The following is a 103,320-nucleotide window of genomic DNA, read 5'->3' on the forward strand; positions in this document are numbered from 1 at the left end:
ACACTTTAAGTGAGTTTGGTGTGGTGGTGATGAGGGTAGAGAGATTCTGTATGAGTGACTGAAGCAGACTGAGCCATAGCTCAGTGCGGGGAGACGATGCTTCGTATGCTGATTCCAGACCCTCTCCGTCCTACCTGGAGGTGCTGGGGATTAAACCTGGGACCTCCTGGTGCAAATCCGATACTCTACCACTTGAGCTACAGTCCATCCACAGAGTTGTAGAATGGGAAGGGTCCCCGAGAGTCATCTAGTCCAGCCCTCTGCAATGCAGGAATCTGATCTGCAGCATTCATGACAGATGGCCATCCAACCTCTGCATAAAAATCTCCAAGGAAGGAGAGTCCACCCCCTCCGAGGGAGTCCTTCCGGGTACAAAGCAACGCGTACCATCGCCTCCAAATCCCAATTTTTTAAAATTTTATTTTAATCAAAGTTAAAGACGTGGATGAACATAAATACAATACAGTTAAAACTTCATCATTCTTCATATTGGTGTACATAAAGGACCCAATAACATAAACCCCAAGAAAACCTGCAGTCGGCAAGGAAGTGCAGACAACCCCCCCGCCCTCCCCCCCGTCCCAGAACACACACACACACAGGGGAGAAGGGGGTGGGAAGAAATATCCTAAAAGTTATCTTTGAAAAGGAAAAACAAAAATCCCACACGCAAACTTTAGAATCTCAGAATTCTCTCTCTCTCTCTCACACACACACACTCAATCACACGCTCAGACTCACGCATTACAAATGATTCATACATAAATAGGTAGTGGGGGGTGCAAACAAGCTATTATGCTAACATATGTATAAACCTTTGTTAATGGGGGAGGAGAACGGAAAACAAAACAAAAACAAAAACCCAAGCAGCCGCAATGATTAAAATACATTCAGTTACTGATCGCTAGTTGTGCCGTACGAGGCGTTATGGGGGGGGGGGGGAATCGTGCTGCAGAGAAAAGGAAAGGAAAGCTATATACAAAAAAAGAGAGAGATGGGGAAATCCCCGAAAAACAAAAACGGCCAGGTTAATGCATGCATGTTTGAGTACAACAGAAGAGAGAGAAATACAAACAAAAGCGCTGCTGCCTTCCGATATATCTCTGTGTCGGTATTATAAAAAGCCCTCTGCACTCAACTAAAATTAAAAATTATTTCAAAAGGATAATACTTGAATAGCCATCGTATTTATTCAGGGGCCCCACAGGGACTCCTATAGTGAATCTCACAAGTGTAAAGGTTGCTTAACTCTTCAGCTGTTGTGGTGGTGGTGGGGGCATTGCAATAAAGTTTAGTCATGTTCTAAAAGGGAGAGGGGGGAACCTATGCTTTCGGATGACATGCATGATTCGGCATGACTAAAGCAGGAGGGGAGGAAGAACTGGGAAGGGGGTGGGCGAGGGGAAGAAGCTCAAGTCAATTTCATCTGCAGATGGTCATATATTTTTTGTGTTTTTTTCGTTTTTGTTTAATATTCCAGCTAGAGTGTAGCAGTTCAAATCTTCTGGATCTTTTCCCCAACGACTACAGGATTCTCTTTTCTGATCTTCTCGGCTGCGTCCGCTTTGTAATTGTAAGAGCAACTGTGGACGTCTGAGTAGCGGTGGACGCCGCAGTAAACGTGGCCGCACCTGCATTCAAATCCTGCGGAGGAGAGAAGACAGGGAGGCTGTAAGAGGCCTGGGGGTCAGGAGAAGAGTGGGGTGCACCTCCTTTGCTCAAAGCGCTTAGTGGGGCAGGAGAGCTGAATTTAATGTCTATGTATTTCACATCTGGCAATGCAGGGATCCCAACTGCAGAATCCAGGGCAGATGGCCAGCCATCCAATTTAAAAATCTCCAAGGAAGGAGAGTCAACCCCCTTCCGAGGGAGTCCTTTCAGCTACATACCTGTGTACAAAACAACGCGTGCCCCTTTGGTTTCAGATAGTACATGGGTAAGGCAAAGGGTAAAAGGATCCCTGACCATTAGGTCCAGTCGCGGACGACTCTGGGGTTGCAGCGTTCATCTCGCTTTACTGGCCGAGGGAGCCAGCGTATAACTTCCGGGTCATGTGGCCAGCATGACTAAGTCGCTTCTGGCGAACCAGAGCAGCGCACAGAAACGCCGTTTACCTTCCCGCCGGAGCGGTACCTATTTATCTACTCGACTTTTTGGCGTGCTTTCGAACTGCTAGGTTGGCAGGAGCAGGGACCGAACAGCGGGAGCTCACCCCGTCGCGGGGATTTGAACCGCCAACCTTCTGATTGGCAAGCCCTAGGCTCTCTGGTTTAACCCACAGTGCCACCCGTGTCCCAGTACATGGGTAGACAAGTCTAAAAAGCCCAGGACAAAAATTTTCATGGACCTCTAGTGGCTATGGTGGCTCATGTGCAAGAAGTAATGTATTTAGCATCAGTTCTGGAAGTGTAGACTCGATACTGGCCAAACAAAGCCTTCTGGGTGTGTATTGTGCTGCAGGGACCCCCAAAGTAATTTGCTGCACAACATTTCAGATCAGACTGGTTGAAAGGCTGCTTGTCAGCTCACCACAAGCTGAAGGGCACAGTGACAACGTGACAGCAGTAATGTTAATAATAAATACACCATTTCATTATTACTTGCTCAGAACCTTCACAACTTGCCCTTCAGCTTGGTGGATTGCCAAGTTATGTGCAACTTACATAAAGAAAACACAAGTCTTATAAAAATTGCATTAAAAAGTCTTATAAAAACCCAATTTAACAATTAAGAGCAGGCTACCTACAGTAATTAGCAGTAATAATAAGATGCATCAAATAGCAGCTGCTATACAGATACAGTGGTACCTTGATTTAAGAACAGCTTCGTTTATGAACAACTTGGATTAAGAACGCTGCAAACCCGGAAGTAGGTGTTTTGGCTTGTGAACTTTGCCTTGGAAGCAGAACATGTTCAGTGTGTTCCATTTGTAAACTGAGTCCCCTGCTGCTATAGGAAAGCACGCTATGGTTTAAGAATGCTTTGCCTTAAGAACGGACTTCCGGAACGGATTAAGTTCGTAAACCAAGGTACCACTGTAGTTTAAAACACACACACAAAATCACCAAGCTTTGCACCACCTCTAAACGGGGGAGTAAAAGGCAGGGGCTGGTTTGAGCTCAATGTTAGAGAATCCAGACGTGTCTATTTCAAAGGCAGAAGTAAGCTCTTACTGTTGATCTACAGCTCGCATTTCAAGTTAATGAAATGAAAAGGAACTTACCGGTAAGCCCAACCTTCTTCCGGCACATGAAGCAGCGAGTTTTTTTCTGTTTTGGTTTGTCGAGTGATTTCTCTTGTTCTTCAGAGGATGGCTCTGCGCTATCTGATGCTGAAGCTGCGGGGAAAGAGAGCAAAAAGATGCGAGACAGATAAAGACAAGGCAAAAATCTGAACTTTGCAGTTTCGGGTCCTGCGCCCTTGGGGTTTAAATTCCTCCCTCGAAGACCCAAATCTGGCCACGTCCAGAACTTTAACCAGATTCCTCCATTGTTTAAATACTCCAGAAGGCTCCATCATACACTCACCACCTTGTTTAATCTCTCTGCCAGTCATGAGAGGCGGAAATCAAGCTGAGGACTGAGATTTAGCTTCGTATTCAGAGGCAGCTAGAAATTTATTTGCAAAGGGAAATGATGGCCGTATGCTGCTCACATGAAAATCTCCCATGCCAAAGGGGTTACTCGACAGGAAGCCTGCACCCCGCTTGCTCCCCTGGATGCACACAGAGCACTTCATGTGCTGGAAACCCAGCAGAGAGGCTCAATACACAGCCTCGTTTCGGGGGGTATAAGGGGATGTGTGCAACACTGCCTTTGCCCAAGCACAACAGACTTCTGCTCACCCAACAAGCCTTCCTCTTCCTCTCCCTCCCCTCTGCAGCCCCCAGAAACTCTAGAGGGTTTGGGGCTCCTCTGGAACAGTGGTGTAGTGGGCGGGGGTCCGAGGGGTGGTGGCCTCAGGTGCAAAATTATGAGACGGGCACAACCAGACAACCCACAGCAGGCTCTCTCAGCATTGCTGAGCTCCTGCCACCTTCCGGAGCTGCAGGGAGGCAAGCTGCACCTGGTCCGAGCCTTCAGGGCTGGGACAGCCCCTCCTCCGTGTGGCTGATGCCCCGATGAGGTTGGGCCAGCTCGCCCTTTCCTCCCCCCAGCTGCCCAGTCCACCAGAGGGGCGCAACACTTGCCCTGCCCTGGGCACCAGCAACCCATGCTAAGCCACTGCTTCAGAGTAGATCTTTTAACAATTCATATACTGATTAACACCAGGGTGTTTGTATGTGTGTGTGTTTAATTACGTAAGTTTTATCTTCTCCCAAAAACAAAAGAAGATCCCTGGTGGATCAGGCCAATGGCTCATCTACTCCAGCATTCTGTTCTCCCAGAGACCAACCAGATGCTCATAGAAAGCCTCAAAGAAGGACCCGAGAGCACAACAGCACTCTCTCCCTCCTGCAGTTTCCAGTAACTGGTATTCAGAAGCATGGCTGTCTCTGACCATGGAAGTAGAAAAAAGACTCTCCCTCCTCTGCCATGAATTTGTCCCAGCCTCTTTTAAAGCCATCTAGATTGGTGGCCATTGCTGAATCCTGTAGGAGGGAGTTCCATCGTTTAACTCCTCGCTCACCCTCAATCCAATGCACATTAACATCATGTTTTTCATATATTTCTCATACAGAACATGAAACAATACTGGTATTGTTTTCCACAGCGGAGAAGCTAAGGGCAAACAACCTATGTTGGGGTTTTTTAAGAAAAAGGGAAACGAAAAGAAGAACGCCAATTGTTGAAGAATGGATTGTGCAAACATAGGAAATTGTAATACGGTTAAATAAATGAATATAGCAAGGGATAGGGGAGGGAAGGCAACAGGACAATATTTTTTACGGCGAAATGGGGTATGTTTCTTATGCAATGGAGCAACAGAGCTCCAGAAAATGTGCAGCCTTATGCATGGTTGTGGGTTTCTTGCAACACAATTAATTTTACGTTGAAATCTTTGATATACAGGATATGTATCGATAATAACAAATTTAAAAAGCACTATAGTTTCTAAGTGTACAATGAGGTACAAAACAGATACAAAAGATAAAATTAAATTATCCATAAAATCTGGGGGGCAACCCTTACTTAAAAAGCCCGCTGAACTAAAAAGGCCTTCACAAAGCACCCAAAGTTAAAAAGGGAGGGGATCTGTCTGACCTCAGCCAGGAGAGATGTCCACAGAGTCAGCCCCACATTACTGACTGCATGGCTCCTGGTGGACGCAAGCTGTGCATCTAAGCCACAAGGGACCAATAGCAGCAGCACTCTAGGAGAGTGATCAGGTAGGGATCTGAGGAATAAGGTATCCTGGGCCCAAGCTGTTAAGGATCTTGTTTTGGGAGCACACTGCAGAGAAGAAGGGGGGAAGTTGGAAGCCCCCTGGAACAGAATTTGGGGGTGTGCAGGGGACTGCAAAGGGGAGGGTGAGGAAGGGGAGCACCCTAACAGGAATCACAACTAAAGAATACCCACTGAGCCCCAGCTAACCCACAATATATGAAACATTTTCATTTTTCGGGGAAGCCTCACAAAGTGGCTGACATAAATAATAATTGCCATGCCAGTAATCTATGTCTGCGCCCCAACTGATCACTGTGCTCCGCAAGAGAGGGATTCCTGCGGGTGCAACCCCATTGGGAGATCTGCTCCATGCCATAAAAGTATAATAATAATCCTGAAATCATCACACACCTTTAAAACAGGGAGAGAGAAGTGTGAACTTCAGTTCAATAAGGCTGGAAGTGTGCGCCTTTAGTTTTAGCTGCCTTCATGAATTGGCTTAAATACCACTCTCAGTCTGAAATAAGACTGAAATAATGACATCTGAAGTGGGCCACTGACAGCTGAAATAGGGGGTTATATAAGACTGAAAACATGTCTTTGCAGACAGCCTTAAAAGTTGCTTAAGACTCAGAACCCTAACACAACTCCTCAATATAATCTTTGAAGATTGCCTAGATCTTCCAATTGGTGGGTGAGGACTCACTAGTGTACTGTGGTCTGATCCAAGGCGGGTTGCAACAGGCATACTACCACCATGCAAATGTATGGTGAAAGGTTGAGAAATGGGCCCCCAAAGGCATGTTTGGGTCTTGGATCTCTGAAAAGGCTTAAGTTGCCTGGTCTAGAACAAGTTAAGCAGTTGCAGCTCCCAAAGCCAGCAAAGAAGGCAATACATTTTACTTACGGCCAGTGCTTTTCCCCCCAAGAAAAAATAGGTGCCGGAACTCACCATGAAGTTGTTACAGCAAGTCACCAGGTGACTTGGGGCAGCCCTGAACGGGTGCTGGTTTAACAACAGCTGCATTCAGTGCCCAAGGAGGTGCTAAAAACTAGGGCAAGCTGTCTCCTTAGTTGGTTTGGGGGTTGCCCCTGGTTCTGGTGCAGGTCAAATAAATGCACCTCTGCCTCCCTTGTTCTCATAGATTCAGGTGGATGGCTAGGGCAGCTCAGAAGGACCCTTGAGAAAACGCTTATGTGCAATGGTAGAGGCCTGGCTTAAAAGCTTAAGGCCCACTACATGGGAGACGGATTGAAGAAAAGGAAATCCAAATTGGCTCTGTCCCATAGCTTGAGCAATTGCACCCAGGAGTGGCTAGGTGCTAGGTGGAGTCATAGATCTAAAAAAAAGTGTAGACCCGCACACACTGGCCACCACCCATTTTGACTTGAAATGTTCGTTTTCATACTTTCTCAGAAGTATGTAAAGGCAAGAAGCGGGCAGGGAGATTGCCGGCCCGCAATGGCACCCACCCGAGAGGTGCCAGAAATCAGAGTCTAAAATTACCTAAGCACATCACTATTCAAGCGAGATAAATTCATGTTGCAAGTCATTGATCGAAACAAGGCAGAGATTAGGTAAAAGGTTTTACAATAATAACCCTGCCCTCCTAACATCTGATGCGTAACAACAGTTCATGCATTGGTTACTTTGAGATTAGACTACTGCAATGTGCTCTACGTGGGGCTTTAATTGAGCTTGATCTGGAAGCTGCAGGGAGTGCAGAATGCTGCAGCGTAATTGCTGCCAGGAATGAAACTTTGTCAGTATATAACACATTTGCTCAGAGGCCTGTGCTGGTTGCCAATTTGCTACTGGGACAAGTTCAAGGTAACAACCCTTCAGAGTTTGTGACCAGTTTACTTGCATACCCCATATATACCCACTTGACCACTTGTATAAAATGTTTTTATCCGGTGCCGAAAAGTACAGTGAAGGCTCCTGCCTGATATCAAGAGGCAGGGAGTTCCAAAGTGCAATGCTAAAAAATTGATTCCTTACAAATGTGGAGCGAGTATTATGTGGTCCCTGCAACAAAGCAGTTGAGAGGGAATAAATGGGGTAAACTTAAGAGTAAATAAAGGAAAAAAATCAAACAGAACTCTCAGCCTCCTGCATTTAGGAGCTTACAGCCTTAAATACATTTAATTGCATTGCTATATCCTGCAAGGATCCCCAAGAGCCAGACCCTAGTTTGCTTGGCTTCAGAAAGGTGGCTACATCGTGTGCCTTTGGACCAAAGCTCCAGGAACATGCCATCAATTGTGCGGCGAGACAACAAATGGAGACGTAATGGAAATGTGTGTGGGGGGGGTATATCAGCAACAATTAAAATGTCTGCTTAGTTTCGGACCAGGGTGAGGAACCAAGGGATAGAGTTAACACCTTCATGGAAGAGGTGGGTTTTGAGGAGAGATCCTTATGGGGAGACTGACCCGAATCCAAGCAGTACTGTGACTTTTTATGCCCTATTACTCCACACTCCCCCAAAGATTGGCTTGTCCCTGTGTTCCTCTGAACTTAAAAGATGCTGACGTATCCAGCAACAGCTAGAGGGGGCACTTGTGCAACACCCCAAAAACAAGAGAAAGGTCACTGCCGAAACAACAACAAAAAGGCACATATTTGCATGTGCTGATTTAGATGCAAATTTAAAATTAATTAGCTTGTTTTTTAAAAGAGATAAGAAACACCTCACCCTAGTGGGGGAAGAGTGTGGCCATGTGACCTGCATGCTTGCAGGTGATCACTGTGGATCGGCAACCAACATCCCTGAGAAGTAGTTTCATTTGTGCAGCACCAGCGGCTGGATGTTTTTATCCTTACGTTTTTAATACATTTTGTTTAATTACTGTATTTTATTCTTTTTGTAGACCACTTTGAGATTTTCTTGTTATGGGAAGCCATTCAAAAATTCAACACACCTCTCCTAAGAGACAAGAAACTGCTAGGCAGCTGAGTTAATAAAGAACTTTTTTAGAATTCCCTTCTCTGACCTTTGGACGTCGCGAAACAAACTGATTGTCCCCGGCAGAATACTGCTGGAGGACGAATGTACATAAAAGTCAGCTCCAGGACAGACAGACAAATACAGAAAGGGGAGGGGGAAGTGTTGAAAACCTAACTGCAAAGTTAGATGAAATATGGCAACTGGTTGGAGTTACAAGGCTTTGATCGAGGAGTTTTATTATACCAGAGCCCACTAGGAGGAACAGGGAATAGAGTAGCAATTTGGGCAGGACTCAGTTTCCAGAACAGCCAAAAAATTCAAAGACCAAACTCTGTGCCAGGACACAACAGTGGAGCGAAGGCATCAAACATTAAGGTAACCTGCTGAATGAACAAGGAGCAATATCATATTGGCGGAGGTGAAGACCATGCCTAGCACTTATCTTCCCTCTCTCTGACAATAATACGGACAAGACTGAGATGCAATCTGGCAGGAGGGAGTAAGGATGTGTCTGTTCCCTAATGCAGCCTTTTGCTAATAGAGGAGGGGAATTCCATGGCTAGACAGCGCTAACCTGTACCTGAGTTACAGACAACTGCACAATGCACAGGGTGAAGGACAGCAGACAGTATCAATGGAGATACCAAGCCTGCTCAAGGTATCTGGAGAACGATGTGCATCCAGTTTCAACTCAGGGAGGAAATAATAATTTAAACGTGCTCCAAGTACTAGAAGTTTGGGGCGCATTGCTCAAAAATTTACAGCAGCCATTGCCAAACAGGTGCCCTCTGGAGATGTTTTTGTCTTACAATTCCCACCACTGTGGTTTCCTCCTGATGGTCTTAGCTACTAAAGCTGTACCAGCTCCCCAGTTCCAAAGAGAGCGCAGAGGTTCTCTCTGGGTGCTGCTGGACCACAATTCCTCTCACTCCTGGCTACTGACCATGCTGGCAGAGGCTGATGGGAGCTGAAGTCCTTCAACATCTAGAGGACCACAAGCTACCCATCCCTGCCTTATGCCAGACTTTCACTGTTTACAGACAATATACTTGAATCAAGCTGATATTGGAGGGGGTGACAGATGAACTCAGGACTATCCTGGACAACTGTAGGTTAACACACAAGAACATTTTGCGCACTGGCCAGGATCCAAGGAACCGTGAAATGAGTTCTGCACAGCTGAAAAGAGAATTTAGATGTTCTTTCTTCCCAAATGGGGAGGAAGCAGTGCTCAGTGGAAGAGCATATGTTCTGCATGCAGAAGAATCCCAAAGCTTTGAACAGTGGAACCTCGGTTGTCAAACGCTTCGGAAGCCGAACAATTCGGAACCCGAACGCTGACAACCTGGAAGTGAATGCTTCCATTTTTGATCATGCCTTGGAAGTCAAATGGCTTCTGCGGTGCATTTCTTCATTTCCCCCCTCCATTTTTTCAGTGGATTTTGCCAACCGGCAATTGCGCTTGGGTTGTTGAACGTTTTCAGAAGTTGAATGGTCTTCCAGAATGGATTACATTCGACAACCGAGGTTCCACTGTACCTTCAGTTAAATCTTCAGTTTAAAGGGAGGAGGTAATATGCTGGGAGCAGTAAAACTTAGGTTAGATGGAGAATATGCCTGACCTGCCGTACAGCAGCAGCTTACACTCGTCTGCTGCACTGCAGACTACATCTCGAACGGGGAGAGTTAGAAGCATTCTGAGATATGGCAATGGGTGTGTGCGGTTGCCCTTAGCCACAGAAGAAGTCAAAAAGATCTAATACAAGCCACTGGGTGCACATTTCTTTTGGAGCTGGCCACTGATCTCTTTGTACCTTATATGAACAGAAAATGATCTTTTACAAGGAAAGGGGAGGCTGGTGCTTGAAGGGGAGGGAGGAATCATACACATACACACAGCCACCAGCAAGCACATCAGAGGCAAATGAAAAGCCTGGACATCAGGAAGGGTGCACTTAATGGTTAAAGCTTTTGTTTTTCCTGCTACACCCTTGTTCTTTACAGAACAGCATGAAGTTGAAAGATCTGGAGCTGCAAATGGAAGTATGAATTTAAAAGAGAAAGAGAAAGAAAGAGAGGTTATTAGAGCAGGATTAGGACACAGAATAAAGATATACAGACATTTGAATGCAGAAACATGCAGAAAAAGGTGGAAAACTGCTACGGTAAGCTTACTCTTTCTCAAAGGTAGCTTAAAAAGAACAGCTTTTTAAATTAGCAACTATGCCATGCATATGACAAAGTTAGTAGCAGAATCATGTTAAAAGACATTAGCAAATAGAGGACAATGTCTAGACCAAGACTGGGGGAAAGTGTGGGATAAAAAGTGTTTGAGGTCTGACTCACTGCCAGGTGCTAAGACTGGGCACAATCTAGACAGCTTAGCCCTTTTGAATTCCCATGCATTCCAACAGGAGAATTACACACAGGGTCAGATCTCCGCCTTTGAAATGAACAGGTTTAAAAAGAGTACTAGATCGGGTCCATCTACATACTATCAGAACTAGATGCTTCCTTTTAGACCAGGTGTGGTCTAAGATGCTGCTGAACTATACCTCCCATCATACCTGACTGGGGCTGATGAAAGTTGCAGTTCAGTAACATCTGGAGGGCCAGAGGTTCATCCCACACCTGTTTTAGATGAACAGTGTGGGCCTCTTTTTCGTGACTGCCAGAGAGCACAGCTAAAATTGCATCCAGTGCCCCATTTCACCCCGGATGCAGGGTAGGGACCCAGGATGCTGTCTTGGCAGTTGTGACATTTCTATGATTCACCTGTTGCCTTCTTTGCTGCATTGCAAGGTGCCATCAGGGAATTTTGGTGTTTCCTTATACCCTTTCTTTTGGATGATATCTCTGCCAATAAGAGTGGCAGAAACAGTGTGGGGGTGTAGATCAGGGGTGAGGAACCTTCTGGGAGTCACACACTGACAGTGGGTGAGGCCAGAGGCAAAAGTGGACAGAGCAATGGATGTGATCTTAGTGCAGCAGTGCGAATCCCAGCCATGCAAAAGCCAGGGGTTCCCCTGACACACCTCTTCTCCATCTGGACAAGCAGAGACACCATCACAGTTCTGGAACACATATCAGCCGGGCAAAAGAACATAAGGAGGGCAAGGGGTGCAACCTGGGGAAAGGGCAAAGGTGAGGTTCCCCACCCCTGGTAGAGGTCATTGCTGGGGAAGAGGGCATCCCTACAGAGCGAATGCACCTGGTTTGGGCACTTGTTCATTTTCTAGCCCCTCTCATGGCACACACTTGCTTCCTGCCCCAGCCCAGTTTGGGAATCACTGCTATAACCTACGTTAACAAGGAAACTCACTTACCTACTGTGTTTAGTGTTAAATCTGTATCGCGCCTCTTCGTTTTCACTCTCGAGTTCTCATCCGGGAAATCGGGATCATCTATATTAGTTTCTATGCTTGCATCATAATCACACTCTGTTTCTGAGCCCCTGGTAGTGTCAGGTAAATCTGAGTTATCCATCGACAATTCCTCTCCGGTACTGTCTATTGAAATTGTTTCGGCAAGGTCCACTGATGTTGGTTCTATTTATTCAACGGGACATGTATTTTAGGTATGTATTTTTATTCTTTAGAAAACACACACACGCACACAAACATGCTGCGTAGTCAGTTTGAAAGTGGTTTTCATTCGTTTATTGTTCAAAACGGACCCACCCACTCCTACAGTTCCTTGCACCCGAGGGCTACAGCAGCGCAGGGCTGATCGACTCTGCGTGCAAAGCCATCAAGGGTGAGGGTGGCGAGCGAGGACTGCTTAGCAAGGGATGCGGTTTTGATCTGCTTGGTTACCACTGGGAACAGAGGACACGAAAAGTGTTGGGAGTGTAGATGGGAGAAAGTTAAACATAAAAATATGAACGAAGTTTTCCCACCCTGTAGTTTGATCAAGTGGTCCCCCCTGCCTCCTTTCTTGGCTAAAATAGGATCAATTCCTTTGTGAAGGGATTCAGAAGGACAATTCTTCTAGCAAAGAGGTAATTGCAACTGAATGAGCACTGGATAGTGGGGAGGATATCAGAAATGCAATACGCATGAATGTCATGAAGCAACATGGGTGCCCTCAGGCAGACAGCTCTTGTGGTCTGGAGGTATGCAAAAAGTCCTTCCTACTCTGCTTCATGCATTAAACTCCCTTGATAAATTGCGGCATACAAATATTTTAAATGACACAAAAATTATTTCTCTTCGTCCCCACTACACCGAAAGCTATTCTACATGGCTAAATCTACACGTGGCTTTCAGATTTTCCTATTTTACCTGTCCCTATAAGTGCTGAATAAATGCATGGACACACACTGGAAAGTTAGTACAGTGGTACCTCGGAAGTCAAACGTAATCTGTTCTGGAAGTCTGTTCAACTTCCAAAATGTTTGGAAACCAGGGCGCAGCTTCTGATTGGCTGCAGGAAGCTCCTGCTGCCAATCAGAAGCTGCGGAAGCCCCGTCAGACATTTAGGTTCCAAAGAACGTTCGCAAACTGGAACACTCACTTCCGGGTTTACAGCGTTCGGGAGCCAAAACGTTCCCGAGTCGCAAGGCATTCGCCAACCAAGGTACGACTGTAATGGCTTCCCAGTGTACTTATCCAAAGCAAAATCCCCAATATGTGCAGCTTGAGGGTCAGCTGCACGTGAGAAATTGCTTTGTGCCAAGTGGGGTGGGGGTGGGAAGACAACAAATTCCCTTTCAGAAAATCCACACTGGGGCCTTAGCCAAGGATATCTATCAATTCATGCATATTAAGGATGAGGATTCCTAAATGCCCACCTTCAGGGATTTTGGTTGCGGGTGGGGGCAGTTGATAAGGGGATGCATAAGCCCAAGCTCAGATCCTTGCCAACTCCAGCTAAAGAAATTACAGGTAGGAAGGCAGGCAAATATCTCTGAGACCTTGGAGAGTGATTGCTCACCAGTCAGTCAGCACTGGGCTAGAGGGTCCAACTGTGTGAAAGAAGCTGCCTTTTACCAGGTCCAACCACTGGTCAATCTAGGTTAGTATTATCTACTTCAATTGCCAGTGGCATGTGGCTAACCATGGTTTAGCAGAAATGTGCAGGTTCTTGGAGGGGAGACTGAGGTTGCTTTGCTCCTCCCCCTGGTGGTTCTGCTGCTGCACTAAGTCATGATTTGGCTTAGCATTCTGTCCCCACCAGGTTCATGGTTTAATTCTCCTGGAATTCTCCATGAACCATACGCCACAGGACAAACCCTGGTGATGGCTTGTTAGTCTGGAGAGAACTGAACTATGAGCAAAGGCTCAGCTGGGCCACCAAGCCACAGTTTAGCAAGGCACATCAGAACAGAACAACTGGGAAAGAGCAAAGCAGTCACAACCTCCAAGAGTCCACACATCCATGCTAAACTGTGGTTTGGCTTAGTAGAACATTTTAGCCAGGCCAAGGGTTATTTAGGGTCTCAGGCAGATAAAGAGATCTTTCTTCCTTGATCCCTGTTTTTACTGGAGATGCCAGGGATTGAAATTACCTGCATGCAAAACATGTGCTCTACCATTGAACCTGCACGCAAAACATGTGCTCTACCATTGAACCGGCACACAAAACATGCGCTCTACCATTGAGCTATGGTTAGGAGAAGGAGCCTTGTGCTATCCCAAACTGCAACCGCAGAAAGCTCATAGCAGTAAGTATGAACGGAACTGCAGTCCAAGGTATTTCCCACATATTGAATTTTACACAGACTCACACAACCCACATTTCACCGCACCAAACTATGTAGCTTTAGATCCACAGATATATCCAAGCATTACAGGCAAAAAACCCCGAATATATATTTATATTTTTAAAACTTATACCTCTCTTTTCTACTTTGTAAAAGAGTTGCTCAAATATACGACTCCAACTCATGTGAGCATTTGCTCCCCAGGTAAAATGCATTATCAGTACTTTCAGTTCTTGATGCTACGCATGAGTTGTATCTTTAAAATATAATAGGAGAAACCAGCCACTGGGGGAATATATTGTAATGGGAAAGCATAGATTCATACCATGTAATGTCCTTCTGTGGATTGTGGAGAGAACTCCTGGCATACCAAAATTTCATACAGGCGAGCTTTCCACCAACTAAAGGGTTCAGCAGATGTCTTGGAATCGCATTACATCTTCAAATCATCTATTTATCTTGAGATACAGACCATTTTATGGTTTCTCTGTTCACCAACAGAGACTTGACTAGTCATGACTTGGATTAACATACAACCAGGGGTCAGCGACCTAAGGCCAATGGACCAGAAGTGGCCCGCGGAGGTTGTTTGACCGGCCCACGAGCCACCCCCGAACCGAGGAGCCCGCTCTCGCGCTGCGCTAGTCCGGCACAGCGCAGCGCAGGGACTTGCTTCCGTGGTGCTGGAAATCACGTCTGTGCACGCACAAATGCTGAAAATCGCAGCCGCGCACGCGATCCAGCCCACAGAGGGATCTCTGTGGGACCAATCTGGCCCAGGAAAGATAAACCTTGCTGATCCCTGATATAAACGAAGAATATATATATGGCACTGCATTTTGGCAACTTCATTCCATTCTGTTTAGGCTTTGTGTCCCCTTCATTTATATTTCGCATCAGGGTTTATGTCCCACCTTCACTCTGCAAGAAACTGGGAAGCACACATGAGAGGGTCTGGAGCAGCATCGCTCAATGTACTCAGACTACAACTTCCATCACGCTTGGCCAGTGGTCATGCTCACAGTGCACTGTCCATTCTATGGCTAGGAGACCCGGTTCACATCTCTTTTACAGATGTGGTATCACACAATACAACACCCTAAAGATTAGATGGCTCCAAACAGAAAAGGGGGTTATGCCACGTTCACAGAGACAAACACAGCTGGTTTTAGCAAGGAAGAAAGCTCAGCTGCAGCTAAGGCTCTTTCCCCTCCCCACCCAGAAGCGGCTCAAGCCAGTGAGTGGCCACATTTCCATACAGGCAAGAGACCACGGCTCAGTAGTGGAGTACATGCTTTGCATCAAGAAGCTCCCAAGTTCAATCCATGGACTCTTCAGTCAAAAATGAGCAGGTGATGAGAAAATCCATGCCTGGGATCCTGGAGTCACTGCCAGTCGGAACAGACAATGGCAGGCTCTTGGGGACAAATTATTAGACCTGGTAGAAGGCCCCTTCCGCTTACCTCAGTGTAGGGTTTTCTTTTAAAACCCCACACCAGTGCTCTGTTTTGAATATGCAGCAAATCAGAGCCCAGACCACAGAACTAAAAGGCAGGTATTGCTTAGCTAAAAGAAGGACAACGAAACAAACCAAAAAAACCCCACCAAAGGCAGAAGATGTGATCAGTAGCCCAATGAGCACAAGGGGGAGGGGGGAAGCCCACAAGGGCTTCTCTTAAGAAAGGAAGAAACCCTGCTATGTTATACTGGGAGTGGACCAAAGGAAAATACAGATAAAGCTTTCGCTTACTCTAGTACACACGGCACTTGTCTAATACCCCTTTTCTTATCTCAAGGCCCTAGCTGTCAAATGTGTGACCGAGATCCAGCTTAACTTGCAAGCCATCTGCAGCAGCTCCCCCATGGCAGAAATGAGTACACAGAGATGGGTGTATGAGCTGAGTAATGCCGTGCTTATGTCATTTCACTGCATCTTTCCAGAATGTGTATGAGAAAGAGCACTGGTGCTTGTGTTTCTGAAATTCAGGAACACTCAAATAATATTAGGCACGCTACACGTGGGGGTAAGTCTCCCTGAACACAGTGAGACTCACTTCTGAGTAGGAAGGATCACATTGTTAACTGTATTAATGACATGGTTTAGAGTCACTGTGCAAAAAAACCCCTAAAAGATGAAATTGAGTACAATCTGTTTTTAGAAGCACATCTGGAATGCTCAAAGGCAGGTTTGGGGGCCCAGACTCTCCACTGTTATCTGTGCCCAAAGGGCACAAGGATGCCCCAACATCCGTCAAGGAAAGCTCAGTTCCACAAACAATACATATAGCAATTTTAAAGGGGAATCTCCCTGAATGTCACTTTAAAAAACCCACATGCAAAGGAGTTCTGTGTTACCATGCTGATTTTAAAAAAATCTATTGTGGCAAGATTTATTTTGTTTTTTTTTCTGCGTAAGCTCATGTCATAATAAGACCCAGGACTCTCTTTCAGCAAAAGACTAACACAGGTACTTTTGCATACTTGCATTACTTGCCACACAACTGACAAGAAACTTTAAAGTCTGTTAGGCTTGTTGCAGTGAAATTCAGCTTTACACGTATAGGTGATTTCTGTGCAACGCCACAGGGTGGATTCAAATTAAGCGAGGTAAGCAAAGTTTGGATTCTCTTGAAATAAACTGGATGGCTGAAACATTCATGTCCATGGCATTAATCTGGATATTCAGTATATGACTGAATATTGCAAGATACAACAAACACACTCAAGCTTTGGAATCAAAAGGGGCTGGTAGACAAAAGATGGGATTTACTGGAGTCCAAAACCAGTAAGATAAAATTTCTGGTCATGCAGAGCTGCTCACCCAAGTGTTTTATTTACCTCTTTCCAAAATGCTTAAACAGTAGTAATTTTGGGGGTGGGGGTGGGGAAGGTGAGAAATCCTGGCACATTCATGTTGCCTTATACCTTCTGTGACAAATTATTAAGTGCTTAAAGATTCTCTCCACTCTTAAGGAGATGCAATTGTCAGCAAGCTCACTGGGAAATGCCATAAAACAAATTTGTGCATGCCTGCAATCAAGGTGTACAATTCAAGTCTCTTCTTTTCAGTTCTGGCCTCTGCAGTTTTTGACAACTGGCATTGCGGAGTTATTGATAACCAGCAGTAGATCAAGTAGGACAACAATGTATATTTTCTCTTTGTGTTCCAAAAAACATAAACAAAGACAGTGAAGGCACCCAACTAGTTCGTATACTAACCTTGGACATCTTCTCTTTCAGGTCCTGCCTTGTCCACTATGTCTGTACTTTCCACTTCACATGTTGCTACAGATTCTGCTAAGAGTGATGATGGGCTTGACACAGGGCTAGAAGCGGGGTGGCAGGGAGAGAATTTCTTTAGAAAGTGGTACAGTCTTTGCCATAACTAGCACATGAAATATTCACTTATAGAAGGCAACTGTTTCAACTGCTTATAAAGGCAACTTAATATTATAGACACCAGGGTTCGAGACGCTACTGGGCCATGATGCTTGCTAAGTGACCTGGAGTCAGTTCCTCTCTCTCTCTGCTGAGCCTACCTCACAAGATTGGCATGAGGATAAACAGGGAAAGGGAGCCACGGCCGTCGCCTTAAGCTCCTCGAAGGAAAGGCAGGGCAGAAACAAAATTACAAAGCGAATAAAATCATCAGAAGCAAAGTATTTGTCCAAAGACAAGTGCTGCCACCCATTGGACTGGTTGTAATTTAAGAAGATGGTCAGCTGATGGGTGGATGAGGGCAGTGTCACATTTACCCCCACGGACTAGCCTCCACTGTGTTTATCTTGTATATTTAGCAAAGAGCTCTGAAAATAATATAACTGTCTTTGAAAGACCGTTCAGAAACTGGGGCCAGGCACTGGGACCAGAGCTGCCAGCACCAAAGCAGACTCACTGGCGTGCTTCCAATTCAAAGTGCAAATGCTTACCTTACAAGTGTTTAGGTCAGACTTTGAGGTGCAGATTTTGCTGTGCCATTGCCCATACCAACAAGTTTTAAGTCGAGATCTTCCCCAGTCAACATCTGTATGGGGCCATCTTTGGGGAGCACCCCAGAAAATCTGGGTACTTTTACAAACCTCAAAGCACACCTGAGTATGGCAATGCCTCCCTCACGTTTTCCTGTTCCGTCTAAGTAACCATCAGCACTCAGCACCTGAGTTTTGCTATTATAGGGAACAATGTAGAAAGATGGGCTCCTGCTCTGTCCCCAGATACATTAACTATCACAGACAGCTACAGTGCAGCACTCCCGAACCATAAAAAGGGAGAATGCTCTCATTCATGCAGTTACCATTCTGTCCCCAAAATAGAAAATGCCACAATTAACATTATGGTAACAATTCCACATAGACCTTTGACACACACAAAGACAGGATAGCAACGTTTACCTTGGCTGCATAGGTGGTACAGGTGTAGAATCTAGTGTTGATGAAGTTTCCTGGATGCTGCCTTCAGTGCATTGAACTGGTAAAGACTCAGTTAGGCTACTAACAGAAGTTGCTGAAAGAAGAGGCACTCGTGTTAAGACAGCAATTGGCCATGCTAGAAGACAACTGGTCACCATAGGCTTGATGTTGCAATCTTAGGGCTGGGGGAAACTTTGGGCTGTGATGATTTCAGGACAGAATGATATCTACACCTAAGTTATTAACCACACCTCAGTTGCTTAGAGCATGGTGCCGATAATGCCAACGTTGCAGGTTCGATCCCCCTATGGGACAGCTGCATATTCTTGCATTACAGGGGTTGGACTACAATTCAATTATATATGCCCAACTACAAGAGATGGCAATTGTGCCTTTGAATTTAATGTGCAGGTTGGTTTGTTTTTAAAATTCAAACAAGATAAAATTTGATATTTTAAAAACACAAAGAATACCTCTTCGGGGGACGATAATCAGTCCACACCACACATAGCTAAACAACGGAATTTACTGCAGCGATGGCCAACGACTTGGATGGCTTTAAAAGAGGATCAGACAAATTCATGGAGGATTGGCTTTACGATACTGCTTTAAGTGAGTAGTGCAGATAAGGCCATACTTTTAGGGTTGCTGTTTTAAGTAATTCTGACATGGCTTTGCACTAACGAATCATAGTGCTTTAGACAGGTGGTGTGGATGTGGCCTAAGTTAAGAAAGTATTCATGGTCGCTTCCTGGAAAAGTTGCACTATCTTAACTGATGTGCAACATGTTATTTGGCAGGAAGGTCAACAGTGTAATGGGAGGTTCTGCAAGTCGCGTGTTGCTGTTTTAATTTGGCAGCAGCTGTTTCCAGATCACCTGTTTTTTCCTCTCTCCTCAACTTAGCTATCCCTTCCTACATTGGCCAGTTTTGGCTCACAAACAAATCGATATGGCAGGGATGGGGAACCTTGGAACCAGAGACTAAATGCGGCCCCTTAGACCTCTGTACCTGGCCCTCAAGATCTCTCTCACCAGCCCCACTTTGCAGCCTTCTTGTCAGTCTGGAATGTGTACTTAATATATGTGTACTTAATATGCAGTTGGCCTGAATGGAGGACAGAGTGAGAGACTGGTGCAGAAACTAGCTACTTAGGGCTGCCAACTTGAATAAAATATTGGGGGGGGGGGGCAGGAAAGCCCCACATAATCGATCACTAAGATGCAGTGCATGCACACCAGTTGTATGGCAATGATGGCCCTCTCAAATATATATACTTTTAGGGGCTGAAGAGACCTTGGCCCCTAGGAGTTGGTTCCTATGAGCCTGCTGTACAAAGGTAAAATTCACACTCAGGTCATTTTTGCCTCTGACTCTGCCCACTGCTGACATGTGGCCCGTGGAAGACTGCACAGAAGGGAAAGCGGCCCTCAGGCTGAACCCTTCTCCCCGCTCCTGCTCTACAGCTATTTACGGCAGTGTCAGGCAGACTGAGCTTGCAATACTTTACCACAAGTAAAATACGAACTGCAAGAATGACCCTTAGACTATACTGACAAAAAACCCCTGTTAAAACTGCGTAGGCCTAATGTTCCGTTTGAAGCTGAATCATAATCTATTTGGTGATACTACAGGCCACACACAATTAGTCACAGTTCTTCTTTTCCTTCTCTCTTTCTCTCTCCCGTTCTACAATTAGCAACTGCCTGCTGCAAGACAAAGGAAGGCAATCTCCTTAGCATGGCCCATTCAACATACACAGGCCAAGCGAAAATCCCAGCTGTCTTGGTCAGGTCATGAGATCTTTGCAGGAGTGCGGGAATCTTTTGGGCCTTGGTGGGCCAGATTTTTATCTTGCCGCCACCCTGTGGGCCAACTCTGACAAGTCGGTAGGGATCACCCAACTGTCAATTATCTGACCCCTGCACTTGTATCCTGAAAGGACCCCTGGACGATTAAGTCCAGTCAAAGGCGACTATGGGGTTGCAGCGCTCATCACGCTTTCAGGTTGAGGGAGCCGGCATTTGTCCACAGACAGTGCCTCCACCCCCATCATTTTGCCATGACAGGGAACCAGGCAGAGAGCCTTCTTGGTAGTGGCGCCTGCCCTGTGGAACGCCCTCCCAGCAGATGTCAAGGCAATAAACTACCTGACTTTAAAAAGCCATCTGAAAGCAGCCCTGTTTAGGGAAGTTTTTAATGTTTCATGTTTTATTGTGCTTTTAATTCTGTTAGGAGCTGCCCAGAATAACTGGGGAAACCCAGCCAGATGGGCGGGATATAAATAATGAATAATAAATAAATTTATTATTATTATTACTATTATTATTATTATTATTATTATTATTATTATTATTATTTTGCCAGCATGCCTAAACAGCTTCTGGCGCAACAGAACACTGTGATGGAAGCCAGAGCACACGGAAACGCCACCATGTGGCTGAAGTTCCTCTATGTTACCTGCAGCACCTGGCAGGAGTGAACCCTACAACCTGCCCATCGCCTGATGTCACCCAGTGACGTCAGCTGATTGTTTTGGGGGAGTGGGGGGGAGATGGCTTTATGGACCAAACTGACCAGCAAACTGGAAGTTCCCTACCGCAGCCACATGGGCTTGTGCATCTAGAAGTCAACGCCGACACATTTTGGAGATCTGAACTCACCTGGTGGGCTAATTCTACCATTACTACCATTCTGCCGTTGAAGATGTTCTTTATAGCATACCGAACACATGCCATTTGTACGAGGGTTTCCGTAAAATCCACACCCAGTAGAACAAAGCATAGGCACTTGGCTATGGTTGGTTTCTTGAGCCATACTCTTTTTCTAGTGACCTGGGAAAACAAGAGACTCGGGTTAGTCAAGGAGTTCAGACCCGTCCTTACGTTTTTTGCATTCGAGACATTCCACAAAGACATCATAAAGCCCCTACCAACCTGAGACCAGCATGACCTTTAAGTTCAAGTATACCATCGGGATCTATACACCAAGTCATAAGAAGTTTGCAGAAAGAGGTGGTCAGTGGCTGCCCCTCTCCATTGAAATTCTCTTCCCTGGAGACTTGCCAAAGCTGCAGCCTATGCATCTTTCACTGGTGGTGCAAGACATTTTTATTCAAGTTGGCTTACAATAGCAATGCAGAGGATGGTATAATTGCAATATCGTGACATATCTTACTTTGGACAAACTATGAGCTGTAGCTAAAAACTTGTTCTTTGACCAGGGCTAGCCACTGTGGTGCCTCTCATCATCATCACAATCATTTTACAGTGGTATCTCAGGTTAAGTACTTAATTCGTTCTGGAGGTCCGTTCTTAACCTGAAACTGTTCTTAACCTGAAGCACCACTTTAGCTAATGGGGCCTCCCGCTGCCGCTGCTGCACAATTTCTGTTCTTATCCTGAAGCAAAGTTCTTAACCCGTAGTACTATTTCTGAGTTAGCGGAGTCTGTAACCTGAAGCATATGTAACCTGAAGCGTATGTAACCCAAGGTACCACTGTATTTGTACGGCCCCCTTTCCACAGTTAAAACCATGGTCAAAGCAGCTTACGGGGGGGGGAATACATTACTGCAAAAGCTATAAACAATAAATATAAAAATAGACAAAACTGAACAATTGCCACATAAATCAAAATAAGAGCTGAAAAGAAAGATACAAAAAAATATCAACAGCAGCAGCAACAACAAAAAACCCAACAGCACCCCACTAAACAATACTGCAGTTTAAGCGTCTGTTCGGCTTTTGTAGTTGGAGTCAGTCAGGGCCCTGCCTTTCTAGGCCAAGAGGGGAAAAGCCAGCAAGGCAGGGGGCAGGTCTTCCAAGATGGTCTCTGGCCTCCTCAGTAGCCTCAGCTTTTGTAGCTGGAATCTGTATTTTTACATTTTTACCTAATCCTTTGACAATTCTTAACAATTATAAGCAAAACTGCTCCAGAGAAAAATACTTCAGAAATAATACTCTACAAGGAAATATTACTTAACATAAAATTACCATTAACGAAAACGAAACAAAACTCAAAGCCTACTTGAATTTGCATTGCGGGAGGTAATTATTTTCTTGACAAAATTGTACGAGGGGCAACCAGTTTCCCCATAATTTATTTCCATATCACTTGGAATTCTTATACTTAGATAATTTATTTTTCGACGTTATAGCCAAATCCCAAACTTTATTAAGCCAATCTTTCTGAGAAGTGAGTAATGAAACTTTACAATTTTCAATCATTAATATTATTACAGCTGTTAACAAATGGGGTGCAGGTTCTAATTCTCAGAGTGGTTTAACACTCAAGTCCTCTTCCCAGGGAACTCTGGGAATTGTAGTTCTGCGAGGGGAATAGGGGTCTCCTAGCAACCTCCATTAACAAAACTACAGTTCCCAGAGTTCTTTGGGGGAAGTCATGGCTATTTAAAGTGGTTAGAGACTGATTTAAATGTATAGAGCAAAAGGGGCCTGTGCTTGGACTAGAACATATACCAGAACAGAGGTGCAAGGAGGAAAATCCATGGCAGCTCAGCGCATGCAGAAACATTTCCCTGAAATCCGAAAATTTGATTTGTGTGATTTTATTAAAATCATGAGTGGCAGTGTAGGAAGGTTGGGGGAGGGGGGAAACCAACACTGTCAAATAGACAAAAACAGGAAGTAGTATAGGAGGATGAGTAAACCTTTGAAGCAGAACAAGAAAAACCGGATCCAGTTCTAGCTGAGCCAGCTCCCCAATTTTGTAGCTAGAGGATGAAGGCAGGAGACAGCATCTAGGATAAGGACTCTTGAAAAAGCGTTCTGCACACTGTCAACACTTTCAAAATATTGAAGATGTAAATAAACCTGAGTTCCTCAAGAATCAGGAAAAAAACCCCAGATGTTAGAAGGTTTCTGTTTTGAGGGAACTTTTTTAAAATGAAAAAAAAAAATTAAGCTGAACTTAAAAGCCGATCAAGAAACAGAACAAGGTTTTGCCATGTTAGTGAGAGCAGAACGGGACATTATGCAGCAAGCTTATCAGTTAAGTGTACTGGGTTCCCTTCCTGACCTCTGACAAAAAGCAGCTGTGGAGGGAGGGTGAGAAGGATGTTTAACCCTTTCTCTTCCTGCTATTCGTCTCCTCAAAGATTGCTTTCCCCTGGGGTTTGGGGGAAGAGCCATGTATGCTCCCCCTATGCTCCTCAGAGGACAAGTGGGACAGAGATGTAGACGCAGCCTAGTTTGGTCCTGAAATCAGCAATGCAGGTGGAAAATGCTCTATTAACAATACAAAGAACTTCATACCAGTTTTAATGTAGCCCTTTGACATACAGGGCCGCTTTGTAGTAGTAGTAACAGGGTGCTGTGCCAAAGTTTGTACAATCTAGATCTGCTAGTGGTGGCTGGAGAGGTTGGGAGATGCCAGCTTTTGTTTCAGGTGGTGATTAAGACTTCAGGGTTAGGCGAGGCTTTATGGAAGAACAGACTTTGAAAGAGATGAGGAGGCATATGGAGAAACAAGGGGAAAGGTAAGAACCTAAGACGAGCCCTGCTGGATTCATGTCAAAGGTCCCTCTAGTCCAGCATCCAAGTTCACACAGTGGCCAACCTGATGCAACGATACCCCCTCCACTTGTGAGCCTGCACAACTATCATCCAGAGACTCAATGTCGCCAACAGTGGAGATAATCTCAGCTGTCATGAGTTGTAGTCATTGATAGCCTTCTCCTCAATCACCCACCCCATCATAGGAACCGCCCTACTGGATTAAACCAAAGGCCCATCTAGTCCAACAAAGGTAGACAAGTCTGAAGACCACAGACTGTGGATGAATAAATATTAGGCTCTGAGGGCTGGGCTGTGACAAGCTTTAAAAATTAGGAGGGCAAGGCAGCAGCTAGTGAAGGGTTTGAAGGCATCACGTGGTCTTGAGCTGTTTTCTCCACTGCCCTCCAGATGTTTCAAGACTACAATTCCCATCAGCGCTAGCCAACAGATGATGAAAGTTGTAGTCCAACAACATCTGGAAGAGCATCAAGCAGGTTTTAAGCGGTGAGGGAAATGAATGATCACCTCCAACAGGGTTAGAGGCGAGAGAGTGTGTGATTCAATAAACCTACCAAGGCACAAGTGATCTCATTCAGCTTAACACTACCAAGAAACAACAACTGAACAATTGCTGATGACTGTGGAGCATGGGGATGCAAGAAAGCAAAGCCAGGAGTTGTTATTTAATATTACTACTCCAGCCTCGAAACCTTGCATACCTGTTAGCATTCCCAGGCTACAGAAGCCAATTAATAGGATCAGAGACAGCTGCATTTAGTAGGATTAGCCCCCAAATCTCAGGCTTTTAATCCTCCTATACAAAGAGCCAATTTCAACTGGGGTGAGTGAGGAGGAATCAGGATCTTGAGTCACAGCTTAACCAGCTGTTTGTTACAGCGTAAACATAGAAATCATAAAATCAGAGTTGGAAGGGACTCTGAAAACCATCTAACCCAACCCACTACAATGCAGGAATATGCAGCTGTTCCATACAGGATCAAACCTGCAACCTTGGCGTTATCAGCACCATGCTCTAACCAACTGAGCTATTCTGGCACATGCTGCACCCCAACCTGTGTGGTGTCTTCAGTGGCCGCTATGGCCCCAATCAACTCCTAAGCAAGACTGGCTCAGAAAGACTGCAACTTTCAAATAACTTTGATCAAGAAAACAAGGGTGCCCATCAAACACAGCTATGAGAGCTAATTGCAGAAAGAAACACCCAGTGGCAGTCTGCTAATACTGTAAGTCACAGGAAAGCAAGAGCAGAAGTCAACAGGTATATCCTGAGCCGGGGTGGACAGCACTGGGCCAGCATAATGTTGTTGCACTCCAACTCCCATCAGCCCCAGCCAGTATGGCCAATGGTCATGGATGGTGGGATTTGTAGTCCAGCAACTTCTGGAGGGCACCATGTTGGCTGCAAGATAACAAATGTTTACGTGCCGAGCTTTGATGAGGAAGGATTTGGCTCCAATGAAGCGTGCTCATATTGAAGTTAATGAACATGACTAACTTAGGTTCATTCATTTCAGTGTGTCTTCTCCGAGTAGGACTTAGTTGGATAGAACACAATATTTATAAGTATGGCCACCAAAACGTTACATCATTTTCAACCCCCACCTCCCCCAACTCAAGATTTACTAAATGCAAATATGCAACACTACGTGGACAAACTTATGAAACTGAAACAGGTATCCAAGGCAGGAACTTAGGCCAGGAAGAGAGCGGGAGGCGAAGAGCTGAAGAGTTGATAGTATTTGGGTTGTGTTTGTCTAAACTCCTAACAGGAGAAACCAGAGTTCCATCTTTGCTCTATTTGCACCACCCTTGGGGAGGCAGATTGCAAGAACATTTGAAATGCCTTCAACCAATGTCTTACCAGGCCACATGTAACGTGTTAATGCTAGCATATAAAGCCGCAAATGGCTTGGGAGCCAAGTACCTAATAGAGTACCTTCTTCTATGCCAACTGTCATGGACTCTATGATCAGCAGGTGAGGCCTGGGACAGCTCAGTTGGTAGAACATGAGACTCTCAGTTGCAGGTTTGTTGGTTTGAGCCCCACTATGGGTGAAAGATTCCTGCATTGCAGGGGATTGGACTAGATGATCCTCGCAGTCCCTCCCAACTCTACAATTCTGTGATGTGGGGCCACCAGAGCTGCCTGGTTGGAACCGCCCCACGACAGGGCCTTTTCATTGGTGGTCCCATGGTTGTAGAATGCCTTCCCTAGTGAGGTGTGCCTGTCTCCATCATTATTAACTTTCAGGAGGAATTTGAAAACATTCTTGTTTACATTCTGTGTTTTTATATTGTGATTTTATCGCCCTGAGACGGGCAATTTATTAAAAAAATAGAAAAACAGACATTTGGTGGTTGAAGACTACTATTCCTGGGAATCTTGAAATCATTTGCTGGAAGTCTGTTTTTAATTGCAATTGCTTTCAGGTGTTTTTAGAGCATTTTGGTTTTGTTTTAAAACTTTATATACATTTGCTGCCTTGGACTCCTTTGGGAGGAAGAATGGGAAACAAATTCGATCAATAATTTTAGGAAGTTTCATCTTCAGAGCAGGCCTTCGAGTCTATAGTACGGCGTGAATAGCTTAGTTACACGGAAACAGTAATTACTACTTACAAGAAAGGCTGAGTGCAGCTGTGATACGGATTAGTGGAACACCGGCTTGAGGATCAAAGATTATAATGGGCTATAAAGTGGAACACGCCAATAACTCTGGTTAATCTCAGGGAGAAGACGACGCAAAGAGCAGGAAAAACTTCGTTTACACGAAACATTCCTGACAAGCAGCAAGTGGGGAGGAGGAGAAAAGTCACCCCTTCCTACGAAAAAAGCTTTCATAGCATCCTACTGCGCGGGTCCTCAAGTCCTATCACAGTAATTATCAGAAATATGCCACTCTGACATGATTTATAAAGAAGTGCCATGACACCAGCTTTTATTTTACAGCACGCCATTTCAATATCGACTTAAGAAAAGGAGCTGTAAACAAAGCTGAGGCTCTCTGAATGGGGACTGAAAGGAGAGCGTTTCACAGAAGTGTCAATTCCAGAAGCAAAGTGATTTATTAAGAAGCTATCGACAGGTTTTTAATTGTTTTGAATGTACCACTTTACGCCAAAGTGCCTTAACGTGCCTGTGAGGGCAGAAAAGACTAAATGAAACAGCCCAACAAAAAAATTCTTTAGATGGCCGTCAAATGACAACGCTTCTTCCTTTGAGAAGATGAGAAATTATCTCTTGGAAAACGGACCACAGTCATTCATGAGCGCGGAAAAGTTTTTAAAAACTTCTGACTGGAGAATAATTCTGATTAGTGTTACGGACTGGGCAGTATATAACAACAGTAGGGAATCATTCTCATATGCTGATCTTTCAGCGAACTCCAAGAATAAAATATGGGCAGGGCCAGCTGTTTCAGTTCTTTTATATTGCCCTAATAAGCCTCACTTAAGAACATAAGAAGAGCTTGCTGGATCAGGCCAATGGCCAATGACATGGGCAGGCAAACTAAGGCCCGGGGGCTGGATGCGGCCCAATCGCCTTCTAAATCTGGCCCGCAGACGGTCCATGAATCAGTGTGTTTTTACCTGAGTAGAATGTGTGCTTTTATTTAAAATGCATCTCTGAGTTATTTGTTCATATTCGTTCATATTTCCCCCCCAAAATATAGTCTGGCCCCCTACAAGGTCTGAGGCACAGTGGACCGGCCCCTGCTGAAAAAGTTTGCTGACCCCTGGCCAATACAGTCCAGCATCCTTTTTTCACAGTGGCCAACCTGATGCCTATGGGAAGGCTGCAAGCAGGACCCAGGTGCAAGAGAACCCTCTCCTTCTGCGGTTTTCAGCAAATGGTATTCAGAAGCAAATTACCACCAGGGGTAGCTGCTACTGAGAGCCTTCTCCTCCATGACTTTGTCTAATCCTTTAAAATAATCCAGCCATCTGGGCTGGTGGCTATCACTGCCGCTTGTGGGAGAGAATTAAAACCAAGAGCTGTGGGAATAATGACTTTCATTTTTCTGTCCCGAATCTTTGTTGGATCTCCCCAATTTCTAGTGCTACGAGTAGAGCTGAGTCATGTATCGATTCATTGTCCAAAACTGATCTGAAGTTCAGATCGTGATAGTGATTTCAGAGTTTTGGGGCAGGCAATGTGTCACGAATCCCCGCTCCCCCTGGGTGCAGCCAGCATTGCGCACTTCGCTCCCAGGCGCCATGCAAGGCTGCCCAATGATCGCCAACTCCTCCCTCAGCCCAGCCGCCAGCCTCGGAAGCCCAAGACTCAAGTAGGGATTGCCTGCCAGCCAGCCAGCCAGCCAGCACCTTTGCTTCTTTCTCTGGTCCTGCAAGCAGCTGCCTCCTCACTCTCTTTCTCCTCATGCCAGGTGCTGAGCTGCACCCAGGTAGAACAGAGCCGCCTCCCGTGCCTTGCGTGATATTCCAGAGGGTAGCTCCTGGTAGCCGCCACTTGCAAGATGAGAGCTCCAGGGAGGCTGGCGGCGCTCCAGGGCTCCGTGTTTGCATTGCCATGAGGTGCCCTTGCTGATGCGCTCTGCCCGGGGCTGTGCAGCCCGCCCTCACCATGAAGCGGCAGAAGCTGTGCATGATGGAGCTGATCGTGTGCATGGCTGGCTGCCGAGGGCTGGGGGCAACCGCCTTCTTCCTCCCACCTTTCCGACACCGTGATATACAGTCATACATCGTGTTGTGTTTGCTTCAGGTTGAGCGTTTTCAGGTTGCGTCCCGTAGCGACCCAGAAGTACCGGAAAGGGTTACTTCCGGGTTTCGCTGCTCGCGCATGAGCTCAAAATGACGTCACGTGCATGCGCAGAAGTGGTGAATCGCGACACGTGCAGACGCGGGTTGCGTTCTGCTCAGGTTGCGAACGGGGCTCCGGAATGGATCCCATTCGCAACCAGAGGTACCATTGTATTGGGATATATCGCGAGGTTTAACTTCTGGACAAAAAAGGTTGCCTTGTGTCTGTCTTTCATATGGTAAGCCAAGACACTAATCCCTTTCCTTCAGTACACCCTGATCAAAAGACGAAACACACAAAATGTGAGTGTAGCCTGCTTGTTGGTATGCAGTTTGGGGCATCCAGAAGCAAAAGGGAACACGGTTAATATTTAATTTCCACTCTATGATTTCAGCACTGGCCATTCAAGAGTAAATTTCTGGCTTGATCCAAGTCAATGCCCTTGAAAATTCATTTCAGCCAACTCAGTTCTACAGCAAAAGAAACAAAACTCCACAACACAACCCGCTCTTATCCTGTGCCAGATCATTGATCCACTAGCCTAGTACTATCTTTGACTGTCTGCAGCTTTCAATGGCCTCAGGTCAGAAGATGTCTTTCCCAGCTCTCCTGCCTTTGCGTGGAGAGGTCAGGAAGCAGGTCTGGAATTGCCTACCCACAGAGCATGTGTTTTATCAGAGTTCTCTATCCCCAGGTAGAACACTTCGTCTGAAGTTGCTCTGATACTTCTGCTTTCTGCTTGTTCAAACTATGCACGTAAACAGCAAAGAACGAAAAAACATTTCTGCCCAGAGGATATGAAAAACATTTTCTTCTTTAAAAAGGGGACATTGCCACATTTGTCTCAGCAAATGGCAGGTTTTACTATTTTTAGACCAAAGCCTCAGATGTTTCGCAAATAGCGCTTTCAAAAAGAGAAAAAAAAATCTATAGATTTTGGATTTCACATCAAAGAAACAGGTTTTTGTTTTTTTAAATGAGATTTTCCAGTTGCACAAATTCCCTGTTGGACATCCCAAACTAACAAGTGTAAAAAGCCAAACGAACACAAGGTATGCTTTGCTCCTTGCTTATGGTATTATTTGCTTGGGTGCTTGTGAGCTCAGGGGTGAGGGATGTATATGTATGTTGTTGTTTAGTCGTTTAGTTGTGTCCGACTCTTCGTGACCCCATGGACCAGAGCACGCCAGGCGCTCCTGTCTTCCACTGCCTCCCGCAGTTTGGTCAAACTCATGCTGGTAGCTTCGAGAACACTGTCCAACCATCTCGTCCTCTGTCGTCCCCTTCTCCTTGTGTCCTCCATCTTTCCCAACATCAGGGTCTTTTCCAGGGAGTCTTCTCTTCTGTATATGTATATGTATATGTATATGTATATGTATATCACACATACACAGTGTCAAACCTCAGTTTCCAAACAGCTCCATTTTGGAATGTTTCGGATCCCGAATGCCGAAAACCCGGAAGTAAATGCTCCGGCTTTTGAACATTTTTTGGAAGCCAACATCCAACACAGCTTCTGCTGAGTACAGGAAGCTCTTGCAACCAATTGGAAGCTGTGCATCGGTTGTCGAACATTTCAGAAACTGAACGGGCTTCCGGAACGGATTACGTTCTACAACCAAAGTTTGAAGAGAGAAAGAGAGAGAAAGGAAGGAAGGAAGGAGACAACCACCTGCCAGTTCTTCATCTTTCCTACTCCAGCCCTTCTCCTCTCAGTTTATATATAGCAGCTGCAGCACAAGCTTAAAGAGACTCCCAGACTGACAGATACCAGGCCCCACAGACCAAACTAGGTAGGCCAATTAATACCAGACCTCTAGAGAAACTGAAGGCCACTGAGATACAAGTTTGTGGCCTGGGCCTATTCCGATACTGCCAGGCCTGCTAAAGTCTCAACAGATTTTCTGAACTATAGCCTGCTCTATCTACTCATGGTCCGAAAAATACTTTCGAATGAGAAAAATGATATTTGGTCTCATGTGAATTCAAAAACAAGCCTGCACCAAAGCAGGAATAAACTCTGCACAAGTTGCTCCTTTAGCCAGGTGACTCAGTGGAGTCAAGGCAGAGCCAGAATCAGATTAGCAGTTGTCTTCAGGGTTTATTTTATTTAAGACATGCCGCTTAATTATTCCTATTTCTAAGGGTGGTCTGCAAAATCAAGTTGCCAACAAATGAAGCTTTTTCCAGAGGGTTTCTATATGGTCTATTTCAGACTCACCTGGGCGATCTGAAAAACCTGACTAGGAAACAGAGGAGTTTACTGAGCAAACCCAAAGGGGATTAAAATATATTTAGTAGTGGCTGTCCGGATCTCCTCTGCCCCTCATACCATGCTGAAGTTCTGTCCCTGCCTCTCATGGAGTTTGGGGGAGAAGGGGGGACATAAAAAAATGGTGACTGTAACACTCCTTCAAGAAAGCAAATGACAACAACTGTTTTCATTGATCAAATTCTGGGCACTGAGTGTGTTGAGAGTGTGCCTTTGAGGACAAGGTCAAATTATTTTCAGGGTCGCCAAATTACATAAACACTGTGCAGGTGCTTGGCTGCGTGTTTGCTGCCAAACCCCATAATCCAACATCAAGAGGCTCATAAGTGCAAGTGTTGTACTAAAAAATAAAAACAGGGCCTGACTACTTGCAGAAACAGGAAACTTCTAACTTTGCACCTATTATAATATGCCACCACTGGCTGAGTGGGAGCCCAGACAGTGTTTGAAACGTGCTAGATGCGGGTGGCACTGTGGAGGGACGCGGGTGGCACTGTGGGTTAAACCACAAAGCCTAGGACTTGCCAATCAGAAGGTTGGCGGTTTGAATCCTCGAGATGGGGCGAACTTCCGTTGCTCGGTCCCTGCTCCTGCCAACCTAGCAGTTCAAAAGCACGTCAAAGTGCAAGTAAATAAATAGGTACCACTCTGGCGGGAAGGTAAACAGCGTTTCCATGCGCTGCTCTGGTTCGCCAGAAGTGGCTTAGTCATGCTGGCCACATGACCCAGAAGCTGTATGCCAGCTCCCTCGGCCAATAAGGCGAGATGAGTGCCGCAATCCCAGAGTCGGTCACAACTGGACCTAATGGTCAGGGGTCCCTTTACCTTAACCTTTAGGCACCAGGCACATTTTGCACCTGGCTTTCAACCACTTGCGACCAAGTGAAGATGCCCAGGTGCCAGGATGGCACCTGACCTTTCCACCATCTGGGGATCATTGGATTGGGACTGTTTTCACACACTAATACCCCATCCTGTAGAATACTATCAGTTATATTTTATTTGCACAATCAGATGAATTTCTGGAACCATATTGTTTTTCTGTGCAGTCGGAGCAGGAGTCACCATTAAGACAGAGAGGTTGGATTTTGCCAATGTACACCTGGATCAAGCGACTTTTCTTCTTTCTCAAAGCTCTTAACCTAGCTCAAGGTTGTCATCTGAACTCGCCAACTGAGAATCAATCACAGTCAGTCCATCATTTGAAAAGTAAGACTTTAGAGCCATCTTGCCGAAGACATTCCATTTTGGCGACTGCAACCTTGGTTTAAGGAGCCATTTGGCGCCTAGCTTATATATCTGAGTTTCTAACACTGCCCCAGACCAGCTACTTGGCTGCCAAAGAAGGAACGGGGTGCAAGACAGGTCCAAGGTTAACTTTAAAGGTTATTTGCAAGGATGCAGCAAAGTGTTGCCTGCTTGAAGATTAAGAAGAAGTGGTTCTGCTGAAAAAGGAAGGCGTTTTAATATGGTTTGGGCAGTTTAAGTATGGAAACTGAGTGCACTTTACCAAATAATGTGTATACGCTGTCCCTGGCATTGCCTGTTGTTTAAGGGGTTAATGAGCACATACACCTGATGTATGCCCAGCTATACCCCCCCTTTTCCAAGTGCACATAATCAGCTTTCCAACTGCACATTTCCCTCCCAGTTGTACATTCTGTGTCCAACTGCACACTAGAAAAAACAAACAAACTGTGGAAAGAATCCGTATACAGGAAGCAAGACAGATACTCCTGACAACTGCATTCACACCCTCTTTTCAACCAAAGAAAGAGCACGATGATTTATACACGCTATGTGGCAGGATGCCAATTTCCTATTGTGTCATCTTGTCACAAAATCAAGCTGCCTGGATGAATACGGATTGAACAGGAGTGTGCGCCCGCGTTAGCAAGGACGATTAATATTGCAAGGAGAGAAGAATCACTGGCTTTGCAGGAAGGCGAGATTAGACGCTAGCCAACACGTGACGTCTATCTTACTTTTAACCCCAAGGAAGTACCCGTGGCTGCTTTCCTACTTGACCGCTACTTCCTGCTTTGACTCTCTGAACTTAATGCACCGTCTAAGAATAGGGAGGGAGAAAGGGGGTGCTATTTTTAGAAGGGAAGGCTGGCTGAGAGACAGATGGGGAACTGAGCTGAGTTTACACAACTCTTCATTTGGAGATCACCACCCTATGGATTCTGACCCCCCTATTTTGAAAGAGAAAAACAGGCAAAGAACAGCACGGCTATTTCTGTAGGTCGAAGGGAGTCTTTGGCTGTGTAGGTATGTTTGTGTTTATTTATGTATTTGGACCAGCCTCGTCACAACACATGGGAAACCATTTTTGCAGCCTAGGAATTTGTTTTACAAAAGCAGTTTGTGGCACAGCATGCTATAAGGCAGGCTTTCCCAAACTTGGGTCTCCAGATGTTTTGGGACTACAACTCCCATCATTCCTACCTAGCAGGGATGATGGGACTTGTAGTCCAAAAACAGCTGGTGACCCAAGTTTGGGAAACCTTGCTCTAGAGGGCCAATAATTCCACTGAGCGTGCCCAAGACATAATAAGTATGCCTGAAGTAGCTGTTTGAACCCCAAGCAGCACAGTCTTCAACCAGGGTTTGTATGATAAGTTCAAAAGAACAACAACAACAATCGATGTTTCTCTGTCAGTGTGTTGACATTTTCCAAACACAAAGCACACAAATCAATATTTAAATATACCCCTTTCAACATATTTGCTCTTGAGATAAATATTTCTGATAAATGCATGCTAATATATTTTTGAAACGAGGAACCATGTTGGCAGTTTTAGGAAACCCGAAAGCCAGTGGATAATTAAATTACAATCTGCACATTCATGCAGGAGATGCAGATGAGTTTAGTTTAATTTTCTCAAGCGTTCCTACTCAAGGAAGGACTCAGTCTGCCAAAATGAGATGTACTTAAACACACACACGAGGTCCGTTCTTTCTGAAGAAGTGGAGCCATGCATGCTCAGGTTACTAGTCCACAACAGTTTCAGAAATCTACATTAGTTATTTCCTGCTAATATTGAAAGAAAGAGAAATCCAGTCAATATTGCTCCCGTTTACTGAAACCCTTCAGCCTGATGTAATGTGAATCCCTGAAGCAAGTGACAAGGCAAGTACCAATTCACAAGTCTAAGATGTCATTACTATGAGAACATTGTAGCATATCATTCACTTAGCTTTCCAGAGTCATTGTTATCCAACTGAAGAAATGCCTAAATAGCAGAATACACACAAAGTATTGGCCAAAGACAGTATCATGAATGAATAAACTAGATATTGTAATCTCATTATTATTATCAGTAGCACTGTTTACCCGCCCTTCACGCTAAGGTCCTAGGGTGGGTCAATCAAAAGCAGTTAAAACAAACTGCAATCACAGGAATAGGGTGGGCCCTAAAATATATATATCTCAAACAGCCAGGGTAAAGAGTTGTATCATCAGCATTTCATGCATTTACATATTGTCCTTTTCCCACCATATGCTCAAGGCAGTGTTCATGGGGTTGCCATGTGTCTCCCATACAGACTTACAGCTGCTTTGCTTTAGCAGGTGAATGCACCCTAAGGCCTAAGATATATGCCCTGGCAAAGTACTGGGAGATCCATACCCTCCAACATTTTTCCGATGAAAATACAGTGGTGCCTCGCAAGACGAAATTAATTCGTTCCGCAAGTTTTTTCTTCTTGTGAGTTTTTCATCTTGCGAAGCACGGTTTCCCATAGGAATGCATTGAAAATCAATTAATGCGTTCCTATGGAGACCGCTTGCCAGGCTGGCGGTGCGGAGAAGGGCTTTTCTCCCCACCGCAAGCCTTCAGGACAGGTCCGGGAACAGAGGGGAAGGCGCGCAGCGCTTCTCCTCTGTTCCCGGGGCTTGCGGTGGGAGGAGGGTTTTTCCTCCCCACCGCCAACATTCAGAACAGCATTCTGAATGTTGGCGGTGGGAAGGAAAACCCTCCTCCCACCGCAAGTCTTCAGGACAGCCATCCGAAGGCTGGCGGTGGGGCGGAGAGACCTCCTCCCGCCGCCAGCCTTCGGAAGGCTGCTCGGAAGGCTGGCGGCAGGAGGAGGTCTCTCCGCCCCACCGCCAGCCTTCGGAAGGCTGCTCGGAAGGCTGGCGGCGGGAGGAGGTCTCTCCGCCCCACCGCCAGCCTTTGGAGGAGCCGTCCGAAGGCTGGCGGCGGGAGGTCTCTCCGCCCCACCGCCACCCTTCGGAGGAGCCTTCCGAAGGCTGGCAGCGGGAAAAGGTCTCTCCGCCCCACCGCCAGCCTTCGGAGGAGGTCCGAGGACAGTGGGGAAGACGCACTGCGCTTCCCCGCTGTCCTGGAGATTTCCCTATGGGCTTTCGTCTTGCGAAGGAAGCCCATAGGGAAATTCGTTTTGCGAAGCGCCTCCAAAACAGAAAAACCCTTTCGTCTAGCGGGTTTTTCGTCTTGCGAGGCGTTCGTCTTGCGGGGCACCACTGTAGTGACATCCTATTCCATAATAATAATTTTACTATTTATACCCCACCCATATGACTGGGTTGGCATGGCCACTCTGGTTGGCTTTCAACATATATAAAAACAAAATAAATCATTAAATGTTTTAAAACTTCCCTATACAGGACTGTCTTCAGATGACTTGGGGGTCGGATAATTCCACACCCTCCAACATTACTCCGCTGAAAATAGGGACATCTGGGATGACTTCTGTAAATCTGGGACTGTCTCTGGAAAATAGGGACACTTGGAGGGTCTGGGACATCTATTCAGTGTATTTTAAAAAAAAATTGTTGCCCAATTAATTTGGGACAACTTTTTAGTTGACTGAAAGTTTTAAATTGATGAATCTAACCAATTTCCTGGATGAGAAGAAGGAGAAAGAGTTCTGCATGAGCTGGAGACTGACCTAAGCACATTCCCATACTGATCAACGTTTATGTGATAATGCTGCTGAGCGATCAAAGCACTTTATAAATGCCAAGCATGAATAATGCAAGTAAGGCAATTAAGTTTTATTCCAAGTTGCATCATCTGATAAACAGGGTTCAATCAATTCTTAATTGCAGGATGGATAGCTTTAGCAGTGTGACAAAGATAGATGGAGGGAGGCTTGTCAATGATGAGGGTAGGTGGGGAAAATAATCTTAAGCAGGGAATGAGTGGCATCCTGCAAGAACTTGCTAACACTGACTGACACAACCCACAAATAGGTCAAAAGTTGCACATGACTCTGCAGCTTTTAAATTAGTCACCATCTGAAAAAGCAAAGCGCCACGTCAGATAATGAAAGAGGCAGAGAGGATTTGCTTCAGTACTGAAACGATACCAAAAAAAGAAAAGTTGCTTTTTCAATATAACAAGCACTGAGGCACAATAAAACCTGTCAACTGGCCTGTTGTCTTTAAGGGGTCATGAACGGGCCAGAATTCCTGAAGCTGTGAAACAAAATTATGTCCTACAGTTGATTCATATGCTGGCCTCCTAGGTGGTAAAATCGCTGTGCAATTTAGCACTTCAGTATCATGTGATAAGCCTTTCGATTCTAACCCACCCAATAGTGAAATTACCAGGATTTTCACAACAGAGAGAGAAGTTTATAGAGGCAGTGGGACGTAATAGCTAGAGCCTTGGACTAAGACCAGGGAGACCCGGATTCAAATCTTTACCATGAAGCTCATTTAGGGACTCTAGGACAGCTAGCCATTCTCACCCTGACCTACCTCACAGGGCTGTTGTGAGCATACAATGGGGATGGGGTTGTGCCAAAATGACTCAAGGAGGTCGTTGTTGTTTTCCAGAGGAAAACCTATGAATCTGTCGTTATCGTATCTCTTTGGCTCAAAAGGAAGCCAAAAGTGTGTGTGCCAAATAAAGCAGGTGCTTTCAAATATTTGCATGACGTTAGCTGGCAATAGGACTCTGAGCCAATAGATCAAGCTTGTGTGTGTTCTGCAGCCCCATGCATGTTTAGTTGGAAGCAAGTCCCACTGTGCTGGGCTTACTCTCAAGGAAAGCAATTCAGCACTGCAGTCTAGCTTTACTTCAATGTTCCTTAAAAACCCACAGAAACCTATCTTCGCCAATTCAGCTTTTCCTTCACCTGTCACAAAAAGTCAAGATTTGTATTGCTTATAGCCAATGTCCATCACAATACAAACCACTAAACAAACTGTAAGTAAAGTGAAAGGATGATGATGCTGATAATCCAGAAGGACATTAACATAAAATATCAGAAATACAAATACAGTGGTACCTTGGGTTACATATGCTTCAGGTTACAGACTCCGCTAACCCAGAAATAGTGCTTCAGGTTAAGAACTTTGCTTCAGGATGAGAACAGAAATCGTGCTCCGGCAGCGCGGCGGCAGCAGGAGGTCCCATTAGCTAAAGCGGTGCTTCAGGTTAAGTACAGTTTCAGGTTAAGAACGGACCTCCGGAACAAATTAAGTACTTAACCCGAGGTACCACCGTAGTTAAAATCTAAGACAATAAAAAATACCCTGTATCATTTAAGTTAACAAGTCTGCATGGCAGCCTACATTGTTTTGGGCCTAAAAAAAGTAGATCATAGAACTGTAAAGCTGGAAGGGACCACAAGGGTCATCCAATCGAACCCCTAGCAATGAAGGAATATTTTGCCCAATGTGGGAATCAAATCCACAACCCTGAGATTAAGAGTCTCATGTTATACCAACTGAACTATCCCTGTGATCCGTATGTTCTGCACTGCTAGCAGCATATAAAGCTACCCTTTTGGTAACAAACTTGTCCATGTCAACCAGCAGACATCTAATTTTAAAATCATATGATTGGCCTCCTGGAACAAGGTGGCTATCCTGTAGCCATCCAGATATTCTTACAATTTGCATTGTGCCTTACCATTGGCCATTGCTGACTGGGGCTGCTCAGAGTCAGAGTCCAACAACATCTGGAGGGCAATGAATTATCCAAACCCATCTACTAAATATTTTGGGGAAATTGTTGCTCTGTTTGCTAGACATTTGGAAACCTCTTAAGATAGCATAACCAAATATTGCATGTTGGTTCCTGAGATTTAGAAGCAGGTTTTTGCCTATGTTTGGATAAAGTTGGCTGCCATTTTGACTCAAGATGGCAGACTGAACTTTTCAAAACTGCACTGATTTGTTTGTTTGTTTGATATCCTGAGCAATGCTGGATACAAGGCTGCTAGCACCGGAAAACTCTAAGAAAGAGAACTGAATATATATCCTGGTGAGTTTATAGAAGGTGATACAGAATATAATGCCTTCCTTGAAGCCTGATTCCTCCACCCCAAGAGATGGTAATTTCTTAACTTTTTTTAAGAGACAGAGAGAAAGAGAGATTTTAGTGCAGCCAACTGACACGTTTTCCCCTCTTAAACTTTACAATAGTGCCAAATTACACCCTGTAGAAGACACAGAGTAGCTGCTAAATGTCTCCTTATGTCACCTTCTCCCCTATAATTAATGGTTCATTTGCCTATGATGTTGCATTATGAGTTTCCCTGTTCTTCCCCCCACATACACCCCTAAAGGCAAATGCTGTGAATTGGGAAAAGTCAGGGTGGGTGCCACCACGGTTTGCAGTGGCTTCTGCTGGAGTATTCTGCAACAAGAAACTGACACTGTAGTAGTACATTCGTGCTGGATTTACACCGGACCATGCACAGATAATTCTGCTTCATTAGTTGCTCTGCAATGCCCCTCCTCCAATGCTAACACAATATTGCACTCTGGAGGGGCACTCTGGCACTACAGTGCAACTGAAGTGGGACAACCACCCTCCCACCATGTCCAGAACACTTGTGGTATAAAAAAACAGTTGCAGGATTTCACCAGGAAGCTACAGGATGGGCGCAGACCGAAAACAAAGCAGCACGAACACACTGAAACTTTCAAAGCTGCAAACAGGATTGAAGGTGGGGAATCACATACACCTGTCCCCAATGCCACTGAGCACAAATTATCATGAATGCACAATAAAAAATTGAAAAATAAATTTTATTGGCAAAAAAAGGACATCCGGAAGGGCCCAATCATGTCACAGGTAAGTGAGGTTATGTGTAACATGGAGAAAGAAAGAAAACACAGCACTGGGAATCCGTCCCACGACCTGCCATAATAAGTAATCTGACCCTTAGCTAAAAGTTTGAACAGAAGATTCAAAAGCAGTTTCTGGAAAGGCTGAACCCGATCAACAAACATCACAGAACACCCCTAGCTAACACAGCCTTGGGAGAGTACTTGCTTCAATTGAAAACAACAACAATACAAACTTTTTGTACTAATGACACAAGCCATCACACAAACTGTTTACCTGATTTGATATTAAGATTTAATTTTAATTTATTACCAGTCCTTCACCCTAAGGCCCTATGGGGAGCGTTGCCACCAGTTAAAAATGCAACATTAAAAACAATTTAAAAACCAGACAAAGTCACAAAAACTAGGGTGGGTTCAAAAAATACGCAGCTCAGGTGTCAAGAGGCCAAGGTGAAAGAGGCAAGACAAGAAAAGCAGGCCTTTTACTGCTCATTTTGCCTTTTCACCAGCAGAGACAGTGATACATAAAAAAGCTTTCATTAATGAAAAGAAGTGTCCCCAGTATGTTTTCCATTCTGTCCAGCTTAAGCTGCTTTGAATAGTATGACAGATGATACGACGATAAGACTATGAGATAGTGCTAGGAAGAGGAAAGGATTTTTTTGTTTTGGCGGCTTCTGCTCCACACACACACACACAGCTGAAAAGACATTTTGTGCTGTCTGGTATCAAAACTTCTATCTCTTGGTGCTAAACAGACCTATGATAATAAGTTAACACAATATGAATTGTTTAAAAAGGTAATTTTATACATTACAGTGAATGGCAAGCTTGGTGAACTCGTGCAAATTTTTGGTTATTCCAAACACGAAAACTGATAATTTAATTATTTAAGGCACTTTTGAGCCACCTTGCAAAGTATAAATATTTCCCAAAAGTACCGTACAAATGTAAAATAAAAACATTTTGAAACAGACATAAAAATTCACAATCATGATATACTTTTAACAGAGGAGCAACACAGCCACTTGAACTCAAGCCAGCAAGCTGTTTACCTTGCAGCAGCCATTAAATATGCTTGTGTTTTTGCTCCTCATTCCAGCACTGGGCTAGGAAGAAAGCCTCTTCCTATGGCAGCACTGCAGTGGGGAGGAAAGACCTTCCCAAAACTGGGCACCTCTTCTGTCTGAACCAGCCAAGAGACAGGTTTACAACTTCAGTGAGAATTAGGCCAGCGTGAGAACACTGAATAGGATATTCCTACCCTGATTTCAGACACAATATCAAACCATGTTTTGTTGTGACAAACCAACATCTGACAAACCATGGTTTTGAGTGGCCAAATCAAACTAGGAACTGAAACTACAGTTTGAAGCTGGTTTGCAAACCACAGTTTGAGGAAACTGTGGTTTGGCCTTGCACCCAAAGTGCAAACCATGACAGGTTGCTTGGCCTTATAGGATCCCAGGCAAACCACTGCACAAATCATTGTCTGCCTGCATGTCTGCAATTTGTGTCATGGTTTGGAGTCTAAACTGTGGTTTGCGCAACCAGGGATCAGGTGTTACCTCTGAATCAACCTACTACATTCCAAAGACCCACTCATAAAATGCATAATAATGTTTTAGGTATTAGGCCTGGATTTGGGCCGCTGAATAAAAGTGCTGAGATTCCCAGGAAGCAGATGATCATTCCCACTAGCACCTTTTCGAACCTTGAACTACATGCTACAAATGTCTCATTATATAAAATGAATAACCTTTAATGATCAGAAGTTCCAATTCCAGGTTCTGCAAATTCAAAGGCTGCCTGCCCAGTCTCCTGCTTCTGCCCGAAATTATTTTGTGCCGATTCAAACCCAATCCATGCAGCAGCAAGGAAGCTGCTGCACTATGGCTCTTCATGCAAGAGGGATACAGTCATACCTTGGTTCTCGAACCATTCCAGAAGTCTGTTCAACTTCCGAAAATGTTTGAAAACCAAGGCACAGCTTCTGATTGGCTGCAGGAGCTTCCTGCACTCAATTGGAAGCCGCAGAAGCCGTGTCGGACATTTGGGTTCCAAAGAACATTCGAAAACTGGAACACACACTTTCGGTTTTTCGCCGTTCGGGAGCCAAAACGTACAAGTACCAAGGCGTTCGAGAACCAAAGTACGACTGTATTCATTTTGTTCAATCAATAAATGAACAAGTAGCTATTGGTAACACACACAATTGAGACTCTAACATAACTAATTCCCTGAGAATGGCTGTGGCTTAAGTGTCATCCAGTCTTCCCTCAATTACAATTGCTTTCTCTTGACACACTAGCCCTCCAGGGATAAGGAGTCGTCATTTCAAAACACGAGGGAACATCCAAACACTTATTCCCTCCATTTACAACCCCCCAAAAACCTCAGTCTTGGAAGGACTGTACAGTACCACATCATGAAGTTAATTCCCCATGTCTCTGAACCAGTTCCAAGCCACAGGAGACAAGTCATCATCCCTTAAACTGAAAATAAGTGGTGGAGGACAACCTTGCATTATCATGGTTCCTACCAAGTGCAGACCCAATTGCCAAAACAAGCAGGCACCGAAGGCCCTATTTATATCACAAGTTTGAGGTGCATTGGCAAAGCTTTTATGCTGGTGTTTCCCAAGCTTTTGATACCCAAATACAGACTCCCAGACTGAAACTGGACACACTTCACACAATGAACAGGCATTCCTCTTAGGAACACAGGAAGCTGCCGGACGCATTGGCCCATCTACCTCCGTACTGCCTACAATGAGTGGAAGTGGCTCTCCAGGGGTTTCAGGCAAAGAATCTTCAGCAATGGCAAATGCTCCACCACTAAGTGATGGTCCCAACTTTCCTTGTTATTGCAGGATAGTTAATATTAATTATGGGGCCCCCACCCTGTGACCCATCCCTCAAGGCAATGATGGTGCTTCTGGGATTCTCCTATGTCCATCAGCTGCACTGCATGAGAGACCACTGCCGTGGTGGTAGACCCACTTAAATGAATGAACATGACTGGAGTTAGGTCCATTAATTTCAACAGGTTTGCTCTGAGTAAAACTTGGTTGCATACCACATGAACCTATAGTCTGACCCTGCAGGGCTCTCCTTATGTTCTCGGGGTTTTTCTAGTCCACGGATGATGACATTCATTTTTCAAGGACAGTTCAGCCCCATTCACATCACCCAGGCAGCCCCCATAACACATAGGTCCTATCTGCACTATACATTCAAAGCAGTATCACACCACTTTAAACAGTCATGGCTTCCCACAAGGAATGCTAGGAAGTGAAGTTTGTTACAGATGCTGAGATTTGTTAGGAGACTCACACCCCCCCCAAATTCTCTTCAAAGGGCTACAATTCTCAGAGTGGTTTAACTATCGATCCCTCTTTTTATTATTTCATTTATTTATTCAATTTGTATACTGCCCTATGCCCTCAGGTCTCAGGGTGGTCCACAATACAAAAACAAAAAATACGTAATCAAAATATAAACAGAAACAACCCAATAACCCCCCGCCAACACATTTTAAAAGGGCACTGGATGTCAATCAGCCAAAGGCCTGGTTAAAGAGAAATGTTTTTGCCTGGTACCTTACAGTGTATTATTTTATTATTGTTATATTATTACAGTATTATAATTATATCATTATTATAGTATTATTATTATTATTATTAACACTACAGTAGTAGCTCTGCAGTAGTACCTCTGGATGTGAACGGGATCCGTTCGCATCCTGAGTAGAACGTAACACGCGACTGCGCATCTGCGCGTGTCGTGTTTCGCCACTTCTGCGCATGACATCATTTTGAGACTCTGCGTATGCAGCGAAACCCGGAAGTAACGCGCTCCGTTACTTCCGGGTCGCAGCAGAGCGCAACCCAAAAATGCTTAACCTGAAGCTACTTCAACCCGAGGTATGACTGTACTACTATTAGTAGAGGTGACACACAAAGAAGGGTCTCAGAAGATGATCTCAGGGTCCAGGTAGGTTCATATGGAAAGAAGCAGTCCTTGAGGTATTGCAGTCCTGAGTCGTTTAAGGCTTTATAGGTCAAAAGGTAAAGGTAAAAGTTAAAGGACCCCTGGACTGTTAAGCCCTGTCAAAGTCAACTATGGGGTTGCAGTGCTCATCTCACATTTCAGGCTGAGGGAGCCGGCGTTTGTCCACAGACAGCCTTCTGGGTCATGTTGCTAGCATGACTAAACTGCTTCTGATGCAATGGAACACCATGACAGAAGCCAGAGCGCACAGAAACACCGTTTACCTTCCCACCGCAACGGTACCTATTTATCTACTTGCACGGTGCTGCTTTTGAACTGCTAGGTTGGCAGGAGCTGGGACAGAGCAACGGGAGCTCACTCCGTCGCAGATTTGAACTGCCGACCTTCCGATCGGCAAGCCCAAGAGGCTCAGTGGTTTAAACCACAGCGCCACCCGCGTATAATGAAGGCGCCAGACGAACCTCACTCTTCCTTGGGAACTGTAGCTCTGTGAGAGTACTGGGGTTTCCTAACCACTCTCAGCACCCTTAACAAATCACACTTCCCAGAATGCTTTGGAGGAAAAGGTGACTTTGAAGGGGCATTATACTGCTTTCAATGTATAATGTCAGTGTGGCCATAGTTTGAGGATAGCTGTTTTAAGCCATTCAGACATGGCTTTGTGCTAGCAAAGGAACTCCTTTTGTTCTAGGTGTTTGTTTTGGCAAAGCAGAACACACTCCAAAGGGCTTGGCTGCCCCCCACCCCTCTCCTAGCAACACAGAGGATTCCAGTCCCTACACTTTGATCCGAACACAAAGTTCAAGATTTCAATTGTTTGTGGACACAAGAGAACAGACTCACAAAGCCGCTTTGGAGGAGAGCTAAAGGGAGTGGAGGAAGGAGGAGGTTTTTCACTTCTCTGCAATAACCGACTAATAGACCTTTGCTTCTCCATTTCTAAACAATCGAAATTCAGGAAAAACAAGGCAAGCAAGGTCAGCAGATACAAGCAGCAAGGAAAACCTGATTCCTACTCTCCTCCGTCTACGCATTTAAAGAACTTCCAGAGGGGTAGTTGAGCTTCCTGGTTTTGTTGCAACAGACTAAGTGTCCTGTGCAGTGTTAGAAACTCTGATATATAAACTAGGCACCAAATGGCTTCTTTAACCAAGGTTACAGTCACCAAAACAGAATGTCTAGAGTCTTATGGACTGTCTATGATTGATTATCTGTTAAACATCTGGCTAGTTCAGATGACAACCTTGTTCTAGGTTAAGAGCTTTGAGAACTTGAAGAAAAGTCACTTGACCCACGGATAGCCCACATATATTCCGACCTCTTTTTCATAACGGTGACACGGACCATTCATAAAGTAAGAATATTCTTCACAACTGTGAGCAGGGCAGTGGGGTTGGGTAAGTGAAGGCAAGTGACAACAATTAACTATAATTATGGCTCCTGCTCAAGCCACACAGAAAAAGGATTTTGGTTCCTGAAATTCATTCTGATTGTGAAGTTAAAATACCATGGACAGAATTCTATAGGATGAAGTATTAGCTAGGGTTGCCATATTTCCAAAAGTAAAAACCAGGACATCATGAAAGTTGTTCAGCTTTTTTTTAGAAAGACCCCAAAATTGTCTTTTTTTAAGGAACCCCCCCAAACTGCTGAGCTTTCTTTACAAAACCCCCAAAGTTGTTGAGCTTTTAATAAATAAAATTTGTTTATAACTTGTCGTAATAAATTTGTTGGTGTTTTAAGATGACCTCCAGATGCTGTAGGACTACAAATCCCATCATCCTCTACCATTGCCCAGGCTGGCTGAGGCAAGTTGGATTCCGACAGCATCTGATGGGAATCCTGCTGGCCTACCCCTACTTTAAGGTGTCTTTAAAGTTACAAGGAAGGTGACTGTTTTTTGTTTCACTAGTACTTTTGAAGTCCATAAAGAAATGCAGTTTTGCAAGTTTCAAAATTCAAGTCATGTTTTTAGAGCGTTCATTCAGATAAGTGATGGCAACGAAAGGAACAAACACCACCATCATCTAAGAGACTTTTAAAATAATATGGTGCCCATACTGAAAATTTTGTTTTCTAGCAGGAATGGTTAACCTCCAGTCCTCCAGTTGCTGCTGAACTTCCTTTGTCCATTACTATGGGCTATGCTGGGTTGGAGATGATGGGAGTTACATTCCAACAGCATCTACAGGTCCACATTTTAGCTCTAACTTATCCACAGCTCTTAAACTATATCACTGTTAGTTTTTAACAAGTGTTTCACAGTCCTTTCACTTGTCCTGTCGTCCTCTGGTGCCGACAATGATTATTCCCATTTCACAGATGGGAACTGAAACATGAAAAAGAGATGTGCATAGGATCCTAGAAAGTTCACAGGGCAATTGGGAGTTAAATTTGGCTTCCCGCAGACAGGCCTTTTTCTAGTGGTCATCAGTGACAGCTGATGCTGGAGAGGCAAGGGCATTTCAGGGTTTGTGCATGAAGATATATGTGTTAGAATTCCTGCTCCATGATTGCAGTCATGGGATTGTTGTCTTTCACATGACGGTGTATGTTTTGACTCCACAAAGTGGAAGTGATGGAGACAGGATGTTTGTGTTACTGTGTTCTGTGAACTGGGACTATTGTCCTTTGTTTTTTCTCTTTGCTGTCTGATGCTAGAGAGAGAGGGAGCCATGTTGCAGTGCTCCGTGTGTGTTTATATGTAAATAAAGTAGATTAGCCGAAATGCTGAGTTGCTGAGGTCTGTTACGCAAGCTGCGAAGACTCTGGGGATCCCCAAGTGTGCCGATGTCTGTTGGCATCGGTTGCTGTGATGTTCGGGCAAAAGAAAGCTTTTGAAGCTCCCAAACGATCGACCAGGAGGGAGGGAACATGCCAGTCAGGCATGTGTCTCTGCCAGGGTCCTACTCGAGAGTAGGACGAGCTTCTGACAATATGTACCTGAGAAAAAAACTTCACTACCACATTTGGAACCGAACTTGGCTCCTCACCCAACCCAGCTCACTCTGCAGTTGTCTGGGAGTATTCCTAGATTCCTGTCTGGCACTGGAGTCTGAAGCAGCTCCTGTGGCTAGGAGTGCAACAGCCTAATGCAGTGTTTCGCAAACGGGTCTCTAGCTGTTGTTGGACTACAACTCCCATCATCCCTAGCTAGTAGGACCAGTGGTCAGGAATGGTGGGAGTTGGAGTCCCAACAACCTGGAGACCCAAATCTGAGAAACACTGGCCTAATGGAATCATGTGCCTCCTGTCTTGAAAGTACTGTACTGGACATCAGTGAGCTACCGGGCCCAATTCAATGTGTTAGTACTGTAAGATGTGCTCTGTACGTGAAGGCTGATGACCCTTATTTAGAACAAACTCAAACATAGATTAGGCGTGAGAAAAGCCCATCTAAGGCCTCGGTTGCTTCAAGGTCTAATCCCCAGATTCATGTGAACTGGAACACATCAAGCACGCCTTCAATGTTAAAAATGCAGCCATCTTGGAACATTCTACCACATGTGGTGATTATGTGACTCTGCAACCGTTTTTTGGAAGACAATCTTTCATTACTGAATAGTCCATTCTTTGTACCCCACAATTAGCTCTGTTAATGATTTTTGATGGGGAGAACAGAGACTTGCGGCAAAAAGATGATTTCATGAAGATTTTGTGCATATTTATTGCTCAAAGTGAAAAATAATAAGCAGATATACAACTGCTGGAAAGGAAGATAATCTTTGGCAAAATGTTCTTAGTTAACTCTTGCAGTTTTGATTTCAGTGTGTTGTGGGCAGCTAGAGACCTGGAGTGTTACTTTTGTTTCCATAATGAGTTGTTATGTCTTTACTTGTAATAATCACCAAAATATTTATTTGCTTGCAATGAAAAGAACACATTACAAATACAAATTCCTAAATGACTTGGGACTCAGGTATCTAAAAGAGCGCCTTTCCCCAATATCAACCATCTAAAGCCCTATGGACAACAGTATCACAATTACATACAAATTCAGTACAAGGAACCCAGGTGCATAGTGAATAAGTAGATCTAGAAATAGTTGCCAGACAAATTTCAAACTCCTAAGCAACTTGCTGCTTGCAGTTTTTCCAGCTCTGGATGTCACCCTCTTCAACAATCGTTCTAAGAGAGTACCCACAAGTATATTACATATGCGCCTAAGATAAATTTCAAGATATGCCCAAGCTATTGTTCTTCCTCCACCTTTAAACGGCAGCCCCTCATGCATGGCATCTCACAAACTGTTTTTGAAAAGCTCCGTTTGTTTGGTAAGTGATTTCCCATGTGACAGTTTTAAAACTACATTTATATCCTGCCTTTCCTGCAGGGAAAGCATGCATACACAGTTCTTACCCTCTCCTCTTTGCAGGGTTGCAGTGTGAGATTGCAGCTTAATGGAGTTTTACTGTATTTATTTATTAAAGTTATCTATATACAGCCCCTCCCCCTTACCCGGGGTTTACATTACGGGCCCTCATGCACACAAGTGCATAAATTGGGAAGCACTCCCTAAAAAGTCTCCAAACGCTCCTTTTTTCCTGCGCTCCAGCTCTCTCTTCAACTAGAGTCAAAGTTCTGGGGCTGGCTGGAGGATGCACAGGACAGTGGCTTCTGCTGCGCTACTGCATGCATCAGCTGCTAGGTGGGGAAGTCTGAGCAGCCTAAACTAAGCCCCGCTACTCCTATGGTCTCTTTGGGACTTCCACCCTCACTGACATCCTTTTCGGGCTCCAGGAAAGGTCTCCTCACAAGTCACTGATTACTATCTAGCTCTCTTCCACCATTTGCTGGTGTGATTCTATTTATTCATTAATTTATTTTCTGGTGCCACATGTTTATAGTCACGCATTAGTAAAATGCATGGAAGGGGGGACTGGAATGCCTGCACAGCTAGTTATTAAAAAACAAACAAACCCCAGAGTGGTTTACAACCGTTGTACATAGAACCATACAATAATTTTTTATTATTATTATTTTTAAATCAGCTAACTGTTATGGACGGATGTGTTCTTAATTGCTTGCACAAGCCTGAAGGAATGAAAAGTTTTCAGCAGCTTTTGAAAGTTGAAACAGAAGGCACTGCTGTTACACTTTATGGGCAGTAATCCTATGTGTTCAGACCTGGGAGGTAAGCGCCGACAAACTGAATGGATATTATTTCCAAGTCAAACTAGATCTGCTCTGTTTTCATGACTGCCAAATAGTACAATTTTATATGCCAGCTAAATTATATACATGCTGTTAAAGTGGTTAAATAGAGTTTAGGTTAGATAGGGAAGCAACAATTTTCCACAAAATATTTATCTCCCTTAAAAAAAAAAGTTGTTTTTCCGCTGCTTCACAATTTCCAGAAATCATACATCTGTAGTGGCAATCCGAACCTGGATCTGCCCAGTCCAGTTCTGACACTACATACCACATCTACACAAAACCAGAGCTAGTTTTCCCAAGAAAGCAGATGAGTTGGTCTGAGCTGCACCATATCAGACTGCATGGGACGCAGGGTGGGGACTCCTAGGACTGAATGTTCCTCCATTTAAGAAAATTTGACAGCACACAATTCTCTGCACACCGAAAATCAGCAAATCCTTCTCCTGGACAAAGTTGTTTTGGGTCTCCTTGCAGGAAGCTGGAGTTTTGGAGGGATGAACATTCAGTCATGCAAGCCTCCCCCAACCACAAAATCTTTTGCCTAAGCCAACCAGGATTTTCTTATGTTCTTGTATGGCCCAGACCTAGGCTTACCATCTCATTTTCTGTTTCTAACATGAGGGCCTTAATTGTGTGGATCCCACCACAGAACACCCCCACCCTGGAGACCCTTTGCAGAGGCAAACCCAAACTGCATGTCCCTTGGGGGCAATTTCTTCCACCACTTGCATTCTCCACTAATGGTTGGGGAACAGATTAAAATAGCCCTGTGTGGACTTGCATTTTAAAGAAAGGTTCAAGATTCCATTCATTTCAAAGCCCGCCTGCCCCACGGAAGCATGATTTCTCAAAACAACATATATGGAGATTCCTTCTCAAAATTTCCCCAATGCACCGAAAATGTAAAGGAAGAGTGTATGTTGCCGTCCTAAGTATCTGGGGGGGCACCAGGTTGGCAAACAGTGTTGTAGCGCATCCCTCTGGGATTACTGGGACTATATTGGCATGGTGGAGTAATACCAGCTCTGTGTGACGAGGGGCAGGAAGGCTGGCCCTATCTCAGAGAGATGCTCTCCAACCATGCCAGCAGACTAATATGTTTATTTTTCAGGGCATATTTTGCTTCCACAAGTAGTTTGAGCTTGAACTCTACCCATGCATAGGAAGATTCCAGCAGCACCAAGTGAATAGAGGGGAAAAGTCTGAGTTTCAAGGCTAACAGTTGCATGTTTAGTCTAACTCAATCAGCTCATTCACAGCTTACAATGAACACAGGTACAAGTTGGCTCTATGCATGAAGAAGAAGAAGGAGAAGAAGAGGAGGAGGAGGAGGAGGAGGAGGAGGAGGAGTTTGGATTTGATATCCCGCTTTATCACTATCCTAAGGAGTCTCAAAGCGGCTAACATTCTCCTTTCCCTTCCTCCCCCACAACAAACACTCTGTGAGGTGAGTGAGGCCGAGAGACTTCACAAAACAAGTGTTGGTGTGAGAATGCACACACTTGTTGATTTGCACAGTTTAACTATTGTGCACACCTGTGAATGCCCCTAAGATTATGGTGACAGTTACTAACTTTATGGGAATGCCTTTTTGAGGAGGGATAGAGTGTAGCAAGCCAAAGCCCTCTCTACTTGACTCAAACGGACTGCCAAAAAGAGCCTTTGCTACAATAACAACAAGCCCCTTCCAAAACTCTGGAAGTCAACAGGCACTTCCAAGGAACATCCAAACACTAATCCTAAATACTGTACAGAAATGCCTGCTCCAAGTAGGTGAGAATGGCCCATTTCAGCTTTCCCTTTAGTTTTAAGTCATACAGTGGTACCTTGGGTTAAAATAATAATAATAAAAAAGTTTTATGCTGCTTAGGGCAGGTGAAAGGTCTGATATTTGCCTAATCTGTCCTGGTCACACTACAGAAGCACAAATATCCTGTTGTCTTTGGAGCATGTCAGGCCAAGGAAGAGACATTTAACACCCACTCTTCCAGTCAAAACCAACTGGTGAAAAACAAAAACAAAGCACAGACACACATTACACACCACACACAGAGAGAACCTGAATATGTAGAACAACAGTGTTTCTGAGGTTCATGTGCAGCTGATATTGACCAATGCTTGTGAGAAATTCTATTCTTACACTGAAAAGGTAGGATGATAGCTTGGGTAAGCCTCATTCTGGGAAATCAGCATTAAAAAGAGGCACACACTCAGGAATGTCAACTTTGAACACACACCCGTCCCGAACCCCCCCAAAATACACGGGGACCTACATATTTTCACAAATTTCTCCTCTATCCTCTTGTAAATAAACATACCAAAATAATATATTTATCTGTATAAATATGATCTTGAAGATGCAGGTGAAAAAGGGAAAACATTTAAAAGCAGATGATTCTATTTTATAAGGAAAAAATGTCATTCTCTCTCCCCCCAACTGAGCAATAACAATAATCATCAGTTCAAAAGAAATTAAGAGGTTAAACACAGACCAAGGAGATTTAAGAGCTGCAGTGCCACATAAAAATTAAAATACAGCTCCAACAGCCCACAACACTGTAGAAATAGCCACATACACAGAAAAATCACTTTTCTGTATAAAGGAGGTGGTTTAAATTGGAGATTGGTGAAAAAATAAACTCAAGTCAAGTTTGTGTCTCGACACCTGATTTCCTGTCCAAAGACCCCTTTTGTTCTGCTTCCCTGCATAAATTTTAATATCCTGCCAGCACCACAAAACGAACAATGGCAAAATCAGCCGAAAGCACGCTGACCAAACAGTCTCGGAGTCAAAGTGGGAAAAACACAGACACTCTCAGAGCAACAAAAGAAGACCTACCAACAAGATCTGCACAATTTTCTGTTTGCTTCACCCCAGATTAACTTCACTTGAAGCTGTGCTCCCGTGCAACCTACCCTGAACATTACGCCCCACCTTCTCCAAATGTGACTGGCTGAACTGGGGAGACTCCACCCTGTTTGTGAAGCTTATAATCCTAATTGGTAAAAGCTAATATCCATTATTTAAAGAACTTTTTCCTTGCTAGCAGGGTAGGTTAAGCAGGTTAAGACACCCTGAGCAAGCTGGTTTCTTAAAGGAACAATGCGCAGATTTCGTAGAGAGGCAAAGGGCAGCTTTCAATGAAACTGGGTGCCAAAACAGCACAAACACACAGATCAGGCAGCCTTGGCAGGAAAACTACGCAAATGAAACCGCGATCATCACTGGGGAACCTGAACGTAGTAATTACACACTTACTCAAGAAGCACAACACTTAAGCAAGGAACGTGAAGAAGCCTTACAAAACAGTGGTGTGAAAAATGAGGTCAGTCTATTATTAGAGAAAGAGAGAGAGGTTATGTGAAACTTTGCCAAGTGAAAAAGCATCGTAAGTGCATCTGTTCCTGCTTATTTTAAGTTACAGGGTCAATTTTGTTTTATTCGCTTAAAGCATTTTTGCCCAGCTCTTCAGCAGAAAAGATCAATAAAAGACAGGACATTCCCTGTGCCAAGGATTCAAATCTAAAAGGGGAAAAAGACATGTCACAAAAGGAAAAATGGGGTGGGGAGGAAAGAGGAAAACAAGCAAGCTCAAGCACCAGTTGTGATATCATTGGACTTCCTCTAAGCTGTCTTCAGCGGTTGGTATGCCATGTTCAGCTAGATGGGGAGGGGAGGGGAGGGGAGGGAGGGAAGGAGAGAGACACTGTGGCCTTTGTGACTTCCAGAGGCTGAAGTGACAGCAAACCCTTTCACCATGCTGGCTGTGGCTGATGAGAGTTGGAGCCCTGAACATCTGGAGGGCATCACACTGGCTGCCCTGCCAAGTCGTACGTATCAGAGTCAGATACCCACAGTTGCCTGTCCCAACTCAACGCAGTCCAGAGTGCAAATCCTGATTGACAGGCAGTATGGTACAGTGGTTAGAGTGTTTTGTCTCAGGGCTGGGGCGACCCCTGTTAAAATCCTAGCCATAAAAACTCACTGGGTGACCTTCAAGCAGTCTCTCTCTCTCTCTCTCTCTCTCTCTCTCTCTCTCTCTCTCAGCCTAGCCTACCTTATAGAGCTGTTGTGAGGATCACACTGGGGGAACCGTGCAAGGCAGCTCGAGCTCCTTGGAGAAAGGTGGAATATAGATAAAGAAAAAGCAGCAGTAGCCCCCATGGTGCACTTCAGCTGTCTTGATTCATAGCAGTGAGTGACATAAGACTCTTTATTCCTCCTTTCTCCAATGTGCTAGGGCCTCTGCTGCTCTTCAGAATCCTCCCCTTATTAACTGCAGCTGCTCAATTCCATTTGCCTTGGCTCATGGATGAGATGAGGCAGCTGAGGTGCATTACAAGGAACCCCCCTGCGTAGTTTTTACAACTGTACACAGTAGGGGAGGGGGGCCTTTTCAGTCCTTGGGATGCCTCCCCTTCTGGGCAACCTCTCAGGGACCACATGCCCGTGCTGGGTAAGCCAGGGGTAAAAGTAAGAACAGCAATGGATGTAACCTTTACCTTTGTACAGTAGTTTCTGCACACAGATATACTTCTCTATAGCAGGGGCAAATGGGGCTCATCAACCTGGGAAGGAAGCCCACCTAGGACAAGGAAAACTCTGACCCTAAACCCCTGGTATCTGGTGGGATGTTTTCAGGAGAAGAAAAGGCTAAGGAGTAAACCTTACACAAATCTGGAGTGGAGCCCCTAAGACAGTTGGATGGTGCCTTGTACGCCTCCTTCTGTGCAACTCCTGCAGCCAAGCTGGTGCTAAGTGTCTTGTAATGCTTTCCTTTGGACCACATCAGCTCAGGACCTCCGAACACACTGCCCAGGCTTACGCCCTGGGGAGGTCACTTTGGTGCTGTTAACACTTCACCCCTGGAGATGTACTCCATTGTATCTCGAGACAGACAGATGGATGCCATCAAAATACCTCTCTGTCCTCCTTGAAAGCCCAGTGGCCTATCCCAACCCAAATTAAGTAAACGATAACCTGGGCATAGCACAGGGCTAACTTTGACTTATAAGCACCTTAAACTGGTGCTCTGTATAAAAAGAACTGCAGAAAGGCATGCTGGATTTTATACACTGCCAATTTAAAGCTGCTGCTTGTTTATTTCGAAGTGACTGTTCGGTCGTCTGGGTGACTTGATGGAAAGTATAGAAATGCTTCAAATAAATCAATATAATAAAATGCAAAGTGGGCTCCTTTGGAAGGAAGGGCAGGATATACATTTAAATAAATTAGTTTTTCAAAGAATCATACTCCAAAATGAGATTGGCTCCGTGAAGTCCTTTCCCGAAGACATGGCACTAGAAATGTAGCTGCCTCATCCCTGCAAACGAACTGCAACATATGGACGCACAACTGGCATAAAGCACAGGGTCAAGAGGATTGGGGGGGGGGGGGGAGGAAGCTATCCAATCACGCTGTAATTTTAGGCTATTGCAAAGATTAACTGGTCTTGTGGTGCAATCTGAAGATAGAGAGGGCCCTGAATTAGGGAGGTGGGAATTAGATTCCAAGCCAGTTTACAGCTGCTCCCTATCATTATAATGATCAGATGAAGTATACACACGAGGACCACACAATGCACAGACTGGATTTCTATTTTTTATTGGCTATCTGGTCTTCTGCCCAGTCTCACAGACCAGCAAGAACATAAAAGTCATTTTATCTCAACTCACAAAGCAAAAAACACACACACTTCAGCCCTAAATTACCCTTGTGGGGCCCATAGCTCAATGAAGCCCTATAGGACATGTTTTACATATTAAAAGAGGGTCCCAAATTCAATCTTCAGGTAAGGATGGGAACGCCCCCTGTCTGAAATCAATGGAGAGCCATTGCCAGACCATGTAGATCTGGGGTTCCCAACTGCGCTCCATCAGTGGCCCATGAAGTTTACTCAGGTGGTCTGTGGCATTTCTGTGGTTGAAGATGAGAGGAAGCACCTCCATCCCATTAAATAATCATATTTATTTTTAATTGCATTCTGTTGCTTCTTTTATTTTGTAAACGTTATTTCGTGGTATCACCATTTGAACACAATGCAGTATATATAAGAAATAAAAGCAGCAATTAAAAAGCATACAGCACCTAGCACAGTGTACTGCATTACTATTGCTACAACGAGCAGAAAAATCATTATGTGGTCTGCCAAGACCCTCAGCAATTTTCAAGTGGTCCATGGGAAAAAATGGTTTGGGAACTGCGAATGTAGACAGTGCTGAAACAGAACGACCAACCATCTGACTCAGCGTAGAGCAGCTTCCTCAACTTCTTAGGATTTTAGGCAAAGTTTGTGTGGCGTTAAGCTCATAGCCTCTCAAAAGCTTTCAGGAATTCTGATACAACCACTAAGTGAAACTAAAATGCACAAACAAAATGAAGTGAGCGGTGAGCCTGCAACCCCATGATCTGTGGAAAGTGCTTTGGGAAAACCAGAAGAGAAAAATAAATCTATTCTCTGCTACTGCTGCTGACATTGCCAGTCAAAGAAGAGGGGGAAAGCGTAGCTCTGCTCTCTCATTTGACAACTGTGCGTAAGCCAAAACTTTCCTGAAGCAGAAACAAATATGCCTTTCTGGGGGCACCTAAGGCAAGGCTGAACAAAGTTGGCAGCACATGCTCTCATCTTCAGCCCGTAATTTAGCAGCAGAGGGAGAACGCCTGACCACAGGGTCCTGTGGCAAGGTCCACAGATGCCTTGGACATGGAAGGAAAGCAGCTGTGTGTGGCGAGGTGGGGAGCGGGGAGAATCATGAGCTGTGCAGGGTGCCAGACTGAGTCTTCAGATGTAGGTCCCTCCTATTTTAAGTAATCAACAGCCCAAGTGCACAACAAGACAAGTTTCAGATTAGGCAGCAGATCCTCACACAAACAAGAACAATAGTGGCCGGTGGGGTGGGGGTAGGAATCCCAGCAAGCTGCTCCATTACTTCTGAGCTCTGAAATTAACCCAACAGGCACAAAGTTTCTTGGCACACTGCACTGTGGCCTAGCCAAGCCAAAACAGAAACTGGGCTTGAGGGTGATGGCAGAGAATGGTTGGCCTCTCCCTTGGCAACCCCAGGTGCCTTACCTAGCAAGTTTTGCTTCATATTTCAGAATCCCACATGCACAGTGAACCTGCATCAGAATAACCAGAAATGACAAATCCATGAAGGCGGCTTTACACAGTTTTTGCCACCCTAGGAATTAATGATAACAAGAGCAGGATAAAAATATTTATATGCATAAGCCAGGAGGACACATTATTTATAACCAAGCTCAGATAAATGACATTATCAATCTGTAGCCTTAAGTGAGGGGAGACCTGTGACTCTCAGCTATTGTTAGGATGCCACTCCCACCAGCCTTAGCAAGCATGGCCAATGGGTAGAGATGGTGGAAGAAGCAAAAATGTCACATCCCATACCCACACCTTAACAGCTGCATATAGGTTAGGACTGGCTATACGGGATGCAGAAAAATCCAGCTGCAGTTCAGATCTTATTCTGATCCACAAAATTGCACTGTCATGCTGGCCGAGCTGAATTTCTACAGGTACGTTCAAACTTGATCCTCATCTTCATCTTCTGTGCTGATGATGTTTATACCTTAATAGGGTTAAGGTTTCACATTCCCGAGGTTAAAACACTCTTCCAGATAGCCCACGTCCTACCCATTCTTCAGAATAGGGACTGAATTGTTCCAACGGGTCAAAGACCCAACAAATGAAGTATCAGAAGAGATGGCATTTGTTTACCACTATTAGAAGTCACAACTCTGAGGAATTTGGATCACTACTATTCCAGCCAAGCTGGTTCCAAACAAATTGCTCTGCTTTCCTTTGGACCACATCAGCGAGGCTGAGAAAGGGGTCTTCTTGTCTGGGCAGGCCAGGGCCTCCATATATGATGCCCACACTTCCAGGGAGGTCACTTCCATGCTGCTAACACAGCAGCTTGGCTTGGCTTGGCTTCGCGCGCGCGCGCACACACACACACACACCATTTTCTTTTGAGACATAAGGATGCCAAGAACTTTTCCTGAGGCTCACAAGCCAAATACAACAACGGCAGATCTAAATATTACCTCCACATTTCCATCTCTTAAGGTGCCTTCAATTACATCTTTAACCAACATTTCCTTATGCATGCATTAAGAGTTTCCCTGAACCAGGAAGTTACAAAAGGGGCTGTTCATCAGTACCTCTCACATGCAATATTTGAAGAATTCAAAACATTTTGGAGCACCCCTTGACCCTTGTGATCTTTGACAGGTGACATAATATACCCTGTTGTACACCAGGCATATAAATCAGTGTTCAAGGTTCAAGGAGAGGTGCAGGTCTCTCACCACTACAATGAAAAGAGAAGTTTTAGAGATCTATGTCTCCACTTTGGCATGGAATATAGCGTCCAATTTTTAAACAGCATTTTCTAGATGTCTAGAGCTAGACCCCTGCCAAGGGGTTCAAAAGCAATGCATTTACGTTTTTTGAAAATACCATTAGGAAAAGACTTTAAGAAACAAACTGGAGGGTATATGGGGTACGTAACAACACTAGAAGTGACAAGAAAATGCATGACTGCACTTTGTCTGGGTTTTTTGTACCACAGTGTGGAGGAAGGGGTTTAAGCTTCCCTTCCTGCCACTTTCCTGATAAATATCCCCCCACCCTCAACAAAAAAAAGCTACTATGTGTTTGGACCAAGTGCCCTACAGCTACTATTTTTAAGAGGCAGGAATACAATCACAAATCTCTTGTGCTGACTACCTGGGGTCTAGGTTTGATAGCTTGAGTCTAGGAGGCCTGCAGCTTGAGAGACTGCCCTTTTCCAGCAGGTCACTGTGCTCTGCAAGAGTATTTCTTCTTAAAGTCCCTCAAATATCAGAAGTCTGCTCCACCACTGTAATTCAGAGCAGGGCTTTCAGTGTGGCTGCTCCTGTTTTGTAGAATAACATCCAGAATGAGATAAGACAAGTGCCCACTAGCTGTACTTTACAGAAACAAATGAAGGCATTTTTGTTTCAACAAACTGGGTGTGTGTGGAAGATCTTCACTTTGGGCTTCTTAAACTCGCATTTAGTTGGGGTTTCGTTGGTAACTGAAAACCCCCTGTATTTATTAAATACAAATGTAAAAAGCAATCCATACATTAATAAAAAATAAAAAGCAAAAAAATCATAGATGCTTCATTCTCTGACCTAAATTCAATGGAACAGAAACAATAAAATGACTTTTTAAAAGGTATTCATATCTATCATTATCAGATAACTTAGGAGTTTCATTGCACACTGGGAAAACCCAGCCAGATGGGTGGGGTATAAATAATAAATTTATTATTATTATTATTATTATTATTATTATTATTATTATTATTAAACACTGCCCTGTAATTAATATTTTTCTTAATAAAAAATACTTTGCTTCCAACAATTTTAACTGTTGCCTAATCAACTGGGCAATTGTTTTAACAGCCAGAGAGATTAAGAATTCTTCAGTTCTTTGGTTTAAATCCATAATATTACTGTCCTGCTGATAACTAGCCATGCCCTCTTTCGAATCTCTTTAAGTTGAATAATGTGTTTTTTAAAAAACAGTTAAGCCCCACCTGCACTATAAATTCAAAGCAGTATCATATCACTTTAAACAGGCATGGTTTCTTCCACAGAAACCGTAGTTTAAGGGTGCTGAGAGTTGTTAGGAGACCCCCCCCCACTATTCCTTTAAAGTAACACTGCCCAAAATTCCCTGTGAAGATGGAATGAATGCTAAACTAATCAGGGAACTGTAGCTCTGTAAGGGAAATAGGGCCCTCCTGACAACTCCCAGCACACATAATGAGCTACAGTTCCCAGGATTCTTTAGGGAAAGTCATGGCCATTTAAAGCACTATGATACAGCTTTAAATGTATAGTGCAGATGGGGCCCAAGATTTCGTTTAAGGTACATTTCAAATGGGATGACTTTTCTAGTTATGAATATGAATGGATATGATGCAACATATAATCCACCTTGTCCTTGGACAATTCTGTGAGCGAGAGCTAATACAGGGCTGAGGGACCTCAGATTCCAGCCTCTCAATCTAGCCCCCAGGACACTCTTTGTGCTATGCCCCTGATGGACCGGATCTGCTCAACTGCTTTTGTCTGGTGGGCTGTGTCCTCAGACTGTGATAATTAACCTTTCTTGTTTGGATGGGCTGTGAAGATAAGTGGGTACATACATAAACCTCTGACTTCTGCGCAGATGGAATATAGCCTACTGCACAAGGGTAACGGTCACACCCATTGTGGAGTAATGGTCAGAGCGTTGGACTACGAACTGGGAGACCAGGGTTCAAATCCCCATTCCGCCACAAACCTCGCTGGGCAACCTTGTGCTAGTCACCATCTCTCAGCCTAACCTACCTCACAGGGTTGTTGTGAGGAAAACATGGGAAAGGGAGGAATGGTAGGCTCCTTGGAGGAGGCAAAGTGGGGTGTAAATGTAATACAATAATAATAATTCATTGCTTCAACCACTTTTGTCCCTGACCTGCTCAGCATTCGGTATGCAGCTCCCAGAATGTTGATCATGAGGGAATGCCACCCTCAGGCTGAAAAACATTCCCCACCCCTGATCTAATACCATCCAGGTCAAGGCACCACCCAAGTAAAAACGGCTTCTAACAACATGCTTTCACCACCACCCTGCCCCTTTTCATACAAGAAGTCACTCACTTTAAAGGGGAGGGAGAGACCCAAAAGTTATACTGTACAGCAAGTGGCCTTAATACAAAGTGTTGTCTATTTTCAAAGACACAGCACTTGGCTTATTACCAGAGATTTTGTGGCAACTTGCATACTAAAAATTTTAGGAAGACATAATGAAAGGAATTAGTGAAGACGTTAAGGTTGAAATTCACATCTGTGGGATCTGTGAAAGATTTGTTTCTACTGCAATCAATTGGTGAAGCAAACAGTTGAGAAATAATAGTTCTTTGGAAGGAAAGGAGGGAGCAGCAACAGAGGCCCGAGAGAACATCTTTTGGACAGAGATAAGCCACTGAGGTGAGGCAGGAAGAAACCCAAATCACTTATTCTAGAAAAACTTCTGACACTACAGTCTCGGGAGCATGGCTGAATGATGTATCAAAATATTTATCAGAAATAAAGTAAAGCTATAAATAAACCAGGTATTTTGTAAAGTGTCAAAATTCTCCATTTTGTTTCAAGGCTGCTACCCTAAGCAAAACTTTCAAGGGGATAAGCACCAAGCTTCCTAGAATTAGAACTTTTGCATTATTTAACAAAACTTATACATTTACTCAAAAAGAAAGTCTCTAAATGGTTTACAAAGGGCAATCTAAAATATTCCTTAAAACACCAATGAAAGCAAACATTAGAAACAAATTGACATGAAATTGTATCAAAAACTAAACAAAACCAGCAATTTACAAACTATTATAAGGGGGGCGGGAATACATGCCAGTGCAGGCTTGTTGAAACATATCTTTTTAGCAGGTGCCAAACACAATACAGCAAAATTGCCTGCCTGATATCAATAGGTAGGGAGTTCCAGGTGCTGCCATAATGAATGATCAATTCCTTGCAAGTGAGGGATGAACATTACATGAGATATGTACAAACAAAGCATTCTTAACAGTCACTATGAGGCAGAAAGATATTCCCCCACCTCTATGGCTGATATTTTGTATCTTAGAAGCATTTTTACATTTCTGGGTGTCTCCACAACCGAAAAACATTGTTAAACGAGAGAAAATTCAAAGAGCAGCAATAAAAGCCATCAATGAGTTGAAAGCCAAAAGACAGTGAGGAATAAATTATAGGGCCTAAAAATAAAGCACATTTTTAAAAAGTACCTAAAGTTCAATAAGCATCTACAATTCAAGAGAGGAACTCAGTTATTTAAATGCTGTGTCTTATAGGGATTACACAAGGAGTTTTACTGTTCTGCTTAAGGCTTCCGAGCAAAAGTTACGAAGTCTGATTATGTACCAGCCTTAAACCACAGGAGTCACCTACTAACATTAAATGGGAGTCAGCAACGGCACAGGACCACAATGATTCTTTACAGGAAGCAAATCACCCTCGGCTCTGGGTGTCTTCTCTGCTCTCATACCTCGTGGGCAAGGTTGCAGACAGAAACAAGTCCAGGCACAGATTTTTATTTTTTTTTTAAAAAAAAGCTGTGCATGGCACACTTGTAAACTTTGGATACGGTTGCCAGCCACCCGCTCTTTTCTCAACGAAACAATAAACAGCACACCGTACGCACGTGCCAGAAGATCATTAAGAACAGTTAAAAGGTTGCCCAGGTCCAAATTCAAGGCACAAATCTATGGCACACGTTCACAAACAGCACTCAAAACAAGAGTGAAAAAACACACAAACCCAATTATGACTGAGTTCTTGTGAAGGTGGAGACGAGGTCAACATCAGGCTTGCAACTGTAGGTGCCCACAACCCCGCAAGGGGCCCAGTCCTAGGCCCCCAGGCAAACCATAAACCCTAACCATGAACTCTGGAAGAGGGAAATCATGGTTTTGGAGGTACTATGCCAAACCATGGCTTAGCTCCCAGGAGTACAGCATCAACAGGACCAAAAGAGATCCAGCTAAGCAGATATATTATCCTCTTTGGGAGCTCGCACACTCATGCTAAGCCATAGGGTAGCTTAGTGCAATGTGCACACCAAACCAATGTGAAAAAATGTGAGGAGTAGTGTACTTTTCTGCCCTCCTGGGCAGAAACAGCTGGCTGGAGGCACAATTCTCCATCCACTCTAACCCCAATGCAATACAAAAGGCTAATACTATACAAGTCACTATTTTTCCTCTCAGCCTGAAGGCAAAGAAGGAGGAACAGGCTAAGCATACATCCCACAACAAAAGTGGTAGTGCTAACAGTGCAAAAATGGCAAAAATGAAGAACTTTACTGCTTGAAATAAACTGCAGCTGTCTGGAAAAGTAGACACAAATGTATTCTCATTGGATAGACTTTGCGGGGGGGTGTCAATTCATTGCCATATTTAGGTCTAAGACAACAGGGAACAGTAACCTGCAAAAATTCACTTTTAAAAAATGTCCCAGTTGACAGCTCCAGGCAAGTTAAATCACTTTTGACCTCCTTCTGCCCAAGAGCTTGTATTCTGATCTTTCCTGTAATAGGCTAAACATTAATAAAATTAAATCACATTGTCTAGCATTGCCATGAGTTTAATAACCACCTGGACAAAAAAGGGAATTTGTAGCCAAAGACAAAGCTCCCAGTTCTAACAAGATTAAACATATAATGCAGAACATGATACACCTCATGAAAGGCATTAAGGAAGGCTATACAATCCAAAGCAGACTTACCTAGAATCTAATTCTCTTGAGATCAAATGAAAAGTTTAGAACCAGGGTGCAGGTCAACAGAAGAAAAATCAGCCCAGAAGTAAATACAATGAACAGTGACTGCAAACAAACCCTACAGGTGGTCTCTTTGACAAATGTCTGTGGGCCCCCCAGGCCAGCTCAGAGCCTCACAGCTCTAACCAAAGCACCCCAAACCACAGGCACTTCTAACTGGTCTATTTATTTCCTGGATATCCCGTCACCTGATTGACTCATACTCCACAGGGCAAGGCAGCTGGGGACAAAAACAACAGCTGCTTGAGGTTAAACTCACATCCCTCAGCATGTTTACATGTTGGGGGCAGTGAGGCTGCACATCAGCCCACATCACCTCCCCTCTTCCCAAATCACATACCAAGTCTTCCCCATTGGGGAATGCCCCTGCCTTCCAGAACCTGCTGGAGGCAGGAGCTGCTATTTCCTGTTTCTCCTAAAACTCTACCGAGCCTCCCACATCCCATGATAAGGTCTCTGTATTCCTTTGCTACTTCCTTCCAGGGCTCTAATAGGTCCCTTGGTGTGCTGATAACCACCACTGCCTCCCAGGTCTCAACACACACACACACAAAATACTTGTCCTCCCATGAATCTAGTCCACCCGTTTTGTAAGATTCCTCTTTACATCTAGTAGGCAGGCCTAAGAAAGGACAATTTTGTCCCCAACCCATTTCCAAGCAGATACCAATCACCTAGCACCCTTTCCCTTCTGACAGCATTTTTGTTTGTTTCTGCCTGTCCCAAATGTCAAGCAGAGAAATCTGCCTGCTCAGAAGCTACTGAAGAGTGTAACGTCACATCACATTTTATTCCCCATCCTAATGTCTTCTTCCTCAGTTCCTTGGGACAGGCATGGCGAACCTTCCGCCCTCCAGATGCTGCCTAACTACAATTCCCATCATCCCTGGCCATTGGTCTTGCTAGCAGAGACTGATGGGAACTGTAGTTCAGCAACATATGGAGGGCCAAAATGCCAAAGGTTCCCCATAGCGGTTTTAGGATGACTGAAGGCCCCATGATGGAACAAGTGTCTCCATAAGAGAACTTCAAGGAGTGAATGTATCCTATATAGTACATGGATGGGGAACCTGTGGTTCTTGAGATGTTGCTGCACAATTCCCATTAGCCCTGGTCATTGATCATGCTGGCTGGGGCTGATGGGAGTTGTAGTTCAACAGCATAAGGAGGACTACAGGCTATAGAACAGGCTTCCTCAACCTCGGCCCTCCAGATGTTTTGAGACTACAATTCCCAGCATCCCTGACCACTGGTCCTGCTAGCTAGGGATAATGGAGTTGTAGGCCAAAAACATCTGGAGGGCCAAGGTTGAGGAAGCCTGCTATAGAAGAACCTCGTTCTATTTCCTTAAGGTTTGCATAAGGACTGAACTCAGAATCTAATTCCCGCACTTGAAGCTCACTGACAGATGTTGAAGCAGTCATTCTGACAGCCTAAATGCCCTCATAGGGCTGTTGTGAAGCTTTTGTTTTTTGTAAAAGACTCCACCAGCTGAGATCTCTGAACACAGGCACAAATAATAAACAGGGAATTACCCTCCCTGATACAACGAGGATTCCATTTTCTTCCTTACAAGATATTTAATATTACCTAGAAGGCAAAGGAAAATGTCTCTTCATGCCCCTGCTGCAGTTTCTCTTAATCTATCACAGGGGTACAATCTTCTGAAAATGAGGAAGGTGTAAACATTCCCCTACATATAGGTTAAGTTGACTTTAGCCTTTCACAGCATACTTTTTTTAAAAAACTAGAAACCCTACCTTTCCATGATGTGTTCTAAGTTGAAGAATAGGAGTGCACTTTCAGGATCTCCAAAGGGTTAAGGTACAACTAACCAGGTGTCCCAAGTCTGCACTCTCCATTTTAAGAGGCTAGAAAGAGTTTTGCCAGATGATATCAAGGCCCATCTAGCCTGGACTCTTTAGTAAGGAACTGCAGCAACTAGCAGGCAAGTTAAAATAACAAATAAGGGGCCCACCAGAAATTGCTCTGTGGTCTTTCTGATACCCACCCTTGCCTTTAAGCAGAGGTTTCCCAGTCAACCCCCTGCCTCTCATTACCCCATGAGTATGTGAACTGGGGTCAGTCCCTATTTGAGAGGGAAAGAAGGTTCTTGGTCTTCCCTTTTCCTCTTACCCAGCCAAAAACCTTTCAGTCTTTAAGTGGCAGTTGTCCATATAACCCCTAACCCTTCCTTCAGCTTTGGGGAGAGGGTATCAAAGAAGAAAAAGAAGATCTTTCCTCTCTCCCAATACCCTTTCCTTCTTATCTTCCCTGAAGTCTACCACTTGGGAGCATAAAACTTTACCCTGGGGGGGTGAGGTAAGAAGAGGAAGCATTCCCCAACCCCCCTCCTCCTCCAGTGTAAAGTGCTCTGAAGGGAACTAAAAGTATTTAAGCAAAAGCTTCCCTTGTCATTCTTTCACCCTCCTTTCCTGTGTGTGAAGGGGACAAATAAACAAGCAATTTTAGAGCCCTGTGCCCTCCATAGGGCAAAGTCCTCTGAAGGGGATTATACCCCCCCACACACATTTCTCCTTCCCCACATTTACCTCTAACCTTCCTCCTGGGAGAAATAAAGGGAAGAGGGGCTGCCTAACACCCCTATCCCCCCCACCCAAAAAAGTAAGGTCCCCTGGTGGGGGGAAGGAACACGTACACCCCCTCCCTAGAGCCTGTTACATCCCCATAGAATTCCCCTTTCCTTCCTTCAAGTTGGGCCCAAAGAGCCTTTATCTTTGTGGGGGGGGGGAAGAGCTCGCCCCAACTCTTTCCTAAGGTGGGGCTGTAGGCAAAAAGAGGGGGGTGGTCTCCCATATCATTTCTCCCCCTTTTCCTCGCCCCTCTCCCAGGTTATGTAAGTGGGGAACGGGGTGTGGGGGGAGAGGCAGTCAGAAGAATAATGTGAAGAGACTACACGACCCTAACCAAGCCTCCTCGGGAGTAAGCCCCACTGAATTCGCCCCCAGGGAAAGTGGGGCAGCTTAAATATGGGGGGTAATTTGGAGAGGGGGGCAGAGAGAAGAGCCCCTCCCCATGTATATGGGGTAGGGAGGAGAGAGCGAAAAAGAGGGGGACCCACTCTTTCCCCCGACCCCCCCCCACACACACGGAGGGGGGGGAGTGAGGAGAAAAGGCGGCCACTAGCCCACGGGCCCGCGCACGCGCTCTCGCTCTCTCACCTGACTCCGCGGGAGGGGAGGGGGGCTCGCGAGGGTCCTCGCGCCGCAGAGTTCCAGCCGCCGCTTGGCTCCTCCGAGTCTTCAATAAACTTTTTTTTTTCCCCTCTCCCCCTTTTCCTCCTTTCCCTTCCTCTCCTCCCCGGCCCCGCCCTGTCCGACAGAAACCGACGCGGGCGGGCGCTGATTGGCGGAAGCCGGGCGGGCGGGCGGAAAGGAAAAGGAGGGGGCGGGGACGGGGTAAAGAAAACCCGGGAGGGAGGGAGGGGGAAAAGCGGCGCTGTCGCTGCTTTCTGACACGGCTGCTGCCTCCGCCTCCTCTTTCCCTTCCTAGTGACTGGCAGCGACTGCCGGGGACGGCGCGCGACGCGAACCAAACTAATAAGAGCGAGTGGGGCGGGCGGAATGGGAAGAAGGGAGGGCTTAAAAGCCAGCTTTGATACCCTCCAGATGCTCGTTGGACTACAACTCCCATCAGCCCCGAATACCGGCCGCGCTGACGGGAGGCTGATGGGACTTGGAGTCCAACGCTTGATTGAAGCAGCGTTTTCTGGGATTTTTTGTTTTTTTAAGGGACTTAAATGTTTCTTGAAAGCAAGCGAGCTGCAAGCAACTAGGATCTGGACCATAGCTGTCAACGTTTCCCTTAATTTAAGGAAAATTCCCTTATTCCGAATAAGAAAAGGGAAAAGTTGACAGCTATGCTCTGGACAGATAAGGGAACGGCTGTCGTTCAGAGGCAGGGTTTCCCGAGAACGTCCCCGATTCAAATCCCGACATCTCCCAGTTAAGCTGGGGCTGCATTCTTGCCTGGAACCGAAGCTAAAAGTCACGGCTTCCTGCCAGTAATCCTGGGGAACTGTAGTTTAGTAGAGGGTGCTAGGAATTGTAGTTCTGCAACAAACTACAGTTCCCAGCTTTGGGGGGGGGGGCGACATGATCGTTGATGTGTTATCAAAATGCTTTGATGTATGGTGTGGTGGTTACTTTTATGCTTTTCCTGAGATCTTTTTTCATACCAAAGATTGATCCTGGCTGACTATGCAAAATAATAATGGGGGAAAATTATCTCTGAGTATGTAAAAAATATATTTCCCCCATCCCCACCCCCTTGAGACGCTACAGCCTACCCTTACTAGAAGTGCCAACAGTCTTCCTCCATACCTGTATTGTTTTGCTGTGTATTTATCACCTGTGTGGTAGTCTGGCAGCTATTTAATAGGTGGGGTTTTTCCTGCCATTTAATCTCCATTCTGGAATAGGGTGAGGTCTCATTGACACCCGTTGGGCAAAAGCTTCTTGCATTGCGGGAGGTTCAACTAGATGACCCTAATGGTCCCATCCAACTCTACAATTCATACGTTTGCAGCACATTTATACCATTTTAACAGTCAGGGCTCCCTCTTCCCCCACCGAAGAAGCCTGGGAACTGTAGTTTGTTAAGGGCACTGATAGTTGTTAAAAGATTCACTATTCCCCACACAGAGCTACAATTGGCAGAGTGGTTTAACAACCAATTCTTCATAGAGAAGTCTGAATCCAGACTTGGGGAATAAATATATTTAATAAACAAAGCAAGCTCTATAAGGGAAATAGGAGTCTCCCACTAACCCATCACGTCCACATTCAAAAGCATACAGCTTTAAAGCACATGAGTTCCCTGAAATGAAATGTAGTTTAAGGGTGCTCAGGAGGATTGTGAGTGGTAAACTACAGTTCCCAGTGGAAATCCATAACTGTTATAAATGTACTTTAAATATAGCCTATTGTATGGAGCTTTTAAAGGGTGTGTGTGTGTGTGTTGCTCTTCTAACTCAAATCTATATTCACACGGATTTCAGAGCGGGACAAGATGGTAGGTAGCATACTTAACAAAAGCTCATGCCATTCATTTTTCCAGTGCCACAAGATTCAGTGAGGTTTTTTTTTAGACACCAAGCATGAGAAAAGAAGGCTGCTGCATGACGAAAGAAACATTAGTCATTCATCAGATGATTTTTAATTGATTCATCGATGAATTAATTGGTTTAAACGGCAAGCCTTCACAAAGGAATAAAAACAATCATTCTGAAGTGGGGAAACATAAGATGACACGTGCAAATTAATCATCAGAGGCTGTGTGGCATAGTGGTTACAGTGTTGGGCTAAGACCTAGGTTCAGTTCCCCACTAGGCTATGAGGTTCATTGGGTGAGTCACACCCAGTGTCACACAGGATGAAATTACGAGGGAAGAAGAGCCACACTGAGCTCCTTGGAGGAAAACGGGGATCCAAATATAATACCAAAACCAAACAAAAAATTGCAAGAGGAATTCTCTCTTGTGTGTCAGAGTCCAACAAAGGCATCTGCCATCCCAAGTGCCATTGTATTGAAGTTATAGTTCATTTTTTAAAATTAACTGCTACCTGCTTAACTGGGTCACTTTTTATGAGTCAAAAAGGCTGCAATCCTAGATCCATTTACTTGGGAGAATCAGGCAGAAATCACTCTTGGCTAGGTACGATATCACCCCAACAAGAGTTTTTATGGATAGCATGAGCCATCCCCTTCTACTTGCCGACTACGGCACGGAGCGGACCCTGTCGGAGAGGTCGGGAGCATCTCGGGATATTGAGCCTCCTCTTCCGGAGGATACCCATCCGTACCGAAACTGAACTTACCCTACGTCCCCACGAGCCCTAAAGGAATCCACTGGTGCATGTAATTCTCTGACCCCGCCGGAGGAAAGAGAGCTCTTAGCCACCTTTGGCAACCTTCCACCGAGGGAACAACAAGAAATAATTGATAGATTAGAAGTACTTAATCATCAGCTCATATATGTCCAGAAGAACGGAAAAGTCCTGCCCACTTCTCAGGATAACCATGCCAGCTTTTCGGAGTCGTGTTCTAAGGAAGCAGGAAGACTTCCACACCTCAGTCCGGCTCCTAAACCCATGCCTCCCTCACCTGTGGGCAAAGCCCATCGACGCTTGGCAGACCCAGGTTTTGCCTCACAAGTTGGCCTTTCATCTCAACTCCTGATAAATTTTGACTCGCCCTCCAAGAGTCCCCCGCTGAAGAGTGTAATTCAGAGTCCCCTCCACCAAAACAATTCTTTACCATCTAATCCATCAATGCCGGAATTGGAGTCCTCATATTCTCCTGAGCGGCACAGACACGACATACAAACGGTATCTGTACGTCGAGCACCCCCAGTACCTTCGCTAGCATCAGGTCAGGGGAGCGTTCCGCCTACATCAAAAAATGATCCGGATTTGACTGAAGACCCGGCCGGACATATAAATCAAATGGTTTCATTGGCGACCTTCAGACCTCGCGGTGGGGCAGTCTCTGCAAATCCTGTGGAGCCTCCTACTGAAGTGGCCACCCTTGGGTTAGCCAGCGGGAGACCCGCTCTGTTGTCCCAGTCTGAACACCCCACTACCAACTCCAAGATTAGGTACCTCCAGCAGGTGCCTGCCATGCAAAGTAAAATAACTGACTTTTTTGTGGGGTCTGCCCTGCCTCCAAAGGACCCACTTCTCTCCCTGAAATGACAGCGAATTGAACACAACAGGAACTCCCCCCTATCAGTCCTCAGCTGGAACATTGCGGGCTGGAGGGGAAAAAAACATGAGCCAGAATTCTTGGAGTATATCAATCGGTTTCATATCATCTTGTTCCAAGAATCGTGGGAAGTAGAAAAAATTGTTCTAAATGGCTTTGAGCTTCTAGAACTCCCTGCCTGCCCCTCCCTGAAAGGAGGCCGCCCTAAAGGGGGCCTAATAATAGGCATCTCCCTCAACCTACATTCCAAATTTACTCTAGTACAGGCCTTGCCTCCCTACGCCCTCACCGGGCTGATTGCGGGGGAAAAGATCTCGCTCCTAGTTACAAATGTTTACTTGCCACCGGGGGGTTCTTCCCTTGAATTGGGCTCTAAATGGGGCTCGCTAGAAGAGCATTTGCTCTCATGCTATGTTAAGTTTCCTAACACCCCGGCCATAATTGGTGGCGATTTTAATGCCCGTACGGCAGCAAATTGGGACTCGTTGACCAAAGCCAAATGGTGGGTTACCCCAAACCTTGATAATTATGACCTGGAACACATCGTGAAGAGAACTTCTAAGGACCACAGAGCAAATGAGGCTGGAGTACTCCTCTATCAAATGGCCATCCGTTTGAATTTGGTCCCCTTAAATGGCACATGCCTCCCCGATATTCCAGGGGATTTCACTCACCTGAGCGTTAAATCAAACAGCGTCCTCGATTACCTGTTGGTCTCTAGGGATCTATTTAAGTGTATTTCCACTTTTAAGATCGAGAATGTACAATTTAGTGATCACCTTCCCCTTGTTGCTAAGCTTTCCCTGAACTGGCAGCCGGAGGCTCATAGACATGTGACTCAGGTGGTAACCAACGAATCTTTCCAAGTAAGAGGAATCAAATGGTCGGAGACACAGGCTCAAAGGTACCTGGAATTCTTTCAAAAAGAAATCCTCAGGCCCTATCCCAACATAGGCTCTGCCTCAGACGAGCATAGCATAGTATTGAAGCACTTCTACCATCATATGACTGATCTTACGTCCTTCTTCAGGTTACCACCCAAAAATTCAAATCGAAACGAGTATACTCACGGTGCTCCCTGGTATAATTCCCAGTGCAAACAAGCAAGACAGCGCCTCCGTGCTATATATAATGCATACAAGACCTCTGATGCATCTACCCTGCCAGCTAGCTATGCACAAGCCAAGCAAGTTTACAAACGCACGCAGATAATTGCCAAGCGTGAGTGGCAACATAATCGTTGGCAGGCTTTGATTACTGCTTCAAAACCACACAGATCCAGGGAATTCTGGTCTTTGATTAACAGAAGGGGGAGGAATTCCCCAATGGCAGTCATCTCTGCACCGACATGGGAACGGTTCCTGAAGAAATGCTTCTCACAGGCAGATGCTCCCTCCGACCATCTGATGCACCTGTTTACCCACCTACCTATTTGGCCTCCCACCGATCCTGACGAAATAGCCAAGTTAATAGCTCAGCTGAAACCGGGCAAAGCCCCTGGGCCCGACCTGATCCCTGCTGAAGCCATCAAACTACACCCACAATGGTGGGCCGGCATCTTGGCCAAAACCTTCGATGCAATCAACGCTTCCGGTCTCATCCCCAAAACATGGAAGGAGGCCATTATTGTACCAATTCATAAAAAAGGTTCTCCAACGGAGCCGGAAAACTACCGTAACATCAGCCTCCTTTCGATCATAGGGAAAATTTATGCCAGCTTTTTGATGACTAAATTATTGCGATGGGTAGATGAGACTAACCAGATTGGCCATGAACAAGCAGGGTTCAGAACTAAACGCTCCACAACCGATCATGCGATAGTTCTTTATCATCTGGCTCGGAAGTACTCCTCCCCCCCCCGGGGCTACCTCTGTGCTGCCTTCTTAGATCTAAAGGCAGCCTTTGACAGCGTTCCTAGAAATATTCTTTGGGAGAAACTTGCGAAACAGGGCATTGATAGAAGACTCTTATGGCTCATAAGCCAGCTCCACGAAGGTACCCTTGCCAGAGTGAGATTCACTCCAGCGGGCGACCTTACAAATTCGATACCAATAAACAAGGGAGTGCGCCAAGGATGTATATTGGCTCCCTGCCTATTCAACCTATTCATCAGCGACATGCGAGCACCCCTAGTCAATTCATCTCCAAGTACACACGCGCCTAGACTAGCGGATTACCGCTGCCCACTCCTTTTATATGCGGACGACGCGGTAATTCTATCTTATACACGTGTTGGACTAAACAGAGCTCTGAAGATCTTTGCCACGTATTGTCAACTCAATCAATTAACCATCAACCATGCCAAGTCCAAGATCCTGATCTTCTCCAGAAGCCGGAGATTATACAAATGGAAGCTTGGTGGGGCAAAAATAGAGCAAGTCCTAAAATTTCAATACCTAGGAGTTATTTTTCAATACAATTTGGGGTGGAAAGCTCACATTCAACACCTACTTAATAAGGCCAAAACCCTGTCATATGCGCTCCTCCGATTCTTCTTTTCGGACGGAGCTTTGCATGTTCCCTCGGCCCTAAAGGTGTTCAAGGCAAAAGTGGTTGCCGTGCTTGCTTATGCTGCCCCGCTCTGGGCCGTGATGACAGATCTCGCTCCCCTTGAGACTCTGCAAAGCCAATTCCTACGTCGGCTCCTAATGCTCCCCCTGTGCGTAAGCAACGCAGCCATGCGACTAGAATTGAAGGTCGCATCCTTAGAAACTTGCCTGTGGAAGCAAGTCTTCAATTACTGGCTATCATTGTGGCATAGATTACCAAACCATTACCTTGCCCAATGCTTATGGCGAGATGAATTCTCTAGCCTTTGGACTAGTAGAATTCATGCCAAACTCCTGAGTTATGGAATCTCTCCCTCAGATTCCCTAAAACTAGACCAAATCACTGCTCAGAGACTGATCCGCCAAAGACTGGATGACATCGATTTACAGCGAAATTATACGCTGGGGGGAGGTGTTTGTTCGCCCCAGAACATTGGTATCACTTTAACTTACTGCGTTCCATCATACCTCTCCTCCCTTTCGACTGTTGCCCATAGACTGGCCTTCACCAAAGCGAGGTTTAATGTTTTTCCCTCTAATGTCCTGAGACATAGGTTCTCAAAGGGCCAAGCCCCCGCTGTGTGCGAATGTGATAAGGTGACGCCGGAGTCGCTCCAGCACATTATGTTCACTTGCCCCTTGTTTAATGTGCCACGGGCAAATTTGTTGGGATCAATCATACAGAAACTAGAGGGTACCCCACCAAAATTCCACCTTGCCCAAATCTTGCAGGACAAGGATACCCACACGACCCTGAAGGTGGCTAGGTTCCTAGTTGCTGTCCTTTCCCAAAAGCGACGCCAAGGAGCTCTACAAGCTAATTAAGGCGTAGCATGCCTTTCCATTTTATAGTATTTTATTGTTATAGTGGTGTTTTAGCGATCGTTTTTTTTTTTTTTTTTTTTCTCCTTACGGCACAAACTGTTATTTATGTGTTGTTTTTACCTGTATGGGCCTATGGCCGTAATAAATGATATTCTATTCTATTCTATTCTACTTGGGAGTACACCCCATTGCACATCACTGGGCTTCCTTCATTGCCTAACAGTGCAATCCAATACAATCTACTGCAAATAGAAGTCAAGTCCTGTGTTGTTCAATAGCACTTCTTCCATTTTACGTTGCTGTCCTAATAGAAGACATTTCGTTGACCTACCTAGTGACACATGCACACACCCCTGTCCAGCCGAATGACTACCTAGCTGACCTCATTGTTCATTAGAGCCGTAGCTATTAGAGAGGAGCTAATCCACAGCCTAACAACAACCCCATATAGCATAGAAGAGCCAGTGTGGTGTAGTGGTTAGAGTGTCAGACTAGGAACTGGGAGAACAGGGTTCGATTCCCCACTCAGCCGTGAAGCTCACTGGGTGACCTTGGGCCAGTCCCTGCCTCTCTGCTTCATTTAGGAAGCCACCATATACCGAATCAGCCCACTGGCCCATCAGGTTCAATATGGTCTACACTGGCCAGCAGCTGCTTTTCAGGGTTTCAAGCAAGAGTCTTTTTCTGGAGATGTTGGATTAAATGAGGAGGGGGAGAACCAACTTGATCTCCTTGGAGAAAAATTGGTGGGATATAAATGCAATCACCCAATCAAGAAGATATGTTTACCTATATTTCCCTTTCCTATTTATTGCCCAATAGCCCTTCAACCCTTGGCCTCCAAACTCCTGGGACCTGCTGCTTATTATGGGAGAGGGCCATAGTGGCAGAGCATCTGGGTATGCCTGCCCCAAACAAGTAAACAAAAAGGATATGGCCAAAGAGTATTTAGAGAAATTTAGTCCCCTTTTAGAGTTTATTGTCAAACGAATTTTTCTCCTGAAATCTCAGTATGGTTTTGAAATGTTTCAAGTTAATAAACTCTTACTTCAGCTAGAGATTACTTATATTTTCTTTTTTCTTTCTCTCTCCCCCCCCCCCTTTTTGTACATCAAAACCAACTGTGGTAAGATATCAGTACGTTTCAAATATATACATATATTTTATTATTGCAATAGTATTAATTTTTACAACTCGCTATTGTCTTTCGTGCTTTTGAGGTAAAAACGGAAAGGCTCATCGAGTTAATAATCAATAATTGACAGGTAACTCTGTAATTATTTGAATGCGATAGTGTTTCACTGAACATAATAAATAAAATGGGTTTGGAGGTGTCAAAAACAGTACAGCAGTCTGCCTCATATTAATCAGCTTGCATTTTTACAAGGAACATTTTGGATCCCCAGATTAATTACAGTGGTACCTCGGGTTATATACGCTTCAGGTTACATACGCTTCAGGTTACATACTCTGCTAACCCAGAAATAGTGCTTCAGGTTAAGAACTTTGCTTCAGGATGAGAACAGAAATTGTGCTCCGGCGGCATGGCAGCAGCAGGAGGCCCCATTAGCTATACTGGTGCTTCAGGTTAAGAACAGTTTCAGGTTAAGAACGGACCTCTGGAACGAATTAAGTACTTAACCTAAGGTACCATTGTAATTAAAGTTACCAGCCCTTCTCCAAAAAGAAGGGTACAGCTGCGTTTACAAAGCATTCGGCAAAATAAAATAAGAAATGGTCTCACAGCAGCCAGTAATGCCTTTCCAGTCAGTGTGTGTGACTCACCTTCCCTTTCCGGTCAGTGGTGTGAGAACTATTTTATGATGTTCTCAGCAATATGGGTAGTCCTCAACAAAAGTGGCTTGTTATCAGATTCTGAATGAGGACTCACACCAAAGAGTTAAAGCAATACCACTTTAAACAGTCATACGTTCCCCCAAAGAATCCTGGGATTTGTTAAGGGCGCTGAGAGTTTTTAGGAGACCTTAATAGCTGCCAACTTTTCCCTTTTCTTGCGAGGAATCCTATTCGGAATAAGGGAATTTAATAATAATAATAATAATTTTTATTTATACCCCGCCCTCCCCAGCCAAGGCCGGGCTCAGGGCTAACAAGCAATAATAAAAACAAGTTGAATGAATACAACTTAAAAACAAGATTAAAATACAACATTAAAATATTGAAACATTAAAATATTAAAATGCAGCCTCATCACAGGAGGAGAAAGGAGAAAGGAAAAAGAAAAAGAAAGACGGGGAGGGAATCAAATTGGCTCCAAGCCAAAGGACAGGCGGAACAACTCTGTCTTACAGGCCCTGCGGAAAGAAATCAGATCCTTTAAAAAAGGAAAAGTTCCCTTTAAAAAAGGGTAAAGTTGACAGCTATGCCCTGTGACGAGGGATTGATTGTCAATCCACACTGGGAATTGCAGATCTGGGAAAGGAAGAGGAGTTTCCTAGCAACTCTCAGGATTCTGGACTGTTTAAAGTGGTATTATAGTGCTTTAAATATTTGATGTGAATAAAGCTGGGCATGACATACCCTCCAGTGCAACACGGGGAAAAACTTGGGGCACCATCTTCTGGGGTTGCAGTCCCATGTTGGGTCACATGACCCACGTGAGATCGCGCGCACCCCCAAAAAACACTTTTCTTGCACAGCACCCCACAAAATGTGTTTTGGGTGCCATGCAAGACCTCAACCCCGAAGAAAACAAGATTGCGTCCCAAAATTGCATGAGACGCCCTTGCCCAAAATGGCCGTCGTGCTCTTGCAGGAAAACATGGGATGTTCTGGTTTTGTTGGGACAGTTGTGGGATATGGCACTGTAGTTTGTTGAGTGTTGCATGGTATAGTAAATCTGCAAGGGGTAAACAACAGTGCCCAGAATCCTTTGAAGGGAATAATGTGCTTCATATGTATTTAAAAGAATAGCTTCAATAACTGCATCTGGTTTCAGGGCTGGCTCTAGGTTTGAGGGGGCCTTCAAACAAGCTACCCTTCCTCTTGGCCCTCTTCCTGAAACTCTGTCCCCTGCAGTATCCTGAGAAGTCTCTCAGCATCGATTCTCCCTCACACACAGAGAACTGAGAACAGTTAAAAACGACAGTGACTTGAATAATAGTCACAAAAGAATGGAATGCCTCTCTCATGTGACACACAGTTCGCCAATCAGATGAGAGCTATTGCTAAAGGGAAAACCCCATACTAAAAATACACAGCAATTCAACATAAGCAAACATTTCCATTTCAGGAAATTAAAACATTATCCTTAATGCTGCTGGTTGTCAGAGCAACACACCCTCCAACATCTTGAGTCCCCAAACTGGGACATGCATCTTCCTCCCGTGCTCTCCTGCACAAGATCACGGAGCTCAAAAGATTGGGGGGGAGCTCTGCCCCAAAAAGGCATATTTGGGGGCACCGCATGAGATCACGGTGGTGAAAAAATGCTTTTGGGGGGGAAGAGTTTGGTGTGAAATCAAGTGAGATCATGGCACCAAAAATGGCTGCTGTGCTCTCAGGCGAGAAATGGGATGTCTCGTTTTTTCCAGGACACTTGCTGGATAAGGAGGAGACAGTTCTGAGCTGGATGGACAAATAGCCTAACCTCATGTCAAGGTGTTACTTATCTTCTCTGCAAATCAAGATACCTAAGCGTTACCTGGTTGTTGTCAGTAGAGGAGACCAGATTCCTCTAGCATCGCCTCTGAAGTCCCTCAGAGTAAAAAGAAATGATTGCTCATTTTACATCAGTATGCTCTGTTTCCCCTTTTACATCCATAATTTATAGAAGAGCAGCTCCATAGATTTTTATATCGTTCCGGACTTTCAGCTTTTCACTCTGCACGCTTCTGTCTAGGAAGACATTGGCATTTACCAGAAACAAGGATAATTGTGTCTTATTAAAATGAGAAGCAACTCTCTGTTTGTTTTTTATTGTGTTTTGGACGTTAAAAATGTGCAGTTAACTTTAGTTGGGTTCATAAAATATCCACGCATGATATCAGAGTCATTTTTATGAGTTTATCTACTTCGTTATTTCATTTGTCCTTTGTTTTTGTAATCATCCTCTCCAGTGTTATTATTTATCATTCAAACAACACTTTAATAGACTCAAATGTTTTGCAGCCTTGTAATCAGACTGGTGGTTACTTGCGTTATCCCAATCTTTCACTTCCTGGCAGCAGGCAGAGCAAGGCTGAGACTGAGGCAATGATCTGGCCAGTTCCAGCTGTGCTATCTAAAAAATGCACCAAAAAACCCCACAAAATGATCCAAGGGCTGGAGTGCCTTTGCTATGTGCAAAGTTTAGGGCTTCTTTGTTTGTTTGTTTTTTTAAATGGGGAGTTGTGGTAGAGATTTGCAACAGTATTGAGACAATCAGCAATGGCCAAGAATGATGTGCTGTAGTCCAGCAATATCTGGAGGGTGACAGATTCCCCATTCCTGATTTAAGGAGAGTGCAGAGTGTTTGAGAACTGGGGCATTCACAGGGAAACCAAAATGCTTGTTTACAAAGCTATTGTACTGTCAACCATACTGTACGCTTGTGAAACATGGACCACTTATAAACGCCATCTCCAACTCCTTGAAAGATTCCATCAACGGTGTCTCTGAAAAATGGTACATATCACTTGGGAAGACAGACGAACTAACGTCAGTGTACGGGAAGAAGCAAAGATCACTAGTGTCGAAGCAATGATTTTTCAACATCAACTTTGTTGGACTGGTCATGTTGTGCGGATGCCTGATGATTGTCTTCCAAAGCAACTACTCTATTCCAAACTTAAAAATGGAAAGCGTAATGCTGGTGGTCAACAAAAGAGGTTTAAAGGCTCTCTCGAGGCAAATCTAAGAAAATGTAGTACAAACCCCGATAACTGGGAAACACTGGCCTGCGAGCGCTCCAGTTGGAGAACAGCCTTTACCAAAAGTGTCATGGACTTTGAAGACATGGGAATTCAGGATGCAAGGGAGAAACGAGCTAAGAGGAAGGCAATTTTGGCAAACCCTCACCATGAGCAACTCCCACCCAGAAAACTACATCCCCACTGTGGAAGGACGTGTGGATCCAGAATTGACCTCCACAGTCACTTATGGACTCACTGTTAAAACCGTGTTTGTGGAAGACAATCTTACACAGCTATGAGTGATCGCCAGAGAAGAAGACACCACCCAGAAGTGGTTGAACCCTCCTGCCCTGGGAAGATGAACCGCTTGCCAGCAATTCCTCTGCCTTATCTAGACGAAGCTTCAGTTTTCTAGTCCTCACTCAGTCCATTACTGATTCTAAGCAGACATGATCTGCAATTATTAGTAGGTAAACATGCTTCACCTACTGATTTGCGTAGATCAAGCTGCTATTTAAAAAGCACAGGAGCAGGACAGACTGGTTTGGTTCTCCTGGTCAGTCAACACCTCTGTTTCAGAGGCATCTACAGTTGAAAACAGAATGCCAGTCTCATGTGACCTTGGTGTGGTCCAGCAAGGAGGCTATGCTAACCTTCGTATGTTCTTAATATTTAAATTGGCTCCATGTAGGAATGCAAAGGAAAAAATTTCCGAATTGCACAGGCCATCTCCTCCAATTCTGTTTTGCCTTTGTTTTCTTATCATCAGCTGCTAGATTCCTGTCTGAATGCCCTGGGGCACAGCTGTATTGCCGATTTGTTATGCTCTGTGCTGGCCATTTTCTGGTTCTGATCCAGTGAATGTCCCTCCTTGCTTCATTTGTCTGCTCAACTCATTTGCAGTTTTCCGTTTTCATGCCAGCCAGCCTGCGACTACCTCTCTCTTCCGAAAAAGTAAAATAAAAACCCACCGTTAGCTGCAAACCTATTGCGAGGTGAAACATAAAATTGCATCTGATGTTAGCAGGCTCAAACAAATAACCTTTGAAGAACTGAGCTTGCTCCCTTTCCCTTTTCCCCTTTCACGTCTAAACCACTGAGCCTCTTGGGCTTGCCGATCAGAAGGTTTGCAATTAAAATCGTGTGTGTGATGTCATGTGCACGACGGGCTCTCCCCCAAGTTGGGTTGAACCCAGCACCTATATCGTTATGGATCCTATGCAGGCTATTGTTGTTTAGTCGTTTAGTCGTGTCCGACTCTTCGTGACCCATGGACCAGAGCACTCCAGGCACTTCTGTCTTCCACTGCCTCCCGCAATTTGGTTAAACTCATGCTGGTAGCTTCGAGAACACTGTCCAACCATCTCGTCCTCTGTCGTCCCCTTCTCCGTGTGCCCTCCATTTTTCCCAACATCAGGCTCTTTTCCAGGGAGTCTTCTCTTCTCATGAGGTGGCCAAAGTATTGGAGTCTCAGCTTCAGGATCTGTCCTTCCAGTGAGCACTCAGGGCTGATTTCCTTCAGAATGGATAGGTTTGATCTTCTTGCAGTCCATGGGACTCTCAAGAGTCTCCTCCAGCACCTATAGGCTATAGGGATAGGCGAATATATCAAGTTTCTCATTTTGCCCATCTTAAATTCAGTTCTCCGCATTTCCACATCTTTTAAAGATGAGCTCATTTGCGCCCTCTGAAATGATCAGCAAACTGAAACATAGCATAGCACAACACAACACAGAAGATGCCTTAGTACTAAGTCAGCCTATTGGTCCATCTAGCTCAGTATTGTCTACACTAGGTGGCAGCCGCTCTCTGGAGTTTAGGGCAGGGGAACTTTCCATCTCTACCTGGAGAAGCCAAGGATCAAAGCTGGGACCTTCTGCATGCAAAGCAGACGCTAAGCCACAGAGCTCTTCCCCAAACTCAGCCATCTTTAAAATTTTGAATTCTCTGAATTTTGCAATGCAGTTCTCCAGCCAAGCAATGTGCACATAAATGCATATACTGAGGTACAGTCTGCATGAAAATGCATATATTAGTGAAAACAGCATATGAAAATGTGATATATCAGGGGAAATTGCTCTGCAAATATATTTATACAGATATTTATACATACTGTGCTGAGCAGAGTTTGGAACTGATGCAAATTTACACTGGCTTAACTCTATCTAAAGGGATGTGGGTGGCGCTGTGGGTTAAACCACAGAGCCTAGGACTTGCCGATCAGAAGGTCGGCGGTTCGAATCCCCGTGACGAGGTGAGCTCCCGTTGCTTGGTCCCTGCTCCTGCCCACCCAGCAGTTCGAAAGCACGTCAAAGTGCAAGTAGATAAATAGGTAGGAAGGTAAACGGCATTTCCGTGCGCTGCTCTGGTTCGCCAGAAGCAGCTTAGTCATGCTGGCCACATGACCCGGAAGCTGTACACTGGCTCCCTCGGCCAATAAAGCGAGATGAGCGCCGCAACCCCAGAGTTGGCCACGACTGGACCTAATGGTCAGGGGTCCCTTTACCTAACTCTATCTAGGGTTGGCATATTTCAAAATTCAAAAAGTGAAAATGTGGACACAAAAGTTGTTGAGATTTCCCCCCCCTTTTGGTCAAAGTTTTTGAGCTTTTTAAAGTTTTGCCCAAAGTTGTTGAATATTTGACACTTCTGACATGGGTTGCCATACATCTGGATTTCAGCTGTTTCCTTCTGGACACTGTTTCCAACGGCTGGATCCTGGCCATGTACAGAAAATTCCGGACATATGGCAACCCTAGCTTTTACCGGCTTGCTTTCCTCCAGCTTCTTATGCATAACATTGCTCCCCCAAAATGCTGACAAACACTCACGAGGACTTATTTGCTTAAATTGCAAACAAATCCAGAAATGTGACAAACTGCAAAATGAAAGCCTGTAACTGACAAGGTTTGTCCCACTCTAACATAGCCCCAGTTCCATTTCAGACTAGTTTGGAGCCAGGAAGGTTAAATTCTGCAGAATTGAAAGTCTAGCTCTTGGATACATTCAAGGTTGAGAGTGCAAATTTTAAGAACATTCGTTGCAAATTTTTCTTTTATTAGACTTTGCAATCAAACTGTAGCAACACTGCTGACACACAACTGTTCTTTTAAAAGCTATTTGGCTCCTGAAGGACAACTATTCCTGCCTTTGCTCATACCTAGCATATTTTGTATTGTTTACATAGGCACCAGGGGGTTCACCTGCGAGCTGCTCAGGGATAGAGATGCTCTCAAGGAAAACAACATCTGGCCTGAAATACAATGATGGGGGTCAGCATCACCTCCCCAATAGGACCCCATTAACATAACTCCCGGAAAGGTGTGCCCAGAAGGCTGTGTCATTTATTGCTTCTTCTGTGCTGAACCAGCACATCGTATCCTTGTAAGGTGAGGATCAGCAACTGGAAGTCCCAGGGCCAAATCCAGCCCTCTTGAGAAGCACCAGCTACCCCCCTCCGCCAGCTGCCAACTTAGAAGCAGGAGAATATGTGGAAGGGGTAGTGGTTGTGTCAATGGGACTTGGTGGCAACCTGTTTCGGGGCTGACCCTTATTGCTAGTTGCTGAAAGCTGATAGCTGAAGTTATTTAATGCAGAATAATTCTGTTAGTGCACATAACCCACTACTTTCCCTATCCTGGTACCTTAGGGTCCTCGTATTTATGGGACTGCCTCTCCTGGTAAGCCCCGCAGAGGACCTTAAGGTCCATGAATAATCATAGTTATGATCCCGGGCCCTAAGGAAGTCAGATTATCCTCCACCAGGGCCAGGGCCTTCTCAGTGATGGCTCCGACCTGGTGGAATGCTCTGTCCCATGAGACCAGGGCCCTGCAGGATTTAACTTCCTTCCGGAGGGCCTGTAAGACAGAGCTATTCCGCCTGGCTTTCAATTTTGAACTTAGTCTGATCTTTTATTCCCCTTCCTTCCCTCCCCCTCCCCTTTTTATGAAGATGGCCGTCCTTAATAGTAATAGTAGTAGTAGTAATCCTCTTCATCTCTTGCCATAAACTCAGGTCCAAAGGCTAATTTAAAGACCCACCAACAGAGCATCTAACATCTAACCCTGTACTGTTTGCTCTGCCTGAAAGCCCTCTGGGCTTCTTCAGTTGGCAAGTGAGACACAGATACCACCATGAAGTGGTACCTTGGTTCTCAAACTTAATCCATTCCAGAAGTCCATTCCAAAACCAAAGCATTCCAAAACCAAGGCGTGCTTTCCCGTAGAAAGTAATGCAAAACAGATTAATCCGTTCCAGACTTTTAAAAACAACCCCTAAAACAGCAATTTAACATGAATTCTACTATCCAACTGATCCATAAAATGAAAACAATAATCAATGTACTATAAAATCAACAAGACAGTATTGTAGATGATAAAAATTAAAATTAATTTTTTTTCTTACCTGCACTGATGATAGTCATTGTTTGGATGGGGGGCTTTTATCCATTTCAGCAGCCACACAATCAACCAATCAGTAGCTGAACTGGGTTCCACACAGTCACAAAAACAAATTAACCAAAAAAGCCTCAAAAACCAAAATGCAAAATAAATAGCAAGAACAAAAGCACCAAATACAGTGGCACCTTGGTTCTCGAACTTAATCCGTTCCGGAAGTCCGTTTGACTTCCGAAATGTTCAAAAACCTAGGCGTGGCTTCTGATTGGTGCAGACGCCCTGGAAACAATAGCCGACAGCCGCATCGGATGTTTGGCTTTTGAAAAACGTTCAAAAACCAGAACACTTACTTCCAGGTTTTCGGCGTTTGAGAACCAAGGTGTCTGAGAACCAAGGTACCACTGTACAGGCAAGGCCTAAGCTTTGGAGCCTTTCCAAATGGTATGATCTCTAGTGAGTAGGATTCGAACCCACAACAGCTGGGCTAAAATACCGCAGAAGATGTCCCAAGCATTCCAAGTCTATTGCATATTTCCAGGCTACAGACCATTGGCCTTTGGGTGGCCTTTGGAGGTCTGCTTCAGAACTCTCTGTTCAGTCTTTGAACACCCCACCCTATCTTACAATAGAACGGCCGATCTATGGAGGGGGGAACACTTACCGTTCTCACATCAACCATCCGCAATGCTTGCCCGCCTGGACTTTGCATGTAAATGTGCAGGAAGCATAGAGGAGAGGAATTCGATGGGTGGAGATGGTACCACTTGTCCTTAACATCACACTTGCCGAAACATTTAAGAGCCACGAGGAAAACTGCACAGCTATCGGCTGAAGGTGTGTGTCAGGCATCTGAGAACATCAGATCTTTAGAGCGTCTCCTCTCTTCTTCTCCATGCCCCTTCCCCCTCTTCATCTTTCTTCCCTCTCTGCTTCTCACGTTCTTCTCCTTCTTTCTGCTGACTGGCAAATGACTTCCTCTTAAGCGGCAGGGCTGTGATGTCAGCAGAAGGATTATGACATCAGAGTGGTGTAACCCCTCTTTATCCTATCCCTGCTACCATTCTCCTTCCTTCTCCCTTCCTGGCAAAGAGGAGCCACCATTGCAGGAGAAAACCAGGGGGTGTGGGCTTGCTTGACCCCCCAAAGGAGTTTGGTGTTGTCAGGTTCAATAGTCCTGCAAATGCACGCCCAAGACATGTGTTCCACAAGCAGATTTATGGACACGTTCACATGTAGAAATGCACACAGTAGCATAGGTTTATATGGCACACTGCTAAAGGAAGAACACAAAGCAGTTTACAATCCTGATGTTCATGCGCATTGTTGTGTTGTATTATTTATTGCATTTATTCCCTCCATGGAGCTCAAGGGGACATCCATGGTTCTCCTCATCTGCAAGATTGTGCCTTGCCATTAATAGTGTGATGGACTAGGACTCGGGCTCAGACTCGGAACCAGAGGAGACTCAGTCTGCACCAGATCCTTTGCCTCAGGCATCATCTGAATCAAGTCTGGGGCCTGGTCCTGAAGAGTCCCAGTCTGCACAGGTTCCCCTGCTACCAACACCAGCTGGGCTGAGTCAGGGGCCTGAGCCTGCCCTGGCTCCAGATGCGGGGATTACCTCGTTGCCTTCAGCTGGACCATCACTTACAGCTGCTCCACTACCGGTTGGGTCAGGGGAGGCTGAGGCGGCCCCTGGGTCTAGTAACACACTGACGTCTCCTGAGCTGCAGAGACTAAGGTCTGAGAGAATGAGTGTGATGGCCTGGGAATCCGATTCAGAGGCTGAACTGGAGGAATCCCAGCCTGCACAGGAGTCCCCGCCTCCAGGGCTGGCTGAACTGGGGCAGGGCCTTGATGTTGAAGCGCCTGCACCTGTGCCGGATCCTCAGGAGCAGGCACCAGGTGAATCCACTCTGGCTCAGTGCCTACAGGTGAGTCTCCCCCTGGGTCCAGTAACCCTTCAGCCTCTCCTGAACTGCAGAGGCTCAGGGCAGAGAGGCGAAGGGAACTGGTTTCTCCCAGGAGGAGTGCTCGCCTTAAGGCCAGGAGAGGCGGGTCTCCTGGGGGCCGGGACCGCCCCTGGCCTCAGAGAAGATAAAGGCCAGTCAGCCCGGTCCCAGATTGCGGGAGCAACGTCGTTGATGAGCTGTTTCGGCCAGCATCCAGTCCTGTTCCCCCAGAGTTCCTGTCCTTGCCCGGCTTCTCGCTGTGGACCCCGCTTCGCCTGAGGAGGACTGTCTGCCGACCCTCAACTCAGGTCCTGGACCTCGCCCCATGGTAACCTCCCCCCTGGACCAGCACAATGAGAGACCTGAGTGCCTCGCAGGAGGAGTGCTTGCCTTTGGGAGAAACAGGGAGGTGAGTCACCAGGGGATCAGGACCTGCCGCTACCCTGGCAAAGATAAAAGGCTGTCGGACCCCGCCCCAGGTTGCGGGAGCAACATTGCTGTATGCTAGATCCTGCCTGAGATCCTGTAACTGTCCTTGCCTGGTTTCCTGCCTTGGCCCTGTTGGACTGACTCCTAGCGGAACCTTTGGATTCTGGACCAGTCCTGGATCACTTTTCATGGGTTACCCCCAGGCCCAGCACAAATAGTCCCTGCAGTATCCTGGGAGGAGAAGGGTGAGGAGAGAGGGATTTCATTGCACGCAGTTCCAGCTTGAGATCTTCCCCATGTCACCTGTTTGGTCACATGATGCTGGACCAGGTGACCACTGGCATGATCCTGCTCTTACCACTTCCACCCAACACAAACTTTGCTTTCACGTCTTTTGTCACTAGGGCTGGGCAATATATCAATATATTGTCCAAAACCGGTTTGGAAGTCCATATTGTGATATCATCGATTTCATAGTTTTTAACCTGACAATATATCGCAAATCATGGTGTGCGTTAGGGCTGGGGGATATATTGCCCCAAACCAGTTTCAGGTCCATATTATGGTATTGGCTTCATGATTTTTGACCTGTCAATATATTGCGAATCATGATGTTTGTGTGTGCTATGCAAAAGTCACAATGTGGGGGAAACCATGAAGCCAGCTGGTGCCTCTACATAAAAGTAAAGGGTAAAGGGACCCCTGACTATTAGGTCCAGTCGTGACTGACTCTGGGGTTGTGGCACTCATCTCGCTTTATTGGCCGAGGGAGCTGATGTACAGCTTCCAGGTCATGTGGCCAGCATGACTAAGCTGCTTCTGGCAAACCGGAGCAGAGCACGGAAATGCTGTTTACCTTCCCGCTGGAGCGGTACCTATTTATCTACTTGCACTTTGACGTGCTTTTGAACTGCTAGGCTGGCAGGAGCAGGGACCGAGCAATGGGAGCTCACCCCGTCGCAGGGATTCAACCCGCCGACCTTCTGATCGGCAGGTCCTAGGCTCTGTGGTTTAACCCACAGCGCCACCCGCGTCCTATGCCTCTACATAGCTCCATTTTTATTGCAGACATTGTGATATACAGTAGACCCTCGGGTTATGTTACTCTCGAGTAACGTAAACGTCAGGTTGCGAAAGTGGCAAACCCGGAAGTATTTTTCCGGGTTTTGCTGCTCGCGCATGCGCAGAAGCGCTCTATCGTGCCGCGCATGTGCGCAGAAGTGGTGCCTCTGGATATGGATTTTTGGGGGTGCCCCTGGACCCCTGGAATGAATTAAATTTGTATCCAGAGGGTCCACTGTATCAGTATATCACAATGTTTAGCTGGTGATATATCACAAATTTGAAAACCAAATATCGCCTAGCCCTATATGTCACCCTTTGCAAAAGTGACCCACCTTTGGATCCAGCCCCAACCCCAATCTCATCCCCACATTCTCTTCCCTTTCCCTGACTTTAAAGTTATAAACAGCAGACTTTAAATGCATGAGAGAATAGAGTTCCTACACACACCTGCAGGCTACAGCTTCTGTTTTCTTACCTGGCAGAACGCCAGTTTTCACAAGAGCAGCATCTGTTACCAGAAGCCAAGTCGGCGTACCAAATGAGGCAATCCCACATTGCCGGGTGTTTTGCTTGTCCTGCAAAGGTTCGTACGAGGACATCAAGTTCTTTGGAAGTCCTGGAGCTCTGGCCTTGCTTCATAAAGCACGCTGTCCGTTGTGAATTGTTTTTGTGAATAGTACGGAGTGAAAGTCACACAAGACTGAGAGGAAACTTCATTGGTGTTCGTTTGCTTTTTAAAATCACCTCCGGGCTCTCGCGGAAATTTCTCTGCAAGTTCAACGACATCGATATCATGTTACAAAAATTAACTGTATGAAATTACTTGGTGCAGAATTAATTTGATATCTGCTAACCACCAAAATAACCCGTCAGGAGAACACCAGATATCCCAGCGGTGGGGAGCTCACAGGACTGCTTAGTTGCTCCAGGCCTCCCTGTTTGGCCCGTGGGGGCATTCTGGGCAAGCCATGCCCACCTGCACCACACCTGACACTATCGATTCTCTCGGATGTGGGGCAGGTAGAAACACAGCTGGACTGAAATGGTGAGGTTTGCATGCGCTGCTGAACAGGGGCACCTGCAACGGTGACCGCCTCAGGCGGCAGGATCCGCAGGTGCAGCAGATCCGGCCTCCAAGGAAATGTGGTGACTTTAGAGCAGGGGTCCCCAAAACTAAGGCCCGCGGGCTGGATAAGGCCCAAGGGACTCGTTTATCTGGCCCACGGCGACCCCCGCCGCCCGCTGCCACCACCCGCTCTTACCAGGAAACCCTCAGCCGACAATCGTAGGGCCCAAGATGGTTATAGTAATAATAATAATTTATTATTTATACCCCGCCCATCTGGCTGACTTTCCCCAGCCACTCTGGGTGGCTCCCAACAGAATATTAAAAACACGATAAAACACCAAACATTAAAAAATTCCCTAATTGATATTAGCCTAGCTGTCTGTTCATCAGGGTAACTAAAAATATTCCAGACTCTTTGCCATTGTACTCTCCATTGTACACCTCTATACAGATGGCTTCCTGTCAATACGTGTGCTGCTAGTAATATATCCAAAAAATAGATTCAGTATCTTAGGTGCAAATCTGCAGCCCCAGGCTGTGCCTGAAATATGCAAGTTCAATCTCTCTGAAAACTGATTCCCCCCCCCCCTGCTTTAGTACTTAGTTCTGCCAAAGCACAAATGAAACTGGTGATGTGCTTCCTTTTTGTTTAGAGTATCGTCCGTCACCAGGGTAGCTCCCTCCTGTGGATTCTTGCTGTACAAAGCACATTCATCCCAAAGGAACGAGCCGAAAATTGGCTGAACCTAAATGAACCTTTGTGGGACGCGGGTGGCGCTGTGGGTTAAACCACAGAGCCTAGGACTTGCTGATCAGAAGGTCGGTGGTTCGAATCCCCGTGACGGGGTGAGCTCCCGTTGCTCGGTCCCTGCTCATGCCAACCTAGCAGTTCGAAAGCACGTCAAAGTGCAAGTAGATAAATAGGTACCACTCTGGCGGGAAGGTAAACGGCATTTCCGTGCGCTGCTCTGGTTCACCAGAAGCGGCTTAGTCATGCTGGCCACATGACCCAGAAGCTGTACGCCGGCTCCCTCGGCCAGTAAATCAAGATGAGCGCTGCAATCCCAGAGTTGGTCACGACTGGACCTAATGGTCAGGGGTCCCTTTACCTTTACCTTTAAATGAACCTTTATTGATGAAATTCAAGAAAATGTGTTGTATCTTTCAGATACAAATCTATATACTGTATTCCATGAAAGGTTTTAGGAAGGCATCCATACTGATAATAATAATAATAATAATAATAATAATAATAATAATAATAATAATAATTTTATTATTTATACCCTGCCCATCTGGCTGGGTTTCCCCAGCCACTGCTATGTGTCTACTTAGCACTGGGAATATCCCTTTATGAATAACAGGAAGTAAATAAAATTGGGAGATTCTCTCCTTCTGTGTCAGTAAAAACAACAACCTCGTAAGTGGATTTTGAAATATACCTCTGAATAAGTGCTTCATCTATTAAACATGCTGTGCCTTTTTTTATTCTCCCCACGGGGTTATTTTCACAATGAATACAATGGGCCGTATTGCCTAGCTATCCCAAATCTTCCTTAATGTCATTCTTTCTGTCCCAGATAACTAAAGCTCCATCTTCATCTGCTGGTCTGATGATAACAGCCTCTCTGTTTTTCAACTTCTGCAAGGTCAATTGCTCGAGTTATGCCAAAGAGGTGTGGCCTGCTAGCCTGCGTCTATATTGCTTATCTCTTTGATGACCTGATCCTAAAAGACCTTAATATAGTTAATATTGGAAGAGGGATTAAAAACAGGTTTTCATCTTAAAATATCCTTTTCGGGTAAACCGCCATTGCTGGACCAGAAGAGCCGCTGGAAAAACATCCAGTTCTGCCTCCTGCCCAAGCCAAACCTGGCCTTGGACGGCTCTGATGTCCCGTCTCGCCTGACCCTTGCTGTGTACTTTGCTTACTTGGACCCTGATCTTGGACCGGTCCCAGATACTGCTTTGGTTGCTCACCCATCGGGGTTGCTGCTGGCAAGCCTGCTGTCAATTTGGGAGCCCAGTGAGAATGCAATAATCCAGTATATCTGAAGGAGTGTCTCCACCCCCATCGTTCTGCCCGGACACTGAGGTCCAGTGCTGAGGGCCTTCTTGCGGTTCCCTCATTGCAAGAAGCCAAGTTACAGGAAACCAGGCAGAGGGCCTTCTCGGTAGTGGCACCCGCCCTGCAGAACGCCCTCCCATCAGATGTCTAGGAAATAAACAACTACCTGACTTTCAGAAGACATCTGAAGGCAGCCCTGTCAGGAGATGTTTTTAATGTTTGATGTTTTATTGTGTTTATAATATTCTGTTGGGAGCTGCCCAGAGTGGCTGGGTATAAATTATTATTATTATTATTATTATTATTATTATTATTATTATTATTATTATTATTTGTATCTCTTTAGCTCGGGGCTGCCCAGAGTGGCTGTGGCAACCCAATCAGATGGGCTGCATATAAATAATAATATCTCTCCCAATACATATATTCCCAAGGATGTTGTTACGATGCAGTTCACATGGCTGCCAAAAGGTGGTGCTGCAAACTGCAGCATCATGACAAATTGGACTCTTAGAGGTGCTGGGCCATCACAGCAGCAGCAAAGAGAGAGGAAGAGCCAGATGGGAATCCTAGACCAATGAGCAAAGATTTAGTGAGGTCTAAGGAGAGTGGAGAGTGGTAGCTCTGGCTAGGGTAGTGAGTAGGTAGGGTTGTTGAATGAAGTGAGCAGAGGCACAGACCCTAGTTAAATAAACAAGAACTCAACATCCAACCCTCATTGAGTTCCGGAAACCTGAAGTCCATTGTGGGCATTTGTTTACCTGCGCGCGCAGTCGGTTTTTTATTATTTAATTGAAATACAAATTTTCTGATATACCAGACTTGCACAGTTCAGTTGGTTGAAAAATATAATAATAATAATAATAATAATAATAATAATAATAATACTTTTATCATTTATATGCAGCCCATCTGGGCAGCCCCGAGCTAAAGAGATACTACTACTACTACTACTACTACTACTACTACTAATTTATTTATACCCAGCCACTCTGGGTAGCTTCCAACGGAATATTAAAAACACAATAAAACATCAAACATTAATAACTTCTCCTGACAGGGCTGCCTTCAGATGTCTTCTAAAAGTCAGGTAGTTGTTTATTTCCTAGACATCTGATGGGAGGGCGTTCCGCTGGGCGGGCGCCACCACCAAGAAGGCCCTCTGCCTGGTTCCCTGTAACCTCACTTCTCGCAGGGAGGGAACTGCCAGAAGGCCCTTGGAGCTGGACCTCAGTGTCCAGGCTGGATGACGCTTCTTCAAGTATACTGGGCCGAGGCCGTTCTCGAATAATGGCAATTGTTCCAACCTGAGAGATGCCGGAACTGAGTTGTGGTAAGTTGTTCTGCCTTCCCGTAGCAAGGAGGGCCTTGTCAACAGAACTAGGGGGTTTGGTGAGGGACGGCACCCAGAAAAACACCACCATGCATGTGCAAATCCACCTGCCCACACACAATGCACTTCAGTATGTCCACAGTTTGATAACATGTGATTTCATGTTGGATCCTGCTCTCCTTTACCATATTATCTGTGGGTTGGGGAAAAGCAAAGTAAGTGAGGGAAAATTCACCTCAAACTGCTGTGCACACACAGCCCCAGTCAATTGCTGGAATATTTGCCGTATGATCATCAAAATGCTTTTATTGTTTATGTATATTTTCTCTTCTTTTACCTTGTTGTACACCATTTTAGTAGCTTCTGGCTTATTAATCTTCCCGGGGAAGTAAATAAATAAGAGGGGCAACTTAAATGCCAAACGAGACCGTGCTTTATCCAAGTTCAAGAGAGTGGCGAGGGGTTCGGGTGGGGGAGACACAGCACACAATCTTGGCTGAAGTGGATACTCAAGCATGCTAAAAACTAATTAATTGGACATGGGCTCCTAATAGCAGAAACGACCCTACTGTGTTTATGCCTCTCTATTAATATTGATTTTAAACTACACAGATACAGATTGTTAAGCTTATAAATTGGGAAGCAGAGCATTATAAGGCTTCCGACAGCTCTCATCAAGATGCGTCGGCACACCCGCCGTTCAAACAAAATACGCTGAAAATGGAGCTCCTTTAGGCAGAACGGAGTTGTTATTGTTTTTCTTGTTGTTCTTATTACTTAGGTGATTTATATCTCCCTTAGCATCTTGGGCAAAATCTCTAAGTGACCTACAACAATCTGAAAGCGTTAAATATCAAAATAGAATAAAAACCTCCCAATAGAAATCAGTAAATTCATCACAAAAAGCCCACCATTCACAGCTGCACAGCCAGCAACGAAGGAGGATAAAGACTCCTACAGTGGTACCTCGGGTTACATACGCTTCAGGTTACAGACTCCGCTAACTCAGAAATAGTACCTCGGGTTAAGAACTTTGCTTCAGGATGAGAACAGAAATCGTGTGGTGGCAGCGGGAGGCCCCATTAGCTAAAGTGGTACCTCAGGTTATGAACAGTTTCAGGTTAAGAACAGACCTCCAGAACAAATTAAGTTCTTAACCCGAGGTACCACTGTAATCCTAAACAAGGCAAGTGAATATTTAAGAGATGCTTAAAACGTCCAAGACTTCCGGTTTGCCATGAGGGGAGAAGTAAGCCGGTGCAGCAGCGAACTGGCTGCTGGTTTTGGAGTTTTGGGGTGGCTCGTAGGCAACGAGCGCCCCAAAAAAGGTCCTGAGGACGACCAGGAGGTCAACGGGTCCTGGGGCAACCCAAAGTGTGTAAAATATTTATTTTGAGTGGCAAACTGTGGTGAAACTGGTGCAAAGCACATTTCACACAGCAATGAATGTGGCCCTCAGTAGTATTCCCACCACCAGCTATAGAATCATAGAATTGGAAGAGACCACAAGCACCATCGAGTCCAACCCCCTGCCAAGCAGGAAACACCATCAGAGCACTCCTGACATATGGTTGTCAAGCCTCTGCTTAAAGACCTCCAAAGAAGGAGACTCCACCACACTCCCTGGCAGCAAATTCCACTGTCGAACAGCTACAAGATATTCATCCCAGTCCAGATAGGAGCACCTCTGAACACACACAGTTCCTTTCCTGATTCAGCAGTTGGGACTTACAGGGCCAATAAATGCATCCGGAAAAGTGCAACAGTGGTTTATATGTTACCTGGTTGGCAGTTCTGAACAAGTCATAGCCGTTTCCCACTGTTTTGTGAATCCCATGCATTTAAAATGCTATTTCGTAGGTTCCTTAAAGGGCATCCCAGGCACCAACGTGAACAAAATACAGTGGTACCTTGGTTCCCGAACGGCTCGGCTCTCGAACGCCGCAAACCGAGAAGTAAGTGTTCCGGTTTGCAAACGTTTTATGGAAGCCAAACATCCACTTTGGCTGTTGGCATTGTTTCCGGGGCCAATTTCCCTGGCACCATATTTGTATAAATTAACTATCCCAAAATACAGACGTGCCTTCACACTGGCCAGATTGGATGTGATGCCCTCTGCCGTACTTGAGGGCAGATACCAAAAGATTCCAACTGAGAAATGACTCTGCCCCTGTGGAGTTTGCAATCTGGAAAAAGTGGCTCATGTTCTCCTGTCCTGTCCCCTTTATAAAGATCCAAGGAATGAGATCATTACCCCACTCTTATTTACCATCCCAGGCCGCCCATCTGAGGCCGCATTGTTCTTTCTTTTATCAGATCAAAATGATCAGACAACAGCAAAGGTTGCTAGGTTTATCGAGGATGCAGTGAGATTAAGGGCCACTATCTCAACGATAATCTTGGTCATTTGATTGCCCTTTTACCCATTGCTGTATTTTTATTTGTATATATTGCTTGTTTTATGTTGCCATGGCCGTTGGCTAATGTGAATAAAGTTTATCTATTCTATTCCGGGGCCAAGCAGAATCTGTGCCTTGGTTTGCGAACGCTTTGGAAGTCGAATGGACTTCCAGAACGGATTGAAAACCCCACCCACACTTCTCCCCCCATCCCCGCACTTCTGTGAAGCGCACCCCCCCTGCATACAACTGGGCACAGGCCTCCCCCCCTTCGCTGCTCACCTCTTGCCCCCACCAACCCACAGTCAGTTTCTGCCTGCTTGCCTGCCTCTTGCGCCCCCCCATTCGCCCCTCCTGTCTGCCCTCTCCCCAGCTGCCCCGGCCCAGACACACTTGGGAAGGGTGCCAAAACCAGGAAAAGAGAGAGTTGCCCAGCTGAGGGGGAGGTGGCTGCCCAAGGGAAGGAGGGCGGAAGGCACCAACTTGCAGAAAATATTGCCCCCCTAAATATTTTATTTTATATGCCTGTTGTCTTTGTCCATGGAGTTTTCTTGGCAGGGATACTGGAGTGGCTTGCTGGTTCCTGCTCGGTACAGCTCATAGCTTCTCTGAGTTATTCAAGCCCCTTTGCCATGGCAAGGTAGTGATCCATGAAGGGGTCACTGCAGATGGTGACAGCAGTCACAAAATTAAAAGACGCCTGCTTCTTGGGAGAAAAGCAATGAGAAACCTAGACAGCATCTTAAAAAGCAGAGACATCACCTTGCCAACAAAGGTCCGTATAGTTAAAGCTATGGTTTTCCCAGTAGTGATGTATGGAAGTGAGAGCTGGACCATAAAGAAGGCTGATCGCCGAAGAATTGATGCTTTTGAATTATGGTGCTGGAGGAGACTCTTGAGAGTCCCATGGACTGCAAGAAGATCAAACCTATCCATTCTGAAGGAAATCAGCTCTGAGTGCTCACTGGAAGGACAGATCCTGAAGCTGAGGCTCCAAGACTTTGGCCACCTCATGAGAAGAGAAGACTCCCTGGAAAAGACCCTGCTGGGAAAGATGGACGGCACAAGGAGAAGGGGACGGCAGAGGACGAGATGGTTGGACAGTGTTCTCGAAGCTACCAGCATGAGTTTGACCAAGCTGCGGGAGGCAGTGGAAGACAGGAGTGCCTGGCGTGCTCTGGTCCATGAGGTCATGAAGAGTTGGACACGACTAAACAACAAAAATATTTTATTGGAGCTCTCCGAAAGAACCAGGGCTCCATAGAGTTGGCACCTATGAAGGGTGTTGTAATGGCTTTAGGGGTTGCTTGTGCGTAAGTTACCGCCGCTCTGGGCTAGGTTGCCTGGTTAAACCGTTTCTTGCTGGACAGCCATCCACTCCGTGGCTGTTCAGTCGCTGGCAGAATCCGTCAGTGGGCGTTTCTTGAACCTCTTCCAGCAAAGAAGTTCTTTGACACCAAGTCGCCGCCTACTTTCCCTGCGCGGAAGTCTTCTGCGCAGGGTGGGTGTGGGCAGCGGAGGACCTGTGCTCTCCTCGCTGGTCTCCTGCGAAGAGTCCTGGAGCCTCCTCTCTGCTTCCCCCATCGGCCCCCCTCTATCCCTGGTGTTGCGCTGATTTTCTTCCCCAGCCGGAGACCTGCCTCTCTCCCTGCTTGGCCCCTCTCCAGCATCGCTGTGGAGCCTCACCTCCTCCGCTAGTTCCGATGGCAGTTCCCTGACAGGTGTGCATTTTTTCTATCCAGTACCAGGGCGAATCGGTTCTGATATCTTTCTTTTTGGAATGCCCGATTCCCCATCTCTCTTTCCACCACGCCCCCCCCCCCCGACAAAGCAAACCTAATATACAGAGATATCGTAACAGGCTCCTTCTGCTGGACCAGGGCTTTATGCCTGGGTAGCACACTTGGAATTCAATCAAGGGTTTAAAAATAACAATAATCTGAGAGAGTCTTTTCGAGTCTCTTGCCACTGCGATATTTTAGGTGATTGTGTTAGATTTTTATTCCAAGAGCCTCAGAGGTACTAGCTCACTGTCAAGATAATTAGGTAAACGCTGTAGCGAGATGTAACTATTAAGGAAACAAAAGCAAGAGACAGTCTCAGCATTATTTAATGCTTCATTCATTGCTCTGCTTCTGTGCTTTGTTCCTTACACTATGGCAGCCTTAGGGAAGTGAGGCATCATGTAGGACTAAGACTTAAGAACAGGCCTCAAAGTGTCCCTATTTTCCAGGGACAGTCCCGGATTTACAGAAGCTGTCCCTGTTTCTGATTTGATCCAGGAATGTCCCACTTTTCCTGAGGACGTCCCTATTTTCATTGGGATAATGTTGGAGGGTACTGAGTGTTGTGACGCGGGGTTTGTGATTTCAGCTCTTTTGACATAATATGCTGGAGACAGTTCTGTAGTAACACTTCTTTATTAAAGCAAACAAGACTGAGAACTGAGGAGGGGAGAGCTACATTTATAGGGACAGGGAACTAGCTAGAAAGGATACATTTTGGAGGGAACAATATCAGGCAATCACAGTCCTGCCTTTTGGAGGAAACCAATAAGACAGAGGATCCAAATACAGCAGCTTAAATGAACCAATAGTAGCTGTACCCTCTGGAACCAAAAGGCAGTTACTTTACCCTAATGCAAATACAGACAATAATAATACAGATATAAAATCCTTTGACTCAATACACAACACTGAGTTATGCAACCCCCTGAGCCAAAGAAATAATACAGCCTTTAGAAGACAAAAGGGGAAGTTTTTACAATGTTTATTTTTTTATTTTGTTTTATATATTGGAAGCTGCCCACAGTTGCTGGGGCAACCCAGTTAGATGGGAAGGGTATAATAATAATAATAATAATAATAATAATAATAATAATAATGGAATGAGACACCCCTATTTTCATCAGAGAAGTTTTGTTGGATATGTAAGAATCCTTTTCCCTATCAAATGGGCTACTAAGGTTCTTTGCAAATTCTGACCTCTTCACCTCTGTGGCTAAGGTGCAAAACCCAGCTAACCATAAATTTTGTATGCTTCTGGATTTTGTGAACTCAAAAAACTTTCTGAAATGTGTATAAAAAGATGGGGTTGTATTCAGCTTAGTCATAATCAGGGTAGACTCATTTAATTCAATGGACCAAGTTAACTTAAATCTGTGGATTTCAATCTTGAAAGATTTTTGGCGGAAGGTAGCTGAAACCGTCAACAGAACAACCTTACATTTACAGAGCAAAATATCCTCTTGAATTATATACCCAGCACATGGAACCTTACAAAAGGACCATATGAGTGAATTCTCCGTGCCGTTACTACAGCAAAATGAGAGATACTGATGAATTGGAAAAATAAAAATGTGGCTCCCTTCTATGATTGGATTGAAGACTTTATACAAACTTGCAACATATGAACAACTTGCATATAAACGCAGACTTGCCATGGACAAATTCAATGATATTTGGAATCCATTCTTAATACTGTAATAGTTTAAGATCTGGTGAAGTACAATAACAACTTTGTAAAATATGTATACAGTTTTGGTTTTTCCTTCTCTCCCCTTTATTTTCCTTTCCACACGGGTTCTGTTTCTCTTTTTCTGTTTCTCTTTTTTATTTTCACTTTACCATGTTTAGTGCACATATAATTATGTATTTTTTGAACTTTCAATAAAGTTTTTTTTTAAAAAGTGTTGATTTTGATAAGCCTACATCGACTATGAAAGCAGAACAGAACCCATGTCTTATAAAGATAAGATCCGTTTAGAAATATGCGCTTTAAAATAATGCACATTCAGAAATGTGAACTTTGTGAGAAAACGCATTCAAAAATGTGCATTCTGATATGAAATTTCCATACAGGTTTCTTTTTTATTCCAGAGTAATGCGAAGGAAAACAAGCAAAACTTACACAAACAAAAACGAGGCAGAAACGATGGGACTTACAAATGAACACAGTGAAATTGAAATGTAGCAAAATGGGACACAAGGGTTGGGACTTATCAATGAACACAAACGAGGCTTTTTATGTGAAACTTTATATATATATATAAACATGTGAAACTTTTATATGTGTGTGTCTGTCAGAGGCTTAGTGCTGTCCAGCTGGCCATAGATAAGACTCCGGGCTCCCAGCCAGTTCCAAACACTTGATTTATTTGACAAAGTTCAAACGTACATCTCCAGCGTTTCCATTAACCTCCTTCCCCTTGTGCGCAGTTGCTCCCACTAATGTTACTTCCTTCTTTTCTTTACCCAGCAGGCAAATCTGCGAAAACTCCTCCCCTTATTTCCTCTGTGTACAGCATGGCTAGTCCCAGGCTCACACTCCTCCTCCTCTTCGTCAGACTGACTGTCTGACGACATGCTGCTGATAATCTCTCTAGGCTCTGTATAACTGCTGGTTTCTGTCCTTTCATCTTTTCCCGTTTGCCTCTCCCTAACAGTGTGTGTGTGTGTGTGTGTGTGTGTGTGTGTGTGTGTGTACACACACACACACAAACATATATATATATATATATATATATATATATATATATATATATATATAACATATCATTCCCAACAATCATATAACATATTTTCTTGTCTTATACAATGTTTTGGACTTGCATCAACCACATCTGAAGATTTTTCAATCTTTATCACTTAATCTACATTTCTTAATTTCTCTATTACTTTTAATTGTCCTTGCCTAATAACTCTCTTCATAATCTTCTCTGCAATATTTCACATAGTCCTCCTTACAAAACTTCTTGCAATACTACTTGCGTAATCTGTTTATTACAATTGCTTTTCAAATAGTTCAAATATTTACACCAGTCCTCTGAGAAGCCGCAGTTTCGGATCCTTCCTGTCATCTTATCTAATTCTGCATAGTCCATTAATTTTGTCTGTCATTTTTCTTTCGTCGGTAGTTCTTCTTGTTTCCATTTCTGTGCCAATAGAACACATGTGATACTTAAATGGACCGCTAGGACCCAGAGGGCACTACGTCGGCCACCATAGCTCCTTTCATTAAAAAAGAAAATAAAAACACCTCACAACTTTTTTTGTACTTCTGCAGACCTCGGGGTTTTCCTCAAGCATGCTGACATCCTCTTCTGTGTGGGTGGTGGTACTTTCGCTGTGCTAGTTTTGGTACTCGCAGAATGAGTTTCCCATTAGTGCAGACGATGAAAATGAAATAAATCACATGAGCTGCTATGGTACAGTCCAGAAATTCCATTGTAGCCTTGCCACAACCCTGCAAAATAGAGTGTGCTGAGGGGGGGACAACTGGCCTAGGGTCATCCCGTGAGCTTCATGGGTGGGTGAAGATTTGAACTTGGGTCCTTCAAAGATCCACAAAAGGGGGGGGGGTCAGAAGGGATTATATGTTTATGTTTTTAATTTCATTTGTTTATGTAAGATAGAAAAAGCAAAAATAAAATTTATTTTAAAAAATGAATTAAAAAACCTTCTCCCCCCACCCCCAATATTCACCTTCAGCAACAGAGCCAGGAAGAAGTCATGTAGGGTCAACATTCCTGTGACCTTAAATGTGGTCACAAGATTTTGCTGCATTACATTACATTACATTGGTTTTCTTCCCCCCAGTACAATTTATTCTCTGTAAAATACATTTCCTAACAAATACAATATAAATGCTAACAGAACTCCGGCCATCTCTGACGATTGGTCATGCTGGCTGAGACGGTTGGCAGTTATAGTCCAAGAACATCTAGAGGTGACCACCATGTTGGCTGCTCCTAGTCTACCACAATCAGTGCCGAGTTTACGTATGAGCTAAACAAACTATAGCTTAGGGCCCAACTTTCTTGTGGGCCCCCAAAAAAATTAAAGGGAAAAAAAACCTGGATGTACATTTCCAAAATACAGTGGACCCTTGGGTTACGTAACTTTCGATTTGCAAACGTGGCAAACCCAGAAGTGTATACTTCCGGGTTTTGCCGTGCATGCATGCGCAGAAGCGCTCAATCGTGCTGTGCGCATGCGCAAAAGGGCACGGTACCTATTTATCTACTTATCTACTTACCGCTGGTGCGGTACCTATTTATCTACTTGCACTTTGACGTGCTTTCAAACTGCTAGTTTGGCAGGAGCTGGGACCGAGCAACGGGAGCTCACCCCGTCATGGGGATTTGAACCGCCGACCTTCTGATCCAAGTCCTAGGCTCTGTGGTTTAACCCACAGCACCATCCACGCCCCTCTTTTTCAGTAGCTTGGGGCTTCATCAAACCTAAATCCGGCCCTGACCACAATCCAGCCCAAGTTGGGCATATGAAGACTGTCAATCTCTTACGCACCCTTTTGGGGGGCGGGTGGGGAATAAGCCCAATTGAATTTTCAGTTCCACTTCTGGGTAGTCATGCATAGGTTCAGGCTGCATGCCCCATTACATTTCAGTGTAGCCCAGAAATATAATATACTCCCTATGTTGTCTGCTTTTCCTTACTCAGAGTCTACACACACAAACACACACAGAGAAGGAATGTGTGTGGTTTAGATGTTAATATTGGAAAATGCCCCCTGTGTAGCTTGCCGGATAATTAAATGAGGGAGACCCAAGAACGGAATCAGTTTTAACTTGCAAATGTTCGCAAGCATTTGTTTTTAGACTCAAGCAGGATCATTAGGCAAAAGCATTTAGCACTCGACGCACAGGGATTTAGCGGTGGGACACCCATTAACATTGCCAGGAGATATGTAGCTTGATTTCAGACATACAAATGTTTAACTTAATAGAATCCTCCTGCATAGATTAAAGGCACTATTAAGAGGACAGAGGGAGAGGAGCAATCTATGCTGAAACAATTCCGCCAGATTGAATCGGAAGCTTCCTAAACTTAATGGCCGTTGAAGTTAATGGCCGCTGATGTCCATGGCTGGTGTGTGCAATTCTACTGCAGGGCATTTGATACCTGCAGAGGAGTACTTTGGCTCCCTTGAGCCATTGGCAAGGAGATGTATCTTCGCCTCTGAAGCCAAGGAGAGACCATGGACCAGAAACTCAAAAAGAAGTCCGCCAGTGACTTCTTCTGCAGCCCTCGGAGTTAGGTCTGTGTTAAGTTGTGGGTGAACATATCAGACGACACAGCGATTCTTCAAACAGCTCTTGTTTATTCACAGGCCAGAACAGAACAGAACTGAAGGGTTCCGCCAGCCTGCTTATACAGAGCTCCACTACAACGCAACAGTAACCACTTTCTGTAACTATCCAATCCCTGAATGTCATTTTCAATCCCTTATTTGCATATGTGGACCTGAGTGAAAACTATCAACAGTATACCCCTGCTGGCCCAGGGTGAGAACTTCAGTACATCACAGTCTGCTCTGCACCGCCTCCCCTTCTCCTCCATTGATCCATCTGTCTGCCCAGTGCTGGATTACTATATAAATAGAGCAGGCACTGGCCTATGGGCTTTTAGGGGCCCGGCGACAACAGATCAAAATAATATTGATTGGATCTTGAAAGAAAATTACAATCAAGCTTTCTTAGTTCAATGCAAGCCCCCTGCCCCAAGATTTTGACTGCCTAGGGGCCTCCACAAGGTTTAATCTGGCAATGTGTCTGCCTTGCTACCTCCCTCCCTCCAATCGCAGTGTTCCCTCCTAGACAGTTCAAATTGGGAAAAATGAATACAGTAAATGGACAAGAGTACAAAGATTCACAAAATGTTTAGGGGTTTGCGCCCCCCTGCGTCTCCCCGGTAAAAAAGCACTGATTATTATTATTTGTTCTCCAGGAGCCCCTCTTCCTCCTCATCTACCACTTACCAGGTTTTGGGAAGGGGACAGACTGCCTTCTCCCACACAAAAGGAAAAACAAAGGGAACACTCAAATGGTAGAACAAGGGACATGGAAAGAATGGATTTATTAATCTAACTAATGTCCTGCCTTTCTCCCAGTACCCAAGGCAGTTCACAGCTTAAATGGAAACAGATGCAAGTAAATATACACATTGGACAACAATTTAAATTAGTAACCCTATTAAAAATAGCATACCAGAGCTTTTCTTTCAGCTAGATCTCACTGGAACTCAGTTCTGGCACCTCTCAGGTGGGCACCATAGCCATTATAAGAGGCGTTCATGGTGATTTCTGGCACCCTTTTTCTAGAAAAGCAGCACTGTTTGAAACCATATAAAAGCACAAACACAAAACATGCAACACCCACCCTCAGAAGACCCTGCCACAGCAGCCCAATGCTTGTTGGAACCAATAATTCTTTCTCTGCTGGGAAAAGGAAAAGAGAAGGTGGATCTAGACACAGGGGTGGGGGGAGGATGATATAAATAAGTCAGAAATTAGATCGTTATAACAAAAGAAAGAAATCCCTATGGAAAATTGTGTATAAAATTTTCCTGCACCCTGGCGCCATCTGGTGTTGCATGATTATAGCGCATTCAAATAGCTGTTTCTTTACTAATGTAGCTGAGTCCAGAGAGGGGGCTAGCCAAGAAACTGGTTCAGATGGCATACAACACCCTCTCCTGCTCTAGCAGTCTATCATTCTAAATCATACGACAGTGTGAGATTGTGGTCTGCACAACTCTGTTCCTGATTTTCCCAATCTGTCACTAAACACAGCTTGTAACAGATCTTTTTTAAAAAATGCATTTTCTTCTGCTTTTGAGGGCCGGTGTTTGACCTGCTAACTTGTGAGTTGCTGCCAGGTGGCAGTGCTACACAGAGTAAGCCAACACAAAACTTGCAATGTGAACACCCTCTTTAAAAGTCACATATCCTATCCATGAGATTCTGGGCCCTTCCAGACAGGAACATTTTTTACGTGCAAGTAACATGCCATCGAAACCATAATAGTTCACAAGTGGCAAATTTAGACTGAACCATCCAGCCACCATTTAGGTTTATGAATCATTCTGTAGCACTTCCCAAACATGATCACATTATTTCCATCTGGAGAAGCATTCCTGCTCTGTAGCACCAATAAATAAATAAATTGGTGGTATCACACAATTGGTGGTAAATAAATTGCCTGATCATTGCTGGATCAGGCAGGCTAAGTATGTGATCAGGGCAGCAGCAGAGCAGGGACTCCCCCTCGCAAAATGCGATTTCTTTTTCATTCTCCCCACCAAGAATCTGACAATAGATTTATTTATTTTTAAGGCATGGAAGGAGGGGGTGAAATAATGCAAGGAAACCAGATCCTGTCGTGTGTTGCAATAAATCTATGTTTTATTACTGTTACGTTCTTCTGAGTTATACATATTGGATTTGTTTTTCACACACAATATTATATTATTACTCATCAGAAGATCTCAGGGCTGTTCACAGCATAAGAGCACAAAATAAAAACACAAGAACAAAGCAAACCAATAACCAATAACCAATCTCTCTCTCTCACACACACACAACTTAATTCGTTCTGGAGGTCCGTTCTTAACCTGAAACTGTTCTTAAAGCTGATGTACCACTTTAGTTAATGGCGCCTCCCGCTTCCTCCACACTATTTCTGTTCTCATCCTGAAGCAAAGTTCTTGAGGTACTATTTCTGGGTTAGCGGAGTCTGTAACCTGAAGCGTCTATAACACGAGGTACCACTGTATATATAAATTAGTGTGTGTTGTGTAATTTGGATTTTTTTTTAAAAAAAAACCACAACAACACCAGATAACTGAGATAAGAGGCAGGATAAAATGTAACCAGTAAAATGTCATTTTACGGTTAAGTATTGCTTTGGCTTTGAATTACACATGTGAATTACATAAAGGTGTTGTGCAGATGTGGGCCATAACTTAGGTCCATTAATTAATTAATTAATTTCAGTGGATGGAGCTGTGTTCTAAACCACTGAGCCTCTTGGGCTTGCCGATCAGAAGGTCAGCAGTTTGAATCCCTACGATGGGGTGAGCTCCCGTTGCTCTGTCTTAGCTCCTGCCAACCTAGCAGTTCGAAAGCATGTCAAAGTGCAAGTAGATAAATAGGTACCGCTCCGGCGGGAAGGTAAACTGTGCTGATCCCTTATTTTCGAGGCTGCTGATCCCTTATTTTCAAATCTGAAAGTTGATACCTATGTAAACGGCATTTCCGTGCGCTGCTCTGGTTCACCAGAAGCGGCTTAGTCCTGCTGGCCACATGACCCGGAAAGCTGTCTACGGACAAACGCCGGCTCCCTCGGCCTATAGAGCGAGATGAGCGCACAACCCCAGAGTCGTCCACGACTGGACCTAACGGTCAGGGGTACCTTTACCTTTACCTATTGCTTTGGCTTTGAATTACATGTGTGAATTACATAAAGGTGTTGTGCAGATGTGGCCTAAATTAGGTCCATTAATTTCAGTGGGTCTACCTTGAGTAAAATTTGGCCGAGTTCTACCTTGATTTTCCTGGTTCATAAGAAGCTGCCTTTTACAGAATCCAATGAACTCAGAATTGCTTGCACTGACTGGCAGCCGATTTCCAGGAGATGCTGAGGATTAAGCCTGAGACTTTCTGCATGCAAAGCCAATTGTCTACTGCTCAGCTGCAGCAGTAGCTGCCTTGTCCTGCTGTCAGGTGTGTGTGTGCAGGAGCCAGGCCCTGTGACCAATAGGACTTTACAGGACTGGGGCCTTCCTAAGTTTGTTCTGAAGAGGCAAGGCATGGCCTCACAGGTGAGGCCATTGGTAACTCACAGCACCTGGTGGCAAGAGCCAGGGAGGGATATAAGGTCAGCATTTCCCTTCGGCTCTTTGCTCCAGCAACACGCTGTCTGCCTTGCTGTGTTTGGCTTCTTGCTTCCTGATCCTTGAACCTCGGCTTCTTGACTCCCTGCTTCCTGACCCTCAGACTCTTGGCTTCCTGACTCCTGGCTTCTGGACCCCCGTTCCTGCTCCCACCCCGCCACCTTGCCCCCGGTCCCGATGTCCCCAGCCAGGACTTCTGTTGTGTACTGAGTTGAATAGGATCCAAAATGCAGCAGTCTGATTGGTCCTAGAACAATAGGATTCAGAATGCAGCAGTCTGACTGGTCCTAGAACAATGCAGCAGTATGATTGGTCTGCAGGAGCCACCCAATCCAGCTCCAGATGGAAGTGAATCCACAACCTGATTGGCCTACGGGAGAATTCTGGAATTAGCCAATCATGTGCAGCCCATTGTGTAAATAATGCATATAAAGCAGATACTTTGGGGAAACTTTCATTCCTCCTCACCACTATGAGCTGAATAAAGAGCATGAAATCCACTCTCGACTCCGAGTACCGTATTTTTCGCTCTATAGGACGCACTTTTTCCCCTCCAAAAATGAAGGGGAAATGTGTGTGCATCCTATGGAGCGAATGCAGGCTCCCTGGCTTCAGCGACAGCAAGGCAAAGCCTCCGAAGCCTGCGCTCCGGAGGCTTCGCGTTGCTTCGGCTGAAGCCAGGAGAGTCTGCTCTTTTAGGCTGGCGGTGGGGAAAGCAGCGCTTCCCCCATCGCCAGCCCCAGAGGATGGGGGGCAGCGGGGAGGCGCGCGACGCCTTCCCGCTACTCTCCAACCCTCCTGTGGGCTTTCGCGGGAGATGGGGGAATTCCCCCACCTCCCGCAAAAGCTGGCAAAAGCCGCGCGCTCTTTAAAGGGGCTGCACGGCTTTGCTGGCTTTTCTAGGAGGTGGGGGAATTCCCCCACCTCCTAGAAAAGCCCGCAGGAGCCGCGCACCCTTTAAAGAGCGAGCGGCTCTTGGGGGCTTTTCCCCAAGGAGGGAGAAGGGACTGACTGGCCGAGTCAGTCCCTTCTCCCTCCTGCGGGCTTTTGCGGGAGATGGGGGAATTCCCCCACCTCCCGCAGAAGCAGGCAAAAGCCGTGCGCTCTTTAAAGGGGCTCCACGGCTTCTGCTGGCTTTTCTAGGAGGTGGGGGAATTCCCCCACCTCCTAGAAAACCCCGCAGGAGCCGCGCACCCTTAAAAGAGCGAGCGGCTCTTGGGGGCTTTTCCCCAAGGAGGGAGAAGGGACTGACTGGCCGTTTCAGTCCCTTCTCCCTCCTGGTCGAAAAGCCCGCAGGAGTCACGTGGGGCTCCTGTGGGCTTTTGCGGGAGGTGGGGGAATTCTGCCACCTCCCGCAAAAGCAGGGAAAAGGTCT

General features: G+C 45.1%; 1 protein-coding gene across 6 annotated transcripts; it reads right to left on the reverse strand.

The window, feature by feature from the left end:
• Nucleotides 1–400: 400 nt before the first annotated feature.
• ZFAND6 (zinc finger AN1-type containing 6) lies at nt 401–81,902 on the reverse strand. 6 transcript variants are annotated; one of them, XM_083587021.1, is made up of 7 exons: nt 81,597–81,902; nt 21,055–21,225; nt 18,374–18,485; nt 17,202–17,308; nt 11,605–11,826; nt 3,224–3,337; nt 401–1,644 (listed from the first exon to the last, which is right to left on the reverse strand). In XM_083587021.1, exons 2-7 carry the CDS (start codon nt 21,206–21,208, stop codon nt 1,496–1,498), a joined length of 858 nt encoding a protein of 285 aa, XP_083443147.1. In that variant the 5' UTR covers nt 21,209–21,225; nt 81,597–81,902; the 3' UTR covers nt 401–1,495. The 6 variants fall into 6 exon arrangements, with proteins under 6 accessions (XP_083443147.1, XP_083443146.1, XP_083443149.1 ...); XM_083587020.1 differs by lacking the exon at nt 81,597–81,902 and adding an exon at nt 64,767–64,932; XM_083587023.1 differs by lacking the exon at nt 81,597–81,902 and adding an exon at nt 64,767–64,924 and having other exon boundaries at nt 11,609–11,826.
• Between the last annotated feature and the right edge of the window lie 21,418 nt (nt 81,903–103,320).

The sequence above is a fragment of the Podarcis filfolensis genome (genome assembly GCF_964270895.1).
Source record: "Podarcis filfolensis genome assembly, chromosome: 14".
Classification (NCBI taxonomy): Eukaryota; Metazoa; Chordata; class Lepidosauria; order Squamata; family Lacertidae; genus Podarcis; species Podarcis filfolensis.

Bases quoted from the DNA above. Each gene is read 5' to 3' on its own strand.
- ZFAND6 (XM_083587021.1), bottom strand. From the start codon at position 21,208: ATGGCTCAAGAAACCAACCATAGCCAAGTGCCTATGCTTTGTTCTACT. The intron at 17,309-18,373 runs GTAAACGTTGCT...CCCCGCTTCTAG, and splicing joins GTACCACCTATGCAGCCAAG to CCCTGTGTCAAGCCCATCAT. The intron at 3,338-11,604 runs GTAAGTGAGTTT...CTTTCCCCGCAG, and splicing joins TTTAACACTAAACACAGTAG to CTTCAGCATCAGATAGCGCA.